At 42.7% G+C, this 131,958-nt stretch overlaps 5 protein-coding genes and 1 long non-coding RNA gene across 11 annotated transcripts; 3 read left to right on the top strand and 3 right to left on the bottom strand.

Moving 5' to 3' along the window:
- Positions 1-1,175: 1,175 nt before the first annotated feature.
- On the bottom strand, positions 1,176-3,184 carry LOC147245338 (ras-related protein Rap-2a-like). The gene has a single exon (XM_086184740.1). The coding sequence runs from the start codon at positions 2,962-2,964 to the stop codon at positions 2,338-2,340; it is 627 nt and encodes a 208-aa protein (XP_086040866.1). The 5' UTR covers positions 2,965-3,184; the 3' UTR covers positions 1,176-2,337.
- Positions 3,185-18,502: 15,318 nt separating this feature from the next.
- Positions 18,503-27,310, bottom strand: LOC147245336 (uncharacterized). The gene is made up of 4 exons (XM_086185809.1): positions 27,163-27,310; positions 27,008-27,089; positions 26,295-26,612; positions 18,503-19,336 (listed from the first exon to the last, which is right to left on the bottom strand). The coding sequence occupies exons 1-4, from the start codon at positions 27,163-27,165 to the stop codon at positions 18,984-18,986; spliced, it is 756 nt and encodes a 251-aa protein (XP_086041935.1). The 5' UTR covers positions 27,166-27,310; the 3' UTR covers positions 18,503-18,983.
- Positions 22,118-24,625, bottom strand: LOC147245337 (eukaryotic translation initiation factor 4 gamma 3-like). Its single transcript, XM_086185808.1, has one exon. It carries the CDS (start codon positions 24,300-24,302, stop codon positions 22,431-22,433), a length of 1,872 nt encoding a protein of 623 aa, XP_086041934.1. The 5' UTR covers positions 24,303-24,625; the 3' UTR covers positions 22,118-22,430.
- Positions 27,311-30,620: 3,310 nt separating the features above from the next.
- On the top strand, positions 30,621-35,823 carry LOC147245335 (uncharacterized). The gene is made up of 4 exons (XR_015110129.1): positions 30,621-30,680; positions 32,679-32,712; positions 34,337-34,447; positions 34,574-35,823. It is a non-coding gene; the product is annotated as an uncharacterized LOC147245335 (long non-coding RNA).
- A 475-nt stretch (positions 35,824-36,298) lies between these two features.
- Positions 36,299-89,808, top strand: mgat5b (alpha-1,6-mannosylglycoprotein 6-beta-N-acetylglucosaminyltransferase B). Of its 6 annotated transcripts, XM_086185202.1 has the most exons (17): positions 36,303-36,753; positions 37,874-37,986; positions 50,261-50,405; positions 54,665-54,774; positions 55,801-55,874; positions 58,641-58,808; positions 60,763-60,927; positions 63,646-63,815; positions 75,597-75,728; positions 77,193-77,326; positions 78,230-78,360; positions 80,512-80,667; positions 81,479-81,625; positions 81,735-81,851; positions 83,977-84,051; positions 87,042-87,313; positions 88,641-89,808. In XM_086185202.1, the coding sequence occupies exons 1-17, from the start codon at positions 36,686-36,688 to the stop codon at positions 88,837-88,839; spliced, it is 2,376 nt and encodes a 791-aa protein (XP_086041328.1). In that variant the 5' UTR covers positions 36,303-36,685; the 3' UTR covers positions 88,840-89,808. The 6 variants fall into 6 exon arrangements, with proteins under 6 accessions (XP_086041333.1, XP_086041328.1, XP_086041331.1 ...); XM_086185205.1 differs by lacking the exons at positions 36,303-36,753; positions 37,874-37,986 and adding an exon at positions 47,090-47,215; XM_086185203.1 differs by lacking the exons at positions 36,303-36,753; positions 37,874-37,986 and adding an exon at positions 48,466-48,632.
- A 24,620-nt stretch (positions 89,809-114,428) lies between these two features.
- sec14l1 (SEC14-like lipid binding 1) lies at positions 114,429-125,565 on the top strand. The gene is made up of 16 exons (XM_086184154.1): positions 114,429-114,555; positions 114,776-114,854; positions 117,110-117,259; positions 117,385-117,516; positions 119,803-119,931; positions 120,024-120,186; positions 120,697-120,806; positions 120,981-121,170; positions 121,551-121,639; positions 121,712-121,782; positions 121,851-122,022; positions 122,616-122,750; positions 123,120-123,254; positions 123,420-123,668; positions 123,822-124,000; positions 125,094-125,565. Exons 2-16 carry the CDS (start codon positions 114,792-114,794, stop codon positions 125,200-125,202), a joined length of 2,076 nt encoding a protein of 691 aa, XP_086040280.1. The 5' UTR covers positions 114,429-114,555; positions 114,776-114,791; the 3' UTR covers positions 125,203-125,565.
- The last annotated feature ends 6,393 nt before the right edge of the window (positions 125,566-131,958 follow it).

The following is a 131,958-nucleotide window of genomic DNA, read 5'->3' as shown; positions in this document are numbered from 1 at the left end:
AGTACACTGACCTAATTTCTTGGAGAGTGATGAAAAAAAAAAATAATATTGCAACTTTCTCAACAAGTAGGTTCAAAGTAAGATAAGAATGTGCGAATATGAAATGAAAGCAGCTGGATATTGTACGCACGCATGGATTTGTTCAGGCATCCCTCCTCCCGCGTTCCTATCAAACTCAGCAATATGCTGACGCGGCAACAGTCGCAGATCCTGTTCTTGTTCAAAACTTCTCAGGTATCTGTGGAGCACTGAGGAGCGTTGACCAAGTCTAGGAGCAGAGACCAAAGAAAACAACCACACCCTACACGAGGCAGCTGAAAATGTCCAAAATATAGATAGAGCACATTCGCTCACTGAGTTTAAATGTGATCTGAAGAGGAAGCAGGTGATGGTCGCAGGTCACTTCCCTGTCTGACATTTGAGGGAAACAATACACCTTCTCCAAACATCTTTGGAAAGAGGAAGCGCTGCTTTTTCTTATGCACGCTGGCTGAGTTCTGTCTGGTTTTTATCTGAGATTTATGGGCAGAGACCCGGTGCTTCTCACTGGGTATTCTGTTTCACAGCAGGTCAGGGAAGAAGATAGTATTACACAGTTTTAGTACATTTCTTTTGTACCTGAGGTATTTTAATTGTTGTACTGGAGGAGCAAATACGTCACAGCATTGTTTTGCTGTGCGTGGGTGTGTTTCATTTGCAGATTGACGGACAAGATTGAGTTTCCTCAGGAAGTTTTGAGATTTTTTTTTTTTTTTTTGGTCCCCTGTTTGAACTGAAATCCTGCTTCACCTGTTTGACTCTCACAAAACACACCAGAGCGTTTCAGGAGTGCCACGTCTGACCGCACTCGTTTCCTACAGTAGATTTTATTTCTTGATAAATCTATCTGACCTTCTGGTTCTCCATTTAACAGTCTTTATTCCTGCTGCCACTAGAGGGCAGTAGGAGGCAGAACAGACCCAGCGTGTCCATGACGGTCTTCATCAATGCAAACAATCAAAACAGTCAATATCTTAAGAATACAAAATGAAATCACCATTAATCACCTTAAATATTTTGTAGTTTTAAAAATGTATTTACTCATGGTGCCATGAAATAAGAATGGTTCTGAAAATGTGAAGGCTGGATTCTGATTTATTAACACGAACAAATATTTCACTCTTCTGTTTCTCAACTTTTCTTTAATTGTGGTTTTCAGATTCAAACATACAGTCGAACGTGAACAGAACATTTTTAGCACATATATTTTATATATATATATATATACATATGCATACACACACACACATATATATATTACAAAACATTAAAAAGAGAAAGACAAAAAAAATCCATCCAGGTTTCAGAAAGTATATTTACATTAGTATGCAATACTTTTGAATTATTGCATGTTTAATCAAGATAGATGCAAAGTTATAAGAAATTAAAAGGAAATAACAGTCAGAAAAAAAGACAAATTATTAAGAAAATAAAAGGAACAAATATTCTCGTTCAACAAATGAATGCTACTGAAGATTTTCAAAGATACACAACACCTCATTCACTTTTTTTGAGGGTATAATCATACATGTGTTACGATTATAGTGTGTTTTTTGGGGGGAGGGGAGAGGTGAAACAAGATATTTAGATATGCTTTTTTTTGGTCAGTATCTTTTTTTTTAAATTTCATGACATAATACATAAAAAGAAGCCCACATTTGTGTCTGTGCTGGAACAAAAATTGCATCAGTGGCGTAAAAACAAAATTATACCCGTGTTCATACTGACACAAACTGGCAACCAAGAGGACAAAATCCTATCATGGTTTTTTATTTTTTTTATTCATTATTCATCAACGGCATGTACTGTACAGTCGTTAGTCACATGTTAACAGAGTGCATGAAGAGTTTATGCAAAGCAGCAGTTCAAAAGTTGCCGAACGTATTTGATATATTCAGTTACATCCTGGTTCCTTCAGTTATTCAATTGATTTGTAAAGCGCACGTTGAATTTTGCAGAAAGAATGCGACTTAACAGATAATCTGCACTTGTGAAACACAATAGCCAAAGTCACATTTACCACAGGTTTGAGCGCAATCGTCCATAATTAAGGTACACAATGCTGCCCCCTCCTTCTTGATGTCGCTCTGTGTTCACACTCAGCAGCGTCTTTGCGCCTTCTCGGGTCAACAAAGTTGTTTAACCGCATTCTCAAAGTGCGATCGGATTTTGTGTTCAATGTTGCAACAACTGGGTGACGTCAGAGCTGTCCTGAAGCTACTAAGATGCAGTTCTGGACTCGTGTTTCTCGGTCCCATCAACTGAGCTCCTCCAGTCTCTTCCGACAGCGCTGAGTCTTTATGAGATGAGGCAGCTGTTGGCCTTGTTCATAGGAGGTCTTTGGCTCCTCTGCTTGGGAAACGTTTCCCGTCTGCGGAACAGAGCCGGGCTGAGCTGGATGGGCAGGTTGGCTTGCTGGAGCAACTGCCGGAATGCCTCCAGGACATTAATGTTGTCTTTGGCCGAGGACTCCAGGAAGCTGTTGTTCCAGTCCAGTTCCACAGTGGACAACACGTCCTCGCTGGACACCTGACGCTCACTGTGACAGTCGATCTTGTTGCCTATCACTACAATAGGGGTGTACTTGTCTTCCTTCACCTCCAGGATCTCATCTCGTAGGCTCTTGACCGCCTCCAGAGACTCGGGGTCATTCACTGCGTAGACCAGGGCGAAGGCATCGCTGTTCTGGATGGAGAGCTTTCGCATAGCTGGGAAGGAGTAGCTGCCACTGGTGTCCATAATGTTGATGGTGACTTTGACCCCTCCGACCTCATACTCCTTCCTGTGGAGCTCTTCTACTGTACGCCGATGCTTTGGCTCAAACGTGTCCTTCAGGAAGCGCTGGATCAGGGCTGTCTTACCGACTCCAGCTGCTCCTAAAAACACCAGGCGCACCTCAGTCTTCCTCTTTTCTTCTGAAGACATCTTGAGTTTCTCTCTTTCCTCCTCTCCTTTCTTCAGGGATCCTCTGAGGAACTGGTTTGTGATGGAGCTGTGACTCGAACACAGAGATAACGCTGGCAGACGCTTGAGAGCGAACCTACTAGACAACCTGCCCTTTGTATTTATCTTCACACAAGCCCTGCCCACTTCCTCTCCCAACCAATCGGAGAGGCTGAGTAGCTCCTTCTCCTTCAACTTAAACCAGCCAATCAGAGACAGCGGAGGAGATGCAAACAAAAGAATGCAGAAAAGATTTCTAGAGGGTGGATGTGGTTTGTTGCTTGGTGACTTTAAAACTCACTCACAGCATTCGGCTGCTGGTAATTGCAGTTGATTAAAACACACGCCTGACTTGAAATATTAACCAAAGCTCTTCAATAATACATTTAATCATCTTCATAAAAGTAGTGTTTCCTTATCCTGGCTCGACTTGGACTTTTGACTTTGAATCTACAAGCAGGAACACAAAATGGGATTTATTATGAAGTTCTACCAATAATCGATATGGAATTACGTTGAAAATCATTTACAGTTTTATTCAAATTGTATTATTCAGGACAAAAAAGACGAGCATTTGGTGGCGAGACGTCAAGATGCAGATTATTGTTTCAGTGTGAATGCTGCTGTGTTAACACGTGATAGTACGCAGACCCGGCAAAATCGCTAATTATTGATGAAAGTATTGAGGATTTGGGTTTTTTTTTCCGCTCCACATTTACTTTTTGCCCCGAGTGAGGGGTTTAATTTGAATTCCCCACCGCAAAATGAACAGTGGAATTGTGGCGACACAATAAATTGTTGTAAATAATTCCAGTAAATATAAGTCACGACTGGGTTCCCCTCCACTCTTTTGTTTCTTGTGTTGTATTTGTTGAATATAAGCAAAATAAAGTAAAAACAACGGCTCGTGACCCCAAGAATCTCAATCTTTTGGTTTAATGTCATAAACTAGAAGTTTCCCAGTGACAGGATTGGGCCAACAGACGTAACTACAGGTCATCAGAGGGAGGAAGGGTGACCTTGGTGTTTTTCTTTCTATGTGATTACAATTTGCGTTTAATGATTTGATTTAAACTAAAAACTTACAAATATCTAAAGGTGCGTGACGACGATGAGGGAGGAGCAGCTCCTCATTCACGCTTCAAGCCTTACACCTCATTAAATGTTCTTCTGGTCGTTTCTGCAGTCAGTATTTAAAGTGGTATATTTAAAGTGCGCTTCGGGGATTGAGCAGAAGAGGAGGACGGAGGTGTTGCCTTGTGAGATAAAATGCAGAACCGAAAAGTTTCCCCTTCGGTAGGAGCCGTTACGACGTGAGCGTGAACACGCGGGCGTTCCTGGCGACATCAACCGAGGTTCTTCTCCATCAGAGCCCTAATTAGTGTGATTGGTAACACCTGTGTTGATGCCTTCTGATTGTAATGTCAAAATGGCTGCTGCGGAGGGGGGGAGGGAGAGGGAGAGAGTCTGTTGCTTGTTTAATTTATTTCAATATTTTCAAGTGTGCTTTTTTTTAGTTGAAAGCAGGTTTCGAACATTTCTCAAGCGCCCGCTGGTTCGCTCTCACAAGCCGCTCGTCGTGAGGGGCTCGGGCTTCGAGACGGCCGCATTAAAGGCGATGCGTTAAAAAAAAAAGAAAAAAAGAAAAGTAAAGCTGAACATGATTGATTTCTCAACGCCGCTCCGTTGAGATTCAGAAGTCTCAGGTCCCCGGTACATGATTTAAACAGAATATAGACGATGTAACTCAAGCAGAAAAATGTTTCACGTGTTGCTATGATACCAGTGAAATCATTAGCTGATGTGCAACGTCTTAGCGCTGCAATTCATTGAGTTTGCTGGAGGGGGCTAATGGGCAGGAGCGGCGTGTGTCGGCCAATTAGGCAAATTCCAATCTCATTTCTACTCACCGTCCGCCACCCCTTAACGTGATACGTGAGGTGATTAATAATAACGGCCTCGTTCTGCTGCAGCTGCGGGGTCTCAGACGCGTTTTGATATTTGTTCTCCTCTTGTCTGTGTGTTGTAAATCCTGTTTTCTGCTGGGAAAACCCGGTTTATTTGCAGCGGCGGAGGTGTCTTAGCGGTAATGAGGGTCTACCCAGTCACTTTTAAGTGAATCTCCTGGTGTTACTGCCATTGGCTGTGTTTCATCAACTTTCAGCAGTGGACTCGCCCAAGGACATTTACTCTGGACTTTCTGACCTTTGTCTCCACACGGCTTTGCAGTCCTCCCTCTCTGGAGACGGAACCGGTCTGAAAACGAAAGCTCAAGGCCCCAGAGCAATTCTGCTCCCTCTATTAGGTTCTTCACTTCATTAAACACGGTGGCAAGACAGTACCGCATGGGGATCGGTAGATTTGGTTCTCCTCTTCCTCGGTCTGCCCGCTGAGGTTTATATGTGATAGAAGAACATTGAAGACATCCGTACTCGCGCAGCGGGGAATGTCCACAGCTCAGAGTGCGTGTGAAGATGGACACCATAGGCAAGTTACTGTCAGATGCATTTAGGGCCCCATTTTGAAGTATCGCATGAGAAATGGTTGATGTAAATGTCAAAATTTAAAAAAACAACAACCCAAAACTAAACCAAACCCCGATTTCACAAATTTATGGCACACTTGAAACGTTTTTTTTCTCCCTTTTTCAAAAAGAGTTGACGGGATAGAAAAGCATTTTTCACAGACTTTTACTTCACTTCCAGACAACGTGTACAACAAAGCTGTTGCTCCAAAAGGAATAACAACATGTCCACCCAAACCAAAGGTCATTCCTCAAGATGTCACTCCATGTTGTACTCTTTGTTCCAGCCGTGCGTAATACAGTAGTTATTCACTAACTCAAGGAAACACACCCGATGTAGGTTTCCTTCTTGCAACACAGCCACAGTTGTAGGTGGAGACGGGATTTATGAGTGCAGAAATGAAACGAATTGATCTTGCTTGTCCCTTCGTGGCTTGTTGTGTCACGGGAATTCAAATTAACACTCCTCCTGAAGACAGTTGCTGTCATTTTATCACGCCAATGTGTGTTCCAGTCTTTATTTTTCAAGTATATTTTCAAATCTGTTATTTTGATGCTGTGAAAAAGGGGACGAGAGATCACGGATTCCCGGTTTGTGCGTTCTGACTAATGTGAAAGGGGCTTAAGAGCTGTCATGTGACTTCTTATTGTGGCGTCTGTAAACACGCGCGCTGCTATGGAGGTTGACCCAGAAACAGCAGGTTACATCTGATCTTCACGGGTAACTTCAGGACAGACAGACTCTGGAGGCTTCGTTCGCACCTACGGAGCAAGAACGGTTTGTTTTGGAGTTCTTCTTCAGCTTTATTTCCACAGGAAAGAGGGAAATGACTTGTAGATGAACACACAATCTGGAAGATTCACAATTTTCCTTCACGTTTCCTCTCTGCGGAACAAGTGGAGCTCAGTTTAGACGGAATATTTCATTATTTTAGAGGGATGAACAGTTCAAATCTGGCATAAATCAAATCTGGTTCAGCGGACGGCTCCATCAGCTGTCACATGACACACACAGTAATGACCTGAGTGAGGAAATGATGTGGCAACGCACTTTCAGATGGATTTTCCTCTTTAGAGGCTGCAGGCGTAGGAATTATTAAAAAAAATAAATAAAAAAATAGTGGGCTTCTGTGATGACGAATAAGTTTGTGTTGATTTTTATCAACTTCTACATTCTATCTAAACTAACTTTAGTATTTATTTCTTATCATTTACACACACACACACACACACACACACACCACCACCACCACCACCACCCCTTCACACCAGACCAGAACTCTGATAATATTGCTAACACCACTTGCACACTTCTTCATCGTTCCTCTTAATCCAGTCTCTCACTGAGCGGTTTCAAGCGGGTGATGTGTGTTTTCAAACCTGCCTTCCCACAGTCATTTTGGCAACAGGGCTTCAGATATTGTTCTTGGGCTCTGGAACATCATGTCCTGGATAATGAGAGGAGTGGTGCTGGCAGCAGGAGCGACAGCAGCAGCAGGAATCAGCTTCTGCTCTCATTACACTTCTCTGCAGTAGAAAGCCTCTGTTTGAAGGGGTGTAAAGGTTTAAGGGTGTGTGTTTATCGAGGTTATTCTACTGGAGACCGCTTTGTCTTTCATCTTTTACATTTTTTTCCCCAGTTAAACAAATAAATGACACACACTTGTGACTTTTTTCAGCGTCAGTGTAAGCAGTGACTGAAAAGAACTTAGTATGCTCGAGAAGCTTTCAGTTCCGAGCAGCTCAGTTTGGTACACACACACACACACACACACACACAAATACATGTGGGGCTTGACACTTACGGAGCACATGAAGAAATTAAGGGGTGCAGAAGCAAGTGATAAAATAATGTGGTTTCACTTAATAAAAGAACATGAGGAAATATTAACTAGCAAGACCTATCATTTAAATGCTAGCAATCCATGAATATGCCATGCACAGAGCAACGCATCGTCATTACAGGAACGGTTGTAGGTTTGAGAGGTGATAGGCAGCAAGATTCCGTTGATCTGGCCCCTCGGTTTCTCTCGTGTGCATAGAGTACATGGCTACATTGTCCTTTTCTGTCTGCTGTTGCTATCGGGAGTCTTCGGATGGTGTTTCAGTTTGAAAATACGCTGGAATCACAACCCGAGTGTGTGGGGACTTTCGATGTGGCTCTACATCCTCCCAGCAGTTTGATGCAGCTTATGTCAAAAACGATTTTGTATTCTCCACGGAGCGCCGAGCTGTTTCCAGGACATGCCTGAAATGCACCGTGGCACATTTTGTGGAATCACAAGATCACATCAGGCTGTTCTGACACAGCCGACCACCGCTGGGGCAGAAAGCTTTGATGCGGATGGACGGAGTCCTTTGTGTAAACTTGTGAAACAGCAGTGGCTGATGGTGCCATCATGCATTCCTAACAACTTGCGTTCCGCGCACGTCCATTTTTTCATTGCAACTATGAGTTACAATGGATGACCCGGTTGATAGGTTGCAAAATGGATATGTTTTTTTTGGACACTTTTGCTGTTGGTTGGCAGCCACGAGGCACCGTTAGCTTCAAGCTAAATATAAGTGGCTGGCTCTTTCTGCATTCTGGAGTAAAAATAATCAAGTGTTACCAGATAGAAGGGAAAAAAAAAAAACATCTTTTTGAGATCAAGACTTTTATTTGTGAGTGCTTGGAATGCAAAATACCCTTTTTGGTGAAGTATCATTTGTTTCAAAACCTAATCTTTGTTGTTGTTCAGAGCATCAGGGATTAGCCTGAAACTATCTCATTTGAATTTGAACCATCGTTCTGTGGTTTGTGTGTGTGCACCTTGGCTTCTCCACTGCTGCGATGTGACATTCTGGTTCTGTTATTGCTTGCTAGACAGGCAGACCCAGAGGCCAAAATGCATAATTATATTTTATATCACAGTGATTCCAGGTTGACTATGGAAGTTATGCCTGGAGTTGCTGCTCATATCTGTTGCTTTTTTTTCTTTTTTTTTTCTATCTTGAGCCGATTTTACCTTTTTAAGTTGAATGCAACATCATCCATACAGAGAAACTCACTGACACCTTGATCTAGGCTACTTTGTTAGCCGGAACACAAGAGCCTACTTTGCATTATGTATAATCAGGGATTTGAAATTCTGTGTTAACATTGTAGTTTGTCATCTTTTTAACTGAGAATCACTCTGATAATTTCATGTCTGGGAAAGACTGCAACAAAAAGAGGAGAAATACGACTTGCAAATAAGGCTAATTTGTATGTTGTGCTAGCTAACATTTATACGAACAACAAGATAGTCATTAAACACGTATCCAAACTGCTGAACTGGATACATCTTCAGGCATGGAAGTCTACCTACAAAACACATGTACAAAATATTTAGCAGGAATAATAACCCTCAACAAGGGGCAGCATGGTGCCTCACAGCAAGAAGGTTCCGGGTTCGAGTCCTGGCTCCATCACAGGATCTTTCTGTGTGAGTCTCCATGTTCTCCCTGTTCCTGTGTGGGTTCTCTCTGGTACTCCAGCTTCCTCCCACAGTCCAAAGACATCAAGAGAGGACGAGGCTGATTGATACTCTAAATTGACCGTAGGTGTGACTGTGAGTGTGAATGGTTGTCTGTCTCTATGTGTTGGTCCTGTGATGGACTGGAGACCTGTCCAGGGTGAACCCCACCTCTCGCCTGAAGGCTGCTGGGATAGGCTCTTACAAGTGCTATTCAAATTAATTGAAGGTTTATTTTTTCCTAGTAAAATTACGAATTTCAATTCATTCTGGAGTGATAAGCTAGCATCTGTTTTCTAACCACCAGCACAACATTATGTGTATCTTAATCACCATGATAATATAAGAAAAATAGAGTTACACATTTAAAATTCACTCTGTGCTAGAAAAAAATTAAATCATGCCCACAGGTTAGGGTGGTATTTACCATTTTAGCCCTGGATGTAGTTATCAATAATTTTGAATCCACACACATCCTTAACCTTTCTTTTCATTGCTGTCAAGGACCTAAACATGGATGGGGGCACACAAAACAGCATGGAATTAGCATGAAAGAAGCCCCCGGGTGAGAAGGTGGAGAAATTGTCATGCTGAGACATGAGATGACCACAAGTAATAGTCTGGGGCTTATCACACCCTCACAAATGTTCCTAGACGCTGAAATGAAACAAGGTGTGTGTGTGTGTACGTGCGTGTGTGTGTGTGTGTACGTGCGTGCACGCTATTTTCATGCAAAAGTCAAGAGTCTGACAAAGGGCATCTGACTGGGTCATTTGACTCATGGCTGAAATACACCAAGTGCGCTGTGGGATGGTGCGACGGTCCTGACAGAGCGTTTCCATTAAAAATCAATTGAAGTCGCTATTCCTCCACAGAATGCTTACACAGCTCTTCAATTTACATATTTAGAAAACAAATGAAATTAAAAATTCATCAACTGATGCTGGCGGAGCAGAGGCTTGAGTCTGATGCCCTGAAAAGTGCTTGGTGCGATACGCCTGTGGCGAATTATGAGGCAGGCTGTTTTTATCATTTCAAATGAGGACTGCGCCGTTGTATGATGAGGAAAATATAAAAAAAAACACCTCTCGCCAAAAAAACCAACAACCCCAAAACAAAACAGAGTGCAGCGGATGGTCACCGTGGTGACCGCACGCTACTCTAATTCGTTAAAATGATAATTGATGGGGAAATAATTTAATGGGTTCCTGATTTTGTTATAAAGGCCCTCAGTTTTGAAGAGAGATCAGTATTGATCAGCAGGCTGCATCTTAGAAGGTCAAAGCGAAGTCACTGTGGAGGTCAGCTGCCCGTCCGTTTGTTCCACGCAGAGTTCTGGGTGTTCTGCTCCACATCCGGTGAGGGATAAGCAAGGAATCTGCCTTTTTTTTTTTTTTTTAAACATGACCTTAAATGTCAGAATTTCATGGCCTCAAAGTTTTTGTTTTTTGTTGATCCTAAGTTCAGGAGAAAGACCACACACACCCTTCTTTTTACGTCCGCTCATCTGACTGCGCCTCATGACTTAAAAATCGTACCATCATAATCGCACCTCCTTTGCACCCCTCTTCCTCTTTGCTCTCAGCAGGCGGCGCCGTGGTTGGCACACTTCTCCCAGGTGCAGAGTTGGTAGGTTTTCCCCGTGTTTTCTGTGGGGTTTTGTACTGGCGATGCTTTGACCTCAGATTCCTCCATAATCTCTCCAAACCCTCGCAGTTCTCAAGCGATCCCAACCCCCTTCTCACCGCTCCCTTCACGACCCTCATGCTCTCCAGAAGAGCCTTCAGGCTTCACGGACGTACTAATGCGGTCTGAAGAAACTGTTGTGCTTATTTCTCAGCCGTTGGCTTCAATGAAAAAATATTGGCTTCCAGCAGCAAAGTGTTTCTTTTGAATCCCAGCTGCTGACTATCACCATGGAGACTACTAATCGCTTTCATGGGATCCAACTTATTCAGTAAGATGTTTACTCTCTCTCTCTCTCTCTTTCTCTCTCTCGCTGCTAAATCTACTGTAAAGTTTCTGGGTGTGCATCAGCTCACTGGGCTTACAAATTTGAAGTGACACCAGTGGCTCTCATTGACTCATCCATTGACAACTTATGCAACAAACGGTGTAATGTTTTGTAATATTTCCCTGTGGAGCCTCCGACGATCAGAACAAAGATGTCTGCGAGTGTGTTTTCACGCCTCCAGCACATTCTGCTTGTCATCCATTGTTCTGAAGGCCCCGAGTCCACCCAAGGTTTTTTTTTTTTTTTCAAAATGAGCTCATTGTTAAAGTTCTGTGGGATCCAGCAACCTCCGGGAAATTTGCATCAGTGTGTTTGAACACTCGCCTTTCATTTTTGTTTTACTTCCCTTTTCTCACCTGTACGTCATTCTGATGGCCTTCGTCCAGTTGGACTGCGCCACAGTTCAAACCGGAGGGTCTTGAAACCTGACAATGTCTGGCTTTTCCATGAAGGGTTAGACAAATACGCCCGTTAGGCAGTGTAAAATTCACTTCCTGCATCCACCAGGTGACGCTAGAGAAAACACACTGAAGATACGGCTGTGTATCACATTTCACAGGTTGATGTAATTTGGTAATTATACAAAACAAATACAAGTTTCTTGTGCTTTCTTGTCCATTGATTTATCTTCTCGAGTTCCATAAACTTAAAATTCGAAGGATATCGGGAAGTTATAATAAATATTTAGGGCCTAAGCCAGAAGGAACTTCTGGCGAAGACCCTATTGTTTTTGCTTTATTTTATCATTATTATCATTATTATTATTATTTCTTCCGCCGCCGCTTTAATGCTTAATTTCAACCCCTACACACGTTCAAAAGTACTCCAGATTTGGCACCCACATCCGCCCTGGTTAGTTCTGTTTTAGATGGTTTTGTTTTTTTGCACAATTCCCAATTCAACACCTATGACATCTCTCGTGCTCTAATTTAAAGGAGATCAGACGAATTGTGAACGGCGAAACACACCAAACAGGAATGCTAAAAAACAAAATGGCGGACTTCCTGTTGGGTTGAGGTCATGACACCCCTGGACTTGTTTACAGGGTCGGTCATGTTACATGTGTTTACTGAATCTGGTGCATCTAAGTGAAAGTTGAAGTGAAGTTTTGCGCACCCACGCACAAGAACCATACAGTCTGTAAACTCCCATCAGGCTTGGTGTGCGCGCAAAGAGTCATGTGAGTGTCGAGCATCTTTGAAGAGGTGATTGAAGGTCAAACCGTCTCGTCCAGTGAACAAAATATATCAGAAAGTCTTCGAGGAAATTTAGTAAAAAATTGTCCAAAGATTCACTGGGATTGAGGGATGACCTCTGAAAATTCTGATGGACAAAATAGTCAAGGGACAAAGGTCAAACATATTCTAACTTTTCAAGCATGAATTACGTGTTTTTGAAGCATCCATCTATCTCGGCGCCCTCAGCGTAGCTCAACATCAGGTATCAACGATTATCCGCAAACATTCAGATCAGGGTTTCGTATCATTCCGTCTTCTTCTGTCTTATTTTCAAATCGTAGGAACATCTATCTTTTTTGGGAAATAAAAATCCAACAGGATTTCAATTCGGTAACTTCGATCCTGGAAACTGAATAAGAAAATCTTACTTAATTTGATTTTTTTTTTTAAAAAGCCATTTAGCTTGGAGAAACAGTACGATGGTCATCTGTATGAACTGATGTTATTTTACTTGGTAAAGTGCAACTTGTCACATTTTTATCTGCAATCCATCCAACAGCAAACTGAGCAGACAGAGGAACTAGGACACGCATCAGCGCTCAATCTGAAAGTATAATTTTTATTTGCAGCAATCCAGTGAACCCAAATGTCAAATGTGCAGCGGTTTTGCGTTTTTCCCTTCAGTGGATGAAATCACAAATTCAAGCGATTCTCACAGACATATGGATATTGTTTATTTAGATTCTCCTTAATTCGTTACCACCGGCAACTAAGTGTTAGGGGTGGAAGAAGTAAAAAAATAAAAGATAGAGTCAAGATAAAAGTTAAGGGGATGAATATGCATGTGGACTGACAGGGCGATCGTGTCATTCGATCGATTGGAAGCTGATTTCATTCAAACAGCTGCAATCTCATTAAAAACGGTAATTTTCTCGATCTTCCATTCATCATTCACGTCATTTAACATTTACAGAGAGTGGTTTCAAGGGTGGAAGTAACAAAATTATCTGAAATAAAGCATTTGAGGGAAACAACAGAGGGATAAGTCATCAGCTGATTAGCCGCCGTTCATCCTTCATACGATCCAAGTGACATTTGTCCTTTTCCACAAGTAATTTTTGCAAATTCAATCTAAAAACGTCACTCGAAAACCACATCCACTGACCAGTTAATCCAAGCTGTCTGTGACTAGAACTTTATACTGCAGTTTACTCAATTAAATTAACATGCATTTTCCACTTTTACCACTTGTTTTCCTGGAACTTCCAGGACTTTGAACTCCGTAATCAGTAAAAGCAGCAGGTAGGCAGAGAACATAAGACACAATTCATTACACTCATAATCCTACTGCTCATAAAAAAAGGGTTTTTGACCGTTAAAAAAGGAATTTGTTTCTTGCGCTTGAAGTGCCACGATCGAGCTGTCTTCGTTTAATTACGTCTCCCATGCGTTTGTCTCATCAACGCAGAAGTGGATGCACGTTGTGTTAAGAGTGCTCGCTGCATCCACGGATGGAAGAATGCCAGAACATCAGAGAGAAGAGGAGGAGCTTGAAAAATGGTTATATAAAATAACTGGAAGGTTATATAAGTGTTCAGTGTTTGATGTTATATATATTGCTATTTCTGTTTATTTTTTTCTGATCGCTCTATTTTTACAGACTTCGACGTTTGTGGTCAATGAAACCATTCTCTTTGTACGGGTTAAATTCACACTTTTACGTACAAGTTTCAGACAAACATGTCAAAAATCCGTTTTGTTTTTTTTGTTTTTTTTACAAACAACACGTGGACAAATTTGTCACCGGCACCACAATCATCAATGTTTCCATCAAAGCAATATTAGGATGTGAGATGAAGAGGATTTCATCAGTGCCACTGTTCATCCTCTGCTCCGTTCTGTAAATGTGCATCCGCGCCGTTATTTTCGCCTCATGTTGTCATGTTGCGTGTCTAAAATTGGTCTCTTATACAATTCTTGTTTATCAAGAAAGAAACAGTGGGATGCTGATGTGAGGCACTTTTCCTCGCACTTTGATGTAGACGAATGTGTCATTCTGAGAATTCCCTTTCAAGCGATTGCGAGAAGAGAACTGTGAACTCGGGTTTTGGCTCATCCAAACCAGTTATTGTTCGTGACATATTGGGTGTCTCCGCCGGTGACACGTGCAGCCGCGAGGAGCCGGCGATGTGCTTGTACATCTTAAAACTGGAGGAAGAGCCCTCTACGGGAAATGGCTGATCATTGTTGCAAATTAAGCACCGGAGTTCTTGGAATCCATTAGCTTTGTGATCATGGGTGTTCAGAACATTTGCATTGTGAAATCCCTCTCCAGTCCTCAGTACAGTTCACCAAATCCCAGTTAAAGGCTGTTTCCACTCTCTATTTTTCTCCCTTCTTTCACTTGTCAATGTGCAGGACATGATGTGCCAGCATTTGAATGACAATATGCATGATTTGCATCATTATGTCAGTCCAGCCCTGCAGAGAGCATTTATTACATTAAATGCATTGAATTATCGGCTGTATAGAAATATATATATAGTACAGCAGTCATGCAGAGTGAAAGTGGCTTCAAACCCATCAGCTGCAGATAAATGTATGTGTGCTCTCGTTAGTGTTAGCATATTAGCTCGACTCACATTCTTGTCACTCGTAGTTTCAGGCAAGTCTCACTCAAGTCATTTATTCACTTTTGTTAGTCCACAGAAGGGATTAGCAAGTTAAATTCTGATGAAGAACTTTTTTTTTTTTTTCCTAGGGCTCAACTGTTGAGCTAGCAAATACAGGTGGCTCCAACGCTTCTGTAGTGCTACAGCTAACGTCACACTCAAGGGCACTCTGTCCCTCTCTTTCCTCTCTCTCACACGACAACGCACACTGAGAAAAAAGTCACACTTTGACGCTCTGCACGTGTGCCAGAGCTCCTGAACGTGCAAACTTGCTCGTTATGTGACACAGAACGTGAAGTGGAAGAAATCGGCGGTTAGGGGGCGTGTCTCCACGAGTCCTGGAGGTGGCTAATAGCTTGATTGCGACTTTTCGTGTAAACACTGTGGCAGGGTTTTAAAGACGGAACCGATAAGATCATTTCTTACATTCGGTGGATAAAGTAAATTATTGCCTTTTTGATAACTGCATTTTCAACTTTGTCTTCATCGAAGCACTGGTTCATGGGTCATTGTTCTCCTGGCTGAATCTGAGAATGATTTACAAAACATGTTAAATTTGTCAAGCCCCTGGTGCTACCAGTGGAGGTTCTAGTAAAACAAAGATGGTTTATACCAGAAAAAGGCATCCCTAGAGTTAAAAGAAAAAGAGAAGAAAGAAGACATTTGGAACTTCTTTACTGAAATAAATGCTTGATTGTAACTATTTTGGATTTGACCTATAAAACTGTGATTAAAATTCCGGCAGATTCCGCCAGGAGAGACTTTAGGTCTGTTGTTAAGACGGACTCCCGGATCGATGAGGTGGAAATAATTAGGCTGAGGAATCGCTTCCTTAATGAGTGAGAGATCAATAAGAAAGTTTGTCTATGGGGTGAGTCTGGTAATTCACCTCGGGCTATTTTTGTATTGGTTAAATTAAGATATATGCGGAGTAATAATTTATCGTGCAGCGTGAACATAATTAGAGGAAAATCATCTGCTATTTTTGAAGAAAAATGGAAGAAAGATGTTTTATTAAAAGTAACAAAATTACAAACATATTCAAATGAAGCACAGTTATGACACTGAATCTCACGTTGAAAATGTATCAGTGAGTTAAAGAGCAATTCTCCCTCTGAACCTCGATGTTAGCAGATATCATACACGAAACACAGCAAGATGTGGGATGAATTGAAAAGGGATTTCATTTTCTTTTGTTCTGTCCATATTATGATGTTGTTTTGAGACAGCCTGGGTGCCCTGAAATGTTTGTGCAAGATCCAGAAATGATGTCAGATGGAATGATTATTTAATTCGAATGTTTATAAGTTTTACCTCTAAAGCCTGCAAAAGACGTCAGGATCTTTAGTAACACTCGGACGAGCGTGAGTCGGATCTCTTAGTATGAGCAGAATGGAAAGGGCACATTGAATTTTCTATCTCGTTCTCAAAAAACCAGCAAATTAGACAAAAGAAAAAAATATTAATATTCACGGGCAGCACGGTGGTGCAGTGGTCAGCACTTTCCCCTCACAGCAAAAAGGTTCTGGGTTCCAGTCCCGGCTCCATCACAGGATCTTTCTGTGTGAGTCTCCATGTTCTCTCTGTTCCTGTGTGGGTTCTCTCTGGTACTCCAGCTTCCTCCCACAGTCCAAAGACATCAAGAGGGGACGAGGCTGATTGATTCTCTAAATTGACTGTAGGTGTGACTGTGAGTGTGAATGGTTGTCTGTCTCTGTGTGTTGGTCCTGTGATGGACTGGTGACCTGTCCAAGGTGAACCCCGCCCCTCGCCTGAAGGCTGCTGGGATAGGCTCCAGCCCCCCCTCGGCCCTAAGCGGAAGGGTAAGCGGAAGAAAATGGATGTATAAATATTGACATATATTATATTTATTTATTTATTTATATATACAGTGTTTATCAGCATCAGTTCGCCGTGGCAACAGCGTCAGTGTCAAATCAATTCTGTTGTCTTTTCAGACTCCGGTGCTTCAGAATGGCTTCAATAGAAAGTTTGACTAAAAAAAACAAATGCATCTCCCAAATGAAAATGTGCCTTCATGTCTGGCCGGTAGTGTTCTGCAAACCGGCACCTTCACACTTAAAAGCGTCACCTGACAGGATCGAACGTATCAGGCAGGGAAACGCCGTCTCCTTGAACATGTCGCCTATATTTCATTGCTCCTGCATCTGCCAGCTTGTTGTTATGAATGTGTGATTGTCTCTGGCTGAGGTCTCACCATCTGTTCCAAATCCTGTACATCTCCCATTTTCGTCAAATGTTCCCTGGGTCTCAAGAATGGTCTGAATAAAAAAAAAAAAAAGTCACCTCATACAGGCACAAAATGTGTCCCGTTGAAGAGTGATCATGAAACATTTCTGTGAGCAAAAGCAGGAACTGTGATCGTCTGCGTGTGTTCTCGGCACGTTTTTAATGAAAAAAATCATCTGCCTGCTCAATCATCTTTTTGATCTCCAGTTTCTAGCATTGTTGTTGCTCTGCTGGAGCAAATAGTTCAGTCTATCCCGCGTGTTCTGTCCTTTGTGACTAATCTGTGTCTGTTCTAAGTAGGGTCTCCTCGGGTCCTGTTATAGAATCGCACCTCTCCAGCTCCGGTGTTGTGGTTTACCAGCTCCGAGGTCCTGGATGAGGGCTTCTTTTGTCTCTGGGCCGCTGTATAAAAACAGCAGCGGGTTGGAAAAGCACACTTTATCCTCCCACAAAGGATCTTCATTTGCTCCGGTTTTTGTGACCTTCCCTGCTAGGATGAGGACCTCATAAGAGAACACAGCGGTGCAATTTAAGACCTGTACGTGTTCCTTCTTGCTTGTTTGTGCAGATTCATAGAATTCTTCCAGCTGAGGGGAAAACTGCCCACCTCCAGTAAGCGTCAATCATAATCTGCCACTCTCGCACAAGACACAGATGCTTGATCCCAGTTTCTAAACAGATGAAAGGCATGACAATAAACGAGCTGAAATGTCTCGGAAAGACAAGAAACCTGAAGGGAAAAAAACAACAACAACAAACACCACCAAACAAAGTAACACTGCTTCAACCAGAGCAAAGAGAAGTTTGTTAAACCGGATTTGAAACACAGATGCACTGACGGCATATTAATACTTCTGAACCTGAGGTACAATGACTGTAGTTTGCCTGGAGCGCTGCATAGCTGCACATGAAGGAAGTGTGTTTGCAGTGATATGAGAGCGAGTGCTGATCTCCAAACAGGTTAAAATAAACAGCGATTAGTCGAGACGTGTCTCTCACACACACACACACACACACACACACACACACACACACACACACACACTCACACACTTCTGAGGAAAGAGAAGGGAGTTCACATGAAATATTCTCTCATTAAGTTTACGTATATTTTGTTTTCTTTATATTATAAAGCTTCCATACCTTTGTGTCCTTTTAAAACTCACTTAAAACTAAACTTAAACCCCAAATTGTGTTCTGCCTCTGCAGATTGCAGAGAGAGTTGAAAGATAATCACATTTTATTTACAGAAGCTTTGAAATCACGAATCATTCCATTTTTTTTGTGTTTGCTTTACAATGTGTTCAAGGTGCACCACCCTCTGTCCCTCGAGCCTTGATCAGAGGACAGACAACAGACCACAAAGTCACACAATTCACAACAAGGAAAAACAACATTTTCAGTTTATCAAAAGGTTTCGAGATGCAAAAAAAACAAAAACTATTTGCAGCTTTCTGATATATGTGGATACATGTGGAAAAAAAGGAGTTCCTCGTTGCAAAAAAGGTAAAATGTAAGTGTAACATGAGGCAGCAACTAAAGGATGGTGGGTACGAGCCCTGCTTCCACCCGAGAGACCGTGACTTAGTATTTGTTAGCAAGATACTCAAAGCGAGCAGTTTGATGCCTCCACCATTTTTGTGGGTGAATAAGACAACAGCTGCTGGAGGACATTTACTCTTGCGTGGGAAGACTGCCCCCCGCTGGCCTCTGGGAGGAAATGAAGGTCAAATATCAAATATTCATGAAGAATGCTTTGGCTCTGTTGATCCTAAAAGCACTAGTAAAAGAAGACATCGTGTTTGCGTAACACACACAGGAATACCGCACCACTTCTCTGTTTCCAGAATGCAGCTGGAAAACGAGCTACATCACAAATATCAGCGTCATGATTTCCAGCAGCAAACAGAACCACTGCAGGGCGATGACGGCCCCCGACGCCTTCTGTTCCTTGACCATCGTCAGCTGCTGGGTGGACAGGTACTTCTCGGTGTCAGGAATCCACAAAGAGCACTTGTAAAAGTGGCTCCCTTCCTTTACATCGATTGTACTCTTGATATTGTACCAGCCACCAGCGACCTGATCCACTTGCAACCTGGCAGACGCGGTGATGTCAACTTTTTCTTGGAACCAGTGGACTTCGCCGCGGGGGTAAACCCCACTGAACCAGCACTCAGCGGTAGACTTATTAATGGAGGAACCATTACGTCCAAGGCAGTCTGTAAAGAACAGAGGAGAGCTTCAGAACAATTACATGACTCAGTTCGACTTCTTGGTTCTAAAAACATCCTGATACCACCATGCTGTTGTAGAGATATTTCAAGTGAGTGTGTCTGTGTGTGTGGGGGGTGGGGACTTGCAGTTGTTTGGTGTTTTATTTGCCTGGAATGTAATTATTGGACAGTAGATACACATTCTTTATAAATATACAAACATTTTGTAGCAACAATTAAAAAAACCAAACAACAACATCTCAACATTCTGAAAACTTAAAGCAGGGGTCCCCAAACTTTTTTCTGCGAGGGCAACATAACTTTCCCCTTCTCTGATGGGGGGCCAGGGTCAGTTTGGAACAGAAAAAGTGTGACGATCGCAGGGGTGCCTAAACGTAAAAATGTATTGTTTTCCAGAAAGCCACACAACCAGATAACCCTCCCTGGGTTCGGGTCTAGGGTTTTTTTCTGGGGGTTGCCAGATAGGGGCACGGACTGCAGAAGGGTGGAATAGAATGTCACGCTCTATGCGTGTGTGAAATAGTTACTGACTGACTGTGTTCACACCAAACGGCAATGTGAATTTTCGCGTCGCTTTATTCACGAATATAAACAAATTGATCCAGCGATCAAGTTCACACGAGTAAAGTGACGGGAAAATTCGCGTTATGTTTGGTGTGAACATTCGGGCTGCAACTAACGACTATTTTAACGGTCGACTAGTCACCGACTATTGAAACGATTGTCGACTAATCCGATAATTCTAAATTTTTTTCTTAAATTTAGCAGGAAGTTAATTTAATTATGTGGCAAATGATAATAAACAAGAAAGATGGGTACAATGAAAAATACATCTTTTATTGAACATTCATTAATTCAAAATACGTTTGTCAGGCACAGTCTGGCATAACGCTAGAGCTCTCTTTTATAGTGAAAATACGCTTCTAAAATGTACAATGTGTGTCCTAAAAATCGTATTGGCTTGAATGTTACTTGAATCTCACCGAGGCGAGTCAGACTCCGTTTCGTTCCACTGCCCGACGGGCTTCTTTAAATGTTCCTGCATCACCGCCATGACACGCACGGTCTGCTTTGCAACCTCTACAAGTAGTCTTTTTATTTGCCGTATCCAGGCAAAAATGCCACCAAACTTCAGAAGTTTTGGTGCGCGTACCTGATGTTGATGCCGCGTTCCTGTATGTTACCGCTCAGAGACAGAGACGCTACTGCGCATGAGCGACTCTCGGCAGAGATTATAATCACGAGAGGTGCCTCACTCGTTTGGAAAAACACGTGTGGCGGCAATAGTCGACAATGGAATTCATTGTCGACTATTGCTATTATCGATTTTTGTCGACAACGTCGACTAATCGTTGCAGCCCTAGTGAACACACCTTAATAGTTAATAATGAAAATAGTTCAAAGCTAGTTGTCAGTTTTACTATCAAATACAAATACACATGTGGAAAAAAAAAATCAAAATGCGTCTCTGGTATTGTTCAGGGGGCCGGGCCAAATGTGGAGGCTGGCCGTATCTGGCCCGCGGGCCGTAGTTTGGGGACCACTGATTTAAAGCCTTTGACTCAGCGACTGTAGCTTTGATGCTAACGCTAATTTGCAGTTCTGACAGCGTCTAAAAGTTTGAAGGATATTTAACATCTTTTCCATCAGGTTAAATGTTCAGTAAGTCCAGTTCAGTTAGTTGTTTTAACAGAAACATTCAACGAAGGTTTTTTTTGGGACGTTTCTTGGGCAAAATATGACAGTAGGTTCCTTTAAGGAACATTCCAAAATGCTCAGTTTGTGGTCATCCTCAAAAATTGCAGCTAAAACTATGCTTGCCACCCGTCCCTTGAAAGCATGTGCAAGCTGAGCCGCTAGTGCAGCGGTCTGGGTTCCGATCCAGCCCAGCACCCTTTACGATCCCTCCTCTGCCTCTCCGGTCTGTCTTTACTGTCACAAACGAAATAAAATGGAAATGTCTTAGAGAACTTTTTTTTTTTTTTTTTAATCTGCACTTTTACTTATGTGAGAACAACATGAGTCGATGATATTTTCGCCGTTCAAATTCTTGCCATGAAATTGAAGGAGCGCAATCTGTTATCAAAAGTTGGGTCCTTGTCTAGTCCGTGACATTGACAGGGCCTCTGACAGGCTGCGGTTTTCAAATTTTACACAGTACAACTCAGCACACAACATGTTTAAGAAGCCGAACATTAGACTGCATCCGCCCGTCACGGTAAGATCATTTGATGGGTAATGAAAGGCTACTTCTGCTCCTGTCTCTCTCTCACCCCGTCTCTGTCTTGCTCTCTGTGCTCCTGCTGTCATAGTTATGACATCCGTCTTGCTATCTGAGAAGAAGCTATCACTTGTCTCACTGTCATTGTCTGTTAGCAAACCTTCCTCGCCGTCCCTACAGCTCCCATCTCCGGCAGTGAAAGATGACCTGGCCTATAGCCCTGCCAGTGTGTGTGTGTGTGTGTGTGTGTGTGTGTGTGTGTGTGTGTGTGTGTGTGTGTGTGTGTAGATATATTCAGGAACCGAGGTGGCCTTGACTGCGGGATAAGGGAATCAGACGACACATCAACCTGACATTCCACAGAGACTCATGAGTCAACCTGACCTTTATGATCACTAAAGGCTGCATTTGCGCGTCAAATGTCATTCCATGTCGTGTGTTTTCTGTTTATAGGGAAGAAAAACATATGGAACAGCTTTTAAACTGTGGTGTGACTGCAGAAAATAATCTCATAGTCAGGTTGAATGTGTACAGTTGGTGTCCTCTAGTATTTGACATGGAATAATAGAAAATATCACACTTTTAATCAACAGTTTTTCCTTTTTAAACCGCACTACTGTGCCGCCCTACCAGCAAATGAAATGTTTTTTTTAACTTTTACTTTTTGTTTCATTTCAATTCAGAAATTTCATTTCACATTTCACAAAATCACAAAAAAAATCACAACCAATGGATCCTTTTTTTTTTAACCTTTGGGTTTTAATTGTCAAATATATTTCTACGTTAAATTAAGACGTTTTCCAATTTGAACGGAGCACAAGGAGTGGACAAAAGAGAGGCACCAGTACATGATTGAGTCTACTGGCGGGTGCCTCTCTGAAACTGTTGTCCTGGGTTCCTCACAGCCTCCTGAATTGCCCTTCTGAAGAGCGTCAGCCTCGGTGAGAATTTCTGACAGGTCTGAACTGCCGCTGGCTGACGGGGGGGCCGCTGCAGTGCTGGCTGCTGGTGAACCTCCTCTTCCTCGTTCAACCACTTAAAAAAGGGTTTCACCGACTCCAGGGCTGAAGCTTTGTCTCCTCGCTCCTCTGGGTCGTCCCTGGATCTCCACTTGAGGAAAGTGCCTTCATAAATGACATCCTCCTCAAATAAGGTGTCGAAAATCCTCAGCAGCAGTCTTTGTGGATGATTCATCTGTCCCATCAGGACCTGGAGGGCGTAGAGAGCCTGCAGCTGTTTCTGTTCACTGCTCAGGCACGTCTGAAGGAGATCAACCCGCTCCCTCAGACGTGCAGCGTCTAGCCAGTAGACGTCACCACCTCTGATAGATGATTGGCACACGAGCGTCACCACCACACTCACAAACTGGTTGGAGGTGGCCAGCTCTTTATCAACGTTAGCCTCCAGCCAGTCTTTGATGAGCTGGTTGCTGGCCTTGTCTTGCAGGAGTCTGTCCAAGTGCTGGCGAAGCTCCTGCACCTGGACCACCTTCGTCCTTCGTTCAGCTGGCTTCCGCTCTGCTGGCATGAACTCCCGTTTCTTTGTGATCTTGGGTGATGTTTTGCTTGGTCTGTTTTGGGTGATGGGAGCCTCATCCTGAGGTTGGCAAGGCCTGCTACGGCCATTTGCCCGTGGGCCCCAGCCCCCTGTGTTTCCTCCCATCCTGTCTTGTCTGTGTTGCTGCTGGTGGACCTTTGAGAATTTCTCCTGCTTCTCTTTTGCTGCCTCGCTGTGGATTTGGCCAATCGTCTTCGGCCCTTGTTCCTCCCGACGAGGCACCCAATCATTCTTTCTCAGGTCGACCACGTCCTGGAGCATGAAGCATATCCTGGCGGACGCCTTCTCATATCTGATGATGCCATTTATCTGGCGAAAATATTCATCCAACTGAGCTTTGGCTTTGTTGGTGTCCAGGTCACGCCCAGCTGTACACAGGAGTTTGCAAAGTTGCTCCAGTGACTCCTCATTTGTAATTTTTAGCAGCGTCCTGATGCACCTATGCATCACCGACTCCTTCAATAGGTGCTCCTTAAAGAGCTCCCCAATAAATTTCATGTTGCCCAGGGATCGTCGCTTGGCTTTGTCCCAGGCCTCTTGACACTTCACTTCATCAGGAGCCTCAACATTTGTTGCCTTGTCAAACTCCTCCTGGCAGAGGTGGAGCAGCAGGTGATGGAAAGTCACGTTTTCCTGCCCGTTTGAGGCGGGAGCATTTAAATCCATCAGGCGTCTGCACATTTTTGCGTATGTGCCTGAGAAGTGAGGTTCCATTATGGCCTTCTCAAAAATCAGGCCAGCTGCCCCCATCAGTCTAGCCTCTGTGTCCAGAGGCAGCTCCATCACCTCAGTGGTCAGGGCATGGAACTTCTCAGGCGTCAGCTTATTTAGGATGCAGCGCAGGGACCCAAGAAGTTCGTTGATCTTTATTTGTTCTGGGTCTCTGGCAGAGGAAACCTTCACCACTGAGGGCTTCCATGCATTTGTAGCCTTATTAAGCTGCACGTCTCTGCTGGAGCTCTCAAGGACGAAGCTCCTGGGCTCATTGTGATGGCGCTGAAAAGGTCGGACCTCAGGGGTGGGTCTCGGGGCCCTGTGATAGGAGGGCGTGAAGCCCCGCCCACTTCTCCTTCGGTTCTCGGTGACGTGCACATCCGCTCTCTCCCTGTCATAACGGGAGGAGGCAGCATCCTGGTTGGACCGCTGACGGAAGTCCTTGCGGTAAAAAGCCATTGTAAACAGTCCTTTGTTCAAGTGTCGCGGAGTTTAGTTCACAGAGTTCTGTCAGCAGTGGTGAAGTCTGTTCACTTATGAGCCTGAGCGCTCTGGTCTTCGATGCGTCATAATTGCATGAAAGACGTGACCTATGATGTCATTCACAGTGTTGACATTCTAAACTTTATTCCATCTTCTCTATAATTACGGTCTTTCAACTCTTTCATCCTTTGAGCTACAAAAAAACCCTTTAAATCTATTTTTTTGGGGGGGGGGGGGGGGGGTTAAGGATAGAATCTAGAATTTATTTTCCAGATTTCTACCGTCTGTACCGTTAGTGTGTGGATGAACATGTTAAAGTATGACAGGTGGCATCACTAACTTTCGTGGTATGAGTTTTAGCATTTCCTGGTTGTATGTAATTGTTTGTTGCATGCCATTAAATCAGAAAAATGTCAGTATTATTGGCCACTATGGAGTATGTACACCCACCAGCCATCATATTATCTTGGTAACCACTAATAAAGCTGTGCAAAAAACCCACAGGGCCAAATTTACCTCCGCCCAATCAAAAACCGTGACCAGTTCAACTGGTTGGCCTGTTTAGCTGTCCATCATCAGCTGAAACCAGACTGCACATTCATCAGCTGACTCAGCTGATGAATGTGCAGCAGCCACAGACAGACTTGCTGACAGACAGGTGAAGAAAAAAACTACCACTTTCAGCCGGAATGGCTACCTCGGTACCCGTGGCTGCAGTACGAGGGGAACGCTATGCTGTAAGTTTATTGTAGGCAGTGGTGGTCGGTCTGTGGCGGGCAACTCTAAACTTGTCAGTGGCTTAACACACTTTAACCTCGAAATTTTAAAGATTCACTGTAACAGCAACGCTGAGCCCGTCCCAACTTCTTTTCAGGGGTTAGACGACAGCAATCGCTGGGCGGAGGAGAATGAACTGCTCATTAAGGCACGGGGTGTTTCACTGAGGTATGTGAGGCAACTGTAATTAAGACAACTGTTTAAGCTCACTGAATAAGACAATGCTGAAACCCCCCAAAAAATGTGTTGACCAAACCATGCGCTCGTGCAACCAACTGATGAAGTTTGTACAGTCGGACCAGTAGCCGCCAAGGAAAAGTTAGTCCGGAGCTCTGTCAATGTTAGAAACCTGTTTTAAAGAAGAGGACTCTGACCACCTGTCAAGATCCATTACAGTCCAGCCACGTGGCGTCATGATGATTATGAAGCAGCGCGCTCAGCGTTGAGGCACAGGTGAAACTTAGAAACTCTGCAGAGCACATTTAACCTCCCTTCCTGCTGCAGGACTTGCAGGTGGTGTTGACAGGGGCGAGGAGAAGGGACAGCCCGCGGGGGCTTTGCCTGGCTGTAGGCCGTCTCTTCCTCTCTGCACTGAGGGTCTGTGATTGTTGATCAAATGAAACAAAGACGCCTGAAGATGTCAGCTTTGACTCAGAATTTTTTTTTTTTATTTTACTGCTTGTGCTTTGACACATAGGTGAGAGAGGATTTTAAAGGGTGAACAGTGATGAATGGCTAGGGAATGGCTAGCTTGTTTTGGGCTTAGCTATCATGCTGATCAATCTAGCCTGAAGTTGGCTGCATGCTTGCCACCTGTCCCTTGAAATACGGAATCGTTACGGAATTGGGAATTAAAAGTTGCGTTCCGTATTGAACCAATATGCAGTTTATTCCGTGTTTCACAATTGTCCCATGCACGTCTGTCACACACACACACACACACACACACACACACACACACACACACACACACACACACACACACACACCCGCGCACATACGTGAACACTGAACTAACAATAATGAACAAAATAAAGGACAGGAAATATTAAAGACAGCAATGTTATCTGCGGTAGAAAATGGATGGATGGATCTTTCTACAAAAATATTTGTATGATTGTGTTTTTGTTTGCTGCTGGCTGAGGAGACAGCGACTCATCAATAATGATAACAACGGACGAGCTCGCTCACCTTGCACAGTCACATTGGTAGAGTTATGATTCACTCCCAGCTTAGAGCGTAGTTTGCAGATAAATTTCCCCTGGTGGCCCGGCGTCACGTTGATGAGGTTCAGCTTGAGACTGTGGTTTAAAGACCCTCTTGCGCTGTCACACTTAAAATCAGGTCCATCTCGTTTAACTTCATAGTTACACGTGTTGTTAGGACCCAGCCAGGAAAATAACGTAATACCCAATTCCTCTGTAGAGGTCACATCGCATGTCAATGTCACGTTGTCTCCGCACCGAGCCACCACACGAGGAGGGGTCTGCACAAGGAACTTGCCACTGACTGAAAGAGTTTAAAAGGAAAAATTAAAAAAAAACAATCGGATGACGAATTCTTCCTTTTGTTCTCACTGAGAGTTGGATGAGGAAATCAGTACAGGTCTGTCTGAACACATCTGTTAGCTGACTTTACTTTATCATAGCAAACGAAGTGGAACCCCTGAGCAGAACTTGCTTATTGCCAAAACTAACAAATAATCATGTCATTGCTTGTTTGTCGGGAATTTCCCCCAACATTAATTCATTTAAGTCCCAGAATGAGAAGAAATCACAAGCCTTCCTTCCCAATATTAGCCCTATTGGGCTCAGGCACTTACGAGCTCACACTCTACAAATCCCTTTTAAATCTCTTCATTAATGTTTTCTTGTTAACATTTCATGCAGAACATAAAGACTCACCAGCACAGGTGGAGGCTGAAAACAACCAGATGATGAAAACCCAGTTAACAACCTCACCGGACGAGACCAAACTTGCTTTGACCTGTGATGAAGCAAAGTATTTATCACATCGGGGGAACCCAACACAGAGGTAAAGCGTCTTTTTGTGCACTCACCATTGTGTATTAGTGTTTTTCATCCGGCGCAGGATTCACGTGGCGTTAGATTCACTTTCATTTAAAGTGTCGGGGCTTAAACAAACAATTTGAAAGCGCATCCGCAGCAGTGGTGCATGATTCACCCTGCATGGTGTCGAGTTTTCATCAGGACATGAGAGGACACGCTCTGGAATGATGGCTGGGTCACGAGTACCAACCAGAGTTTCCTTCCTTTTTCAAACATATCAGAAGAAAATCAGGGGGCTTTTGCGCACCTAAAATGCACAATTTTATATCCAAATACATAATATAACACTCAGCTGTACATGTCATTGTTTATCAGTATCTTGGATGCAGTTGTATATAGCTCAACCCGATTCATCATAGTACATACAGCAAAGTGTAACACCCACATATTTAAATGTATGGGTGTTACACTTTGCTGTACAATGCAAATAAAAAGTGGAATTACTGACATTAAAAGTTCTCTAAAATACGAATACATATTTGAAAGCAATAATTCCTGAACATTTATCATTTTAAAATTATGTGAATAATTTTACAGAAATGAGCAAAACTGTCTTGAAACCACTTGAAACCGTATGCAAAGCAGGTTAATGCATGTTGTTCCTTTTTTTCAATAAAGCCACAGCTTCCCTAAAATATCCTTTAAGACAAAAATCTGCATTTTTAAGCCCAACATGTGCAATCCAGAAATGATGTATTTGTATCCCTCCCCTCTCCCTGGGACAGTAAATTACACGCTGGCAACCCAGTAGAGGGCAGGCGTGTGCTTCACTCAAATCCTTAAGGGTTACAGATGAGCGCGTAACTGCAGTGTGGGGCTGCATAGCAGTTTAACCTGAGTCTTTATGTGCTCATTGATAATTAAAGTTTGATTTTTTTTTTTTTTGTCAATAAATGATCCCGTCTACAATCTGCTTGGTACATTTGTCTGAGGTCAATTTCATAGCTACTGTTTATGGTTTGCATCGAAATGCTACACACAAAAGCTTTACGTTACGCAACCCATTTTTTTTCCTACCTTTTCTTTTTTAGAGGAAAAAAAATAATCATCAAGCTGTCATAGCTTGGTCTGGAATCTGCTCTTATTTCCACAAGAACAGAGAGTGTATGCTGTAATTAAATTTGTAACAGACACAGAGGGGAAACAGTGTTTTTTTGTTGTTGTTGTTGTTGTTGTTTTTTTACTTTCTTGTTTTTTTTTTGCTGGCTGGACACATTAGAGATACCTTCTCCTGCAAACATAAATTCCCCCTATAAATAATGTATATAATGTGAAATTTCTCACTGTGTAGCCAAACAAGTGTACCAGAGACATATTGGATTTCAGACTTCATTTAGTTTCACCACGAGAAAGAAAAAATGTAGGACTAGCAGGTCAATACAGAACAAAACACACTGAAGAAGTATAATAAAAACTATAATTGAGCTTTTTATGTGCATACTGTTTTTTTGTTTCATTGCTTTTCTTTGTTACTTGAACTGCATTATATTTTATAGAAAAGAATAGAATAAAATGCCTTTATTGTCATTGTGTGGCCAGATACAACAAAACTGGGGGAAAATTAGAGTTTTTACTTGCTTATATTTGCTTGCACTTGTGCCCGCTGCGTCCATGTATTTTGCTCGTGGTATTATTTCACGTGTGTATTCTTTGAACCCTCTCCCTGTGTATATAAAGGTTCGATTGTATGAATAAATGAATGCAGCATTCACACTGCAACTATTTTCCATGTATTTCTTTAACACCTCAATGGGTTGTATTTTTTTGTTGTTGTTTTTTTTTTACTCAAAAAGTCCTTCAAATCTTGTAAGTGAATGTGTTGAGATCATAGAGCAGAACTCAAGTCAACAGAGGACACGTTTGGAGCTGCATCTGTAAACTCTCCACACAGATGAATCCAATTTTCACCTCCGTCGTGCAAATGGTGGTCGGTGTGTATGCTGCTGTGTTTGTGAGCGTCTGCATTGAAAGAGGAGTTAAAAAGGAACTTTTTTTCATCTTGTCAGGGTCAAATCTGTACAAAAGAACAGGTATTTTTTTCTTTCTGCCGCCAGCTGTCTGCAGAATGATTAAAGATGTATTGTCTTATGTCAACACTGCACAGTATGAATGCTTAATGAACAGGTGCCTTATTATAAACTTCTTTATCGTGGTGATTTTCTTTTAGATTATTTTAATCCAGGTAAATTTATCGTTTCCCGTTGAAAGCACTGAGGACAAAAAAAATCACAACCCCCCTGTAGATGTACAAGAATGAATAGCTACAGGCTAACATTAGGCTAGCTACAGGCTAAGGTTAGGCTAGCTATAGGCTAGCTACAGTCTAACATTAGGCTAGCTACTGGCTAGCTACAGTCTAACATTAGGCTAGCTATAGGCTAGCTACAGTCTAACATTAGGCTAGCTACTGGCTAGCTACGGTCTAACATTAAGCTAGCTATAGGCTAGCTACAGTCTAACATTAGGCTAGCTACTGGCTAGCTACAGTCTAACATTAGGCTAGCTATAGGCTAGCTACAGTCTAACATTAAGCTAGCTATAGGCTAGCTACAGTCTAACATTAGACTAGCTACTGGCTAGCTACAGTCTAACATTAGGCTAGCTATAGGCTAGCTACAGTCTAACATTAGGCTAGCTATAGGCTAGCTACAGTCTAACATTAGGCTAGCTACTGGCTAGCTATAGTCTAACATTAGGCTAGCTATAGGCTAGCTACAGTCTAACATTAGGCTAGCTACAGTCTAACATTAGGCTAGCTACTGGCTAGCTATAGGCTACATCAGGGCTAAAAACAGGGTGTCAGTGACATTTTCAAAACAACATGTCATAATGAGGCTTCTGGACACTTGGACAACTTTGGACAAGCAGTCAGGAGGCATTTTAACATTTTTATGAATCTTTTATTAAATTTGGATATTGGTCTCCACTCAGGTCAATTTTTGGGGGGAGATTCCTGCAATACATTTTCATGTGGAATTTAAGCTGTGTTTGTAGACTTGGAAAAAAAAAAACTACACCTGATCTTCAATCTGCATGGAGACTTGTAGATGATGACTGAATTTTAATTTTGGGGTGAATTATCCCTTTAGCTACTAATCATGTACATTATTTCTTGCATTTGTTTCACAAATGGTTACAGCTGTGTCAATGGATCATTTATTGAGTTAATATGTGCGTGAAAAGGGGCAACATATTTGTATGCTCCAGCAGTCTTGAGTTTTGGAAAGGCTGGCCTACCTTTAACTACAAATGGTGAAAAAGTAAATACTTCTCTGGGAATGCTTGCATTTCATTGAAGTTGAATCTTTTTACATCTTTCTGATCACACAAATCCCAAGAGAGTGAGTTTGTGTGGTTTTGTGTTGGATATCCAGACTGCAGCTCCTCTCTGCTTCCGTGTGCAGACTGTCAGTTATCTTTTCGTTGCTATGACGTGCAGCCATTTATAGTTTAATGGATCTGAATCTGAATGGAGCTCTAAACATGAACAAAAAAGCTACAGCTGCAGGTATCACAGCATCACTCTTAACTCTCTCTATCTTTCATTACAGTGAGTTCTGAAGAGTAATGGCAGTGGAAAACGTGATCTAATTATGAGATGTAAAATAATGAGAAATAACTCACCCTGTGCTGTTCTAGAAAGACACAATGCTCTGATGTGTAAGTATTTACGAAAGGGAGTCCAGTCCTGCTGTGTGAGTCTGTACGAATCTGCCTCCATCTGTTATGGTCATTGGATTATCTGCCAGGCTTTTACATGAATCGCTCAGGGGTGCAGCTACCGACTTTTTTCATCATTAATTCAACTGCTGATTACTTTCATGATGAATTGATGAATTGTTTAGTCTGTATCTAAAAAAGATCCATCCATTCATCCACCCTTCCATCGATCGATCTATCCATCCATCTGGGGTCAGGTCGCGGGGCAGCAGCCCAAGCACAGAAACCCAAAATTACCCCTCGTCACTCGAAACAAGTCCAATTTACTGCCAGCAATGTGGACCAAGCTCTGGCACCGGTCATACAGGGAGTGAGCTGCTCGAATCAGGCGGTTCGATACCCCATACTCCTGGAGTACCCTCCCCAGCCCCACAGGATTCCTAGAGGGACACGGTCTTATGCCTTCTCCAAGTGCACAAAACACATGTAGACAAGTTCTGCCATCTCCCATTCACCCTCAAGGACCCAGCCAAGAGTGTCGTGGTGGTCCACAGTTCCACTACCAGGACGAAAACCACACTGCTCTTCCTGGATCAGAAGTTCAACTGTCTGGCGCACTGTCTCCTCCAGAACCACCAAATTGAGGAGTATAATCCCATGACAGTTGGAACACACCCTCCGGTCCCGCCTTCTTAAAAAGAGGAACCACCACCCTGGTCTGCCAATCCAAAGGCACAGCCACCAATGTCCTCATGATGCTGCAGAGTCGTGTCAACCAAGACAGCCTTACAGCATCCAGGGCCCTGTGGAACTCCAGGTGGGTCTCATCCACCCAGAGTTCCACTGAGGATTTTTTTTGAGTACCTCGGCAACCTCAGCCCCAGACATAGCAGAGCTCACGTAGAGTCCCCAGGCACTGTTTCTTCATTGGAAGGTGTGTCGGTGGGATTGAGGAGGTCTTCGAAGATTTCCCTCGACCGGTTCATAACATCCTGAGCCGAGGTCAGCAGCACTCCGCCTGCACCACACACAGTCGACAGTGCACTGCTTCCCCAGTGGATGGTTGTCCAGAATCTGTTTGAAGCCATCCGGGAGTCATTCTCCGTGGCCTCACTAAACTCCTCCCATGTCTGAGTTTTTGCCTCAGCAACCACCAAAGCTGCACACCACTTGGCCTGCCAGTACCCGTCAGCTGCCTCTGGAGTCCCATGGGTCAAAAAGGCCTGATAAGACTCCTTCTTCAGCTTGACGGCATCCCTCACTGCTGGTGTCCACCGAGGGTTCTGGGATTACCGCCATGACAGGCACCAACCACCTTATAGTCACAGCCCCGATCAGCCGCTTCAACAATGGAGCCACAGAACAGGGCCCACTCAGACTCAGTGTCTGCTGCCGTTGTCGGAACATGTTTGAAGCTCTCCCAGAGGTGGGAGCTGAACTCCTTCTGACGGGAGAGTCCGCCAAACGTTCCCGGCAGACCCTCACAATGCGATTGGCCTGCCAGGTCTGGTCGGCATCCTCCCCCACCGTCGCCATTTAACTGTGGCCCAGGGTGTCCTGGTGCCAAGTGCACATGTGGACACCCTCATGCTTGAACATGGTGTTAGTTTAAAAAAAAATGTTCAGCATAATTTCCCTTAGCCTGAATTATTTCAAATTTCTTTAGTCCATCTAACTGCCCAAAACCTGAAGGGATGGGGACTCTAGTAATAGAGAGGTAGTATAAACAACCCAGCGCTGACATTGTGACTGACAATGCTTGGTAAAGCCTAACATACAAAATTTTTTCATTCTCATTTCACCCTCGACCCTCTGTTCTCCTCTTCCACTGAATGAGCTTGTGCAGACTCCAGACTGAGAGGACATGATGTCTGATTCAAGTGAGTAGCTAGGATCAACCAGTACACTCATAATAAGGAAAAACTGTATTCATAACAGGGTCAGACTGGAGATGGACCCTCAAAGCAGACACACAAAGTCAGATAAAAGGACAAGGCTTTTAATCTGGTTCAGATCGGGGCACAGGTAGTCCAGTTAGCTTTGCACAATTAATGGTAAGGGATTGGGAAGTGTTAGCACCACCAAAAAAGTCATTAAATCAACTTTTAACTGCATTACTACAACAAGGGCTGTGTAAAACATTGATTGTGATATGATTTGAAATTACGAGATGTTTTGTTTTTAGAATCAGACACATCGTCAAGACCACTTTCTGCTTGATGCAGCACCTCAAAACACAGAGACTAGCAGAGCGCCTGCTGCCACTGGCTGAGTTTGTAGGAGAGGACAAGGAGATTTACTTCTGCAATTCCAAGACTCTGAATCTTGGATGATGATTCCAACAGCGTTATGCTCACACTTCCCTCCTATTACCATTCATTGTGCTAAGCTAATTAGCAGTCAGTTGGTTTCTTTGGATTTCACCCCCCTACTGCGCACACAGAGGAAAGAAGGGTGTCTTTCTTATCGTTTGGCTGTGGTGTAACCAACCCCCCCCCCCCCCAAAGAAAAAAACCCCAAATAAAACAAAATTGATATTTGCTTTTTCACCACTTCTTCACAAGGTAATTTAAACGGCATAAAAGTATGATATAAATGCAGCTGATTTACAATTCCATCCACTGCTATGAGTGCAAAATTACCATCTTAAATCATTTGATTGTGTGGGAAAAAACAGTTACAGAAAAGGTTTGGATATCAATCCTGAAACCAAAGTGTAATTCATGCGTGGCAGAGATGTGAAAATCTCCTCAGGTGGCATTACAGGGGCCAGCAGCTCTTCAGACAGATAAATATGACTCACGGGTTCTGCAACACTTGTCACGGCCAGCACAAACTGTAAGTGTGAGACCTCCCGGAGCACATATCAGTGTTGTCAAGCTGACGGGCCATTTGGAAATCATGGCTGGCACCCTGTCTACATGAATCTGGCACCACGGCTCTATTTTACCTGCTCTTTTTATGCCTCCGTGAGGTTGTCTGTCCGTCCGTCCGTCCCATTTTTCTTTTGTGATATCTCAGAAACACCTTGAGAGAATTTCATCAGATTTAAAACAACTGTCCACTGTGAATCAAGTGTGAACGTCAAAGATTTTTAGAGTTTAAAGGTCAAAGGAAGGTCACCGTCACCTCACAAGAATGTGAGACGTGATCCGTTCTTGTTAGTATCTCTGGAACAACTTCAGGGAATTTGATTGGAGTTGTTACCAAAGTCCACCGGGATTCGAGGATGAACTGAAAACACGTTGGTGGTCAAACGTCCCGGTTACTTTACACGTACACAATATCTCAGGACCGTCGTGTGGAAATATTGTACAAACATACTGGAATTTGAGGACGGCCTGAAAATATTTTGGTGTTCACATCTCGGAGACATACACCTACAATATTTCAAATTTAATGTTATTTTTAAGGTTTTAAAAAAGAGATTTCCTCACTGACTGAGTTGATATCCCTTGAGACAGGGAGCTGTTTATATTTTGTTATTTCCTCTTTACATTATAGCTACTTTTAGTGAAGCTGTGCTGTATTATTCAGGCTGAGGAAGATTCTCTCCTTCATTCTTGGCTGACAAACAATTATATGCAGTTTGGATCAAAGATTCAGTAGGATTGGGTAAGTAATTTCAACATGCATACACTTGCATATTGCTTTTCCCAGGTGTATGTTTCTCTGTTAAATACAAATGCAATGTTTGGTTAAGAGGAATTACTTTTATGAGTTTTTCTCCCTCTGGCATAGGCTTCTGAGACTCCTCAGCAAAGGGAATCCAAACCAAACAGTGGGAGGCAGAGAGAAACTGCAGTGGAAGCAGATACCCAAGAGAGAGAGGGGAGAGGAAAGATAGAGAGATGAAGACAGTGAGGGATAGAGAGGCTGTATAGTTTTATTTATATATATATATTTATATATACATACATGGGGGGAATAATAAATATCGAGGATCATGTGGTGTTGGAGAGGTCACCGTGCAGAAGAAGACTGAGAACAAAAAAAGCAAAAAGTAGATTAAAAACAAATGACTCGAGACTTAGAGAATACAAGGAAAGTAAGGGAATGAAAGAGAAAAGGGAGATAAGGTATTTGCCAGCGAGTGGCGGGGGTGTGTCCTTGGTTCAACCCTCTACATTATGCAGCATTATCACTCCTCTTCTCCTCACTGAAAATTTGCTATGCTTTATCTCGCATTAATGAGCACATACTTACTTTATAGAGTGATTTACTCATTTGGGCCACCGGGGAATATTTCTGTCAATCACTTCCTCTTGTGCGCACACACGCACACACTCACTCTCACACACATATATCATTCAGATATGAAGCCCGGTCATGTCATCATTTTGCAGTAATGTCACTTGACGGTCTTATAGGCTCCGAGATGCAGAGCTGTGGCCCATCATCACAGTCAGGAGAGAAACGGTTGGCATGACAACAGAGGATGCTGCCTCTCCATTATGTCAAACCAGCATGTGGCTCTCCCTTCAATACTTTTTTTCCCAGTAATTAGGTATTTTTACTCCCTGATGTTTTCAAGATGGAACATTAGGTAAACTCGGGTCAGTCAGTAGATTAACCTAAGTGTTTCTTTGTTATTTCAACTGAGTTCTTGTGAACAACAATGAATGAATACCAGCCGGAATATGCCTGATTTTTATTCTCACCACTCATCTTGATTATTCTTCAGTGAATAATCACATATATGTTCAATAAAATGATGACGCCTTACAATGACAGTAGCTAAAGGATCAGAAGTGATTGCTTAGTTATACGTAAGGGTGCTAAATATGACTACTTAAGTGATTATTAATCATCTTTGAGGGCCTTACTGTAAATTTGGGAATATCTTTACCGTAACCCTTGAACTGAACATCGACACTACTGATTAATAACTGCTACACACTTAAAATAAAGTAGCCTTATCATGTTAAAGATCATACAACCTCATGGTGACAGTAACAGTATTTTCTCTATGAGTGATTTTTCAAAAAGATCGATGCAACTACTTTCTTGATCTAAGGATTCTTCTTCTTCTTCTTCTACTTCTTCTTATTATTATTTCATCAGTATTTATGTTAAAAGTCTTTAAAAAAAAAAGTCCAGTACCTGTAATGCCACTTCCCACCCGCAGATGTCGCGCCTGAGCTGCAGGCGCCCAGCCGGAGCTGTCCACGGTGCTGAAACGTGTCTTCACACCCCAAATAAACCGTTCCGGACAGAGACTGACCTAAAAGCACTTAAGATATGTTCATGATAGCGTTGGATTATAAGGTCATGCACTTTAATCAAATTTAAGATCAATTCTACCATATTTACGGCCAGTAATAGCTTATACATTGCATACATAGATCCATCTGTTAACTACGTTGATCATCTTCCATTATCATGACATTTTTAAACTACTTTTTTTAGAGATGTCTGTCGCCCATTCTATGGTTTGTTCCAGTCCGAACCGTTAGAGGGCGCTATCAGCAGGTTTCTGCGCTCCATCTGCTCAGAGGAATTCAGTGAACTCTGCGTTAAATGGCTCTGTTTCTCCACCAGGACTAACAGTTTTTTAGGGACGCAATCACTCCCGCTTGCCGGACAACCTCCCAGTATCACCCCTGTCGTCGCTCCTCTGGAGATCATTCCGCAGGCGGAGGCTGAGTTCTCATTTTCACGCTGTTTTGCGGGACGCACCGGGAGGGATCCCCGCTGAAGTTGCGGCACATCGCGGACAGCAGCCAGTCGGGGAAGTTGTCTCCTCTTCCCTCCACGCTCTCCGTCAATCCTCAGGTTAAAAGTTATGGATTTGACGGTGGTTGTGACTTGTCCAAGGTTCGGGAGAGCCGGCGTTTCCTCTGAGTGTGGACAATGATTGTAACCAGCAGCGACCTTTCCATTATGGTGAGGAGATGTCTTCTCACTTTCAAACCTTTCAGGTAAGAACATCTCCCCTTTGCATAGAGCGTGTTTAGTAGCTTTCCATTTCAATGCTGCTCCCTTATTTTTTTGTTATTTTTTTTGCAATATTATAGAAATTATTGTAAAAATAATACGACAGATCATCCGGTTCCTGCACTTCAAGACAGCAGAGGTTGTTTGATTTCTTTCAAGTTCAGACATTAATGGAAGGATGCCCGCTGTGTGCCCCAATTAACATTTGCTGATGCAGCTCAAAGCACACACACACACACACACACACACACACACACACACACACACACACACACACACACACACACACACACACACACTCACTCATTAAACAAGATACAGTACACATCTAAATGACTAATCTGCATTGTGAAATGAGGAATCAGCACGGCAGTGATGGCAGTCATTTTTAACTGCTATTTCTCGATGAAGACACAGATATTATACTTTATAATTACAGACTGGATATTGTGCACTGCACCCGCACTTAAATCCAGGTCCGTTTGGGTTTTTTTTTAATCCATAACATTTTGGAAGTCATATCTGTCATTCTGGCTCCAGCTGAGTGGCCTTTCTGTCACCCGTGTTCAAGAACACAGTCTGTTGTTTCAAAGAGCTGAAGCGTGACAGTTCATCCATGCAGCAGCTGGTTGCTGGTTCACAAACAAAACCAAAAAAAAAAAAAAAAAGTTTTTAAATCTAATTGTTCATAAAATTTCAAAGCTTTGCTACGTGTGTTTACTGCTCTCTCCAAAAATGCAACCGCTCGCCTGGAAGTTAATGCTTTTATTTTGGGTGTTTGCACTCTGAGCACAGCGTGATCCATGTAATGGTTCATTTGAGATGACACAGTCAAGCAAGTACACAATTCTTTTGCTCTGGCTTGATTGCTACAGTATGAAAAAGAAAAAAGGATTTGTATTCCACGCTCTAGAAAGCCTCGCAAACGACTCCGAGAGTAACTTTGCTGACTTGAACCAAACTCTGCTCTGCCTCCTAATATCCCTCCTTCAACATTCCTGTCCTCATCTGTCCCCCCCGTCTTCTCCCTCTTCTCCTCCTCTGTCTCCTGAGTTCTAACCTTGTCTCTTTGTCTTTCGTCACGTCCCCATCCATGTCCTGCAGGATCTTCGTGCTGGGGATTGGCTTCTTCAGTGTGTGCTTTCTAATGACCTCTCTCGGGGGCCAGTTCTCAGCCAAGCGGCCCGGAGATTCCCCCTTCACCATGCGAGCTGAAGGTAAAGCCTGCAGTTACACGCCAGGGCTGCTCTATGGACTCTGGCTACAGCGGCTGTGCTGTAGTCCCGATAATGAACAGGCAGGAGACATGCTGGGAGCTTGGCGGGGCTTCCTTGATTGCCACTAGTGCTCTGACAGACCTGCTCACTCGGCTCATCAGGAGTGCGTCGCGGGGTTCTGTCCCCTGGAGAGGAGACGCCGCCATCTCTTCTTCATCTGCTTTCCCGCATTAGCGCTCATGACCCTCGTTGACCCACGTCAGCTCATTGTGTAGGGTCGCAGCTCGATAATTCGATGCCCTTCTGTAGCGTATGTTGCTTATGTTGACTGCGGGATTATTCATGGAGGCTTAATCAAGCCAAAAAAGAAGTTATTAAATATTAATTTTCTTGCAGTGAAGTTTCAGAAATAAGGTACGTTTTAGTCGGGTACGTTTTTGGTTAACTGGCAAGACAAGAGAGGCTATACTTGCTGTTCATTTTTGATGCAGTTATATATGTATATTTTCTTGTTATTCTGAGATAATTAAGTTCACTAACTCATGGAAACAAGGTTATATGAACAAGATTCTTAGTTTTGTTTTGTTTTTTTGAATCTCTTGCCAGGCACCAGTAAGTATTTTTGATGAAATATAGATTCAGATTGTACGGAAGTTCAGAAAATCCATACTTGCGATTGATATGTACGGCGATGTAGCTTATTAACGGTCTATTACAACATTATTACACAATAACAAAGCCTTTTATCCAGCAATTATCTTGCTGTCTTGACATAATGAGATAATGCAATGACAAGTTAATGTCTCTTCACTATGAGCGAGCGGAACTTGTTATTACACGCTTATAGATAATAACTACAACATAACAAGAGAAGCATCTCATTATCGCCATATAGTAGCGCGACTAATTCGTTTTCACGAGATAGGAAACAAGGATTATCTCATCATTATTCATGTTGTTATCCTCTGTAAAGGGATAATACTCCTTTATCTTGAGATGACTTTGAATGAATTACAAATACAAATCAACAAATCTTGGTCTAAATTTCTCCAAAACACATCCTATTTACAATGAGCCTACCCCGTTAGAGGAAAAAAAAAGAACACATAAAAAAAAAACAAAGCATTTCCTGGATTAAGTCCTTCCGAAACCCCATCTCTGAGAGTCAGGAGTTATCTTTCTCGGCACGTTTCCCGTGTTTCCGCTATGTGCTTTTGCATATAAACCATCAGACGTTTGGGAGAGTCACTGTTAGCTTTTTGGACTACTGTCTAACCTTTTATCACCGCCTGGCACAATGTTGACACTGCGCTGTGTCAGCTGGCACCAGAGAACCCAGAGCTTCTATCTGTCCCAACTGATCCGAGAACACCAGTTGTTTGTACTTGCTAATGTCAAGCTGATGTGCCTGTATTTCTATTCAAATCAGACGGCAGTAGACATCTTAACCCCGCTGAATAATGCAAGCAGCTTCAATCGCACACATGTGGGTTCTAGCTGTGTTTGTTTACTCTGAAAAGATATATAAAGATGTGTTCTTTTTAAATAGTTTGAAACGAAAGATTTGAATGCTTTTTCTACAAGGGAAGCGTAGCTATGCCTCAGCGAGGTGCATTAGGTGTCATCATGGGGAACATTTTCAAGGCCATTTATGAAACAATACATGCAGCTTTGGTTGAGTTGCATGAAAGGAGAGATGTGTGTGTGTGCGTGTGTGTGTGTGTGTGTGTGTAGAAGACAGGATAGCTGTCTGATTAATTAACCACTCAGAAGCAGCAGTCAAGAGAAGGCATCCGGCCTCCAGCTCATTAAATATTGCCCCCTTACAAACCAGGGAGATTTGCTATGTAAATTCTCACACATCTTCCAACTTGCAAGTGTGTGTGTGTGTGTGTGTGTGTGTGTGCGCGCGCGTGCGTGTGTTTGAAGACAATGTTGCTCATGTGGACGAGCTGTGTGGGGAGTTAGTGTAATGAATTTGCACCTTGGTAGCACTAACTGGCTTTGCTGCGGATGAGGTCTGTTAGCTTCCCCGTGCACTTAAAGCGCTTGAACTCATGCTTTGCACTCATAACACTCACACACCAACACACAGACACACATGCACACACACACACTCACACAGAGAAAAGCACATGCGCTCATGCAAAGAATATTAACAAAACGTGAGGAATATTTTGAACGTGAAAGAGTAAACCAAATGTCAGGTTGGTCAGGTCCTTTTTTTTTTTAAATGTTCACCTTGTGAACGGGAACAAGTGACTGAGGAGCAAAGGTGTGAAGGGAAATACTAAATGTAATTACTGTCTTTCCACCTTCTGTTTCTCCCTGCCTCCCTCTACCAATTTCTTTCTCCAGTTCAGTCTCTCTTGTGTGTACTGTATCTATATATATATTTATGTGTGTGTGTGTATAGACTGTATATACATAAATGAAAAGGTTGCACCAGGACTGATAGAAAAAGGCTCTACATTTCCTGCTGAATCTATGAAAAGTCAGCGAGCCAGATCGGCTGGTTTGGATGCACAGCAGTAGCAGATGTAAAATGCATGCTTTTACCTTCATCACTTCCCTTGAAGGTACAGGAAGCTAATGATGTGGAGAAGAAGTAAAAAGTGTGTGTGGTGGGGGGGGGGGGGGGCTCTTGCATGAAAGGCGTTGGCGTTTGATCCTAGATATCTTAAAGGCTCCAGAGGTGCACTGTAGCTTTCTAATAAGCTCTTTGAAGACCACCTCCACACTGTGTCCTTTCACCACAACGGTCTTAATGCAGCTTCGCCTCAAAGTGAGAAAACGCCCCATCGGATGCTTACAGGTTTTATCTTTGTCGACTAAATGGTTCCAATGGTTTTCTCTTTTCCAACCTTCAAGCTCAGGTCAGCTTTTTTTTTTTTTTTTTTTTTTACACTCAGTCTCCTCTAAGTAATGGAAAAATGTGTTTTTCTGCAGGCGAAGAATGTTGTAGCCCTAAAGGAAGGCATTATGGGTCATATCTGGAAAAAAAAAAGCTCATAATTCTGAAATATGTAAATGAAGGACTTAAGCGTAGTTCAGCGGCTGCTTCATTACTCCACATGTACAAAATAATTTCAAGCAACAATGTTAACAATTTGATATTTTTAATAGGATTGTAGTGGAATAGAGAGTAATTATATGATCGATGTTTGAAGCGTTTAGGTCTGGTACAACTGGTGTTTACTAGTTCCTGAAGTCAGTTTGTGGCAATTCCTTGACTTCATGTGTGCAGTTAAAAGATTATTTCATCTTCCAGAAATCATCCAGATCCTGTTTCAGATGTTGTAATTTCTCCATATTATGTGTATTTGGATGAGAGGGACTAGTATTGAAGCTCCTGGGCTCCTGTTTCATAAAAGAATCAACCTGGATCATAATAATTCAAGTTTATGAGCCAAGTTTTGAACAACACACACGGATAGTTTAATGCAGATGAAATCTAAAATTGTATGATGTGATCTAGTCTGACCGCGGAACCCATTTTCAGGCTCAGACTTCTGAACAACAGGATTGTGTTCTGGATCTGAAAGGCCTATTTATGGAGCTTGTGAATCAATCTCACGCGGACGTCGTCTGCCTCCATTGTCACGTCTGAAGTAGCTTATCAGAAGTCTTAGTCCTGATATCCACCAGAAACCCAGAAACTTCGACCTTTGCCAACAGAAGCTTCTCATATCTGATGGGTTTAGAAACGGATGCGGATGAAAAAAAGAAAAAAAAAGAAAGGCTTTTTGCACTTTTGATCCATCAACAAGTCAAGTAACAGAGGATCGGGAGCGACGAGTGTCACGGTCGTCCTCGTTTTCGCCGCGCTCCTCTCACACACTGACTGGATGTTTTTGTTTGTTTTTGCCCCGGCTGAGCGATCTCCATTACATGCTGCATGAGGATGAGTATTTGCACTGTCTGTCTTTGCTCTGTCTATCAAATGAGAAATTGGATGTGCTTGAAATAGGAGCCTCTCTTGCGGTGTCTGCAGATATAATGAATAAATTAAAGAGACCTTTGCTTCCGATAGAACTTCACTGGTTTTCAAGAGGAACTAATGTACCGCTGATCGGCTGAGAGGCGGTGTGAGCAAACCATGACTCAGCACTCCAACACACAAAGAGTCATGGAATCATAGATTTTCTAGCGGTGGCACGTATGATGGGCTGTGCTTGTCTTGGTGGTGACATCATAACAGTGTCTAAAACTGATTTTGTGTCAAAAGGATTTTAGATACAGTGTCTTTTATAAAAAGCATCATTTATTAGCTCGGCCAAGGAGGTTTACGCTGGCGTTTGTTTGTCTGTTTGAAAAAAAAAAAAAAAAAATCTGACGGATTTTCATAGACATGGTGGAGGGTTGTGCCACGGATCAAGGGGGAACTGGATAAATTGTGGGTTCGAGTAGTCAGAGTTATCCCTGATGGCACTGGAAATGTGGCAGTTTTTCTGTCTTTAACTTTGCCGCACTTCTCCTGGCTCATACTTGGTCAGACGATCGTGATGGGAAACTCTTGTAACTGGACTCCAAGTTGTCAGATCTTCTCGAAGCATCACTTGTTTCATGTGGACTTGAAACCATCGACAGGCTGAACACAGGTGACAGTCACAAAGATCATCCACACTCCCTCTCAGTTTGAGGGGTATTTTTTAATTTTTCTTTTGTTTAAGATGTCCCATTGCTATTATAACTTTCAGCACTTATTTTGTTGTTACCATTATTATTGTTTCGTTGATCTTTGTCATGAGATATTTTCTGTATTTTGGTTTACCCCAGGAAGAGTAGCCGTACCCAGGGAAATGGCGGATGGGGATCCTGCCAAACCCAACTAAACGACATCATCAAAGCGGCACCTGGTGGTTACGTGCAGTGTGCTAGATGTTTGATTTACATCCAAAATTCCACTGTGTTGTCGTCATGCGACGTACAGCAACATACTATAGAGTGTGTGCTCTCTTGTGCCGCCTAGTGGGAGCTAGAAGCCATATTTACTCCACCATGCACTCATTATGCACTGATTCGATTTGTGGGCGCACTTTACATCATTGTGCAGATCAGCTTAGTGGTGTCTTCACCAGACTCTTCCAGATGTGTGCGGATCAGGGTCAGACACCCACACTATGGAAGACATCAACGATTATACCCATCCCTAAATCGAATCAGTCACAAGAACTAAATGAGTTTAGACCAGCAGCTCTGACGTCATCGGTGATGAGAACTTTCGAAAGGTTGTTAAAAAACATCATTGTGTCTTGTTTAGGAGCTGAACTTGACGCACTGCAATTTGCTTACCAGCCGCATAAAAGTGTAGAGGATACAAAACTCCTCATACTGGACACCTAGAAAAACCAGGATCTTATGCTAGACTACTATTCGCTGACTTTTCCTCTGCTTTTAATAAGATGCAGCCTCACATTTTAATAGAAAAATTGGCTTCTCAGTTCAACCTTTCAGATCAGCTTCTCACGCTGATTGTAAAGTCAACTCAAAAACACAGAAAGAGTCCAACAGGTTCTGGTTAATGGTAGAATGTCCAGGTTAACTGTATCAAATACAGGTTCACCTCAAGGTTGTGTTTTGTCGGCCCTTTTATTTATTTTGTACACAAACAGCTGTAGGGCTTCCCCGGAGGGTGGGCTACTTGTTAAGTTCTCTGATTACTTACAGGCTCTGAGCCCGATCACGGTCCGGCATTCACAGAGTTTGTGAAGTGCTGCGATGACTATCATCTGGACCTAAATGTACGAGAAACAAAGAGGCTGACTATTGATTTCAGACACAACACTGAACCTAAACCGAGCATTATACATGGCGAAGAGGTTCAGATTGTGGAGTCATGCAAATACTTGGGAACAGTGTTTGATTGTAAACTCAAGTTTGACATCAACACCGAGTCCATTGTTAAACGTGGCCAACAGAGAGTCTACCTGATGAGGAAGCTGAATTCCTTCAATGTCAGCGAAGGGATCCTGACTAATTTTTACTGTTCATTTATTGAAAGCCTTCTTACTTTTTCTTTTTTTTTTGCTGGTTTAATGGGCTTGTATTGTATTGTCAATGTTTGCTCTAAAATCATAGGAGCCAAGCAGAGAGACTTGCGCTCCCTCTGGGAAGACCAGGTGGTGAGGAAGGCTAAGAACATCGCTGGCCATCCTCTCCACCCTCTATCTAGTGAGTTCAAGGTGATGCCCTCTGGCCGCCGCTATCATGCTCCCCTGGGGAGAACGAATCGCTATTCAAATAGCTTTATCCCTTCTGCTATCAGGTGCTGAAACTCTTGTGGTGATATCTGTCTGTCATTATGGACATGCAACTTGCCCGTACATAGTACGTCCCTATATTTATTATTCCTTTTCTTTTTTTCTATTGGTAGTGCATTCGTAACAGGTTTTTTGAATGTAAATCATTTTGGTATCGGAAGGTATTTAGATAGGTTATTCATGTATTGATAGTTATGCGTTCTATTGAAAGCTCTTAAGTCCTACTTCAATTTGTCTATTGTCTATTCAGTGCCATAGCCACACATTTTAATGTGGATGTTGTGTGACTGTGAGCTGGCTGGTGCAGATGAATTGCCCTTTTGGGATCAATGAAGTTTTCTGAATCTGAATCTGAATTAGTCAAGGTTTCGACTCCCTCTCACTCCGTGGAGCAGCCAGACACTCGGGCACGAGCAGGGGTGCGAGGACCAGCTCGCCACTGCTTGACGTCATAGACCCTTCAGACGAGGGTAACTGGCAATTCTTTCACCTGAATTGTGATCTGCAGCCCTCCGTGTGCTTGCTGCTGGTTTAATTGTGTGAATTGAAGTGTTGGTGCAAACTGAGATCAGTTGATTAAAGCGTCTCCCAGGGGAAGCAGCAGGAAATGAACTACGACAGGTTTAATTGCAATGTTTTTGTATGTTAGTTAGAAAAACACTGGTACTTTTGACTCTGGCAATGAAGCGGGTGCGCACACACACACACACACACACACGTGCAGTTTATTGTGTAGAATCATCGCTGAGGTGACGTCCTCCACTCTTGCGTGGCAGCGTACTGTACTGGTTGCGGATCACACATTCAGCTGTGTTGGGAGCTGCAAAGTGGGTCAGGAAGTTCACTCACACTTTTCTTTTCGGAGCATTTTCTATTCTTGTTGTTTCTCATTCGCACACGCAAAAAAAAAACAAAAAAAACTTTTCTGTGTGAAAACAGGAAATAAGTTTATGCAAATGCTCATCATATTTTCATGGTTTGGCACAATGGGAGCACTGAGTGTATGAAAGAGACTTAAACGACTAAAATCCTGTCCTGGAAAATCTAGTTTTGCAGCGATACTCAGCAGTGATAAGAGATGTGTGCTGTAATGGCTATGCAAAGTGGCGCTGCGAGCTCAACAAACAACAACATTAAAAACAAAAACAACCCCCACCAAATTCAAGTAGATGAAACACAAGCAAATAAGCAAACAGCTTCATTTAGAGAAGATTAGACCAAATTAGACGACTAAACGCAGACACAACCGATAACAGATGAGCAGCCAGAGCAGCGGGGACTTTTAGTGAACTGGAGGCCGGAATTTTTTAAAATTCTCGCCACACTTTATGACTCATTATTTATCTGTTGGAAAATGAGTAAAGTAAGCCAGTGACTCAGACACTATCAGCCTTTTTCTAATGTCTGAAATCCTGAGATCACAAAGTTGAAACATAGCAGACTTAACTTGTGTCGTGAGTCACGAGATGTGGCAACGAAAAAAACAAACTAGATATTTGCGTCAATTCAGATTTATGAATAAAGCACCTCTAAGTGTAGTTATGTGAAGGAACTTTTTATATCGATCCACCAGCGATTTCCCTGCGAGCGCTCGGCTCTTGGAAAAACTCTTCGTTGGAAGAAACCTCGAGTTGAACCGGAATCAGAGTGACAGTCAGTGGGCGGCCATCTGCCGCAATTTAATCGTCATTTTTTAAATGCTGGAAATTCAAGATTTTCTTTTTTTAATTGACTCGTACAGTCTATCTGAAGTTGCAGTGCATGGAGCTTTTAGTGAGCCGCATGCCACAGTCTGAACCTGATGTGTACCTTAATATTTCCTGTCCTTCTGGTATACAGTTGTTTTCCTAGGAGTAAAGAAACCACCCATGTTTCAAACACCAATTGACAGTAGGGTTTAATTCTGTGGTAAATTATTAAAGATAAGGTCTAAATGTGTCGGTCTACATCTACATCTGCAGATGAGAGGGGGGAAAAAAAGACAGATTCAGGTTTTAACTGAACCTTGCATGTTAAAAAATACTGCAGGTAGTTTCCTTTTTCCAGGCTGTCAGACACAATAAGAAGCAGGAGCCACGCGGCGGATTTGTGACAGAGGTTCTCTGCTCTGATAGCTCCTGGATCTGGCAGCTCCCCAATAAGGTGCCAAAAAGAAGAATCTCAATTGGCCTTCTGTGTAATGAATATTTGAATTAGGAGTGAAAGCAGAGACCGAGGTTTGGCTGAGTGAAAAGAAGGAAGGAAATGATAAATGTATCCTGGTGACAGGTGAGACAGAAGGGTCTGACCTCAAGCTCCCTCGCCAGGGAACGCCAGCATGCATAACGCTGATGACAGGATTTATTTGGCTCTTGATGGTGTAAAAGAGGAGACACAGAAATAGTTGGATATAAATCAAACGTGACACACTGCCACAGTCAATATTCTGTTGCTGTACTCATTAGTAAAAGTAAAATGTTTCCATTTTATTGAACTGGACATGAATGTCATATGAGATGTTACCGATCATTTCATTTGATGAACACTCAACTAAAGTGAACCACCTAAACAACCGGGCCATAATTAAGAAGATCAAAGTCTTGCTTGGCTAAAATAAAAAGAGTTTATTCGTTCAGTTTTCTAAATTCCATGTAATTATACTGCACACACACACACACACACACACCTGCACCACACATGAATCAACAAATTAAGGAAATCTATAACCTCCCTTTCCCTCCACTGAATACCCTCGTCGCTGTCTGCCTGCACACAATTATGACAAATGTCAATCTAGAGAGACGCAAGAGTCGCATTGAATCCAGATTCAGATTCAGGCCACTCAAGCCTGCCATGTAAACAAAGCCTGAGGTGTGTGAGCGGGTGAGCAGGAGCACACCGGATCAGACTGGACATTGAGACGGAGACAGTGTACCGCAACAGACGGAATTATAAATGGGAGCACCGGATTCCAGCGCTTCCTGAATGTATGTTTAACATTTTCCGTAAAACTTTTGGAAAAAAGTGATCAACTGCAACAACAGCAAAAAATACTTATCTTTCAAGAGTTGCTCTGGTTTTTTTAAAAGGTTGGATCAAAGTCTGCAAGTGACCTGATATCTCAAAATTGAATAGCCTGGTTAGCACTGTTAGCTCTGGCTAACGTTACATACAGGAAGTCGGTTCTTCTGTGCTACCCTCCTGTAAAAGGTTAAATTGTGCAACGAGAGAAGAATTTGTATTAAATATGAGTCATTTGCAGCTAGTTAGCAAAGTGTGAGCAATTTATTAATAATTGACATGGTAAAATCCCCCAGGTGGATCAGCGACGTGCTCTGTATCGACACCGTGGTTGGGACAACTGTCAGAGTAGATGATTAAACACAGTTCTGCTTCATTTCCTGTGCGTATTTTTTTCAGGTTTCACAAAGGCTGTAAAGCTACAATGCGGAACATTCAGCCTCCGTTTGCCACTCCATCATTCATGGTTTGGCTGTAATATGTGGAGTGTGAGAGAATGAATTGAAGAGAAGTTTGTAAATCTGAAAAGTTGAAGCCCTGTAGCTTTAACCAGAGCAGCAGGGATACCGTACACAGTTAGACGATTTGAAAGTTCAGGTATCAAAAACTACATCGGGATGTACAAAACTGTTGTTGTAATCTTTCGGTCATACAAATGAGCTGTGGTGGCACATAAAAACAGGCTGAGGACCTCCAGGCAGGCGGGGCAGGTGTGGAAATCAAAGCATACCAGGGAAGAGATGCGGTCTCGACTGGGGGATGTTGAAAGATGAACACTGAAGAATATTACAGAACGTAAATAAATCAAATATGAAATGACGGATGGTGGATAACGCACAAAAAAGCCTGCATCTGTGGGCAGTAAATAAAAGATATTGTTACACGCATTTATTGCTTCACCTTGTTGCAACCAGAATAGTTTGTCCCACATTTAGAACTGAACATGAATCTACAGAATTTTATTATAGTCGCAGCTTTTTCAGGTCTGTGGCTCTCTGCAGCAGCCTACAGTACAAATGGCGATCGAACTGGCATTTGTTCAGAATATTGATCGTGTTGTGGCACTTCCGAAATGGAGTCGTTAAAGGAGATTAGCTGCTGCTAAATCAGCTTTTATTAACCAGCAGATGAGGAACGATACAGCTGAGGCTCTGCTACACTTCAGCTGCGCCGCTGAGGGAAAGAAAAAAGAAAGGGTAAAAAAAAACAAACAACCAAAACGATGTTTCCCAAGAGACAGTAGGAAGCGAGCCTAATGAACAGTTGATTGCAAACATATATAAGGCTCTGTTCTAAAAATGTACCGTGTAGGAAGGGTGTTTTGGTCTCAGTAATGGTGATTTATGAGCACAATGTGTGCGAGGAGCATTACTGTGAGGAACTGTGAGTTTTCCTTCCCACACTTTAGCCCCGAGGCTTTTAGATTCACTGCAGAAAGTCGACTGTAGCTGATGAAGGATCCCCAGAACTTAGTGAATACACTGAATCCTCTTCATGAAGCCCCATCCGAAAAACAACAACAACCACAACAACTTCCTCTTTTCTGATATAAATATACGTATTAGGATGAGACACGTGCAACAGGTTGTGGATACTTGAGAGATTTAAATTTTATTCTTCTGCATTTTAATCCGTCTTCTCATAGTCCCGATAAACTGCTGCCAAAATCTAAAGTCCTTTTCATGTGTTCTATAGAAGGAAACCTTGTTGTCAATCTGTTGAATTATTGAAAGCGAGGCGTCCTTTGGCCAGCAAGACTGCAGACATCCTAGAAATGATTGAAGGAGTCATAGCCTCCCCTTAATACGATTCCTCTTAAAGCTGCAGCCTGAAGTGTGTCTCCTTCGTCTCTTCTATCGCCACAAAACACACGCATAAAACCATAAAACCGTGAGAGATTTTTTATTCTTATTCTGTTTACTGGAGCTGTAATGCAATTGCTGTCTGACAAAGGTGACATTCTCCTGGGCAGTGATCGATGAACTCTGACAGGGGAAGTGAGTCCGCACACATTTCCGAGGCCTAATGCGATTGATGAGTGAACACGGAGAGGCTTGTGTTTTCGCTCTCCGTCCCAAAGAACAACAGGATGTTGGTCTCTACTCTTTTTACACCCCAGAGTAGCTTATTTGATCTCGATTCGTTTGAATTTGCCTCTATTAAAAACAACGACTGAAGCCTCACACGCCTGAGGCTACGAGCTCATTGTGTTTTGGCAGCGATACCCGTGTAGATAATTAGTACATGCGTGTAGAGCTTAGCGTGATTACACAGAACAGGACCCTGACATGCCTGAGACCTGTTTGGACCTTACTGTCAAGCTGCAGGCTTGTGAATCGACTGTGTTCGCCAACAGCATCATTCTGGTTTACCTCCAGTCAGCTCATGAATTATTTGCACCGAGCAACAAGGCAAAACCAATACTGTCAGACTAAATTGCTGATTCCTGTGTTTTGATAGAGCCTTGGCTCCCAGTGAACTGTTGATTTAGTAATAAAGGACGGAGGGAAAACAAACTTTTCTGAGTTCATATTCATGAAGAAACTGTTAAATACAACATGAAAACACATGTTTAAAATCTAACCTCGGTGTTGCTTTGTTTTAAAATTGCCAAACGTTGCAGCGAGAATAAAGCCGGAGGTTTTGTGGTTGAGCAACCTTGTTTTCTACATGTGAATTTAAATTTGGTGATGAAAAAAAAAAAGCAACTTTACACGCTCAACATCCTTTTACATTCTTTTGACATTCATGACTTACAGGAGGGGTGTGAGTATAATTTGGAGTGAGCTGAAATATGATGAAATATATGGGACAGAAATTTTGATTGACCTAATCATTTTTTAACATCGTTGGTCAACTTCATTAAAAAGAGCTTCAGTTCTTCACAGCCAAACATTTTTGTGTTCAAACCTCGAGTTTAACGGGTGATTCCTCTTTTAATGGCGCCTCTTTAATTCAGTACGACCACTATACTGTCTCTCTCTCTCTCTCTCTCTTTTTTTGGTTGTTAGTACTTGGCGGCCAAGAATCTCGTGGCGTGCTCAGGAAAATCAGTGACATGTTGGAGGTCATCATGAAGAGGATGGACGTTCTGTCTAAACTGGGTAACACCACTGACACCCACCGGCTGGATGAGCTCACCTCTGTCCTGGACAGGTACAGCAAGCACGGTTCTCATCACGTGAATCTTAATCTTAATTAGTGTCAAGAATCTCCCCAAATTTATTCCTGAGTTGTTGTTTTTTCACGTTTGAAGCGAGAACAACAGCACGCACAAGCCGATGGCCGACGAAAAACATAATGACTCTATGACTCTTGTTGGCGTGGAGGAATTAAGACAACAAAAAAACACAGTCTTGCTGGTGTTAAGGCTGCCAGCCCAGATGTGCACTCTGCGGTTGCCACAGCAACAGACCTTTCCTTATACCCACACCTGCACAGGATTGGAGCGGCGGTGCAAGCTTCCTTCTGTTTGTATTGGAAATTTCTCTTTTAGAACCACTTCAGTGGTGCTGCACTCATGCACGCAGTAATGTTATCACCTACTGTGATACATCAAAACACAGTAATAATACTGCAGTGACAGAAGGGGTGAGGTCACCTGGTCTGACCTGGGAAAATGCCTACTGTATTCTTAAAAGGTCTTGCCACACAGTGCAGGTAAAGACAAATGATACTGGAATGAGTTATGGTCTGCTCTAGTATCCAGATGTGTCTCCGTATACATGACTTAAGTAAAGGAGCGTGCGACAGGGAGCACCATCGACACCATGTGCTGTGTGTGGTGAACGAGAGTTGAAGCTTGATGATGCGCGAAATGTATTAAACAAAGGTTTGTGTTGACTGTGCAGGGTGGAACATCTGGATCCAAGCTTTTCCTTTGACTCTGCCTTGTCCCAACTGGTTTAGTTTTCTGTGAGATGAACTCTGTCACGGGTGGTGCAGAGGTTCGCACCGTCACCTCACAGCAAGAAGGTTAAAGGAAGGTGTGGAGTCTCCATGTTCTCCCTGTGCCTGCGTGAGTTCTCTCTGAGTATTCCGGCTTCCTCCCACAGTCCAAAGACATCAAGAGGGGACTGATCCAACGTTCCACTAACTGGTATCTCTCAGGGTCGTTAGGGACAAGTGTGAATGGGTGTTGAGTTTCCTGGGGAGGGTGCTCAGGATTGTATAATAGGTGGGGATGGATCATGACGAAGGCCACCTCCTCTGTTCAGGAATGGTTGCTCCATGGCTTCCTCAACTTCTCTTTCATACCTTTGTCTTCTCTGGCCAAGACGTATACGTTGCTGTCATCAGAGGACTGTCCCTCCTCCCTCGGGTGTAAGTGGACAGCTTCCTGTGCTTCGCCACCAGTTTGTGCACTGGTTTATTTTGTTCCCCGATGTAAAGACCAGTGCAATCCTGGACAGTCCTGCAGTGGACTCGGTTTGAAGTGACCTGGGATCAAGAGCTTCCTGAGTCTCTCTGACACTCCTAACATGAAAGGACTGGCAATGCTGTTCCTTTTTGTCTCCTCCTCTTCTTCGTAACGACCCACGTGAATACCAGCCGGGCCAAAGACTCTCGCACGACCTCACTTCGAAACCCAAAGCTCACATGCGACAATCGAGTCTTTCAGAAGATCACATCCACGCAGACTTATAAAAGCCTGCAACTCCCCACCAGTGACTCAGAACCGAAGATGCCTCTTAGATGAGAAGCGAAACTTCAAAACTCCAAGAAATGGAAAACTCCAGTTGACTACGACACAGCACCTAAGAGATACCATGACTTGGGTGACACCAACAGTGTGTCCTCCCGGGTGCAGCCATCTTGCTACTCCCAATAACTCATGTTTTCCCTTCAACGCCTTCACACAAGCATTGCTCATAGCAATTTCTCTTACTACCCTCATCTGGTCCTTAATGGGCCACGAATGTTTCATCTGGGATGTGGCTTGCAAATTAAAAACATAAATACATGTCATGAACGGTCACTCAGAAAGTTTGAGTGTTCAAAAATCATGACCCCATCCCTTGTAATTATCTGTGCATTCAGGGAATCTTAGACATCATTTAATTCTCTATTCAAAATGCCCTTTATGTGTTCCACAGTTCAAATAATAATTTAATAGGTCTCCCAGGGACTAAGTTGCAAATGCTACAGTGACACAGGCCAAACAATTAGAAAACCAACTGCTTGTTGATGAAAATGTTTGTAATAATTTCCGTTTTTCACACACAAATGATTAATAAACTCAGGGGTCAGAGTCATGTTGGCCATATGAATAATGGAAATGTATTCAGGTTGGAATATTGCAGAATCCTGGAGCTATTAAGTCGCCGGTTAGCTCTCCTGAGTCGGAGTCCCTGGAATGTCACTATGCGACGAGCCTCTGAGTCAGAGTGCACATTTGTATGTACGAATGAAAGCTTTTGTACCTCTGCACTGTAATCATTGCTGTGTGTGTGTGTGTGTGTGTGTGTGCGTGCGTGCGTGTGTGCATGCATGCACGCGCGCTCCGCTACACCAGTGTGTCTGTGTAATTGCCAATTAATTTGTGTTGACCTGCTGGTCTAAAGGATTGTAGAGGAGGTTTGGCTGCCACGGTCCTCGTGGGCACCACATGGAGAAATGAAATTGGGGTTTGGATTGTGTTAAGTTATGCATATAAGCTCTCCCTTGGCACACATACAAACAGAGTGCAGAACAGCTATTCCATTTGATTTCAGTGAGTTTGCCAGGTTTACACAGTTGGAGAGTTCCATAATGAGAAATATAAATTCCAGAAATACTGCTACATAACAGGGGAACTCATTTAAATAATTAATGTTAGTGTTGTTGTCATGTAAAATCGACCGATGACACGGCGGTTACACAAGTTACTTGCAGGCAGCACATTTGATGTACAGAAGTTTGGTCTGCATAAAATTAGAAAATAGATTATCACAATGAAAAGATGTCAAATGAGTTTCACTAAAATTATACGAATGTTAAAGCTATAGTTTGTAACATTTGTTTCCTTTTTCTGGAACTGAGGGATAAAAACAACATGTATGGAAGTTGTAAATACTGTATATACCCGGAGGGGAGACACCTGGTGTGACCTGCAGGCTGCGTGAACTGGATTTTTCAACATGTGCAAATTTGTGTGGAAGTTTTTGTTACAGCTTCCTGGCAAAGAATTCATTTTGTAAATCCTCTGTCTCGCTAACTTGTGAACTAGCTTGCAAACTAGCTCGTCATCTAGCTCGCTAGTTGCGAACCAGCTTGCTAATGTTACCGTCCTCTAGCTTGCGCTCGGAAGTACTTCAAAAACACATAATTCCCTTACTTACAAAACGTTAATCTATGATACAATATAGGGGAGAGTAAATGAATTCGCTACATAAGCTGCTTCCACGTCATTTATAAATACTCTCCTTTCCGAGACCAGTCATCCGTGTTTTCACGTCCCTCCTCTTTGCGTAGCGCTCTCCAACAAGCACCATTAACTGCGATCAGTGTTTGTCACTTTATGTCTTTTCTGGAATCCTTCAATCCACTGCCAAGTTTTTCTTTTATCCGGGGAAAAAACATTTCTTTGATGCTTCTTGTTAGGTTTTTTCAACACATACTCCCAGCTGCACAAATTATTTTTTTGTGCAAAAAGGGTTGTTAATTCCTGCTTCCTGATATCCTCTGTTTATATGATTTTAAATGCAGTGCTTTGGAGACCAAAAAAAATCATTTTAATGCGATTGTCTTGGGGAATTGTAGCGATATGTGTGATTAAGTAACATTGCTGACTAAACTCATCTCTATTTGTGTCTCTACGAGGATCATAAGGAGCCGCAAAAAAATTCACTGGTGGATATCTATTGTATTTTCCTCTCTTTTGCTCAGAAATCTTTTGTCCTCTTTTGTTCAACGCCTCTTCCCCGTTAAGTGTTTGCACCATGGATCCTCTGAAAAGTTTCAGATAAAATAATCTGCCACGTCTTCTTCCCCATTATAAATATTGCTTCCTGATTGTTTTGCTAACAGCTTTTAGGCCACTAGAGGTCACGTGCAGTGAAACACATTTAACTTAATTGTCTCTGTTTTCATCTCCCAGAGGACTCGCTTGCCTGTCCTCTTATCTCAGATAAATTATCTGTCAGTGTTTAAAAGCTTTTTCGATTTCACGCCTTAAGTTCTTGACAATTAGCATTTCTTCCACTACTTGGTGCTTATTGTGAAGGCCGGAAAAACAGGAACTGCTGAGTAGAAAGGGAAGCTATAAAAGAAGTATAGTGTCCTCTTTCTTTTGAACGCGACTGATTGCAGTTTGAAAAGAATCCAGGTCATTAGAAGATGTGGCTGGATATATTTTTAGCTATTCTCATCCTTCTTGCTTGTTTGTGTGCCCATGTGTGTGTGTGTGGTTGTGTGTGTGTATGTGTGTGTATCAGGATCCAGCCTGTAGGCCTGCTGGAACGGATCCAGGCCATAGCCCAGAACATGTCTGACATGGCGGTGCGGGTGGAGCAGATTCTACAGCGCAGTATTGCAAGCAAAAGAGGTAGAACTTAATACACACACACACACACACACACACAAATCCTGCCCACTCACACACGGTGAGAATACTAAATATAGCTGTGGCCCTTCAGATGAAACCCACCTGTCCATTTCAAATCCGAGCAATCTGAAAACACTTTCCACTCTGCACACATAAGCCCGACTGTAAAGCCTGGATCCAGTCTAAGACTTGAATTCACAATTTGTGTCAAACTTGCATTTGCTGGTTGATCTTACAGAACAAGACATATGATTCACATACATTTCCCGCTCCAATAACAAGCCTCTATATTCATGGAGGAGGATCCCCACAGCACCACGTTGTTGATGCCCAATCATGAACTCAGTTTATGAAACGAATCATAACTTCTTTATTTGCCACATAAGTGAAAGCGATTGGCTCTTTTGCCACTCCACACTTGTCTTCGTGACAGAAAGCAGCTCAACATGCCTTCTCATTAATGTGTCCGAACTTTTTTCTTCCGTCATAACTTTTGATATCATTTAATTGCGGTTGATATGAACCCGGCGTAGCAAAAAGTAGCAGCCGGTTGCACTTTTCACGGTGAGAGGTCTGCTGTTATCATGCTAATCAGACAGAATGGCTGGCAATTATTTGTCTGTGATTGTGCTCTTCGATGCTTGGCAGGATGCTGGTGGAGGGGCGGCGAGTGCTCTTCTAATTAGGCTCGGTAGCGCAGGGATTGTATCAGAAGAAAGGAAGGGAGAGGAGAGAGGCAGGAAGAAAAAAAAAGGGAAGAGAGCGGGTCAGTAAAGTGAGGGAGGCAGGAAAGATGGGCTGCGGATTGGTCGTTAAGTAGCGGAGGCTGTACTTGCAGGAGCCACTGAGCTAATTGATCGGCATTCATTCTGGGAGAATCTCGGTATGTTAGGACTCATTGAGACGAATAAAACATACGTTGATGGAGATTCTGCTAAGGTGACATTTAGTCATATGTATTTTGTATTTGTGTGTGTGTGTGTGTGTGGTACTTGATAAATATTCTGTATTTTTTTGTCTCTCCAGGAAGGGATGGGACATTAGGACAGTGTGAGATTCCTAAAGATCACCGTTATCCGGACTGCCCCAGTAAGATGGATGTGAGTCTTCATATCTCACTTGAACAGTTTTGCACGAAGGGCAAACACTTCTTTGTCCTCTCTCCCCTCCCTCTCTCTCACTCCCTCTCTCTCTCCCCCGCTCTCCTTTGTCGACTCACTTTAGTGAGGTATAAATTTCATATAATACGATACGAGGGTGCTCCATGTGGTGCGCTGGGTTGCCGCAGCAACAAATTTGAAGCAAGTGACAGCAGGGAAAAATGAGCAATAGAAGAAAACACAAGAAGTAAATGAAACTAAAGTTCTATAAGCATACATGCACACACACACACACACACATATGGCTGCAGTGTGCTAATTAGCAAGTGGATGAAACTCACTGGAAGAAGTACAGCAAGCACTAACAGTAGAGTTTGTTTTCTATGTCATCAAATAAGTAAAGAAATGCAAGAAAAGCACTCAAGACAGAAAATCTATGAAAAAACTGTTGCTACTCAGTAAAAAGTTAGCTGGGAGGTGTGTTCGCACACACAAGAAAATCATGTGCCATATTGCAGCTAAGAAACACAAAGGACAGTCAAATATTTGTTGAGCTGATCTTCAAGTAAAATCAGTCTAATCTGATATCAAACCAATGGAACGAGTAATATTGTTTTCCTCATATATTCCTGTTTATGTGGTAGAAGAAACCAATTGAAACCCATCACATTCCACATCCATATATTAAGGATCCTCTATTATAGAGCAGGTCAATGTGCTATATATGAAAAAAAAAAAAAATTTTCTAACTAAACTCATCAACAGATAACGAAAAAAGAAAAGTTCTGACCTCTTGTCAAAGATGTTTATTGGTGACCAGGTATCTGAAATGAACGTTTCCGCGCTGGTGGTCAAAAATCATGAATGATTATCCTTATGAAATAGAAACCAGGGACAATTATGGTTTCATGTGTATTGACTTAGTATTTCCAGAGCAAGTCAAACGTTTGTTTTTGTTTTTTTTTTAATCTTAATGTTGTATTGTCCTCTTTATTTTGTTGCTTGCTTCCAGTGGTCCTGGAATCCATAAGAGCCCCAAAATCAGTCAGCAAGCAAATTTAAAAACTGTTGCCAGCATGATGGAGGTTGTTCTTGTCCGTGTGTAACAACGATCACAGCTGCTGCCTCTTTGATTGTGCGGAAACTGGAAAAAATGGTCATTATACGTTAGCCGGTCACGCTGCTGCTGCTGCTGCTGCTGACAAAAGCACAATTCTGCTTTTTTTCCTTCTTTTTAAATATACCATTAATATCAGAAATTTTTTTAGGGACCCATAACAGGTAAAAATGCAGTTACACAGTCCCACTTTGTACCTCAAATTCATTGTAGCTGTTGGTGTGCCTACAGATGTCTGAGCTCCTCTCTCTCTTTCAAAGGATACACCGAGACACCCCTGCAGATTAGAATCATATTGTCCGCATCTTACAGAGGCTATATCCAAAGATAGTGGTCGTAAATGAGAGTTGAGCTGTAAATAGAGCTGTAAATTTAGAGCTCTGGGCCTTTCTTCACTAACACAGACCCAAATTACTGCTGATGCTGCACCCATCTGCCAAGTAAGCTTTTGAATCTCCCTGTCCTCCCTCACAGAAGTGTTGGACACTCCCAAGTCCTTGTCACTGTGCTGCTCCCAGGACTTAATCATGGCCGGATATCCCGACTCTGAGGAGAGTTGACGTTCACTGGCGCTCTAAAAAAACATTAAAAAGTCTTCATTTTAGCCATACATAAGTTTAGCTTTCCTATATACAGTGATATAAATACTCAACGAGCGTGTTTCCTCTGGCTCACTTTGGCTCAGGTCGGGTGGGGACGGCTTGGTACGGGTGTGCTTCCACTAGCACTGGGTACCACGTCAGCGTGGGTGGACTCACCGGCCGAGAGTTCCCCAGTTTGTGTGCGACACAACAGCTACAATGGACGACATGGAGGCAGCATTAAGCCTGTTGCTCAGTCAGTGGTTTTTGCTTAAACTGAGAGTAAGGGAGGACAGACAGGCAAAGCTTCAAGTGGCGAAACAGAACACGCGAGAAAAGTATAAAAGACTTAACCAAGCGATTGACCAGTATTCCGCCGAAGCCAAGATGATATGGAGTACACGATGTAAGCGGGTAAGTTACCCATTCAGCGCCCCCGCTCGACTTTGGAACCCCAGCGGAGCAGGTACCAAAACAGTAATGGTTCGTACCGTGTTGGAGCCAGTGGAACCGACCTGACCCGAGCCAAAGTGAGCCAGTGGGAATGAGCCCTAATTCACCAAGCTCAGTTAATGTCGCATCTACGAAGACCAAGTCATTATCTATTTGATTTGGCTTTATCCATTTTTTGTATTTTGTCAGTTGCTTGCCGACAGAAATAGTTACAAATGCCGTAAATGTCACTGTCCACGTTAATTAAATTAAAAGAAACAAAGATCAGTAAATTGATGCCTCTCTGTATTGTGAGAGATGGGTCACTGTAGTTTGCGTAATAAGCAAAAATGAAACTGATACTCTGGCTAAAAGACTAAATTAATAAACTTTAATAAATTAATAAACTTTTTTGAGCTGGACAGTGTGGCCAAACATTACATATATGCCTTTTAACTGAGTCCCGTGTGTGTTGTCTTCCAAATGGGATGAATCTGTGTCCCTCCTCATCAAATATTTGCATCGCAACATTCTTGGCCTCACAGGTCCAATGTAGGAGTTTGCTTGTAATAAAGAAGATAAGATATTGTACACGTACATTTTTGACAGACAATAGATTGAATGTTTGCCTTCCAGTGGATGCGAGCTCGTTGGACATCGGACCCGTGCTATGCTTTTTACGGTGTGGACGGCTCAGAGTGCTCCTTTCTTATCTACCTGAGCGAGGTGGAGTGGTTCTGCCCCCCATTGGCCTGGAGAAACCAGACTGCTACGCCCACGTTGAAGCCTCCACCAAAGAGACAAGTATTGAATCGTTCCATTTAATGTCAAAACACAAAGTTTATGCAGAGATAAAATAGGTCAATTTGCTGCTGAGATGTCTGCCTAATTCCTTGGAAGCATAAGCAGCTGGGAACAGGATTGCCAGTTATGCCAGATAAAAGGACAATTAGGAGCATCCGTGCTTCTGAGGAGCTAAAGACTCCTCTGTTGACTCAGAGACACATTGTATTCTATGTTCCTCATGCAAACAGAGGATAAGCACTCACTGTGTTTGACTGACTATACAAATTAAAAGGTCTTTGACACAATTTGAATGAAAGCGGCTGAAAATGACAAGGACAAATAAATTAAGAGAGAATGTTACATCAAGTTAGCAGGTCATTGATGCTACCGACTGCTATGGAGACAATACCTCACCAGAATTGTGTTTTTCGCCTTTAAGTGCTCACTAATAGATGTCTCGTTCTCACAAAGACATTTTATTCCTGCTTCATCTCTTTTTTTTTTTTTGACTCCAGATGTCAGAAAGAGCCAGACTTGACTACAAAGCGTGAAGCTACTGTCTAACAATAGCTAAAGCAACAAAACAACTGCAAAACTGCCCAAAAAAAAATCAGTTTAAAAACTCTCAAATGCATTGACAGGTATAATCCATATTCTTTGTTAAACTGTTTGCTGAGAAATCAACAAACACTTTGATTTAAACAAACTATAACACCTCTAGATCTGCTCTACTGAGAACGAGCATGAGCTTCCCATGCTCGCTAGCTTGAATTAGCGCTTAGCCGGAGGGTTGTAGTTAACTAATCTAAGTGTTTGGGGATAACTAAGCGTTCTACTGGATAAAGAAGATGCAGATTATCTCGCACAAAGTGCCTGACAGGTTTTAAGAGGAGGTCCTTGCGCATTTTTTGATGTTTTGTAGTTGTAGCTGTTGTCGCTGTTAGCTTCAAGCCAAACGTGCTTATTCCTGGAGTAACTAAGAAGTAATTCAAGAGCTAAACAGAATTTTCCTTAGCTAAAGACATGTATTTGCGAGTACTTGAAAAAAAAAACAACCCCTTTGTAGCTGAAGGATCGATTTAAGGTTGCCACCCAACAAATCAATTATTAACCACATTCTGTGATTAATAGTAGCTCGTCTTCCATTGCTGTCAGTCCCCTTTTTTGTCCTCCTGGATTATTTGATATTTGTTTTCCAGGCATTGTGCTTGTAATTAGTCCATAAGGTCTGTCCCATTCTTACTTTTATTTTCCCACTCCTGACACCCCCCCCAGAGTAATGCACAGCAGTTCCTGATGTGAATTCATTCTGCAGCTCCATCTCCTGCTCGTATTTACAGCCTATATTCACTCACAATCCCAAGGCTTCCCTCTGGGACTCTGAATTTTCTTTTGCCATACACAAGTTGCTCTTGATGGCGACAATTCACCTGCAGAGTGAGAGTAAGCTCTGCATACTGATTTTGACTTTGAGAGAATCTCCGCTTCTTTCATTCCTTATTTGTGTTTTTGAGAGAGCCATTATTGCACATGCAGTTGTTCAATTGATTAACACTCATATGCTGGTGTAACACTGCAGTCCAGTGGGTATGTTGAGCACAAGTAAAATGAGGGCAGACTATTTATGAGGAGGATCTAGTCATCCCTCAGGCACCCTGTCAGAGAGGCCTGACCCCAGGGCAGTGGCAGATAACAAGATATGACAGGCTCTCTGTGCTGTACGGTCTACGTTCTCCAATAACTGATAGTTCCATCTGTATAAATAGCCTCATAATGTCTATGTTACTCTCCTCTTTGCTTCAGGCTGAATTTTAAGCCATAATGTCTGCTTTTACTGTTTTATTTCTGGTATAAAACTTTAGCCCAAGGTTAACATAAAGAAATGAAACGATGGCTTCTGAAAGACCAAATCAGACATTCTCTTCTCATGATACTTTCCCAGCGATTTTTAGCGCTCTCTCCCATCCTCCAGGCTGTTTTCCAGTCTGACATTGGGAACCTGCTGGAGCAGGTGGGCGCCGGGAAGGAGTCACTGAACTTCATGAAGAGACGCATCCGCAGGTTGGCAGCACAGTGGGCCTCTGCTGCCCGACGGTTGGACGATAAACTCCGCAACCACTGGAGAGAGCAGAAGAGGGTGAGTTGAGGCACTTCCATAAGGGTAAATGGTAAATGGACTCAATTTATACAGCGCCTTTCTACCTTAGCGGCACTCAAGGCGCTTTACAATGTCATCTCATTCACACACACACTGATGGTGGAAGCTGCCATGGAAGGCACCAACCTACTCTTCAAGAGCAATTATGGGTTCAGTATCTTGCTCAAGGACACGATCACCGGGGTCGAGGATCGAACCAGCGACACTTTGGTTGCTAGACAGCCACTCTACCTCTGAGCCATGCCGCCCACACTTGCATCCGCTGTCAAGATACTGTGGAGGAAGAGCGCAGTGAAGCGACTTTTTAAAGTTCTTTTCTGTGAGACTGGGAACGTCTAATTGTTCTAATTGGCTTTGTGCACCGGAACATTGACAGGAAGCTGGAGACACTGAATCTGACAACCCTGCACAAGGATGACCACGGATCAATTCCGCTGGGGGTGATGTGACTCGAGTTCTGTGTGACAGTCACAAACATTTTGCAGCTAAATGCTATTTCTGAAAAAAGTGAAACAGAGGCGACGTGGTATAAATGTCTAGCTTCATATGTGATCATCTAGATTTATAGTTCCATCTGACTTTCATAAGCCAATTGTTGGAAATAAACAAGATCCAATGATGCGTCATCAGGTTCACTAGTCTTATTTTGAATACCCTCCGACATGGCGAATCTTTAACTGATGTGATTGACCAGTTCCCTGTGCTGCTCTTCAAAGATATTGCCAAACCTTGTCTTCCAACCTGTCTAATACCACCTGGAACAATGACTACCTGACTGACAGAAACTATTTTCTGACACCTCTCTCCATTTTTCTCTAAACTATGCGTTGCGTTGCCTATACTGGCCTCTTGTGGCAGCTTTACGTAACACGGCCTAGTTTATTCACGCTGAACAAGTTAATGGAAATACACCTTATCCATCCATTCACCATCTATCCATCCATTTCCTTCCGCTTATCCTGCTAAGGGGGGGGGGGGGGGGCTGGAGCCTATCCCAGCAGCCTTCAGGTGAGAGGCGGGGTTCACCCTGGACAGGTCACCAGTCCATCTCAGGGCCAACATAGAGACAAACAACCATTCACACTCACAGTCACACCTACGGTCAATTTAGAGTATCAATCAGCCTCGTCCCCTCTTGATGTCTTTGGACTGTGGGAGGAAGCTGGAGTACCAGAGAGAACCCACACAGGAACAGTGAGAACATGGAGACTCACACAGGAAGATCCTGTGCTGGAGCTGGGACTCGAGAAACCTGGAACCTTCTTGCTGTGAGGCCACAGTGCTGACCACTGCACCTATAACCAATGTGTTTTTCCTTTTTTTGCAACATAACCATAATTCACTAGAATTTATTTTTTTTACAAATGCAAACACTATTTGAAACACTTAGATCAGCTGAAGCCTCCATTTTAGATGGTTACAGGCTTGTCTTCTTTCCGTGCCCGTATGCATCGGCGGTTCCAGTGGTTATTAATGCAAAACACGGGGGGAGAACTGCAAGGAGAGGCTGGTTGTATTTCCAAATGCAGTAATTTATTGAGGAAAACGGCATCTGTTCGACAGAGAAATTCTCTCCCTTCTACAAGCAGGTGTAGACAAACAAACTCCAGTCCAGTTCTGAACATCAGATTCGCTGTGAAAAGGAACAGTTACAGCTGTCTGCCTTCTTATATCTTCGCATCTTTTCACCCTCACAATTTCATTGGATAACAGTGTGAATTAAGTCACATATGCTTAACATATTTTCAAATTTATATCCACAATTTTTTTTTTTACATGTTTCCTCTTTTGTCTCTCCGCTCACATATTGTTTTTCTACGCTTCACTCTAATTCTCTGTTCTATAACCATGTGGCATTTGGAGTGGATGCTAATTATTATTGTTATCATGATCATAAAAGTGGAAGCACAATAATGACATGACATGAGAATAATGACTTGTTAATGCTCAAAACGAAACATGGAGGCCAAAAGTTAATGAAACATAACATAACACAATCTTCACTTGTGTGCTCTGTTAGTTTCTTTTAAAAAATATGTCTATATACACACACACACACACACACACACACACACACACACACATATATATAAATATATATATGTGTGTGTGTGTGTGTGTGTGTGTGTGTGTTCTGTTTTTGAAAACTGAAAATCGTACACCTCAACAAAAAGTGATGTGCATCAGCAATATGTCATCTTGTAAATAGATTAAATTATCCATCAAAACACAAGTGCGAACAAAACTCAGCGCCTTTGGAAAATGTAATTTCATTAACAGCCAAGAAATTCCATCAGCTATTAATCCGCTTGAGTGCCATTCTGTAAATCAATTATTCCACAGCACTCATTTCAACTTTATCCCCAGTTGACTGTGTTTCTCGGGAGTTACTTTGGTGTGACTATTCTGTCGCTTGACTTTCCACTTTACTTAAATACTCGGTAGTATTTTAAAACACGCGATTCCTGACAAATATTTGAATAAATTCATAGAAAAAAAAAGGCTGTTTGTGAGTTCTCTGAGGCGTTACAGAAAATTGCACTCGAAATCTGAATCACTCCCCACGGAGAAGTGGAGTTAGTTTGAATAGAAAAATCCAGAACCGATGGACGTGAAGGCTTTTTCTGTACAATAAGAGTGTGAAACTGAGTCATGAATCCATAGCAAACCACCATGCTTCTCCCTCCCTGCCTTCAGATTCTAGTCCATGTTGGCTTTCTGACAGAGGAGTCTGGGGATGTCTTCAGCCCCAAGGTACTGAAGGGGGGTCCTCTGGGAGAGATGGTGCAATGGGCCGACATCCTTACAGCCCTCTATGTGCTGGGACACAACCTAAAGATCTCGGTCTCTCTCAAGGAGCTGCACGGGTAAGTCTGCTTATACATTTTTTATTCATTTCCAAGCTGCAGGCGGAATTGCAATTGCCGTTTTCCCCTCCTTTCCGAATTTTTAAATGCAATTCTGAATTCTGCAATAGCGCGATCTCAACGCCGTTACCCACACCGTAGTTGTTTTTTTTTTATCACCTTTGGCCGCACACAGATAAACACTCTTTATTTCTGCCTGCGTAATCTCTCCTTCTTGCAAAGTGTCATTTCAGCCTGAGGGCTTGACAGCATCTCAACAGTTTGCGCTCCTCCTCACTGCTGCAGCTCACTGACTCCAGAGTGATAACAGGGCTTGCTCATCATAAACACAAGTGCTTGTGGCACACGCGCGCGCACACACACACACACACACACACACACACACACACACACACACACACACACACAACATGCTGTCAGACACTCAAGATGGTTCCATCCAAGAATAGGACTATATTGATTATCGCACAAGCGAGGACCTGCCATGATCTTTTTTTTGCATCACTGGCTTAGAGAAAGAAAACAACTGTAATTCTTTCCTAGATGATGGGAAGCTGGAGCAGACTGGCGGATGATAATGTGTGCTTGTTATTGAGCCCTGGATCCATCGCTGTGGGGAAGAGTTGAGGGCACTGATGAGTTAGAGCGACCCTTTGATCCTAAATATCAGTCTGTGAAGAAAAGCTGCTTTGATAAGAACAGAGCGGTGAGATCAGTGAGGTGGGAAAGAAGCCGCGGTGGGAATGCTACTGTAGGCCGCCATATTATTTACCCCACTAATTGGTGTCATATTGAATCACGGCAGTGTGCCTCCATAGGGAACTCCATGAGAAATGTTAAAATTGCTGACAGGGAGACAGAAACACACGGACTACACCAGAGCTCTGGTTAAGGCAGGATTTCCAAACATACGTTTTAATATTACAGCAGATAGAAATGTTTTATTAATACAGTGGTGTACTGTACTTTTATAAATTGTAAGCATGCTGTATTTAAACTAAAGCCCCTGGAATCCTTTCACCCATCGCTTTCTGCAAGAGAAGGTTTCGGCTTATTAGTCTGTTATCGTATGAACAAGCGCTACAGTTTCTCGTTGTAGGTCGCTGCTCATGAGGCCTGCTCCTCGTTGTCGCTCGCTCATTGCTCGTAAGCTGCCTGGTTGTTCTGCTCCATGATGTGTCCCTAGTTTGTACACCGTCTTAAGATTGTAGCAATGCTAAATTTCCAGCGCTACATGTCATCGCTGCAGCGGTCACACTGACAGAGAAACACCAAAATATGGAGGGACTTTAATTCGCTTTTGGGTTCTCCTTGTGTGTGTCTTGGATGGACTGACAGATTTGAGCACTCTAAGACACATGAAGGCACCTTCTGAAGTACACACACACACACACACACACACGCATATGCAGATAGGATCAATAATTTTTCCCCAGTGGTTCGTATGACCTCACTGGCCTAATATTCTTACATACTGTTCGCCTCATTTTTTGCCACTAAGGCTTCAGAAAACAAGAAAAACACATATTATTATTATATTTAAATGAGATGATTTCCATGATGAAAACAGAAAGGCTCCATTAGACCGTCATGGTGTTTCTGGCGTGGCCAGAGGAAAAAAAAAAAACGTGTTGTTGAACCAATCAGAAATGTTTTGCAGAAAAAGACCACCTCCAGAGTTCCTGGAACTTCAGCGAGTTCTGCCTCCCGAGGTGGGATTAAAAAACAATGTAGACCTTGGTCCCTGCGGTCGAAACGACAGTAGTTCCTCCAGAGGTTCCTTGTTGCTGGGGGAAGTTCCGGAGGGCACAAAAAGGGCTTAAGAGAAAAAATACTGGAGGGCTGAAATAGAAGCCAAGTGGGTTTATCAGGCTCTGGCCATATTTCCTCTTCGGATTTCTTAAATTGGCCAGTTATTGGCAGATGCAGAACATCTTGTAAATCAATTCTCTGTGGCTATTAATGAATAGAAAAGCAAACATATCTCTCCGTTCCTTATTCTTACGCTCCCACACACCATTAAATTGACAGATCGTTATGTGGGTTGTGCTCCCACTGATTCCCTCAGGCTTGTATCTATTTACATTTCCTACTCTTCACTTCCCCGCCCACACGTCGGAAAGGAGCTTAGTATAGCTGGATGGCTCGCCGCGGTTCTTATGTGGACGGGATTGTTGATATGTTTAGAGGTTTTTTTTTTTTCCTGATGGACAGATTAGCAACACTAGGAGACGAGCTTCACATCGCTGCCTCTAATTGCGAACATTCATGCTCGCTGGTGGTTTGACTGAAGTATCGCTTTTGCTGGCATCTTTGACAAATCAGTTACTCCCTCAATTTTCTCCTTCAGCCACATCTTTTCTCCACAAAATAAGCCGGTGTGCTTTTCCTTTGAAGACGCTCCATGAAGGTTCCTCAGCGTAGCAACCAGGAATAAACGCACCGCGCTGTCAAGTCATTCCTCTCCAAAACGAACCCAATCCAGATTAGAACATAGAATTTTTTAATTATTCTGTATTCAATATGAATATATTTTAAGACATCAGTCCCTGGTGGAGTCTAAGTGAAACTTTTGATAAAAATTATATATATTTTAGGAGTTCCAAGAAGCATTTCTGAGAGATTATCAGCTCCAACAAGGAAGTCATGTTTTCATTGGCGTTCGTCTCCCAGAAGGATTCTGTAAAAACTACGTGGCTGATGTTCACCAAATATGGTGGAGGGCGAAGAAAGACCTTGATCAATTTTGGGGTAGATTAGTCATAGCGCTCTGATGTATTTCCTGTTGTTTTGGACCAGGACTGTCTTGCATTCGATCAAAAACACCTCAAGAACTTGATGATGTGATACCATGAAGACTTCTAGTTCAATGGTGGCCAATTTTGACATTTTGCCATAAAACACAAACTGCCGTAACTGGACTCGTCATGGTCAGATCTTCTCCAAATGTCACACATTTGATGAGGCCTCAAGACAACAAACTGAACTGAAGTCAAAGCCTCAACGACAGTTAGTTAGTTCTTATGATGTACAGCAACAGAACAGACGTTAGATGTGTGTTCTGGAGTGTCACCGTGTGGGAGGGAATTGATATTTGTAAAAAAAAGTGCATGTGTCAGTCTGCTCCATCCTGTAAAATCCAAAGATCATTAGGTTTCGCCTCTGTGTCGCTCTACAGATCAGCCACACGCAGTGATATTAACAGAGGTGTGAGAGCTCAGGGTTGAAAGGTAGCACTTAGCCCCCCCCCCACCCCCACCCCCCTCCTGTATACAGTCTTAAACTGGGAGTTTCCCTCATCAAGCAAAAAATATCACTCCTTAACTGTTGTCGTGCCAAAGAGCAGGTTTGAATTTGAGAATCTTGGTGCCCACTTACACAGAGTAGTAAAAGACAGCGGCAGAACCAGAAGAACAGAGGAAGATGCCCCTCCTCATCTCTGCGTTTACTGTAATTGATGTGGAGACTGGAGTGGTGATGACATCATTCCTGTCAGAAACACCGGCACTTGTCGCACAGCGAGATGGGGCTACAGCAGTTTGCAGGGTGGCATAAACAGCTGTCACGTCTGCTCTGGGATCTCCCCTCATCTCCTCCCAGAGCAGCGTGGGTAATTAGCCCGCACCAGAGCACCTGAGGTTGGGGGGGTGCTGAGGAGGGAGGGCTGCAGCCTGTAAGGTTTAGTTCTGGCAACAACACTGGGGGAGTAAAGTACATTCACACAGATGGCGAGTATTGTCATCCAGAGATAATGTGAAGGCACCGATATTCCTGAGCTATTTCAGTCGGAGTCTCTGTCCTTCATGCAGAGAAAACACAACAGCCACTCACCCGCATCACCGTCGTGTTTCCATCAGTGCTCTTTCAGTTTTGAAGTGGAGCACAGAAAAGGTTGATGGGAATGTCAAGTTTGAAAAAAAGCATCTGAATTTTACAGGGAAAAAAGTTTATACTCCCTTAAAGTGGTCTTTTTTTCATTCCTTTTTCAAAGAAAAAGAGTAAATGCACAAAACTGGAAATGGGAAACCCCCCCCTTTTTTGATCAAGATCTGATGTAGCAATCTTGTGTTGCTGACCAGTTCGCAACTTCTCCACAGACAGTGAATGCAGCATGGCTGATACGAGCTGGCACGATAACTCACCCAACTAAAAGCAGTTCCTCGTGACTTTTTTAAATTTTTCATTGGTTGAAGGCTGTAGAAGGTCGAGTTGACCTCTTCCTGGACTCCACCAGGCATGTTGTTGTCTGTCTTCTGAGGAAAACACGTTATGAAGCCTTGCATGTTAGCGCAAATTCCATTGGAAACCTAATTCACAGTGACTCCCAGTGTTTTGTTAAAATTCGCTTGACAATTTATCCCTACATGTATAAACAGATTCTGCATATGAATACAGAATTTTTAAGCAAGGGAAAAAAATGTCGGAACATTTGACCGACCACATTTTAACGTGCCTGAAATAAACAGTTGAAGTGGAGTTAAAAAGAGATGGAACACACTGGAAAACATTTCTGTAGTCTGACGATTTAACAAAGATGTTAGCTGAGCGCAAACTGGCAACTTCTGAGTCAGTCCGCTCGTATTTGTCATCTTTCAACTCCATGCAGGCGTCTCAAGTTTCTCTACGGACTAAACAGTGAGCGGCAGATAGAACCAGGAAGTCTGGGACCGGATACCCACCTGCTACACCAACCTCTGAAATACTGGCCCTTGTTTCCTAGAAGTTAAGTCATCGGACATAGCTAGGAGTGTCACGATTCATCTACTACATCCATGTATCGATTTATATTCCTATGATCCAACTACGTCGATCTGTGCTCGGCAAGTTGGCCTTCTGGACGACGTATATCGATCTAACATTGTTTTCAAATGCAATCAATTGATCGTATTGATACGAGGAAATAACAGACCAGATTTAGCACAGCCGAATTTATATACATGTTTTTTTTAATACTTTTAATGTTAAAAACTCGATTTGGTCTGCCTGTCGGTGATGTCATCGCCATGCGCCAGCAGCAGTGCGAATTTCAGCACAGCAAAACGTAGCATGGCGGATACGGAGCTTTTCTAAATAAGTCGCTCGCTGTTTGTAGGATAAGTAAAAGCAAAAGTAGCAGGTAAACCTACTGTTGGATCAACCTGAAGAGATGTTGGTTGCACTTAATTTTTGATATTAAATATTGTACTATTTTTATGCTGCAAAACAAAAGCAGAAGTAGCAGGTAAACCTGATGTTGGAAGTGTTGGTGGCACTTACTTTTACTTACTTACTTTTTATTGAAAATATGTTGAATGTTGAAAATGAGAGGAGAAAAGGTTAACCTCCTGTCAATTAAACCTGAAGTGTTGGTTGCACTTTATTCAAATGAAACATGAATGCATTTGCCATTAATTGTTGTTTACTTGTTATTTGTTTATATCTATAATTAATTTATGCCTGATTCCCATACAAAAAAACAACAGAGATCTTGGAAATCTCACCTGCACTGTCCAGTATCCAGGGATTTATTTCACAGTCGCACTGGTAGAATTTTCGGCTAAAAAGTCCCTGAATCGATTTCACGATTTTCAGTGAATCGTTTCGGATCGTATCAGTATCATCCTTGAATCGAATCAGTAACCACGAATCGTGGTACGAATCGAATCGTTGTTAAAACGAATCATTAAAGCCCCAGACGTCAATGATGGGTTCAGAAATTCCTTCAAACTTAAATGGAAACTTCTGCTCCCAGCGCGGTGGGTGCTGCTCTGCCTTTTGCTGCATCTGGTATGACATCTAGGATGTGAGCGCTGCGTTAGCCGCTGACGTCTCCACTGTATATCCTTCACGTTTAGCGGATCCGTGTGAAGCGCTTGACAGAACCCATTCGCAAAGTTGCCAGGTAATTTCACCAGACATTCCTCAACAGCGAGAGACCGGCTACCCAAAGTGACAATTTAACAATGAAAATGTCAAACGGAGGGTCAAACGCATTTGTAATCCATCAGTCTTGTCGGAACAGTAAAAGTTATGACTGGTGTGCTGGTTTTCTTAAGTGTGACATTAGAAACTTGGAGTCAAGGCTGTTTTTATCTCCAGTCTCCTACAAAGAGCCTTACTCCTCAGCCGGTCTCGAGATGTTACGTTCCATTAGTGCTGATGCACTTTCACCCTGCAGCCTTCAGATTGATTTGCCTTTGTTTCAATGCTTTGTAATGGAAAGCAAAAACAGCAGCATTGTTAAAAATAGCCGGCCCAGCACTGATTTAACATCACAGGGATTCAAACTCGGCACAGACGTGTTGTTCCGTGAGTGCATTGCAATCAACTTTTGTATCCTCATCCTTAATTATGATCAAGCTTTTAGTTTCTTGTTAGCTGGAAGGTCTGAGATAGAGCCTAGTGTGTTACATATTTTTAAGGTGAGATGCCAGATTTTACAAAAAAGAAAACCCGTTTTCACACATCCAAACAAATGGGTGTATTTTCTGTTGCATAAGGCTGCTGTTTACCACAATTTAAGAAAACGAGGTCTTCTTCTGAAGTTGACAGCCCCGGAAAGTGCTCCCGGAATTGAGAGTAAAGAGAAAAATGGGAAGAAATATAAATGAGCTACTGACTTTGCACTACAGTCCCTCAGATTGCATTTAAAAAAAAAAAAGAAACCCCGAAAAACAAGTTGAAAGTCAGACCGTTTTTTTTGTTCCTCTTTTTCTTTTAAATAAAAATGTTAAAAAAACGTACACAGCTGTGTACAGTGGTGCTTTGGCGGCATCCGCTTTAACGACATGAAATCTGGAGCTCTTCAATGCGTCTCATTTATTTGACATCAGGAGAAACGACATTAAAGTTTTTCTTCTTTCGTTCGCCACCTTGCTGTCTGAAGTGGTTTGTGGCTGCTTTTGGACTCAGCAGCTTATCAACTCTCCTCCTGGCCCATGTTGACCCCCCCCACCACTGTGAGCCTCAAGCCCTCAAGAATTATTGTATAAATCTGCCTCGGCCACTTCCCCTCGCCACTGGACATCTGCGCCCTTCCTTTAAGATGTAATGTGAAACAGAAGAAATGTGCCTGATGGTGATTGTTAATCGGCACTTACATGCAACCCCTCCCCCCTTCAGTCGTTCTCTTTTGAAATAATCTATCAGAACACGTTCCACTCAATGACTGTATGCTAAATGGACACGGTCTGATAAGGGAAACTGCCGCAGGAACTGTCATTCTCTCCACTGTCCAGCAGGGGGACACTTACGTAGTTGCAAATAGAACCTAGCTTGGGTCCAAGTAACTCAGACCAGCCTGGAATTGACTCTTTTTTTAACGGTCCATGCAACCTGAGCCTGCTGCAGTTACTGCGAGGTGAAGCACTGTTTAACTGTCTGTATAGACTGTGTAAAGACATCATTTTATATGTTAGATTGATTTAACACGTTAAAAACACTGGGCAGTAGACGTCTGAGGAAAATGACCCATTATTTCTATGGCTTATGGTTTTATGAGCTAAAGACTACAAATCAGTACCAGATATTTATACTGGACTGGCAGGTAAGGACACGCAGCTTCTTATTTCATTTTAATGCGGCTTATATGTTTTGAACTAGCCTCCAATGCATGTAACCTTGGGTTTCCACATCTGTACCAGATATTAGTACGGGACTGGGAATGTAGGGCACACCTCTTTCTCTAATGACAATTTAATGTTTCCTGCATTTAATATGAATATTTCAGTGCAAAATCAGAGTTTTCCACATACAGTAACTTTCTGCATTTTCTTTTTTCCCAGTGTTCTTGTTATGTGACCAAACAATTTTTTAAATATATATATATATATATATATATATATATATATATATATATATACACACATATACACACACACACACACACACCCCACACATTCTAGAAGAAGACAGGCCAGTTTTCCAGCTCCAAACTTGGATTAGTTCCTGGTTCATCCTGGCATCTGTGGCTGTTACTTTTTAAGATGCTGTCTGTAAGAAAATCTTTTCCGAGCCAAACGGCCAACTTGAGATTCAAAATGTGGGATCTCCTTCAAAGATCTCTCAGTTCTTTCCCGATCGTTTGTTTTCCCGTTCGTCTGTACCGTCTTGTGAGGCACTAACGAAGAACGAATACATCCCATAATCTGAATCCGAATCTGAATCTGCATGCGACACAACACAAAGAAATGCGACGCGAACGTCACTCCTGTAGGGGTTAGCACTGAAAACCCTGGCTGTGTACCCTTGACTGATGAAACCACAACTTAAAGTTCTGTTGGCTGACACACTCGTGCTCATTATCCCGTCCACTGTAGGGGAACCAGCTGCCATGCTTGTTTCCACAAGGCTGCAGCGCTGACTAACTGTGTTCCATACAAAGAAAGATCGATCGTCCCTTGTTTTGAAGGTAGTGGTTGGGAGGTAAGGAGAGAAAGTGTCAGTAGGTGTGTGCCCACAGTTGCAAAAAAAAAACAAAAGCAAACAACAACAACAACAACCCAAAAACCTTTCATAGTATATTTATAATCTTCATTAAGAAAATAATCACCGAAGACCACATTTCCCCCTTTACCTCCAGCCAGGTTTATGTTTCACACAGCGACTTCTATTGCCACTACAAACTTGGACGCTTCTGTAGCCAGAATGAGACGATGTCTTGAATATGTGAGTTATTGCACACATATGAAGGTTTTGACTGCTCTCCCATCAAGTGTCTGCTGCAGTGCTGCGACTGCTGCGGCACAAAAGGGTGTGTTTTTTCTTTTCTGTACGTACCTGAAGAGAAGCATTAACATTCTCTGGAGTGAATAAGATGTGGAGTTCTTTAAAGGTTATGGGGACCGTATTTGTCAGACTCTCAGGGATCATCAAGGAATGTTTTAGGGGAACATACACAGGTTGGAGGTTACCTGTAGAGTGTTTCGGTAATGTTAAAGTTGTGCAAGCCCGCAAGGAAGGTCTTGCAAGGACGCTAGAAAAGAAGAATATGACTGGTTGTTCTCCTGAAGGTTTCTGTGTCGTCACTATAGAGTCTAACATTCTAAGAACGCCATGAAATAGAACTTTAAAATAAAAAGAATTCCTCACCAACGTTCTCAATGTTGATCCTTTGGAAAAAACTGAGTGAACATTACAGGTCGACGTTCAAACTATCGCTGGGGAGTTTGTCCTCTTAAAGGGAACATTTCTGATGATAACGTTCGGATATTATCCGAATGTCTTTGTATTGCTGCGTGAAACCTTAAAATAACCAAAGTGAAGCGTTCTAACCTCGTGTGGGAAACATAGGACAGCATAACGTTTGTAACCAAAAGATCACTTTTGAGAACATTCACAGTGTTATTTATCTAGAGGTTCTGCACCTTTGGAACCTTTAGCGAATCCCTCCTATGCCTGTGGATAATCGTACTGTATATAACGTATATGTATAATGTATACATTAAGATCTGCAAACCCGTATTCCTGGGCTAAGCAAATTACATGGCCGTATACTCGTCTCATGGAGTTTATCCTCACATTATTTCACCATAAATTGCTGTTTACACAGTGATTTACACGTCTGCATATCCACTCTTCTCCCGGGCGGTTTTTGTACTGTGGTGTAGCTCTTACAAACCACTGATGTCGAACAAAGCATTACTTGCTCTTGTAATGAAAATAGACACGCTTGATTGCGTTTTTCTTAAACAAAGTGCTGCCTTGATCCCTCCTGAACACAGAGCGCTCTGAAGCTGAGTTGCGCTCCGTCACAGCAGACGACGCATTTGCATCTCCTGCTTTTTCTCTCCCTGGAAACGTGAGGCTCTCTTTTAGTTTGGTTTATGTCTTTTCAGGCTGTAGATTGAGGAAACTGATCAAGAGTCACGGCTTTTTTCCGAATTATTGGCTATCATTCATGCATGGGTGACCTTTATGGAAATAATCACATAAAAAGATGACAAAAGTTAAGAAATAGCAGCAATTACCAGAACCCATTTCTCCACAAGCTATCTTTGGAACATACGGACATTAACAAGGCTTTCTTCAGATAAATGAGGAGAAAATGAACTTTGCTCGGTTCTTGTCTCTGGATCTGCAACACACTCTCCCGAGATCTGGCAACTCCTCTGTGCTTCGGTAGTGAAACATCAATCTGGGTTCATTTAAGTGCATCCAAGGTTGCTTTCCAACTGGATAAAAAAAAAAAAAAGAAATTTGTAGTGAAAAAGAAGTTCAACTCGATTTGAAAAGTTAATCCAAAAGAGGCAGGAGAGATGACCACGCCAGGCGCTACTAAGGGTCTTTAATTTAAAGCGAACATTTATGCGAAAAATACTTTGATGGCACAGAGACAGATTCAACACAAATAACGAATGAAGGCAGTGATCCCACCATCAAGGACGTGTGATCTGTGCGTTCCAAAGATAACGTGTGTTTTTACGGATACGAGAGAATCTGCTGAGAAGGGCGGGCGAAGTGTGTGACTCCCCACTGTGAGGCGTCGGTGTGTGTTAGCGTGTGAATTCTGTGTAGTCGCCATTGTCTCCTCTGGAGCACTGACATGATTTCACAATGATACTGGCTTCTCTCATTGTTACTGTTTCAACTTTCACTCCAACCCTGACCTCCACCATTCACATGCACACACACACACGCACGCACACCCACAGTAGCAGTGAAAAGCAAGGCTGTCTTACCCTAACCAATTATTGTTATCTGATCAGCGCTTAGCATACTGCGAGATTCAAAGTAGAGTTCTATTGATGCAGCTTTTATGTGAAACAGCGTTATTACAGAAATGAATTATTGATCTGCGCAACTGCAACGCGTTACTGGAATTTTGATTTGATGTAGATTAAGATATCGCTGACGCCCGAGTGGATGAAGATGACGGGAAGAGAACCGGGGTGCAGTGATTCAGGTCGGGGGTTTTCAGGGGTGCGTTTCAAGACTTTGCTAGACTTCATCCATGCAATAATATTCCAAAACTTCTAAATAAAGCAGTCCAGTTGATCAGTCCTGGTTGCAATTCCAACAATGATTAAGTCCGACCGCCATTGTCGCGTGTGATATTTCTCCCTCTTGCAATCAAAGACAAAGTATAAACTCCAAACTAGAGGTCTCCGTAAAAGATAATAATGTACACAGTCTTGTGTCTTTTCCATTTTCTCTTTTTTATTATCTTTTTTTGTACCAAATCAAATGTTTTGCGATCATGTCAAGTCGTCAGTTTTATTTGTATAGCACAGGTAGAGCAGGTCTAGTACCAAACTCCTTCAATGAATCTACACCAACAATTCTCCATCAGCAGCACATCCTGCAACAGCGGCGACAAAAACCTTCCTTTTAACAGGCAGGAACGTCGACAGATTCAGGCTCAATGGGGACGGCCTTCTGCTTTGAACGGTTGGGGGGAAAGAGAGCAGGAGAGCGGGACAGAGACAAAGACAGATAATGGAGGACAACAGATCTACAGAAGGAAAGAGAGGGGCAGAGATAAAGAGAGCGATAAAGGGAAGAGAATGATGGATGTATCACCTGCTCACTGATGAGCTACGTTCCTGGTGTAAAACTCTGGATTTCAAGAATTTACTGAAAAGTCAAAGGAAGCATTTAACAGGGCGGAACTTACAGAACTTCAGCCGCTCAGAAGGTGGACGGTCATTGTTGAGCTCTGTCGGGAACTAGATACAGAAACCGATGATGACGTCGTGGTAGTAAAAGCTCGACTTGAGTACAGATTCAGTATTTTTTTCCAGCTCTTCATAGTTTGTATCACATTTAACGTGTGTGTGTGTGTGTGTGTGTGTGTGTTTCCAGGTTTTTGGGAGTCCCCCCAGGTAGAGGAAGCTGCCCTTTGACTGGACCTCTGCCCTTTGACCTCATCTACACTGACTACCACGGGCTGCAGCAGATGAAGCAGCACATGGGTCTCTCACTGAAGAAGCACAAGTAAACACTAAAAACCTGTCATAAATGTTGGTCCACTGAGTTCAAGTTGCAGGACGTGTTGTGGTCCCCACCAATGATGGACTAGGCGGTCTTCTGGTCCCCCTTTACATACTGAATAATTCACTAGATGTTGAAGGCTGGAATGCTGCTTTTTTTTGTGTTTGCATCTGATGTTGAGAAAAGGTTGTTCACGTAAAATAAATGGGTTCTCATGTAAGAGCATCATTAGAATAATGGAATGCAGCTCTGCGGCGATCATACACACATCGCCATTGTCCAACGCTCTGTGTGGCGGCGTGATGTTCTTTGACTGTAAACAGAGTTAGTTGGGTTTGTTGTTCCAGCTTGGCAGAACTGGAGCAGTAAACACAGCAAACAATCACATCATTTTGATCCAGATTGAAAGGAACAAAGCGATGTGTCGTGTACTCTAGAAAATATGAGTGTATATTTATGGAAAAACAAAAAACAGAAAAAGAACATGGTTGTAAATTGAAGGAGAGTGAAAATAATAATGTTTGGCAAATTTTTGTTTTATGTAGCTGTACCAGTTTGTTTTCGTCCTACATTTTACCACAAATATGGAATGGGAGGAAATTAATGTTGAGCATTAATAAACAAGATAATAAGAAAGATCTCTTTTTTTATATCATTAGCAAATGTGTTTCGAAAAGTACATTTTAACTGATCTAAAGTATAATTTATTGGAAAAAAAAGTTACGAGGGTAGGCTGTTTTCTTGTTTGAACCAAATACCTGTAACTGCACCAGTACCTGGAATTCAGTACCGGCACCTCACAGTATTTCAGTAATTGCTTTGGTGCTTTCACTTTCATTTTGGTGGAACTACAGGCTCAGTGATGAATTGGGTTAGCAACAATGCTACAGAAACATCAACCAATGCACTGGGGGGGGGGGGGGGGAGACAAGTTTGGTCCATCAGCAACTTTTCTAACAAGGAAATACCTGAAGATGTACTACTTTACATATGTTATTGTCCAGGGAGGGTTCTATATCTTCTGTCCAGGCTAGCTGCTACAGCTAGCTTGTAGCTGCTACAGTTAGCTCGTAGCAGATACAGTTAGCTTGTAGCAGCTACAGTTAGCTCGTAGCAGCTACAGTTAGCTTGTAGCAGCTATATTTAGCTCGTAGCAGCTACAGCTAGCTTGTAGCAGCTCTGACAGACTTTGCTATCAAATACATTTCACCATTAAACTTTGTGGTATATTTTCTGTTGTTGTTGTGTGTGTGGGGGAGAGCTGACAGCTTTACCACTATTGAAGAACTGAGATGAGCTGTGATATTTCACACTCTTAAAACCCACGTCTTAAACCCGGTGAAAGACACAATAATTGAATTATTTTTTGTTTTTAGTTGTTTTGTTCGTGGAGGAGGTGGTGATTTATTTGAGAGCCTCTGGTTCTTATTGTAACTCAGCTGACTCCAAGCCTCTCATTTCTTGTAGGTGCCACATCCGAGTGATTGACACTTTTGGCACTGAGCCTGCGTACAACCATGAGGAGTACGCTACACTGCACGGCTATAGAACCAACTGGGGCTACTGGAACCTTCACGGCCAGCAGTACATGACCATGTTCCGTATGTGAACTCTCTCTTGACTGATTTTTAAGATGCTGACAGGAAACGATCAAAGAAAATTCCTCACTAATAATTACGTGTGAAACATTATGTGTGTATGAGTGTGTTTATGTGACCGGCAGTGCTAGCAGATTGGGAGAGTTTACACAGTTCTCAGGCCATCACAGGCGAAACTTTGGGGTATAAACAGACCAGAGAACAGCTGCGCCTGCACAGATGCTTAACGCCGCCTACTGTGGCCGAGCACCACCAGCTACACTCACATACACAGAATGTACAAAAACACATGCACTCACTTATAAATTCATGCCACATATGGTGTGATCGGTAGCAGAAGACATTTCAGCTGTTCCTGTAGTCTCCAATTAATTCAGCAACACTGGGCGACCCTGCTGTTTCCGAAATGCTCGCTGTTATCACAGGTCCGACATCCCACAATGTCGGCTTTCATCTCAGCTTTGACTTAAAACACAGTTGCTCTCCGTACTGGCACTTGACATTGGCCTGCTGCAATATTCATAGCGCTGCCGTTGAATGGCCTGAACTCTGCAAAGATGACGGAGCAGACATGTTCATTTCTGTGAAATCATAGATGGGTCGCAATCAAAGTGTGCTGTTACGTCACAAACCAACCCAATAATAAAAACAAAAACAAACAAACATCGTGGATCCTCATCCCCAGTAACACAAACCTTTTTCTTTTTTTTTTAAATATTTCACCACACTGCTGAACACATGAATGGAATAATTTATCACTTAAGTGACAGAATTCCCATCATGCCGCATTCCCTCTGTATTCTCCACTTTTACACCAGGACCTCCACAACCGCTTTGAAGTCACTTTTTTTTTGAAGGTATAAAAATTGGAATTATATTGCCAATTGCTCTGTTTGTCCTTGGCAGCCCACACCCCAGACAACTCTTTTATGGGTTTTGTGGCGGAGGAGCTGAATGACACAGTGAGACTGAACATTCAGAGGAACAAAGTTAATAATATGGCTGTCGTGTACGGCAAAGAAGCCAGCATGTGGAAGGTCAGTATCCCACGTTAACCCCTGCAATATATTCAGTAAGGTGTGTTTGCTTCTAATCTGTGTGAGGAGGGAATTTTCTCCCTCCCGGTGAGTGAATAACATCTTGGCGCTCTGCTTCTATCTTCTTCTTCTTTAGGAAACGCAACACATCACCGTCGCGTTATTGGTTAAAATTAACTATACCCTGCTTTATTAGGCTGGGATGCCCTCTTGGTTGTAGGTTGGAACAAATAATGTACGCCATGCCGGAGTTACTGCAATCAAATCCAAACTCCAGTCAGAAAGAAAAGCATTTTAATCGTTGTCTGCTCGTCATTTTGCTTATTTGGCCGTCATTCTGATCCGTTTAGCCTCTTTTCCTCGTCTGGATGATTCTACAGAACCGGGCAAAATAGGCTGTAGTTTTCTGACGGGGCTCCCCCAGGAACACAGTAGCAGTGTCTGGGCTGATGACAGTAAGAAACAGTGAATTTACACAAAGAATTGCGTTACCATGGTGAGTTTGGTGACCCCTGCTTTCGGAAGTACTTTGCATCCAGTTAAATCCTGATAAATGTTACATCTTTAGAATATGTCGAAACGATGAATCGCCCACCAGATCCCCGCATGATCCTCTAGGAATCTGACCTGAAGTCTGATGATGAGACTTGTTTTTGTTTAGAGTAGATTTTCCCTCTGAGCTACTGGCAGGATTCTCTCTCGTACTGTATCTTTGAAGTGTGCTGCAGCCTCCCCCAAGGTTTCGCTTCGCTTGAATCTGACTGTTGCTTTGTTCCGGTAGCTTTCTCCTCTTCCCCAGAACAACTACAGTAACGTTTGTGAGTCTGAAAGATTGCTGTGTAACAGCCTGTTGTGTTGGGGATCTCTCCAGACAATCAGTACCCCTTTGCTCTTCCTCCACCAAAGTTTTATGAGGTTCACATGTGAGATTTAGGGCTGCAAAGGTCCTGGGAGAGGGAAAAAAAAGTCTCATGTCGTATTCTGTTTTTCCCTCTTCATCTTACGTCTCTCTCCTCACTTCCCTCCTCTTCCTACATCTGTTCTCACCCCATACGGTTCTGTATTCATCCTCCCATGATGCATCATTGATGGATGTGTGCAGCTCCAAGTAAGTACAGTTGCTTTTCACTGACATTGTTGATCCTCCAAACTGCCAAAACTCAAACCAAGACCATGTTTTCACCTCAGTAACGGCAGCATGAATTCAGAGTCACAGTCTAACTTCGGTTCAGGAAACTGTTAAACTATTCCACGAGATTTTTTTGACAAACCTCTTGAAATGTAGAGGAACAATAGTGTTTACAACGCTGAGAAAAGTCTTGTCATCTGGTCACAGCAGAAAAGAAAAAGAATTTTTTTGTCTCCGTGTTGCTCAACAGCCTAAAATGAAAAATGAGGAGTAACTTTCAGATGACATTTAGAAATGATTCACGCCTTGAAGACATAAAATTGCTAAATAATTCATATCATTCCCCCTAAATTACATTTTGAGAGAAAACATTTCCTACAGTATACATTAATTTAATGCTTTCATCGTTCATTAAAATCCTGCAATTTACTAGTTACCTGAATGATGATGTTAGCACCGACAGCAGCCCAGTGGACTCATTAAATCAACTTCCAAATCATCGACCAGTAGGTTTGCTCATGGACGCACTCTCCCACTGGCTTCTCTCCGGAGGGTTCTGTGCACCTCCGGCGAGTCGGCTCAGTGTAACTGCTGTTTTGTAATGATTGACATAAACACAGATTGGATTGCTGGCACCCCGCAGTTACTGTCGATTTAGTGAAAGGCTTCAGTTCCATCATGGGAAGTGTTGCTTCAAAGGTGGTGGCATTTGGTTGAATTACAATTAGCTTCATTTGTCAGGTATCATCCCAGTCTGGCTATTTGAGAGTTTATCCAAAATAAGACCATGAACAGAGCTCCAGATATGCAAAATAATCTGCAGCCCAACATAATCAAGGTGAACAACCTTGAAAACATGTCAAATGTGTCAATCACAGGTTGAAACTGACTATAAATAATTGGAGAGATACTGTGCCGCAGAGAGGATTTAAGATGAAAGTAAAGATTAGCCATCTTGTAGCAGCGTTTGCAGGGATGCATACGTGACATGTATTCCGTCACTGTGTCTATCATCTGAAAAGGGTAAAGAAAAGTTCCTAGCCATCCTGCATCACTACATGGAGATCCACGGGACGGTGTACTACGAAACACAGCGCCCCCCAGAGGTGCCTGCTTTCGTCAAGAACCACGGTCTTCTCTCTCAGCAGGAACTGCAGCAACTTCTCCGAAAGGCTAAGGTGGCTGACTCTTATATTAGCTTTGAAAATGCCCTTGCGTACACGTGTCTTTTTGGTTGCAAAGATTAAAGTGAGGCTTTACCCCTCCCCCCCAATTTAAAAAAAAAATCATTTTAAGTACACAAAATAAGTGTTTTTAGCTTACAAATCAATCTTTTCCCTTCCGAGACTCCAGAATGCAGTCGCTTAGCTTGACGCTAATGATAACGGGCAGCTAACGGCAGTTACAGCAACATAAACAACAGCAAATTTGCCCAAAAACATCCGTCTACAAACTCTTACATGCACCATCGGATATGATGATTTTTTTTTTTTGTATGCAGGCAAAAGTGCAGTATTTGAGAAACACATTGATATGAACTAAAACAATTGAATAAGTTGAACAAGCATGAGGAAGTTGGTTTAACTGACTCATCTCGCTGGTCATGAAAGTTTGTAGTTGGTTTGTTTTTATCTCAAATCAGAGTATTTGTGGATTACTGAGCAGACATTTTGATAAAAAAAAATCTGGATTACACTGAAAAAGGCTCTTGAGACTTTGCTTACTCTCATTTTTGAATGTTCTGCAGTTGTTTATAGTTGTTGGTCATGCAGTCCCATAAGCATCAAGCTCCAGCTCTGTCTGCATTATGGAGTGACAAAGATGTGATAGGGCAGTAAAAAAACCAAAAACATCCTCGTTAGCTCAAGTACAAGAGTACTTTAAAAGCAAAAAACACTTTTTGGTGAAGTATCTCCTCGAGTGGTTATGTAAGATGTGCAGAAGTGTTGTAGTTGCTAAATCTGCAAACTTTTCAACTTTTCTCTTTAGCTTTTCGTTGGATTTGGTTTCCCGTATGAAGGTCCCGCCCCTTTGGAGGCTATAGCCAATGGCTGCATCTTCCTGCAACCCAAGTTTAATCCACCTCACAGTTCTCTCAATCATGAGTTCTTCAGAGGGAAACCCACCTCCAGGGAGGTACATGCACGTGTCTTTGACAAGTTTATGATTTATACACTTCAGAGTGCAAATGAACCTTCCGTCTGATGTTGACTTCAGCTATGAAGGTTTTGCTTGTGTCCCTCAGGTGTCCTCCCAGCACCCCTATGCAGAGCAGTACATCGGCAGGCCGCACGTCATCACTGTTGACTTCAATAACTCGGAGGAGTTCGACGCAGCCATCCGTGACGTCATGAGAAGCAACGTATGTGTGTGTTGTTTGTCATCCTCCCCAGCCCCTTCAACAGAAGAATGACCCTCCAATATCACAGTCTACTACAGTACATCTACTACACACTCGTGGAGCTGAGAGTATAATTTGCTCTCACACACTCCATATTCTGGTTTGACCTACTTTTAAAACCCTCAGCCTTTAATAGAGCTCTTAATCATGACATCCGTCGCTACGGCGAAATGCTTAGCTGGCTCTCCCCTTCTCTGCTCACTCCACAATTAATTGCTTGAAATACTGAGCGACTCAGCACGTAAACTGTGCCCACACCTGGGTTTACATGGCAGCTCTCCAAAGGCCCCACAGGCACTAAGCGCCACAAGCAGCAGATCATATTTATCGATCACTTTGTGCTCAATCTGTCACCGGAGCAACAGTCAGCCATCGCCAAGTCTCTCGAAACGTCCACCGGTGGGTTAAATAGATGTTGTGTTACCAAATGACAGAGACCAAGTAAATCCAGGAGAAAAACAATCGTACAAATTTACATAATTAAAAGAGCAGCTGGCGTATTCATTTAATTCAGACAAAGTGGAATAGATGATTGTTTTTTTATTTTGTAAATATTTTTGATTTCTACAACATAATGATCTGTTTTTTCTATTTTTTGGGGGATAAATCATTATGATGACTGATATTAAATCAGCCCAGATGTGCTCGAGTTCCCTCTTTGCTCATCGGCTGTTTATGATGAGGGAAAAAAGTCATCATACATGATTTTGTGGGATTTTCTAAAAGTTTTGGAGATTTAAAAAAAAAGAAGAAGAAAATCACTTAAAATTGTGTTTGTACAGATTATCTTGTCATCAGCAAATAAGAGTGAAATCACTTATTGAAATTTCGGCTTGTTGGATATCGGCACAAAATTCAACATGGTAACGACTGACGTTGTTATGTTCTGTCCACCTGATGTCCAACGTTTGTTTCCTTTAAGCTGCGTTTGTCATCGACAGGAAATGTTTGGCTCTTCAGCAGCTAAAGGCTCCCATGTTCAACACCTGCCTGCTGCCACAGTGAAACTGAACAGCCAGAAAATTCATCAATCACCATTCAGTGCTCGGTAAAACTGAGCGTGGACAACATTAATTGCATTAATATTCTTTAGGTTGGTTATAATACACATTGTCATTTGATACATTCAAAATAAGAATAATAACACAGCAAACTTTGTCCGTGCTGTTGGTATTCACAACTAGCTTGGCACATGAGTTGTCAAAGGAAATTCCAGTATTTTTTTGATTAACCTTGGCCTTGATTATTTTTTCTATCATCAGTAATGGCAGGATAGGAAACATTTCGCTCATAGTTTGTCAATTTGTGTATGTGAATCGCGTTTTAAAAATGTTTTCTGCTGCTGAAATCAAATCACTCTCTATAAAGCTTCTTCTTTTTTTTTGGTCTCACTCTTCTATTCTATTATATAAAGATGCCCGAAAGGCAAATAGTTGTGTGGAGTAGCTGATGAAGTATGAGATACATTTCATTAAACTCTGATGAAATAAAGTCATACGACAATGCCAGAGGAACACTTATCAATGTAAAAGCCTGAGTGCTTTGGTGGGCTGGTAGTAAACAACAACATTCAGCTCTGGTAATCTACTATGAGGACTTGCATTTTGTAGTTTTAATGTTATAAAAGTGCAATAGGCTTCAATTCTGGTGGGAAAAAAACCCATGAAGCTAAAAAGCTGTTTCTGTGCAGCCATTCCTTCCTGTTAATGTGACACTGTTAGCATAAAAGCTGAGAAAGGAGGAAGAACTGTGGATCAATATATCAACCCGTCACGACAGGCCTCAACTGTGACGCCAGGACCCGAAGGACCCCGGTGCCCTCAGCAGCGGCTGACCTGTGGTCCGCTGCCCATTTAATCCGTTGTTTGACATATTGATGAAGTCGTCACTAAAAATAATGAAATCAATTTTCAAGCCGTCACCTATGATGTATTAGGTCATTGATTTTAATGTGAGGCTTGTGGAATAATATAAGCCAACTACAATTACGCTAATGAATATGTCATCTTTGATCAACTATCAGATGCTCCACTGCTGTAATTACAACATCCAGGCTCGCCCGCTGATTCCCCATCTCTGTTTGCAGGTCGAACCTTTCCTGCCCTACGAGTACACCTGTGAGGGGATGCTGGAGAGAGTTCACGCCTACATTCAGAACCAGGTCAGTTATGATACTCCCTGCGAAAAGGCCCTAAAAAAAAGTCATCATTATAGCGAATTTGGATATTTACAGTCAGTGAATATTACTATTGACACCATGTGGTTGTTATGTGAAGTACAGCAGCATGATATATAGTAAGTTTGTGTTCTCTAGTGCCACCTTGCTATGAAGGGAGTGATATTTGCACCACTGATTCTTCTCCTCATGCAAAACCCAAATATTATCAGGTTTCACCTCCCTCTTCCTCTACAGAACTCTCACACTCTCCAAAGTGCATGGGAGTTTGAGGGTCTGTTCATCGCTGCTTGCAGCTTTAATGAAGGCCCTGAACACAAAAGTGTCAGGGGCCGGAGGCTGACCTTGGCACAGCTTCGGTATTCACTTTCTGACTGCCTTTTAGTTTCTAGATGTTGCCGTCCTCTGGCACATTTAGAAAGTTGTGATGGTTGCTTTATTTTCTGGCAGCAGAAGGTCAAGAAAATGTGTTAACCTTTGGCCTGCTCTGACACCATCTCTCTCCAGCTGTCAGAAACACACACGCACGTACACACGCACACGTACACACACAGACACACACACACACACTCAGCATGTCGTGACTAACTTGAAACCGTGACTGCCTCCCAGCCTGCCCGCCTGCCTGTCTGGCATGTACAAGATCAGACTCTCAATCAGACTCCCTCCACTCATCTTCACCTCGTCTTCCTCCATGTCAGACGTATTTCTAATATCTCTCACACTCATTTCTCTGCTTCCCAACAGAAAACCTATTTATCCTTGACTGTCCTACCTCTCACCTCCGTCCGCTCAAAGACTCCATTTGACCCTCATGTCATGTTCTTCAATAGCAGCCCACTCTCTTCCCCTGAAAGCTGTGTCTACATACACACATCGCAACAAAACAAACAAGGCAGTTCACAAACACGCATCTACTTTTATTATTTGTTTATTGTATCTCTGTAATTATGGAAATGATTTGAGTGACAGTTCTCATTTATCTCGGGAAAGAAGCAGATGGGACTAGTTTATCCTTCTCCAGTTGGTTTCAAACACAGGCAAGCAGAAGGGAAAGAGCAATATGCTGACTGACTTTGGTTTCCAACCATGATGGGGTGAGAATTTTAATTTTTCTGTTATTCTTAAACTCAAAAAAAAAAAAATTGAGAGAGAACCATGGGTTCAGGATGTGATTCACAGATGTCTGCCTTTCTATGAGTGGTTTAACATCTTTAGTCTGTGGGTGTTTGATAGTGGTGCAGGCGGGCGGATCCAAACGCAGAGCCAGAAATTACAAATTCGATATATAATAAACTACAAATCAGACTAAAATCCTAGTAATAAGTAATAAGAAACGGATAGAAAAGACTGAATAACAAACAAAAAATGGAGGGAATCAGACAAAAACAGGAACTCACGACGCAAGAGGCAAGTGATTTCAAAATTAAACAGGACCTGACGACAACAGGGAAACCAGTGTATGAGGCAGAAATGATTAAAAAGAGAAAACCTAGAGTACAAAATTAGGGTCTGAAATCACGGAGCCCAAACTGAAACTCATTATAGTCCAAACAAAATCATAACACACGTAGCGATCTGTCATTTATATACAATTGTGGGGTAAAGCCAGTAAATAAAGCCAGGAAAACATTTAATTGACTGTGGAAGACAGATTCTAATGTCGCATCAACGTATAAATTTGATTTACATGTTGTAGCCATTGTTGCAACACCAGACTCTGTAGATGCTGCTGAGATCTGGGTTGCAACAGTCGAAAACACAAGCAGATCACACACACACACACACACACACACACACACACACACACACACACACACACACACACACACACACACGGGTAACTACTGTACACTGTCCACCTCACGTTTGCTTTATCTGAAGTCACATCGCATAAGATGACGTGAGAGCCAGAGTTCTTTTCACTTTCAGGGTGATGCAAGTTTGAGGTCCTGAATCTTGACAGAATCATAGCGTGCGTGTGTGTGTGTGTGTGTGTGTGTGTGTGTGTGTGTGTGTGTATGTGTTTGTTTGTGTATGTGCATGCATGCATGCTTAGAATCACGTTTAAAACCAGTTAAAATCTGTTCTATTTTCTCAAAGTTGTTGTTTATTTTTATTTTTAAACTTGTGTGCACCAGGCATTAGTCATGTAGTAAAAGGTTTCAATCAAAATTTTAAGAAAAATGCCAAATTATAATCTTGTTGGCTTGGCTTCTTTGAAACTTCTTTCAAATTCTGGATGTGAGTCTGAGCCTGACAAAATCCCTCAGCCTGAATTCATACACAACATTTACAAGGCAAAATTACACTGAAACTTAAAATAGATTTTTTTTTCTTTTAACATTTAACTCCAAACACACATTTGGAAATAAATTGTCAGCATGAACTTCAAATCTTGCCCTTTTCCATTTTCGTACTTCTTCCTCTTATTTCTTGATGAGCATTTTGCACGCCGTTGGGCGTGTGTGCGTGTGTGTGTGTGAGTGTGAAGGGGAAATGGTGGTGGTGGAGGGGGGCATGGAGAGATTGGAGGACTAGTTATTGCCTTTGGGCACTTGGAGCCTGTTTAATAAACGGGTCTGCGGGCCAAAGGGACGTGTCAGAGAAATGTTATTACCTGGGTCTTATGAATAGCTCCGGCTGGAGGGGGGATCTTATCGAGGCTCTCACAAGAGCATAATTCTGCTTCCAAACCTCATTTGTTGCTGGGTGGCATAACTGCCTCCGTATTATTCCCTGGAAGACTGACGGGGACTTGTCAGCTCTGATAAGCACCTTTGTACTGTAATCATTCTTTTATTATTCCCTTTATCAGCCGTCTAGAAGTTTTATGTGTTGCTGGGCTAAAGATGCTATTTGTCAATGCTCTATTATGGTGTACACCTTTGTTTATTTTAGCTGACATGTCAAAGTGTCGGCTATAAATTACAAATAATATTGCTGATCAAGGGCTTTTCATTGTGCACTTTCAGGACTTTTGCTCTCCTGAAGCTCCATTTTCTCTAGTCAACTCATCTAGGATGTGGCTGGGCAGCCCTCCCAGTCCCTTCATCCTCCTGCCCAACTCAAGCATCCTCACCTGGGCCTCCAACGCCACCTCCTACACATCCTGGCCTCCCCTCAGCGCCCTGCAGCTTTTGGCTTCCCTGGAGGGCCAGTCGTGCGTCAAGGCATGCCAGAGTGCTGGATTAATCTGTGAACCTGCCTTGTATCGCTTTATCAACATTAAGGAGGCCTTCAACGCGTAAGATGCGATCATTTGAAACAATAACTTGCACCAAAATGCAGCCGGCAGATTTATGGGTGTTTGTTTGCTTGTAGAATATCTTTAAAAAATGGACAGATTTCAAGGAAATTTGATGAAAAGATAAGTTGCATTATAAGGAAACGTGTGATTAAGATTTGGTGTCCAGTTGTAAATCTCTTTCACCTGAAATACTCAGGAGACGAGGGCAAATGGTTATGCTGCGTTTTTAAACTGCTACGTTGGCTCCGTGGGTCCCCCCCCCCCACACACACACACACACACACACACACGCACAAATACAGCCGTTTCTATGGAGATTCATGTTAAATGATTGGAGGACGACTTGTCTCATGTTAAAGACGAGTTCAGTTTAGCTTCTAGAACAATGACTACTGACTGCAACAACCGCTGCTGCTCACATAACACGTCGTAAACAGACCCAGGATTTTTCAGGCCTCAGACTCCTCTAAACCACCGGCGTGATACAGATATTAGCAGTACCTCCTTGCTGCAGGTTTTTGGGCTAAAAATCGTTGCTCTGGACCTGAATTGCTCCCGTACTGAACGAGATGCTGCGGCGAATAAACAGGGAACCGCCACCTCAGACTACTTTTATATGTCTGACAACATCAATGAGAGAATCCGGAACTGAAGCCTGGTTCAGAAATCTCAGCCAGTTGGAGCCACTGACCAAATTAGCGTCTTGTTACGATTAAGCCAGTGGGCGAACGCTGAAAAATATCCCAGTTTGTGTTTAGCGCTGCATTAGCGGAAGACTGCATCTTTTAACTCATGTAGGATAGTTGTGAGGTGACTGTAAACCGTGTAGCAGCACCATGTAGCATCCTTAATCAGCCCAGCACGGGTGGTACTGTATGTAATCATGGAAGTTCAAGCTGAAAACCATTGCAGTGTTTTCTTGCCCACTGTCCTTGCTCTTGATTATTCAGATGATGATGATGATGATGATGACAATGCATCTGAAGGAGCTCATCCTGCAAATATTTCTCCCACCGCAGCCCCACGCCTCATTTGCTGTAACACAAAATACAGAAGAAGCCACAAGCTTTCTCATTCTATTTATTTCCTCCAAGGTGCAATGCTGTACCATTAATATTACAGGAGAGATATTAGTAGAATAATGGCTGACGTCCTCTGGCATTCCTGCTACATTCCTGCTACTAACATTGATATTAAAAGTCATTTATAACCTTTAGATTTGACAGTTATCTTCATGGCTGTACCTGCATTTTTAGTCTGATTTGTACGATATTTATTTTCACAGTCCTATCTGTGTCCTCCTCCTCCTCCTCCTCTGATGTAGGCTGGACTTCCAGTGCGAGGGCGTTGAGTCAGAGATGAATCACCTCTTCCCTGCCTTCTCAGCAGAACACGCTGAATGTGGCCTCCAGCTGGATCCACTGCTCTTCAGCTGTGCTGGCTCCAGCGCCAAATACCAGCGCCTTTGCCCCTGCAGAGACTATCGCATCGGCCAGGTGGCCCTATGCAGAGACTGCCTATGACCAGAAGAGTTCAGACCTGGCGAGACCCTCTTTGACAAGGAGAAGTCAAATACTTTGATCGGTGCCAATGCGTTGAAAATCCTTCAAACATGGCTGCCAAAGTAGGTAAGGGGGTACAACCTCTCAGGGAGCTGCAAGATTGTACTTCTGGTGGGTTTCAAGCTTCGGTTTCTAAGTCACCACGGGCGTAAAGAAATTGTTGGCCAACCTCGAAGTCATCATCACCTCGGTCTCCCTCAACCTAAAACCCAGTGGGATTGTTTTTTTTCCCATTGGATTTTGGTTTATTGCCGTAAGTCATCCCCATGGCAAACAAAACCCACTGAGAGACCCATAACTTTCCTGCACCGCTCGACTGGGAGCGCCATCTTTACAAAGGTAACAGTGAGAAGTGTCATTTGATGGATCAGTTAGATTAGAAATAAAAACCAACCAAAAGGAAAAATGATGCTTGAATCTCACAAGTGTGTTTACTCGATGTTGTGTGAAGTATCATAGTGGCATGTGGACATTTGTACTAGATGCCCCCAAAGCCATTTATGTTAAGATGTACTATTTTAAATGTCCTGTAACGAATATATTTGTACATAAGTGTTGTTTAATAAAATACAGGGGAAGAGAAAAAAACCCATTTAGCTGTTATTTATAATTGCGTGTGGGTGGAAATTGATGTAATTTAGTGCTCTTTAAAATGTAGGACTCAATTTAATTATAAGATATCATCAATCTTTCATGGTCAATTTCACAAAGCCTCGAGTATAGAAATATTCCAATTGCTTCTTTCAGTCGGTGATTTATATGCAAACACTGCTGGCTCAGATTCATTAGTTTATGAAGCACTCTTTGGATACAGAATCAGAAATGATACCCAGATGTTTTCCAGCTCCTGTGTAGTGTATGATGGAATATTCTAGAGTATGCAGAAAATCTCAGTGTTATCCTCCTTGGACACAAATAAATATTCTTTATCTACGGAAGCCGGGAAACGCCGCGCTGGAATCTTGTCATCTCGTGAACTTATCTCTTAACAACTGGATAATATTCTGTTGTAACGGGTTCATTTAGCATGTTTTCATGACGTGGAAAAAAAATTGTTACCTCTTAATAATGACGTAAGATCCTGTTACAAGGGGTTCATTTATTTTATTTTTTATCATGAGACAACATGGCTAATTATAAGGGGTCAACTCATGAAACGATACGAAATACAAAACAGGGCTCACGATACCGAATAAAGATGAAAGAAAATCAAAAATCAGAAATACAAAAATCAAATATTCTTCCTTTTCTTCCTTGACATGCAGGCCTACAGGTTATTGCTGCTTGTTGTGTACCCACATAGTTTGCACACGGTTTTTGTTTTATCCACAATCGCCTCACCATTGCCTTGTCTTTTACATGGGAAGCCAAAATAAGTCCACGCAACCGATTTGTTTGATGAAGGAGCGTCCGCTACTTGTTCAACCTCGTCTTCGTCCATTTTGAAACAATTGTTTCGCTGCTTCTTCTTCTTTTATTGGGTTGCTACAATGTTCTTCTTCTTCTTGTAATATGTGTATACAGTAGGTGAGAGGAGGTTCCGGGTTCAAGCCCCGGCTCCTGTACAGGATCTTTCTGTGTGAGTCTCCATGTTCTCCCTGTTCCTGCGTGGGTTCTCTCTGGTACTCCAGCTTCCTCCCACAGTCCAAAGACATCAAGAGAGGACGAGGCTGATTGATACTCTAAATTGACTGTAGGTGTGACTGTGAGTGTGAATGGTTGTCTGTCTCTATGTGTTGGTCCTGTGATGGACTGGTGACCTGTCCAGGGTGAACCCCGCCTCTCGCCTGAAGGCTGCTGGGATAGGCTCCAGCCCCCACGACCCTTAACAGGATAAACAGTAGAAAATGGATGGATGGATGGATGGATGGATGGATGGATGGATGGATTAGCCGAGAGGGTCAGAAAATCATCAGTGTTGCGCGGTGCCGCTTCCCATTTTTTCTTACATTGCTTTTTATTTTGTGCATCTTTGAATTTTATTTTGTCATTTTTTTATTTTGCAAAATTTCGTGACATGACATTTCGTATCACCCCTACTAATTATCTCTTAATAAGGAGATAACATGCTGTTATAACGGGTTAATCAATCTTGTTATCGTGACATTGCGGAGCTGATTAATTCATGGCAATGTGATATCCTGCTATAATTGGTCGCCACCTGGTAACAGAGCAACATTTGGGCAAACTGCGGACTGCTTTTAGGACATTCCAACAATTAAAGCTTGGAGTCAGGAGACTGGAGATATTGCTAAGGGCTAAAGTGAGGATATTTCTAGTTCATCAAGCAGCCGAAAACAGACTGAAACAATACAGCTGACTGATAATCAGTCTGACGAAACCAAACAGAAGACATGCAGCTGATTTGTTGTTGGACAAATGTATTCACAATCATGCCAGTGAGTGAAATGAGCCGCGTGGTTTCTAGTATTTCTTCCATGTCGTTTGACCGTCTGCCAGCAGGATTATACTAAAACAAACAAACCAAAAAAATAAGAGGCTGATTTTCACCAAACATGGCAGAGGGATGAAGAATTGGCCGCATTAACTTTGAGGCGAATTAGTCATAGCGCTTCTAGTGGCAAGAGGAAATGACATGACACTTTGATGTCATCCTCCGAGTGGTTGGACATGCTCCATCTCTCTGAGCGGCTCCTAGTTTAGATTAACTCACCTGATCATGAATTGGACTCTTTCTTGATGTTGGATGCAGCAGGGTCACCTTAGACGAAGGACTTCAAAGGTAAACGCTGCACACATCCGGACTAAAACTCTCCAGCTCGTGTGTGGTGTCATGGAATGAAGCGAGAATATCAGAAGCCATTCGAAAGCACTTACTGACGGACATTCCAGCACATGCAGAATGGCTGCAATGTCACCAAAGTCATAATCGTCATCGTGGCTGCTCATCCACCGGAGCTGAACTCCTCCGCTAAGATAAGAGGATTTTAATGAGACTTTCCCAAAAGGCAGTTAGAATTCGACAGTTCTCATTTAATGATGGTGTCTCTTTGACTGATTGTACCATTTCACATTATCCCAATTTCTCCTCTTCAATTTATAGTCTCTGAACTAATGTTGAACTTTCTCTTGATCTTCAGAAATTAAAGGAACACTTGATGTTGCATAAGTCAGGAGAGGAAATCAGGTGTTGAATATAAACATCTGAGAGGGAATTATGAGAAAAAATTGAATATCGTCTTAAATTTTCTTAAATGGTGTTTTTCTTCTCGGCTCAGTCCTGCACCCACGGTGAAGTACTTTTCTGTTCAGCACAAAGCCCACTTCTATTTTAGCTCTCCATTTCATTTCATTTTAGATTTCATTCCTTTCTTGGCAAGACTGCAGCTAAAATGTGCTCCTTTGACAAATGGTACTCAACACTGACGACTGTATGTGTGTGTGTGTGTGTGTTGGGGGGGCAGCTGCATGCAAACTCAGAGCTCAGCAGGTAACAAAGTGAGTTGAAGTGGAGGCGAAGTTTATATCCACGTGCCTGTCGCGGAGCTTCTTTGCTGACCGAGCGATGACCGAAGCGCTTGTGCGCACGAGGCGGTCATAACTCGGCTGATGACAGGGCTTCTCATCCCCGGTGGATTGTTTTTATGACTGCTTTATTTTCACAAGTAATTAGACTGTTACGGCTTTTTTAGATACTGCATGATTCCCGACAACTTGAAAACCTTACTTGCTTTCCTTCAGTCTTATGATATAAACTGACAGATTTTCCCAAATTATTAATATTGCTTTTTTTTTTTCTTTTTTTTTATGCGACTGCTTCAGAGCCTTCTCACACTTTCGAACATATATAACAACAAATCATCTTAGTCTTGCAGCGGGTTGGGTAACACGCAAATAAGCTTTTGTTACCTGAAAAAAACAATCTACTTGCAAGCCCAGGCAAAAGAGAACAGACTCCACATCTGTCCCATTAAGCTCCTGACATGTTGAAGCCATGCGATGCTGCTGCCAGCTATCAAGACGGATGGAAAAAAAAGGAATAGTCACACAGTTCGTCAAAATACAGTGATGAATTCTCCAATCAAGAGGCCAAACAAGCGTAAATCTGTGACTTGATAGTTGATGAGAAACATGAATGCTCTCAGTGTAAAGCCCTTTTCAGACAGGGAATGCGCCAATTTTGCAGCCCGGTAGAGGCTGTAATTTGCCGTCTTGTCCGTGTGAAATGGAGGCGTAACATTCCTCTTTCCAAAAAAGCCACCACTTGTGTGGGGGTAAACATGTGACGTGACGTGCAGCATGTAGTTGTGCGTGAACAGTGACGTACAACATGTACGTCGGGAGAATATTCAGCCCGGCAAACCTCGTAGTGTCCCAGTCCAACCTCCCTCTACCGCTGCTGCTGTCGCGGTCACAGACCTGGTGTACTGGTACTTTTTTGGTACGTTTTCAATTTGCTGGTGATGTTCCGTCATCCGGCGACAGCCACGACGACCAAGCTCCCCCGTGACCTTGAATGCAACAAGCCATCCTTCACAGTCCCGTGAGGTGGTTGTCCACAGTCGTCTCGCCAGTGACGGTTAGCAGCTCCCTGATCTCAGCGACTCCCCAGGTGCTCATCTCGCTGAAGTGACGATGCGTTGGAAGAATATTTATTCTCATGACCGTTTCAAACAGCAGCTCGCCGCTCTGACTGCCAGCAGCATCGCTGTGGACGTTCTCTGAGGTGTTTGATGCCAGATAACTGGCGAGCGTACTGTTTGCGACATCATCGACACCTCCGCCCACCTCACACCGAGCCGGCACATTGACGGCTTGGATTTACATAGCAGTGGAGGCGGCAATAAGTGTACCCTCGGAGGAGGGATATTGCCGGGCTAAAACTGACCCCTTAAGTCTCAGGTTCTTGTGGGGTAAAATTGGAATCCCTTTGTAGCCAAAAATGTGATCTGCGACACTTCCGCTCCGTAAGATGTTGCTCTGATCCCTGATCTCCTGTGGTGCCCTCTGGTTTTGTCCTTGCATCCTCACCTACCTGAATCCAAATAAAGCTGATTAACATCAACGTTTTCCATCGTCAAACTCCTCAGTGTTGGTTACGTTTTACTGCATTACTGCTAGTGTAACTCGTTAAAGTAGTATTTAGTAAGTCAAGTACTTCTGCATTGACAAAAATGAAAAGCTGTGCGCATTGATGATATAGTACAGTAGGTAGATCATAGTACTACTACCTTCATGTACTGATGAAGTTCGAGTGATGCTTAACCTTGACATGTATTCCTGTAACTGAGGCTCTGTCCCTGTCTTTTTTCACCCTGATGAATGTTCTGATCTTCAGGTGTATTTTTCTGAATAATACTGGGGAAAAAAATGACTTCAGAGCAAGACTGCATGCAGTGTAGGATGGTTTTAACTAGACTGTATGTCTGTCTCCCTTCTCTGAGCAGACATGCGGGACTGTGGACGTCTTCTCTCCTTGGAACACCGCAATTCATGGTGTGACACGCCATTCTTTCTAAAGAAAGAGGTCACCCATAGCGCGGTTAATGAATCTCCTCCACACAGCAGGTGTCTTCCACCTCACCTCCCTCGCCGGCCTCTCTGCTCACCTCATCTTCTCCTCTTTCACTGTCTCATCTCTAACTTTTAATGTTATTTGCAGGATTGAAAAAGTAGATTCATGACAGATGACTCCGTTTACAGCTCACATTTTCTGATTTGTATGTTCCTGTTTGGTGCATTAGTATGGGTGACAGAAGCTGCCACCTTCTGCTGATGGTGCTCCTCTGTGACCCTCTGCTTGGGTGTGCATGCTGTATGCAGATGCCTTTCTCCACACCCCACACTCTCATTGACTTAATGGAGTGAAAACTAAAGAACCGTGGAGTGAAAGAGCCAATTTGAGACTATTTAATATAAATGTGACAGTGAACCAGGTTAGTGATGTGCATCAAATACAGAAGTGCAGGAAATACATTGATAGAAATGTGGCGTAGATGTGGTCATGTTATCTGCTACCTGCAGCCGCTTAATCATCATGTATTCCATGAAAACATTCCATAATCCTAAAGGAGAATTAATTTTCCTTCCTGATCTGTTTATTTCCCTCTCTGTTTCTGTTTTTTTTTTCCCAGTTCTCCAACTCAATTAAAACCCACTTGACACAAAACCACTTCACCTCAAACAACCGCTCCTCCTAGAATGCTTAACACAGTGATTAAGTGCAATGGAAACTTGCTTTATGCAGGATTTCCATGTAGCACCAGAGGTAGCAGACTGTTCACTCTGCTTTTGTACAATAAGATGCCCCCCCCCCTTTCCCCACACACACACACACACACACACACACACACACACACACACTCAGGTCAGCTTTGTGTCTAATGAACAGACCTGTCTGAAGGGACAGTTTTCACACAAAACACACACACTACACACTCATTAGAAATTCATTAGCATACCTGCTCTGTCTGCCCAGATGGTGTTCAAACCTGCATCATGGATAAGTTGTTAAAAATCACATTATTAATGCAAACTCTGAGATTAGCATAATTATTTAAACACTACAGAGATCCTATCCATCTGTCTGACACACAGCAGTGTGAGAGAATAATTTCCAGGGAGGTGAATTAGTCTGTTTCTTGGTAATATTTTAATATGCTGAGATGAGATGAATGATAATGCATTAATGTTGATATGCAAGAGGCTAAAGGCAGAAGCTGGTTAGCTTAGCACAGCATAAACACAGAAAACTGCTCGTCTGGCTCTGTGTGAATAGAACAGAATCTGACTGCAAGCAGAAAGGCTCAAACGCCATTTTCATTCTCTTCTTAAAAGAATGGGTGTTTCAATTTCACATGGCCCACTTCTTCAACCAGAGTTTGATTGCCTACTCCCTACTTCCTTACATTGCTAGCTCCCTAGCATGCTACATTGCTAACTCCATTTTTCACTTCATTGCTTACTCCCTAGTTAGCTACATCAGTAGCTCCTACCTTGCCAAATTGCAAACTCCCTGGTTTCACTACATTGTTAATGTGTTTTTTTGTTTTTGTTTCTGATTGGTACAATGCAGTGTTATTAATAATGTGATCCCAAGAGGTGCCTGTTATGACTGTGGTCATTTATATGTTCTGTTTATGTATTTGCATTTTTGTATTGCCAGCTCTCCCTCTCCTCCCCTCCTCTGCAGTGGCAATCAGTGTCTGTGTATGTGTGGAATGCGCTGCAGGTGTGTGCTGCCAATTGGCCACATGACCGGGTTGCTGCGGGCTGATTGGATGGCCGATGACTTTTAACCACCACCTGATGCCAACCTCTGGCCCCTTCTCTCACTCCTTCATTCCCAACTGGTCAGCAACCTGTGAGAAGTATTGTGTGGACCTTGGTGAACTTTCTGTGGTGGCCCAACTGAGTGGCTAAACAAATATTGCTGAACAGACTGTAGATAATTGTACATTTACCCTGAGTAGCAGTAGCACTAGGAGGGAGAAGCCCTTTTATTCTGCATCCCATTTTCTCCAGTTTTTGGTTAGGAGTCAGGTTATCCATTGTCTTTTGTTTTGACATAAATTTTCTGCCAGGGAAGTTAGGGATTTTGGTGTAGACATTTTTGTTTGTTGTGTTGGCATTGCTCACTTCTCAAAAAAAAAAATGAAATAAAACTGCTACTTTGTAATCTTTGACCTGGAAGTTGGCTGACTCTGTTGGGAGTGAGAGAGCGGGGGCACTCAATCATGTGTGGCCCTGGTTCCCCTTGGCCAGGGCCATAACACACCAGTGGTCTGAATTTGTACCTTTGGCCAGCCTACCTGTTTCCCCCTCTTTGCAGTGTTTATGCTAAGCTAAGCTGTGTCAACATCAACTGATTTTCCTGAACTGGTCCTTTAAATTGTATGAGAAGGCAGACTGGTCTTGAAAGCAGGCACAGGTCCCTTGTTGTGCGTACATACCGTGTGATAAAGCCTCCCTCAGATTCATATAAAGCTTCATGCAAGTCAGAAAAAAGTGAAAATGATGTCCCGTTCATGTGTTCTACCTCCACTTCCAGCCTCCTGCTGATAATAGTATGTCCTTGAGGCAGGGTGCTATTCTTTAGCATGCAGAGCTATTCCACCTTTAGCTCACAGTTAATGGGCATATTCACGTTAAACCCATCAAAATCTATCTCCTGGGGTCTGAGTGGCAGGTAAGAGCACAATAGGCAGTTTCCCATCTCTGGAACTTGGGATATTCACCGGGTGACAGCAACTGCCCCCTACAATTCGTTCTCTCTTTTTTTTTTTTGTCATTGTCGGGTTTGTTGCAAATTCATGAGCTGATACAAATTATTTTGCCACATCTGCATAAACTAAGAGCTCACCAACACAATGCTGACGTGCACTGATCAGCCAAAATCCAAAAAACGCTAATATTATTTAGGTCCCCCTCATTCCACCAAAACAGCTGGCGTGGGCTCCACAAGACTTCTGAGGGAGACCAGTGGTGTCTGGCACCAAAACCTTCGCTGCATAATCTGTTTTAATCAGGATTTTCTGTTGGCTAGGACCAGACAGGCTGTCATTCGCTCCCACAAGTGCGTCAATAAGCCTCGGGTACCCATGTTCCACTTCACCAGTTATCGTGCGGTTGGACCTCACCTGGTTGATTTCACCCACTAGGAAAAGACAATAAGGGCGGCATAGCTCAGAGGTAGAGCCGCAGTCTAGCAACCGAAGGGGTTGCTGGGTCAATCCCTCACCTCCCACGGTGACCATGTCTGAGTATCCTTGAGCAAGTTACTGAGCCTCTAATTGTTCCTGATGGCCCTGCGAATGACTGGAGACCAGTCCAGGGTGAACCTGGCCTCTCGCCCAATGTCAGCTGGGATAGGCTCCAGCCCCCACCATGACCCTTAATGGATAAGCGGTAGAGAAAATGGATGAATAGATGGATGGAAAAGACAAGAGACTCATTTCTGCTCTGATCAGGCCATCAGACTTTCTCCCTTGTCAAGTCGCTCAGATCCTTACGCTTGCCCATTCTTCTAAAACGTCAACTTTGTTACTCTCCTCTTTCTGTTCCTCCCTTTGATGGGTGCTTCTGTAATGAGGCAATGTTGGTCCCTCCAGTAGTCAGAGAGTAATGTTGGACCTGATAGGTGTAAAGAGGAGTCGCATCACAGATGGTATTTGGGTTTTGTCCTCACTTTGTTAAAAGTTGTTGCAAAATTGTTACATTAACCTGTGGATCAATCTGCATTGTGACCTGGCCAGCGGTTTTTAGTGGCTGCTCAAAAGTACTACCTACACTGAAATGAGTATCACACACACACACACACACACACACACACACACACACACACACACACAGAACTACCTGTCAAGAAGCTCCTTCGAGGGTAGTTCCCGTAGTCAGAACAAAAGTGAAGGCCTCCCAAAAGTGCCCAATGAGTTCCAGTGATGGAAAACCACCTAAAGAGGACTCAAGAGGCTACTGATTCATTCTGCGGGGCCCACCACTAGTGCGCGGCAGCTCCGGCAACGGCATCTGTCACGCTCTCTCACTCACTGTCAGCTTCTTTAGGTTTCCAAAGACCCCGCTATTACTGCTTCTACCGAGATGAGTGTCAGTCATCACCGGTTCCTCGGTGGGAAATACCTGTCTGACTAAAGAGAGAGGCGCGTCTTTCAGGTAGATCCAACAGGCTCACTGAGGGTAGGACAGTGATAGAAATGGCATGGGAAAGGGACAGTCCACTGTGATAGAGGTAATTGAACAGGTGTGAGAAGGACTAGCTCCTGGTGGACAAGTAGGGACAATCCTGAGCAGAAAATAGACTGAATGAGAATAAAAGAGGATGAGGAAGTGAACCATAATCTCAAGGCAGATGAGCCAAATGCCAAGAGGCTGATTTAAGATGAGTCTGGTAAGAGTGAAGTGGGGAGACAAGACAGGAGAGGAAACAAGCATGTGTATATGACAATTTGTATTAGGGCTTCAACTTCAAAGAGATCTGCTGCAACACCAAACCGAGGATATATTGTAAAAGACCAGACCTTTCAAAAGGGAAACCGGGAAAAACATATTTTTTTTTAAATCAATGTTGTCAAGGACCTTGATGTGTAAGGATTTTTTTCTGAGGGATCAAAGATACTGTGCAGTTTCACAGCCGGCACACTGCATGTTCTCATGAGTTATTTAGTATGGATTGATGCATAAGGTGAGAGGTCTGCAGATGAGAGAAAGATAGATGTGGCAGAGATCATACAGGCTCACTTATCAACTACAGAGAGAAAGACGGGGGGGGGGGGGACTTAAGAAGCTGGAGGAGGATTAAAAGTTGTGTCACTGAACCTGGAAAGGTGAAGAAATCATCAAAAAAAAATGCTTTCACTTAAAGGATCGCATTGATCAAAAGTGCAAAATACATTTAAGTTAGAGGTGGGCAGATTCACTCTTCACCACAGTATCAGTTTTTTTGAGTTTTGTAAATATGTAGAACATTCAGATCACGTGACACTTGTTCTACAGCGTGCTGCCAGTTTCTCTTATGGTAAAATGGTAATTATAATACATTGATTTTGTACCCTGCTTGTTAGGTATGAAAAGTTAAAAATGAAGTTACAGACGTAGCAATGCGCCTGGATACGATGTCTCCCTAGTTTAAAAGAAGGGTTCATTGATCTGTCATAATAAAAAATCTGATTCAATACATAGTCCTCGCTCATTTATTGATTGTCCATGTATGTGGCACATGCAATGATCATGATCGCAGGCAAACAGCAGAGGACACAGAAACCAACAGTGAGTGAGTGCGTGCAGTTTTATGAGGAACAGGACTGTCTGAATCATAGCGACTTGCTGACAAAGAACATACAAACTGAAAAGATTTGTTCAAAACCATTCATTCATCTATTTTTTTCTCCAGCAGTAAAGAAATATCCCAAGCACGAATAAATCAACTGTGCTGGGACATCTATTGTAGTCACTTCAAAGTATTTAGACTGAAGAGTACAGGATGGTTTGAGTTGTCGCAATTTCCTGGGGTGCAACAGGGATCCATATTTGGGCCTATTCTGTTCCATATTGTAGGCTTTTATATACAGTATCTGCTGAGCACAAATAAGCAAGTCTTCAAACATAACAGAGTAAGAACCTCAACATAACTTTCAAACATAACAGAGTAAAAACTGACCCTCATCTCTATACTGCCAATGTGGAAGAAGTATTTTGATATAGAAAGAAGACAGCAATAAAATCTTAAGTGTATGCACTGTAAGTATTATTACAAAATTCCCCCTGTGTTCTATGTATTTTTTTAAATGACATACAACAGGGCTTCATTCTCATCCTTGCTTGGAACAGATCATTTGTCATTTGATAGGATTTTATTTTATCTGTTTAACTTGCAGTGGAATAAGAGGTGAAATATATCCCTTTGAAATACTCTGAAAATCCATTCTCAGTTACAAGTACAATTACTACCATAAATGAATCAAAAAATACTCAAGTAAAATGAAAAATTACCATTTACTACTACTCAAGTTACCAAAAAAGTATCTGGATGATGAATTCACAAAATACTAGATTTTCTTCATTCTAATTCTTATCAGTGCTTGAAAAGTTAAAAAAAAAGTTGTTGTAGGCACCTCAATATGAAACTACTGGGTTGTAGTTCTATTTGTAGTAGTACCATAGTGCACCTTTGACACACGCACATGAGAATATGTTGGAATCTATTTTGTAATTTTCATTCCATCCATCCATCCATCCATTTTCTTTCGCTTATCCTGATTAAGGGTTGTGTGTGTGTGTGTGTGTGTGTGTGTGGGGGGGGGGGGGGCTGGAGCCTCTCCAGGCAGCTGTCGAGCGAGAGGTGGGGTTCACCCTGGACAGGTCACCAGTCCATCTCAGGACCAACACATAGAGACAGACAACCATTCACACTCACAGTCACACCTACGGTCAATTTAGAGTATCAATCAGCCTCGTCCCCTCTTGATGTCTTTGGACTGTGGGAGGAAGCTGGAGTACCAGAGAGAACCCACACAGGAACAGGGAGAACATGGAGACTCCACACAGAAAGATCCCATGCTGGAGCCAGGACTTGAACCCAGAACCTTCTTGCTGTGAGGGGACAGACTAACCACTGCCGCCGTAATTTTCATTAGTTAGAGAAAGAAGTTCTTGAGCGGTGCACCCCAACAACACTCATCTATGTAGTAGACTAGACTATTTGTGACGTGTATTAGCGGCAAACCTTATGTGGTAAAAAATAGATTCCTCGTGCAAATATACTCCCAAATTAGAAACTAAAATTACAGTTTTAAAAAAGGAATATGAAAAGAACTCCTTCCTCAAAAACGTCCTTTTTTTACTCGTGCATTACTTCTGTGCCCCTGCAAAAGGTTCACTGTACTATCACAGTGTCTTAGCCTTCTCTGCAATGACATGCACAGATGTTCTTCTGTGTGACAGGCTGCCTCGGGCTTTTCCTGCATCTGTTCACCTGGAGCTCTATCAGGGATGCTAATTAGAAACCTTTCTGTGTTAGTTCAGCCTGGCTTCATTTGACTCAGTCAGAGATGATGTCCCTCAAACCACAAATGGCCTCCTGCCAAAATAAACACATCCAGTGTGGTAAATCATTAAGTTGTTTACTCCTTATTTAATATGTGATTTCTCCCTGAAAAGCTTCTGATGAGTACCTCTGTGTACCGTTAGCCAGCAGAAGGCCATGTTTGATAAATGATGCGCTGCTTGACTGATCAGTTCCCCTGACTTGCTGCTTGGTATCATGAATCCATGCCTCAGTTGAGGGTCGGTGAATCTGTTGGTGTTGCATCCTCAAACAATTTTGTGGGCGTCTGTTGTATTTGATCTCTCCAAATAACTGCAGCTATGCTAGCAGGGAGTCTACTCCAGCCACAGACTACATATTCTGTTTGCCAGTTTGTTTGTTTCAAGGAAGTAATTGCTTGACTTGTTATGGTAAGGGTTCAAATTTCAGTTGTCCCGAGCGCAAATTCCAAACAACAGCACTGCCATGTGTTGATTATTACGTGAGGCCTTGAATCACTTGCCCAAACTTGCTGTAAATCATACTACTTATGGCATCAGTTCCATTAACAATAATTTGCCGTTTCAACAAATTCAGCAAAGTTGCATGCATGGAGATGTCCGTATTTGCTAGATTATTTGCCTTTAGCAGTGGGTGGCCCTGTAACGCTTCTCAAACTTCCTGCTGGAGCAGAAGAGAGCAGCAGTAGCTTTTTATTTGGTGGATGAATTTAAATTTGTTATCTACTCATGGTATAAAAAATTGTGAATGAAGCAAAAAAACAAAAACAAAACATCTTAACTTTGTGCACCAACTGCATAAGATGGAGTCACATCATTCAACACTGATTAGCCACTTTAGCTTTTTCTTAGCCATCGCATCCTGTAGTCTTACATGACTGAAGGTTACTAGTTCTACTGTGTGGACTGGCACTGGTACTGTCTCGCTCACACCTGTACGTCCCAAAAGAAATTGCGTACTTCTTTAGAAAGTAGCCGTAGAGCAAAACCACTTCATTAAGTTTCAGGGAAAGATTGTGGTTTGTGCTTAATTAAGCACTTAATCAATCAGTCTTGAAAGCCTTGAACAGCTTTTGAGAGAGAGAAAAAAAAAACAAACGGTGTGTCAAGATACATGAAGTTCCTCACCAGGTTTGAGTGTTCTGTGCTGTAATGGTCAGCACCCTTGACTCTGACTCCAGCAATATGAATTCAGATCTCACTGCAATTTTACACTGGAATTATAACATTTTAAGAATGCTTTTCTCATTTGGGATTGTACAGTTAAAGTAGGTGCGGCCTAACACAGAGCATCCTCCCTCCATATTGTGCTACTGCTGCCGCTGCTATAACAAACTCATGGCAACTTGCGCAAGTTCTTTATGGATTTTTCCTATTTTAGAAGAATACAACACACTTTTTTTCATTGCCTTACTGGGTCATGTGCTCTACATGTGTTTTTTGACTGAGTTTGGAATCGGAACATGGTTTGTAACCATCAACCGTCCTTTGTGGTTCTAGTTTTCACTGACAGTTGTTTCACTCAGAAATTAACCTGTAGCAAAATATCCTCAAAATGTGTCAATTTCATAAATGGCTCTTATTATCTTACACTATTTTTAGGCATGTTTGGGGTGGGGGGAATGGTTGGTGGATGGTTAGCGCGCTGTACTGTTAATCCAGCAAAATGAGTTCAAATCTGACTGGGAGTGTATGTTGGAAGTATCTCACCCTGGTGGCAGGGAAGTGCAAACAAGGAACGTTCAGTGTACAAAGTATTTACGGAAAGAAATACACAAGCCTTCTACCTCTTTTCTTTTTTTAGAGTTGACTACAACCCCCCAGCAACCAAATGAGACCTGGCTTTTAGCAGACTACTGGCTATTATTAGCTAACTGAGGGAATCCTGTCTGTCCTTGGTACTTGTTTCTGATTGGATCAGAGCTTGCACGGTTGTTATGACTATTTGAAAAACACCATAAAGCACAAGGCTGGAAATGAACAGAAACGTAAAGCGGTGGTCATGAATGCGCAGATACAAGGACGGAAAGCTATATTTGTTCATAGACCAGTTTTGAGTACCAGTGAAGCAAACAATATTAGCTCTTTGGTAGTGAACTACATCTGTCAGGCTTTGTTCTCTTTAGTCTATATTGTGTGTTAAGTGTGATATTCTTGTTTATGCTGGTGTGGGTCCGCCTGTGCCGTAGGTTATTGTACTCTGTTAAATGGCAGTAACAGCTTTTCACTGAAAAAATAAAAAACCTTTTCTTTTTTAATCAAATTGAAATAGATTTCTAATTTTGTTTAGTAAAATATAAGCAACATAAACTTAGACTTAATCATACGGCTGTTCAGCAAGATATCAGATTGTGTTCCAACAGCAACCTTTGACTCATTTGTTGAAAAAGTTACATTTTTAGCATATGCAGGGGTGTGTGTGTGTGTGTGTGTGTGTGTGTGTGTGTGTGTGTGTGTGTGTGTGTGTGTGTACAAACGTGCACGTAATTGGCCGTGCTAGTGGTGGAAGGTGCTGGGATATCAGGTGAACAAACAAATGGGAGGGTCGTGTTTCTGTCATGGCTCCCCTCCATGATCTCCAACTTGATCGCTTTAATTGATCTGGTTTGAGCTGGTCGGGGTCTCCCAGCAGCTCTGCACCGATGGAAGCAGCTGCAGCCTGGTCTGTCACAGCTCAGTAATGACCAGTTCCTCTGGCTACCCACCAAAAAAACAACAAAAAAAAAACCTCCAGCTCATTGAACTGCAGAGAATGTCGTTTTTGCTTTGCGAACATCACTTATGATAGGCAGGTGAGTAGCTGCGAGCAGTTCTCTACATCCTACACATGCTGCTGTCTGCTCAAATACAGACATATATTGTATAGATAGATATAAATATAGTAGAGCTATGTGAATGTCTAGCAACGGCCCCCACTGTGGTATCTTACATAAAAAAGGCAGTAACGACAAGAAAAAGTTAACTCTGAAAGTGGATCTACTGCGCTGTAACTATCTATAACTTAATAATAGGTGGTAGGCGGTGTAATCAGCGAAGTAAATGCGTATGGAGGCAATTTTACACCTGGAAAAAAGATGAATGAAAAGATAAAGTGAAATAAAAACACTTATTTTAAAACCTAAATTGTCTAATAATACGCATGTTGGCCGATTCAAAATGGCCCCATCTCAAGTCATTGGAAGTGTTCACTGGTTCCCAATGGAAAACCGAACTGAGAGTTCAGCCTGTTAGGTGACTCAACTCAATCTGGATATTATGACTTGACAAGAAACTAGACCACGCCCCTTTTTCGTGCAATTTCATCGATTTTCTGTTTGTTCAGTCACTTGTGAAAACATATTCAGTTTCAATTCATATGTTTGAAAGGTGCTCTATGAATAAAACGTATGCTTTTTTGCGGCACGTACGACAGTTAAACTACTTTATTGTCCAGCCCTCAGTGAATGTTACAAACCCGGCTTTAAGTTTTTTCCCAATGAGCAGAACCTGCATCAGATTTATTGTTGCTTCCAAAATAAACGCTAACTGGACCGCCATGAACATGCAGCACATGAAACCAATGTGGGTGACATCAACATGTATCAACCAACCTGCGTGTTCAGGTTAGCAACATCCACGCGCAGCCAGTGAGCAGCTGCACCCCAAACGCGTGATCCAGAACTGTCTGGTGGACAAGCCGTCGAACCCCACATCACCTCCCCTGCTGGACGTCCCATGCGGGTGGAAACACCCAGAGACACTGTAGACACCCGCCAACGTTGGGGGGACGTGACTTAGTCCACCAATGATGTGGACACCCACCACCATCAGGGGAATGATGTAAAGACTTCACACACCCATTTTGTGGACACCCAAATGTGACGTCTCCCACCGATGATGTTGACCCCCTCCATCATCAGGGGGACACATCTCCCACCGATGATGTGGACATCTGGCACCATCAGTAGGACATGATTTCATCTCCTAATGACATGGACACCCCCCAACCATCAGGTCGACTTGGAGGAGCCGGAGCTCAACTTTTTGTCCCAATATACTGAGGTCGTTAGCGAGACTTTTCAAGCGAGGTTTAGTTGACCTCACTGAGGATTCGGTCATTAAAGTGGGTGGAAATGAGTTACCGGCATAATTTGAGACGTTTACAACGTAAAATAATGAACCTCTTTGTTCTCCGTCTTTCTGCCCGACTCAGAGAACACAGTGGATCATTCAGTGGGTCGTATTGTTGGAGTTTCACCTTGCCTCTTTATGTTTGTGTGAAATGAAGGAAATAGATGACTTGAATACATCTGTCTGTCATTCAATGAATTCATCAACTGTTAATTCAGTCTGACCTACATCAAACCTTTCGTGTTCAGTTCTGGCACCTCCAGGAAATTCCGAGTTTGAGGGTTGATGCACCTGCAAACACAACAAGCTGCAAACCTGATTCAGATCTGCAGCTTTTAACGTGACGCTCAAGCTAACTTAGCACATGTCTCACAAACATAGCAACAGTGGCCCACCATGCTAACGTAATACCTCAATGCTGCGTGTGTGTGATTTGCTACATTTGCAGGAAGGTGAGCTTAAATCAATTTGAATTCAGCCCATTTAGATTCAATGTACAGCAAGTTCAAATATTGATTTGCGCATTCTTTTGCATGTTTTAACAGAAACCTAATCAACCGCTAACCAGAAAGGGAGCCTTGAACGGTCAAGCTTGCTGTATTAATGCAATGATCTTCAGAGGGCAGGCTAATTATTGCATTATCTGAAGATAACTAAGCTCATTTTCTTGTTGCCATGTTCTGTCCCAAAATAACAAGGTAACCTGTTTTTAAGAAACAGATTAGTTACCTTGAGAACACAATAATTGTCTCATGATCTCAAAACCCAAAAGGCCCTTTGAACTACTGACACTGACAAATTACTTGAGGACATAACACATTTCAGTTCCCTTTGTTGTCACTGTCAGTGAATATTTCCTCACGTTTCTCACGAGAGGATGACATAATGGCAACCAAGCCAACATCCTAGATCTTCCCGCAGCTTCCTCGTCCTCATTTGAATATGAAAGAGCATCAGAAGAGCACGCGTCATGTTTTTGTCATGCGGTCTCTCGCCAAGCTCGCAATCTGCCTCCGAATCAGATCACATTAAAGTATCGTTTATGAATTCTGCTTGGATTGATGATTGCATGTTTTTGGATGTCAGTCGTGATTTTCGTCATTCTGCCCACGTGCGTGATACATGATATTAAAAAAGAAGAACGCACGAGCACATCACCAGTGCAGGGGAGGGGTGGGAACCACCTTCAGACAAACAGGTGATTTGGTTGTAGTTTTTTTAGTACGCCTCCTCCTAGGGAATCGTGAGCATTTGCTGTAATTGTTTCTGGACAGAGCTCCATATGCCGAGGAGCTGATCTCTCTCTTCTATCCAGCGGTGGACTGTTTTGCTCTCAGATGTAATTATTTTAGCCCGCTCCCGGGCCATAACATGATTTTTCAGTTACAGTGACTTTAAAAGCCTAATTTTAGGTTTTCCTGCCCTGATTGATGTCTCTTTGAACAAGTAGGCGCTACAAGAAGCCGTCTCCTCTGGAAATGAGTGAACCGGGATTTCATAAATCACGTCTCGTTTCTCTTTTCTATTTTGATTTTTATCCTGGGGGGGTAGTGGAAGCTGGTGCCTTTTGATGTTGGGGTTTACCGTGGGGGGGGGGGGGGGGTATATGTGATGTATTTCATTACCCTTTGGACGTGCAGTGTTGCGCCTGTAATGCCACTGCAATGAAAGTAGCATCGAGGTGACGACAAGAGGTGCCCTTGCACTTAACCTCACAACACCTTGTGATTTCACGGGAGGAAAAAACACACTATATACTAATACACTGTACACGTGTGCAATCTGGTTTAATGTCACGTGATATTAGAGCCGTTTATCTCAGGACGCATGTTGTTGTTTTTTTAATCTTTCCTGGCACCAGCAAGAAGATCAGCCAATCGTTTGGATAGAAGAGGGGAGAAAATATTTTCTTCTTCTCCGTTTACTTTTAATTAGTCGAACATCTCAGCTATGTAATACTGACATGATGTTTTCCCTCACTTCAATTAACAGCTCAATAATAAGGAATCCCTGAGGTTGGGACACCGCAGACAGAAAAAAGACAATTGGAAAAAAAAAAAAGCAGATCATATCCACGCTAACGGTGTTTGTGTACAGTGGTTCTTGGTGAATGAGAAAGATACACTCCATTTTTTTGATAGATATTTTTTGTCAGTTGTTTATTTGGCTCTTTTGTGAAAGGCGAACTTTTGAACTCTGACTGCATGTAAAAAAAAAAACAACCCAAAAAAACACACACACACACACACACACACACACACACACACACACACACACACACACACACACACACCAACTTTAACCAAATCAATTGATCAAGGTTCTGTATTATTTTATGAAGCAAGAAATGATCTCACTTACTCGAGGAAATATTTGAATTCAACACAGATATGCATTTTCACCATAAAATGAAACTACATACATAATGTACACAACTTGAGTCATTCTATTTTTAGTGCATGACAGACATGTGACCTTTAGTCTGCGTGTCAGCGGTACTGCACTCATCAAGTACTCCGATCGACTGTTCTCTCATACCTGTAATATCGCTTTTTGAATCTCGTTGTATTTGTCTACTTGTAAAGACTTTACTTCACCCTCTAAAACGTGCTCACATTGTGTTCCTGAATAAATTTCCTGTTCAGTTTGATTAAATTACACTGAATTATTGTTAAAGCCCCACTTTAATGTTTTTGGTGAAGGACTGAGGACCTCTAGTGGACAGCATCAGAACTACTCACCGTGTATCAGTGTAACGTGCTTGCGTATCACCAGCCTGCAAAGGTTTAATGACTCATAAACTGCCCACACACACTCGTGTGTGTGTGTGAGGTCTCACCTGAGCAATTTTATACAGACTTTCACAAAATTTTAATTGGAGGAGAGGTTTCATAAATACATGTTGTATGTTTTGTATGTGACACTGATAACTCAATAAATTATACGCGGTGTACCTTGAAAACAAAGAAAGTCACCGGGCTGGCAGACAGCTTGAGGTGTGTAACCTCTGTAAAAGCTGATCAGGAGTCAGAGCTGAGTCGTCACTTTCTGTTCCTGCAGCTTTCTTTCAATTTTTATTGAATATATTTCGTCTCGGATACCACAAACTTTTACCTTGAACACTCAGGTAAACCTTCATTTTTCTCTCATCATGACAAAGCAAATGTGCTCAGGTGAGCGGATGAGCTTTGGAGAAATCTCTTACTCTAACCTTAATTATCCAAACTGCATGTATATGTCTGACGCTGACCTTAACCTCAGTCTAAACCTGACTCTAAAACCAACTCTTGACCGTCAGAAAGCCTGAAACAAACTGTCCTCACAGGTCAACATGTCCACGCAGTGGTGGTGTTTTGTGAAGGGTTGGTTCAAACAAGCATCGAAGGGCATGTGCGTGCGCGCACACGCACACACACACACACACACACACACACACACTGCACTGATTTTTTGTTTAAATGCGGGTATGAATAAATCAGTACGCTACTTGAGGAATTTTAAATAATCTAAACTCATGCTGCTGAAACTCCAAGGCTTCTGGGAAAAGAAAAACAAAACCTTTCGGTTTGAAAAATCATTTAAAATTCTTCAAAGCTCTGAGTGCAATTCTTTTGCCCTTGATGACCTCCATTTTAATTTGAAGGGACTTTTGCTCTCATGCGACTTCTCCTGGAGACAGAAAGGAAGAGAAGAGTTTCAGGAGTCGTAACCTGGCTGCATGGCTACGAGCAGGCTCATCTCTGCGGTGCTGCATTGACCTGGTAGAGGATTGAAGCTACATGAAGGAAGGGCAATCTTATTATTCGGTTCGTACAGTAAAGATTTATTCAACCACACCTGCTTTTTGTTCGTGTTATCATTTTATCTCTAAACATGAAAAAGGTTTGTTTACGCTCTGGATTACCTGTAAAACCTGGGTTTAGAATAAATCTCCTCCAGATACATTGTCCCGGGATTGACTCGGCCTTGTCTGGGGTGTGTGAAGTCACGGCGAAGCCTCTCCACTCTGTCATTCGGTCGTTGTTGGAGTTAATTAGACGGGAGAGCTACGCAGGATGACGAGCTCAGAGGTGATGAGCTGAGCTGAATGAAAATGATTTTTTTCTTTTGAAGTGTTGATAGTATTGTTGCAGATGATGAAGTGTGTGGGTGATCACTGATATCAGGAGAATTTAACGAGTCCGTATGGTCACTCTTCAACTGGGTGGCAGGATGTCAAGACATGGTTTATTTTAAACATCCATTTTTTTGTGTGTCAATAGCATCAAGGATGCTCCGTATAGTGGTGATGAATAGAGTTGGATGGAAATAACACGCAAACGTGTAAAAACTCAACCACACAGTAAAATAGAGAGACTGACATGTGCTCTTCCTGTTTTTCCTCCAAGGTTGAGTGATAGCCTTTGAAACCTAGCATATGCTTTCGAGTCAGAGAGCCAAAACTGTGGACGGATTGTTGCACAGATCAGTCTGGAGTTGGGCTTAGAGGGTTTATTCTGGATATTACACAATCATCTGGTGTCTGTAACTGTTCAGTAATATTCGTCTTTGAAGAATACTGAAGCAGCAAATCCATCCATCCATCCTTTTTCTTCCACTTATTCCTGTTAAGGGGTGGGGGGGGGGGGGGGCTGGAGCCTATCCCAGCAGCCTTCAGGTGAGAGGCGGGGTTCACCCTGGACAGGTCACCAGTCCATCACAGGGCCAACACATAGAGACAGACAACCATTCACACTCACAGTCACACCTACAGTCAATTTAGAGTATCAATCAGTCTCGTCCCCTCTTGATGTCTTTGGACTGTGGAGGAAGCTGGAGTACCAGAGAGAACCCACGCAGGAACAGGGAGAACATGGAGACTCACACAGAAAGATCCTGTGATGGAGCTGGGACTTGAACCCAGAACCTTCTTGCTGTGAGGCGACAGTGCGTATTTCCAGATGCAGATCTCACATTGGAATAAAGTACTAGTACATGTCTTCCTGCTCTTTTCTTTCAAGGTCCATATAAACAGCATGTGTGTCATGGTGCTACATGTGTACAAACACATCACGGCTTACTGCTCTGTCTTGGTACAAAGAAATATTTGAATTTGAATGTTTAGAAATGAGATTTTTGTTTCTTTTTTGGGAGGCCATTAACAACAATGAAAATCTGAGCGTACAGAAGGCTGAGCTGGCCTCCATCACTCGTCTGGTCATTCATACATGCTAAGAATTCATTTTGCCATTGTGCCATAAAATCTTGATCAGCTATTTCTTTATTTTAGTAAATACTTTTATCAAGACATACATATTAATTACTGTACTGTTTTAAGCGATGTGGTATAGTTATAGTTTATAACTAAAGTCAGGATGAAGGAGCCGCTGTGCGTGTGTGTGTGTGTGTGTGTGTGTGTGCGTGCGTGCGTGCATGTGCAGAAATTGATGTTTGTTAAATTTGAATCTTGTTTTGATATAATGGATATTATCCGTCTATCTATCCATTTTCCATGCTGCTTATCTGCTAAGGGTTCACGGGAGTTCAGCCTGGATGGGTCGCTGGTCGTTACAGGGCCATCAGGACCAATTAGGGGTTCAGTACCTTGCTCAAGGAACCAGCAACCCTTTGGTTGCTAGACGGCCGCTCTACCTCTAAGTGATGCCGCCCCCATAATGGATATTAATTTAACATTATATAATATTGATATCCATGTTCTAATGAAAGCGACACAGTGGTGCAGTGGTTAGCACTGTTGCCTCACACCAGCCCCCCATGACCCTTAACAGGATAAGCAGAAGAAAATGGATGGATGGATGTTCAAGTAAAGATTTTAATGATGTGAAACAAGAGTGACTTAAGGTGCTGGAGCGACTGGTCATGGAGAGACGGGGGAGTGGAGTTCAGAGCAGCATTCTACTTCCTGCTGATGTATCACATACATACATAGAGAGAAAGAAGAAAGAAAGCTGCTCTCAGCAGCTCTCTTCAATAACAGATAGATGAGCCACCTCTGCAGCTCTCCCACTCTTTCTATTTTTCATAATATCAACTTTTGAATTTAGTCTGGCAGTATTTGTTCACGGCAGCACGGTGGTGCAGTGGTTTTCAAGAAGGTTCCTGATTCAAGTTCTGGGTTCAAGTCCCTGCTCCAGCACAGGATCTTTCTGTGTGGAGTCTCCATGTTCTCCCTGTTCCTGTGTGGGTTCTCTCTGGTACTCCAGCTTCCTCCCACAGTCCAAAGACATCAAGAGGGGACGAGGCTGATTGACACTCTAAATTGACCGTAGGTGTGACTGTGAGTGTGAATGGTTGTTTGTCTCTATGTGTTGGTCCTGTGATGGACTGGTGACCTGTCCAGGGTGAACCCAAAGGCTGCTGGGAGAGGCTCCAACCCCCCGCGACCCTTAACAGGATAACTGGTGTAAATTTTTCCTTTCATTAGCCATCAGATGTAAAAGACAGTGCTAATGGTACTCCTGGTTTATGGGATTCGATTCCCTGCAGAGTCTTCCTGATTGACTTGGCTAAACATCAGTGGTCATTGGGGAATGGGGGAGAGAGTTATGATGATGGGGGAGAGAGTTATGATGGTGGGGAGGACAGTAAGGAGGGCCAGACACTGGGGGCTGCTGGTCAGCTCTGAGAAAGGAACTTTTTTTTTTTTTTTAAAGAAATCACGTGATCAGCAACGGCATTTTTTTTTTCCATTCTGTTTCACAAAACTCTATTTACACTACATCCTGAGCAGCACAGCTTTAATCAAGCTCCTCCTGTCCTTGGACTGTCTGACAGGCCTGTACTTTATTTCTTTTTGTGCAGTCGTACATCAAAATAAGACCTGAGCAGAAATTAAAAAAGGTGAAATAACAGAGAGAAAATAAAGTTTCAGTTCATAGCTTAGAGGAAATGCTTGACAGAAAGTGTAAAATACTTACACAGTGTGTATAAGGGGACTTAAACTGTCAAATATATGCACTTATACATACATGATATTAACATTTGGGTAAACATAAGATGATTATCTTAAAATACATCCTGAAAATATATCAAATGCATAAATGAGTTTAGAAATATGTCTCTCTCATTAACAACAATGTTTAGTCAAACCAATTGCCTTTAAGAACATTCGTATCATGTTTGTTTGAACACCAAACCAGACAGTGTTCTTCACCACACCACAGCAGCATCATATGGAAGGTGAGTATTTTACCAGCTGATGATGATCAATGTGAGTCATGTAACTACTTGTTAGCAAAAGCATGTGTGACTCCTCCAGTCTTCCCGTCTTCCATCAGCTCACCTGCTGCTCACAGGGAGCGCTCCAGATGGGGAGAGGCTCTCTCATCTCAACCGTGTGCTAACCACAGGCAGCAGAGCGGTTGGTCCATGGACACCCACAGGGAGCAGGTGAATTGTTTTTTCGGGTAATTATGTGGCAGTTTAATTGCTTCTGTTGCTTTATGTATAAAATACTTAGGGCACGACAGGGCGGGCTAGCAGAGATACACGTGCGCGCACACACACACACACACACACACACATACATGCACACGCACTATGACACATGCACGCAAGCACACACACAGAGGTCGATGAAACAACCCTCCTTTTGCGTCCATTCAAAGAACTACAGGAGAAATATGGGAGGAAGCACAAAAAAGTAAAAAAGTACTATCAGCCAACAGGTCTGACAACAACAGGTGAGACAAGAACACAAACCAATCACTGCAAATCCCTAATCAAGGCCAGCTGGGCCCACATTGCAGTTATACAGTTAAAAAATAATAATAAAAGTGCTTACCTTAGGTAGTTGGTAGAAGTCCAAAGGTGGTCTTTTGTTCTGGGGTGATGCACTTCCAGTGCCCATGCCTGGGAAGACAGCAAATTTTATAAAATGAAATAAAAACACCAACAGTTCAATTAAAGTAATAACAATAAAGTTCTTCCAAGTACCTTGATGTGGAACCATTCATGCTATTTTTATGGAAATGGGATATAAAGAATTTGTAGTCTGCAGTTTCTTGGACACATCATCAGTTCTAGTACCTGGGGTCGCAGGGGTTTCAGGTCTTTCAACTTCAGACCTCCCCCCTAGACGACCCGACCATGAGTGATCAGTACCCGGCCTGTGTCCAAGAAGGGTTTGCCCACTGTCCTTCTGGATCCACAGCCATCGTGAGGCTCTCTCTGCAGCTTCGGCAGATTTACTGATGGCTCTCCTCATGCGTGCCCCTGTGATGCCCAGGAGGTTGTAGGCCTTGCAGAGTGACTAACAAAGCCCCTTCCCCCGACCTCAATGGGCAAGCATCGCGCACGCCACCCCTTGTATTTCTCTTTCCTCCTCTCTCTGGCTTCCTCCATGCTTCTCCCAGGGTACTGTTAGCTCCAACAAGACCTCTCCAAGCCCTGGAGGATCCATCTTCATCCTGGGTCTGACACTGGTGTTACTGTCAGATCATCCGTAAACACTCTGACGGGGGCTAACAGATTCCTGACTTGGTTTTGGGGCCTCTGCACTCTGGCTCAGTAGACTTGACCAGGATGTTCACGGCCAGGGGAAAGAGTATCACTGAAATGGTACATCCAGTGATGATCCCTTTCTCTCGCTGGTGCTGCTCAGCTGTAACTGTGCCAGAGGTGAACCTCAGATTAACGCTGTAAAACCTTAGAAAATGGGTCAAAATTCATGCAAGGACAACAGGAAGCTGAACAAATTTCATTTTAGGCTACAGAATTTTTTTTTTGAGATTGATAGATACTGATATATTTGCACTATTTGAGACTTACCCTGAATAACTGGACTGAAAAGCTGTGTTGTACCATGTGGGGACACAGCTTTTGTCTGATAAGTGACATGGTTTATTGCACACTCACAGACACACACACACACAGACACACACACACGCGCGCGCACGCACTTCCCCTTAAAGAGGCGGCGATCAGAGTCAGAGTGCAACAGATCGGTGGACGTCACAGCTGTTTTTCCACTTTACAGTTCAGAATGAGGGAATCTATCTGGATCTGTTAATTCATCATCGATCTCCAGGACGTGTTCAAAGACACGTAAGTCAAGTTACTGATTCAATTTCACTGTCAAGGCCCTGACAGAATATTTTACATAGTGTGGGGTTTTGACCAATTCTTATTAGGACTACAATGAACATTTTACTCACTGTAATCCAACATAGGACAGTATGAGTAGCTTGTTCTGCCTCTGACTCTTTGCTCAGCTGAAACAACAGCCTTTGTCCTCCAGCTCATGTTTTCTGTGCTTGTTTAACAGTGACTGAGCTTCAGCCATGGTGCAGGAATACCAGTCTCCTGTTCGAGTCTACAAGCATCCCTTTGAGCTGATAATGGCTGTGAGTAGGACAGTGTTGTGTGGCTGAAAATACTTTGCTGAGTCACACTTATTAAACGGGGGGTTCAAAGGCTTTCAATGAGTTCAGGGTTTCTAAGTTTTGACATTATAGAGGGTCACCGGTTGACAACGGTAACATGGGATGGACTGTACTTTAAGCTACGGTGGTAAATCTACAACTGTATATAGTATATTTGATAAGAAATCTGCTTATCAAGCTTTTCAGTTCATGCACCGAGCATGTGATTCAAAGGTAGGAGGACCAATTTACATGTTTTGCCTCCTGAACTGTTGAAGGTGATACAACAAAATTATTTGTAGCTCCACATTTCTATTGGGTGTTATTTCATTTCTTTCCTTGCCACATGATGTTTAAGAGTTTGGGAAGTTGTGGGGTTTTTATTGCTGCTGCTGTTGGTGGTGATGGTGTTATAAATCTGCAGTTTCAGGGCAGAAAGTTATTGCTGTGAACAGCTGACGCCATGCAGGTGACGTGACTCCGAGATAAGAAGCAAAAAAAAAATGTTTCCATCTCATTGAAGTTCATAGAGTTTGATGTTGGTTGTACCGCTTCTGATGCTGCGTTTATTCCAGACAAAGTCGGTTAAAACTAGAGAAATAAATCTGCTTTGCATGGGAGGTTTAAATATTTCTGTCTTTCTTTCTTTTTGTTAGTCTGTTTTCACAGTCTGCTGCCACTTGTTCTTTGCGTTACATATTAAACCGAGAGCTTATGTAATGTCCTGGGTAAAGACTGCCATGCTCCAGTGACACTTTGGTCTGCAGGCTCCTTCAAGATAGTTCAATTTAACACCCACACTCTTGATTCTTTTCCATTAAACTCCTCTTACAGTGAAAGCTCAGCTTTACAATCCCTTATGTGTCATTGCAGGTAATTGAAAAGGCTCTGAAAATAATCCTTTTAGAAGAAATAAAAGCTCTGACAACAGAGTAAATAGACTAAAACCTGTGGGCCACTGAGTTCTCACTATGGCTCGCAGTCCTGTTAGCGTGCTCTGTATATTTGACGTGTTTCGACAGCAAAAACACTGTTGTTCCTTTTATGATACATCATGACTCAACGGGTCATGTGACAGAAATGCACTAGGGGTCATTAGGTTGGAATAAAAAAGGCCCATTAGCAATCAGCATGTTATTTAATTTGCTTAAATATGGTTAAACATTTGAGAGGATCTTGCCCCTCCTTCACTCCTGGGAGCAGCAGAGGACGTGCAGACTGTTGAACCAATCTGCTCCAGGGCTTCCAGTGCCATGTCTGACAGCTAGCATTAACGTTAGAGGTGCTAGCCTAGCCACCGGTGCAGTGCAGATGAATACACATTGGTGAGAAGTCCCTCTGTCTTCATGTTGTACTTCCTGTAATGTTTGTTATTGTTCCTCTGTGTAACGTCCCGTCAGAGCTGGGGTATAAAGCAGAAGGGTGAATGTTTCAGGGAGCACAATGATTTACAAAACACTGCTCAGAAAAAGCTCCACACAGATTTACTGTAAGTCTGCCTGTAATTAGAGTTTTTGTTGCAACTGCTGCGGATTTACCACGGAAACCTCCAAACCAAACAGAATTGATGTTGGACTTTATGCATGTAGAATATTTATAGTTTGCATGTCCCTGCTACGTTTTTAGCACCAATCTCAGCTGCAAATGTTGAAATTCTGAGTCTTGTAGCTGAGGGACTGCATACTTCTACTACTTCAGGGGATTTGAGGCTCAGAGCATCTCAGAATGTAATTTCTGCTATATGATCAACTGATCTGACGTTAGCCCACGTCATTAAACAGGCATCTGCTCGTAGCGTGATGGTCTCAGGCAAATGACTTCTTCTGCCTTCTGTTGCTTGTCAATAAAATGCCACAAAAACTGCTCTCCTACAAGATTGGAGACTTATAAACCAGTGCTGTGACACACACACACACACACACACACACACACACACACACACACAGACACACACACACACACACACACACACACTTGATCTCACAAGAACCTGTCCTTTATTGGCCTTTATTTATTGGCAGGTGAGGCTTGATTATTTGAACCTGAGCAGATGGTCATGAGGTATACTGCATGCTGTAAAACACACAGCAATCACCGCTTGCATAAAAGCTGTTGTACCGTCCTCATGAACAGGATCACATGTCAAGTCAGGCATTTTTACCTTGTGCTACACAAATAAGTGATCAGAAGAACACAATATTTCATATTTTAAAATGTGTTTCATGTCTCCTGGTCAGGCGTATATGAGGAGGTTCCCAAAGTGCCCCCTCATCCCAGTGTTTGTAGACAGTGAGGTCATCAGTGAGAGCCAAAGCCAGGATGGCTCTACGCTGGTAACCGAGAGGCGCTGTGTGATTGACATCGATGCTCCGCGGCTTCTCAAACGGGTACATCCACTCCGACCTTTTACCCACATACGGCCATGAAAGAACCCTTAATAAGTTACAAACCAGAACTGTAAATGTTTCCAAGCTGAACTCTTGTTGTATTTGTGTGTGTTTCTGCATGTTAGATTGCGGGTGTAGAATACCTGTACTTCATCCAAAAGAACACTCTGAACCGCAGAGAAAGGACGCTCCACATTGAGGTCCGCAACGAGACCTTCTCCAACAGAGTCATTGTCCTGGAGTGCTGCAACTACACGGTGAGAGAAGCAGGTGCCCCGGAGGAGCCTGTCAGCGCTTCTTCGATGTTAGAATTGTTTTATTGATTCAGTACATCAGCAGTTTAGATGACATTCAGGTTCGTCCTGACACGGAAAAGCAACACAGAAGTCTTGGAAATGATCCCTCACTGTAAATGTATTCCAACTCTTGCTTATCCTTTCTATTGATTTGAAGCGGTTCAATCGTGTCAACAGGTGGCTTTTTGATGACATCATAGACCTTTTTGAATTCTTCCTGCTCAGACACCTCCCTTCCATTGTACGTTTTGTTTCCTGTCTGTCTGTCTGTCCATCCATGACCAGGATTAGGGCCAAACGACTGTTGAGTTTTCACAAAAAGAAACTGCATTACATAAGTAGGATTTGACTGTCAAACCAATTATGAAATCCGGAACTGACAAATAAGTAACATTAAAGATGGCAGTTTTCAGATTCACATCCTGCCTCTTACCACAAACAGTCAATTATCTAGTGAACCGGAATTGAGGCAATTATGTCCCAGAGATTCATGTCAGTTTTGTGGCAGCAGTGAGGGAGAACTTGAGATCCACTGAATAAAATAAAAATGATTACCACAAAAAAAAATAGTAATTAGAAGCTGTAATTGCTTTCAAATTGATTAACATAAACAAACCTGAACAGCTTTGGACTGCAGACGTATATTAACTGAGGTAACCTGGGACGAAGGACGCTTTCTCCGCTAGATCAGTGTTTTATTTTGTACATGACAACTGAACTAAACTGAGTCCAACTAAAGTCAAAACTAAATAAATCAAAACAAAACTATACGAAAGAAAACTCAACTGAACTCAACTAAAAAACAAACCAAATTCAGCTGAACTCAACTAAACTTAACACAACCCAACCCAAAACTAAATTTCACAAAACTCAATGAAATTAAACGAAACTAAAGGAAAAACCAAACTAAACTGCATTGATGAGCTGAGAGTGTCAAGACACGGTGAACCTTGGACGTGTCTAGTTAAAGAAAAATTGTTATTTTTGGTCTCAAGCCCTACACTTTTATTGAAATTATGAATGCTTTGCTATGCTAATGTTTCTGGAGGAAAGATTCATGATCAATGACCAACTAGTTCCTCTTCCCTCCTTCGTTACCAAGAGCTCATTGCCCCCTCATGTTTACCTCATCGTGGCCTATTTTTCTTACACAGGCTCATTACCTCTGATAACCTTCAGCTTTTGACTGCAGTCGCCCTCTTCACCCTCGACTGTTCCCCACCACCAAACCAACAATCAAACCACCCGCAGCATTTATGCTACTCTGCCCTCCCCAGGCCCTTACCGCTCTCTCCCTTCACACCATAGGGACCTTGACCTGGGTGTCTGTGCCCACCAGGGCTCCTCTGCTTCTACCGTGCAGGCCTGGGACAAGGGGCCTGATCGTTACCACCTTCAGCACTGATCATTTCCTCGAGGTGGGAAGAGCGGCTGTTCGGCTGACCCCATTGTGGAGGAGGATGCAGGTGTTCATTCAGAGCATCCTCATCCTCATCCACGCCAAAGTTGCCCTCAAACACACCAAGCATTCCCTCAAACCAGCGAGACACAGAGACCACATAGCATACTAAACTCGTAAGAGTGTTTTTTCAATGGATTTAACTAATGATTCAATACATGGCACGGTGGTGCAGTGGTCAGCACTGTCCCCTCACAGCAAGAAGGTTCCAGGTTCAAGCCCCGGCTCCAGCACAGGATCTTTCTGTGTGGAGTCTCCATGTTCTCCCTGTTCCTGTGTGGGTTCTCTCTGGTACTCCAGCTTCCTCCACAGTCCAAAGACATCAAGAGGGGACGAGGCTGATTGATACTCTAAATTGACTGTAGGTGTGACTGTGAGTGTGAATGGTTGTCTGTCTCTATGTGTTGGACTGTGATGGACTGGTGACCTGTCCAGGGTGAACCCCACCTCTCCCCCGTAGCTGCTGGGACAGGCTCCAGCCCCCCCCCCCCCCCCCGCGACCCTTAACAGGAATAAGCGGAAGACAATGGATGGATGGATGGACTGATGGATGGATGGATTCGATACCTGCAGTTTAGAGAAGGTTAATGATGCTGTTCTGTTTGTGATAGGTGCCTGGTTTTCTTGACAAGACTTGCCCCGAAGGACTTTGTCTGCCATTCTAGCACGGGAGCACTGCAAAAACACAACTTGGCCAAATAAAATAAATAGTAAAAAAACAAACAAACAAACAAAAAACCTGACAAAATAAACATTCAGCTTCCAACACGCATTTGGTCTTCTTCCAGGTTCATCCAGAGAATGAAGACTGGACGTGCTTCGAACAGACAGCCAGTCTGGATATCAAGTCCTTTTTTGGCTTCGAGAACACAGCAGAGAAGATAGCAATGAAACAGTATGGAAGTAGCATTAAGAAGGTCTGCATCTCTGACTCTGATTTATCCTTGCGCATCTTCTCATCTGCAGGCGGTCACATTAACACTCAGTCCCCGCTCTTCTTTTGTGGTAGGGTAAAGAAATAATTGAGTACTACATCAGAGAACTGGAGAAGGAGGGAATTACATTTGTACCCCGTTGGACACCACCCTCTAGTGCCAGAATCACCCCGGTTAACTGTGTCAGAGATGGGTTGCACAGGAAGGATGCAGAGCTGGTGATGAGCTCCCCTGATGGTCAGAACAACACACACACACACACACACTCACAAAACTGTCACATTGATGAATATTTATTAGGTGTAGAGATGTCAGTTTGACTGAAATGAGTTAATTTCATCAGCTACTCCAATGAATGTGCAGTGAAAATAACGATAAAATGATCAACTTGTAGTAGTAGTAGTAGTACTAGTAGTAGTAGTAGTAGTAGTAGTACTAGTAGTAGTAGTAGTAGAAGTAGCAAGTTAGAGTGTTAAATAGTGTTAATAACATTTAAAAGCTACTCTAAGTACATATGTTCAGGATAAAAAAGTATCATTACATAATGTAAGAGAGTCGCTTACCGAGTTGCATCTCAGACAAAAAAAAATCAGCGGTTGCCTTTCATATGTAAAACAAGTTAGTCACGCCACTAGAAATGACTTTCTAGCTGGCAAACCTTTGAGTTTTCTGTTTCAAACAGTGTTCAGTTCCTGATGTCTTCAATATGTACCAACTTCCCACCGTGTGTGTGTTTTTGGCCTGTAGACAAGTTGGATGCTGATTACATCAGACGTTACCTAGGTGATCTAACGCCTCTGCAGGAGAGCTGTCTTATTCGACTGCGGCAGTGGCTTCAGGAAACCCACAAGGGCAAGGTCACATATCCATTTTCTATACATTGTTTATTTCTTGCTTCTTATAAAATGTTGTGCCGCCCACATTTATACATAAACGGTAAATAAGAAAGACAAAAATCACAAGAATCTACTGGCAATTTGTTTGCCTGCTATATTGAGAAAAGTCACATTGTCCTGTTTTTTGCAGCACAGATTCCAAAGGACCAGCACGTGCTGCGATTTCTGAGTGCCAGAGATTTCAACTTTGACAAGGCAAAGGAACTTCTGTGTCAGTCGCTCACTTGGAGGAAGCAGCATCAAGTGGATTTCCTGTTGGACTCATGGGAGCGTCCTCACCTGCTTCAGGAGTATTACACCGGAGGCTGGCACCACCATGACAGGGGTACACAGGCTTATATCCTCACCTCACCCCATTTATGTCAGAGGCTGAGGTGTGTGTTTAGAGAGTGAGCCCATCTGTGAGTAGATAAGCAGAAGGATCTACTCTTCTGTACGAAGCTGAAATGACGGGTTAATTATTAACGGTAAAGTCGGAGCACCAGCTGTTGTAGCTCCCGTGTTTGATCCAGCGCGCAGGAAGTTGCTTGTAAATGTTGACCTGCTAAATCAATACCTGCTAATTAGAACAGTAAATATCAGTTTTAATTGACAGGTGAGAGTTCTTCTCACAGTACAAGTCGGTATTATAGATGCCATGTTGGTCTAACCTGTGAATTTCTGCATGTGTGTGTGTGTGTTTTTGGTCCACGTCTGTGTGTTTAGATGGTCGTCCTCTGTATATCTTGCGTCTAGGTCAAATGGACACTAAGGGTTTGTTACGAGCTTTGACGGAGGAAGTGCTGCTAAGACAGGTGACATGAACGCTGATGGAAGTTTGAAATCCTACGCATCAAAAACTTCATGAAGCTGCATTTGCGGTCCAGGTTCTGTCCATCAACGAGGAGGGACTGAGGCGCTGCGAGGAAAACACCAGAGTCTTCGGTCGACCCATCAGGTGCTTATGTCTTCCATCGGCACCTATAAACGTGTTTACATACGTGTAACATCCGTGTTACGTTCCAGCCGCTGGACTTGCCTGGTGGATCTGGAGGGTCTTAACATGCGTCACCTGTGGAGACCAGGTGTAAAAGCTCTGCTGAGAATCATCGAGGTGGTCGAGGCCAACTACCCGGAGACTCTGGGTCGCCTGCTCATACTGAGGGCGCCGCGCGTCTTTCCTGTGCTCTGGACCCTGGTGGGAATAAATGTTGTTTACATCGCAGTTGTAGAATTACATAAAATCTATTAGGAATGCAAAAAAAGGAAGAAAAGGAGAGGCAGGGGAAAATAAATATGATTCTAGACGATTTCCCAAGGTTAATGTTTGATTATTACGACAGCAATATCCAGTATAGTGCAGTTAATAGGTTACATCATTCAGCATAATAAAGATAAGCCAATCATTCAAATACATCACACCGAAGCAATAGACCTAATGAACCGTTAAAGTATTACATAATTTATCTGGAGCTGCTATTGGTTGAGATTATAAAGTGAGAAATGTGTGTTTATGATGTTTGTATGAATTAAAAACGAAACCGGAGGGAATTCAGAGAGCGCGCATAACTCTGCCAAGGCAAACTCAGCCAAACGCAATGGAAAAGTTTTCATTAAAATTGAATAGATTCCGTGTTGGCTCACGCTCCCCCCTCCAACCATTTTGGCAAAATTCAGCTCCATCGTTTTTCGGGGGGGGGGGTGATATTACCTTTCTTTCATATCATTTTTATTATTAAATAGGTTTTATAGTACAGCCTGTATTCTTGTTCACCTTCGTCCCATTTCCAGGTCAGCCCCCTGATCCACGAAAACACACGTAAGAAGTTCCTTGTTTACGCTGGAAACGACTACCAGGGTCCAGGAGGCTTGGTGGACTACATCGACAGAGCGGTCATCCCTGACTTCCTGGGAGGGGACGGCATGGTGAGCTTTAGATAGCAGACGACACCGCGAGATCACGTGTTGTCTACGGTACCTTTGACTCCTGAGGTTCTACTTCCTGTTCTTCAGTGTGCGACACGACAAAATCAGTCCTGCTGGTATATTTTGTCTCAATTTTGACAATAAATGAGACCAAAATCTATCTGTTAAGGTTTAGATTTTTGCAGCATGACGGAATCCTTTTGAACTGATCACCCATGATTCATTCCCACCTCGGAGACTGAAATGAACAAATTCCTTTTATTAAATCTGATTATCTAACATTGCTGTTCTTACGAGATGAAAGCGCCACAGGCGGACACATTTATGTTTACAGTTTGTTTTTGTCATTGATGTGTTGGGACTCTCCAGTGTGAAATCCCCGAGGGAGGTTTGGTCCCCAAGTCTCTGTACAGGACAGCAGAGGAGCTGGAGAGTGACGAGAACTGCCTGTTGACTGACTCCATTTATAAGAGCGCCGGTATCTTCAAGGGATCTCCATATGAGGTAGAATCAGGATACCCACAGACACACGCACAGCACGGGCACAGTTTGAGAGCTCCAATTTCTGTGTTCTATTTTTTGGATTATGGTGCCACCAGCTGGAAGAGTTCCAGACTGCATGCTTGTGAGACTGTTCTCGTGTTCTAATCCGCCCACATCCCTCTGCAGATGCTGATTGAGATCACCGAGGCCTCCTCAGTCATCACCTGGGACTTTGATGTGGCTAAAGGGGACGTGGTCTTCAACATCTACCATTCCAAGCGGACCCCTCAACCTAAGAAAGACACTCTTTCCGCTCATGGCATCACATCCCTAGGGGCTGTCACCTCCCCGGTGATAGAGAGGAGCTGGGTCCTGGGTCACGACTACAGCATGGTGGAGAAAGCCCTCACCTGCAGGGAAGGGGAGAGTGTGCAGGTGAGAGTCTGGGCAAGAGACGCCTCTATATTCCACAGCTGTCTCGACTCTATTTTCAGTCAACCTCAGTTTGTCCTTGTGTGCTGTTTGTTCGGCGAATCCAGTTGCTCCCTCTATCATGCTGCACTCCGTATTGATCCTCTTTTCAAACAGGGTTCTCATATAACACGCTGGCCTGGCTTCTACATCCTCCAGTGGCGCTTTCACAGCTCCCCGGCCTGCTCAGCCTCCAGCCTGCCTCGTGTGGATGATGTGCTGGCCTCTCTGCAGGTCTCCTCCCACAAGTGTAAAATCATGTACTACACCGAGGTGCTCGCCTCCCGTGACTTCAGGTCAGTTTAGTCCACTGAGCATTTCTTCAGATTATGAAACACTCCTTCTTAACAGCTGCACTCCTCCATGTGCGGATTTATAGAAAAACGAGGAACCGCTGCAAGGTCGTGTTATAAAAATTCACTTCAAATTCTAAATGAAACTAAGGAGAAAAGCATATATGCTAAATAAGGGATGGCTAGATGTGGTGTCCTGTGTGACAAAACGGCTGATAGCACCAAAAGATACGACAATAAACAGTCTACAGATCGGCTTGTGTGCACCGATACTAAACTCATATCATTTTAGAGCTCAGTGGTGTATTATTATTTTATTAATAAGCAAATCAAATACCCAAAACAACCCCGTGGCCTATAATTCCCTCATGAAAAGTCCCGATCAGGAAAAAAAAAAAAGGAATTTTTTTCAGGAAATCATGGCGAGAAGCGGTAGTTCATGCATGATGTGGAAACCACGCTATTCTCACCCATTCCACACGTGTCTGTTTCTTCAGTGTAATCCAACAGTTTAATAATCCACAAGGCATAGTCCAGTAATCCTTTAGTAAAAATCTGTCAGGAAAACTCTGACGCCCAGCCGTCCACCGGTGTCCTGTGATGTCCCGCCACACGTGTGTCCCCCATAAATCAAATAATTATACAACAACCGTACTGACACAATATGTGAGCTGTAACATTTCCTATAGAAACCCTTATAATCTATGAATCCACCTTTTAACGAAGTGAAATGTTTGTTGTTGTTTTTTTATCCTGACATATCCAGTCATAATATCTAATAAAACGGTCTGCGCTTGACATCAAATCATCTTTTCTAGTGGATGTTTGTGTCAAATTTAATGAAACTCCCTCAAGACGAGATGGGACATGAGGTCACATGTTTACCTTTGACCACCAAAAAATCTTTTCAGTTCATCTTTGAGTTCATTTGAAATTTTACCCCAAATTCCCTCGATCTAGAATCCTGACAAACCAAAAAGTGACAGCAGTCTGCTACACATGGAAGATTTAAAATTGGTGTTGTGATATTTAAGCATATCTGGAAACCTTTTTTTTTTTTTTAACAGATATTAAACATTCCTTATTATTTTTCTAGGGGATCTGTGACCAGTCTGGAGTCCGGTCACAGTGGTTTCTCCCAGCTTAGTGCTACCACTTCTTCTTCTACTACTTCTTCACACGCCAGCTCCACCATCTCAAGGTAGCGTCGACTCAGCGGGCGTCCAAAGACAACAATGACCTTTAAACCCATTGGCTGTGCCTCGCACGCTCAAAGAGAGGCTTTTTATACCCTACAGGTGATGGTGGGCCTTCCTTTTCTTGTGCCTCTGATGAGTGTTTTTATGTTTGTTTGTATTTTGTTGTTTCGATTTGAAGTTAGATTACATTCTAAATCTCATTAAACCCTTCACACACCACGTTTGGGTGAGACAAATGTCTTCACAGGTCATGTAGTTTCTTCTATTATCCACAAGATGTCAGTGTAATCTGAGACAGGAAATGCTGGCAGATCATCTGCAATACAAATGGCAGAAACTGCTTTATAACTCTTAGAAGTAAAAGAGGGAATTGCTCCAATAAAGAATTCATCACAAGAATGATGTAACCTCCAGAGTGTCTTTTTTTTTTTCCCGAATTTTAGGACTGGCTGCTTTAACTGTGCTGCAGTGGAGATTTATGATCATGAATGATTGTGGATTGTTTTTATAGCGATAGGCGAGATGTTAATATAAAATCTCTTTCGGAATATGCTGTACCCTCTCTAGATTTCATGCAATGTTGTTTTTGGGCTTGTTAGGCATAGCTGCTGAGCTTTCTGAGGCAGCTAATTTGAATGCAATAAAGTAGAGCCCCTTGTGATCTGGAGCAGGGCCAGAACGACAACTGATTTACATAGAACTTTCATTTCCATAAACTTATCAGATGCTTCCAGCTAAACCTTAATTGAATTTTCCTCAGTTGTTCTTGCTTTGCCAACATGTAATATTGCTGCGCATCCCAACACAATTCCGAGTCAGGTGAGTTTCACGAGGGGCTGATCGAACCGGAGCCAGAGTTCCATCTGGCGAATCAGGCTTTTTATAAATAGGAAGTGTGCTGACTTCTCAAGGAGGTTATTAACTGAAATGCTTGTTCTAATGACCTCCCAAGACACACATTGTCTACATAACTAGCTGCACCGTTCTCTTTCCATCAAAAGTCCTTCTTCAGCAGTTATGTGATTCAAGGTTGAATTATTTTTACTGGCCTTCATTGGCTTTAAAAAAAAAGAAGAAGAAACAGGTAACAATAAACTGAAGATTCCTCATGATTATGCAAGAAAGGTTGCGTCAAGGTTGTAGATTCATAAAGATGCTTCGCCTCTCATCCAAGAGGAGGCCCCTCACATAAATGATCCATGATTACATCAGAGCTGCATGAATGAGCATAGACGCCAAAGTCGTCTTGTCTTAGGGGCGAAAATATGTGGCAGTTTGTAACTCAATGTGTCACTAAACGGCAGTAAGTTCAGACATCACATAAACCCAACACAGGAGTCCACACGGAACACAGGGCAGTCGACATGGACTGGATATTACAGACGTGCGAGTCCCACCCCCTTTTCTCAAAAGTAGAATCTGCAGCATTTTGCTGAAAAAAACAATCAACACTTCTTATTATAGAATTCACTGTTGTGGTAGCCGGCGTTGAGCAGACGTAGGACGGAGGGTCTACGCTTCTGGTGCTCTCGAGTCTGGGATGGGTTGATGAATTCGTCTCAATTTGAATGAAGGTTCACATTTGGGAAGATATTGCCGCTGTTTGTGTGACACTGCTGTTCACATTCCGGCTGCTTTTGATCGAGGCCTTATTTAACTGATCGGGATCTGATCATCTTATCGAAAACTGCAACATCACATCGTAGATGACACCATGACAAACGCGCCCCTAAATGACTGATGTCACCGCCACCGTTCCATTTGGTCCGATAACATTTGAGAAGTTATCAGAGTTACACAATCGAATTATTCATCTGGTGGTGGAGCGCGCATCAACAAGACCAGTCTTCTTTTTTTTTAAGCAAAACTGTCAAATACTCCAGACTAGAATGACGGAAACAATTCTGATTTTTGTGACGTAAAATTAAGGATCTTTGGGTTTTGGACTGTGTGATGTTAGTTCAGTAAGTTCATTGTCACACATGTTTCCAAGTGATTGTGACTGTCATGTAGTTGAAGTGAGAACAAGTCTTTGTCTCATGTACACCTGAGATGGCTGGGACTCCCACGACCCACGACCTTCTTCCTGTGTCCCCGCTGGGGCAACTCTACTGTCTAAACGAAATGAATAATAATTCAGATTGACATCGGGGGGAACTTTTTTTTTTTTTTTAATTGTCTTCTACACCCACCGTTTACCGTGTGTGTGTGTGTGTGTGTGTGTGTGTGTGTGTGTGTGTGTGTGTGTGTGTGTGTGTGTGTGTTTCTAGCACACATTTGCAACACGCAGCAGTTCATCAGTTCCCTCTTGGTGATTTGATCACAGATATAACAAAAAGGCTTTCAGGCCTGTGAACTAAAGAGTCCATCCTTGTAATATCCCCATAAGAAAACTGCATTCATGCTTCAAATAATGAAACAAGCTCCCCCCTACACACACACACACACACACACACACACACACACACACACACACGAGAGTGAAAGTCAAATTAAAAACACGTTCTGAAGACAACTGCGACCAGGACCATCATGATCTCTGCGGTGTTTGGTGAGCAAGCAAAGATTAAAAAAGAAAGAAAGAAAGAAAGAAAGAAAGAAAAAAAGGCTATAATGCTAATGTGCAGCAGAAATAGTCTCTGACTTCATGGTACGGATATAAACATGGCAGGCTTCACGGGAATATAGACACCGGTCACGTTCTCTCAGCGACTCTAGAGCCTCTGCCAGAACAAAGCAAGTCAGGTTTGGGGTGCGGGGGATGGGGGGTTGGGGGGGGGGGGGCTGCAGTTCAACGTGGGGCTAATATGGGTTGGATTTCACTTAAATGATCACCTCTAAAATGCCAGAAGGTGGAGAGGTTATATCATGAAATGATTGATGCGCCACTTCCTTACGCCAACACTCCTTTGAAACCTATTTGAAAGAATTAACGAGGGATCTCTGATCCGTCCTCAGAAGACGAGGTTAAATGATAACTACAATGGGTCAAAAACAAGCTGAAATTCACTTGCAAATGATGGATTTATTGTGAATGGATTGAGGAAATGGATTTAGTGGAGAGAGAATAAGAAAAATCTCATCAGACATTGAGCTTAGAGTTCCACTGTAGTGGGGGATCCTCATTAAAACCTCTGCTTCATTTACTTCCCTCTGACAATCCTGACCTTCCCGCTAATTGAAAAGGAGAGCCTCGGATTAGTGGGCATTAAATTATTTTTTAGGAGCCCTGGCGCGCGTGAAAAGAAACTTTTCAATCCATTTGTAGCTCCTTAGGATTGTTTGTGTGTTTTAACGTGCAGCTTGAGTGGAGAGCTCCTGTTCTTATGATGTGCAACCTGAATATTTAGTGCCTCCTCTGTTTGAGTTGTGGACTTGTCTATTTACCTAATCTGGCGTCGGCTGGCGCTGAATTCATTTTCTGACTTGTTGTACAAGTGGGCCTGATTAATATGTCCACACACAAATAGATGCAGTCATGTCTATTTATCTCTGATACTTCATACTATCTCTCATATCTTCCAACATTGATTTTCTCCGCAACAAGAGAGACCATCAATCTTGCCTCAATTTAGACCAATTTCTGAGCACTGGCCTCATTTGCAACGACCTGTCAAAGCTCTGCCTAAATCTGATGTTGTTTTATCGGTTTCCAAACATCAGACCTGGTTTATTTCTCTCGTGGTTTCTCGGCTCGCTGAACTGTGCAAGTCAGTGGAGGCCCGCCCTTCTTAAATGTTACAGTGGGAGAAAACATTCATCTGTTTACTGCTTTGGACAGAAGACAAAAGTTCTTTTAGTCAGGATTTAAGGGACTGCAGACCTTCGCAAGCTTATCTCTAACGGACCAATATGAAAGAAAGGAAACGGGAGCCACAGAGTAAATGAAAAAATACCAGATATCCTGTTGAAATATTAATGAGAACTGTTTCTCGGTTTTTGTTGCTCTGTATATTCGACAATTAAGCTGTACCTTTTCATTGTGTTTTTAGTCGGTCAAGATATATTTTAAGGACTAATTTGATTTTTAAGTTCCAAAAATCTGTCATGAAAAGAAATGTAGACGACTGCCGTCAAGGCTTCCACCACACAGAGGAAAACTGTGGAATTCATCATTTTTGTTTGGTTTTTGTCAGTGTTTTATCAGTGCATAAATGAAACAAGGTATAAGAAAATGGAAGGAAAATGTAGGAAACGACCGTCTTAGTGCTGCTGCTGTGAGGACAAATTTAATTTTTAAGGAACAAATGATGGAAACCATTAAAAAAGAACCTCCATTCACATGTGCACTCCTGATGTCAATTCAGAAACTTTACATCAAGCAGCAGCCAGCATGGAACTGTACAACACTCAAGCACATGAGCTTTTTATACTCCCAGATGATGTATAAGATTACACGCCATGACAACCTTGTAAAGTAATTGGATTCTTTGGGAAATATACAGCGCTGAGGCACGACACCAACTAACTCTCACTCCCTACTTGCTCCTTGTCCTATTGATGACCCCAGAGTCCAAAAAAAACAAACCTTCTGAAATGTTTAACACTAAATACTAATTCAAAAAATCGAGAGTTACACTCGACAGTGCTGGATCAGGGTTGGGGTATAGGGTGCCGCTGAAGCCCATGCATCAAAAGGACTTTTCTGAAGTTTGCTTTGAATGCAGGTGAGGACATGAAGTTGAAAATGCACCTTGTTAAATTTGATCCACTTCATCATTTCAACATTTATGTCCATGTTTGAAAACTGAGTTCTCACATGTGATGTCTTGATTTCTACATGTTGCAACATGTGGCAGCATGTTGCCATGCACGCGTGTCCATACTTGTCAAAAAGCGTCTGTGAAGGAGAGAATTTCATCATGGTTACGGCACCTTTCAATAAACCATACAAGACCGTTTTGTGCGTGTTGAATTGTCATGTTGTGCAGGAGTCTCCCTTCATACTGCTGCATTTATGCCACACAAATGTATAACAGATCAGAACCACCAGTAGTCCAGGCTCCTCCAGACACTTGCTGTCAACTTAAGCATCAACCTGCAAACCAAACATCCACCTCTTCCTGCCAGTGAACTCTTCTCAACCCATCATCCAACGTGAGGAATTGTACAGTCTCCTCTCCCACTCAGCCTGCAGCCAGCAGCGACCATCTGCTGCCCCCAGCCAAAGCCAGCAACTTTTACCATCTGACTGCAGCCTCCACCGGAAGATACCGGCGGACAGCTCCAGTTTAAGGAGCCACCTACAGCCTCTGTCAGCAGCCGTCATCCTCCGACATCCTCCAGATTCTAGCAGCAGCCCAGCCTTCCACCCCCAGTCCGGCCCTTGTCACTCACTCACACAGTGCTGCACCGCTACACACTGCTGGTCACTCCTCCATTCTTTGTGGCGAAAAGAAAAAAAAACATGTCAGTAACAAAAACAAAACCATACACACCGCCGACACGCATGTCCGCTCACAAAGCCCCAGAGTGTCAAACCCTGCTGAATGCAGTCCAAGGATGCATGTGTCATTTCAAACAGAGTTACAGCAGAAAGCAGAGCTGGCTTCTCTCCCGAGTGCCTCCAGGCCAAGACACATGCATACATACATTCATGCATGCAGACATTCAGAGATTCCTTCCTTGGTTTGGGGGACACTCATGAAATAAAACATTGGTTACAAGTGTAGAAACATGCACTGTATTGGCACCAGCTGAAAAATATGCCGTGCGGTGAGAAGAGCTCAGGTCAGGGTTGAGCGCAACGGCTCTGAGACGTTACACGATCAAATCTGAAGCTGATCATTGTATCATCTGGAGATAAAGTCTGCTGCTGCACTCCATCCTCCCAACAGAATCGTTCCCACTCACAAGGTTATCATGATTTTTTCTCGGTGTCTATCGCTTTTTTTAAATGTAACATCTGATTGATCTAATAATAACCTCAGGGTTGGAAGCGTTACTGGAATTTTTTAGGGGATCACTGTGCTACACTAACCTGAAAACAAGACTGGGAACAACACATCTCTGTATTTCGTAAGTTTTGGCACATCAGACATATCTCAAATGTACTGCAGTGTAGAAGCTGCCTTTAATTCATGTATTCTGCACAGAAGGTTTGCATAATTTCAGAGGGAAAAACCGAGCAAAACATAATTGATTTGAATTTTAAAAATTACAGCCCGTTCTTGAGCCTTTTTTTCCAGTTGGGTCAGATGTAGAACACATTTGAGTGAAAGACCCGCCAAGCTTCCGCACTCTTAATGGTTATTTTGTGAGACATAATTGTTTGTGGAGTTTCTTAAACCACAGTTTGTTACAGTTTGCATTTTATTCTAAAAGATGAGCTGGGAGGTCTCCATACTGTATATGTACAGTCAAATGACTTGCTGGCTTTAAAGTGCATATTCACACCGGTGTTTTATCCACAATCATGTCATGTTAACATCTGTTGAGATGGTTTAGCTTGGAAATGAGATATTCTGGAAGGTGCCGGCAGAAGTAAGCTGTCATCTGCAGACTGATGCGTGCAAGTGGCCGCTGTCCAACAGTGCCGCATAGAAAATGATAGAAAAGTTACAGAAGTATAATATTGTTTCCACTTTTTTCTACTCTTTCCTTTTGTTTGCACTTATATGATATTGATATAGAACAGGCAAACTCAATTGTTTTCAGATTCCAAGTCCTTTTAGTTGATTTTTTTTTTTAGCTCCACATGTGATGCATACCTCATCTAAAAATGGATAAATAGTTGAAACAATGTCACCCCCATGCCCGTGG

Source organism: Aulostomus chinensis, chromosome 18 (assembly GCF_037954235.1).
Source record: "Aulostomus chinensis isolate RoL2024-O1b breed Wild chromosome 18, RoL_Achi_v1.0, whole genome shotgun sequence".
In the NCBI taxonomy this organism is placed as follows: Eukaryota; Metazoa; Chordata; class Actinopteri; order Syngnathiformes; family Aulostomidae; genus Aulostomus; species Aulostomus chinensis.
Note: the sequence above shows the minus strand (reverse complement) of the source record. Positions and strands in the feature narration are given on the sequence as shown.

Bases quoted from the DNA above. Each gene is read 5' to 3' on its own strand.
- LOC147245338 (XM_086184740.1), bottom strand. From the start codon at position 2,964: ATGTCTTCAGAAGAAAAGAGGAAGACTGAGGTGCGCCTGGTGTTTTTA.
- LOC147245337 (XM_086185808.1), bottom strand. From the start codon at position 24,302: ATGGCTTTTTACCGCAAGGACTTCCGTCAGCGGTCCAACCAGGATGCT.
- LOC147245336 (XM_086185809.1), bottom strand. The intron at 26,613-27,007 runs GTGAGTCTTTAT...AAACTCTTTCAG, and splicing joins TTCAGCCTCCACCTGTGCTG to TCAGTGGCAAGTTCCTTGTG. The intron at 19,337-26,294 runs GTGAGCGAGCTC...TGTTCTTTACAG, and splicing joins TACCAATGTGACTGTGCAAG to ACTGCCTTGGACGTAATGGT.
- mgat5b (XM_086185202.1), top strand. From the start codon at position 36,686: ATGATTGTAACCAGCAGCGACCTTTCCATTATGGTGAGGAGATGTCTT. The intron at 60,928-63,645 runs GTGAGTTGAGGC...CCCTGCCTTCAG, and splicing joins ACTGGAGAGAGCAGAAGAGG to ATTCTAGTCCATGTTGGCTT. The intron at 63,816-75,596 runs GTAAGTCTGCTT...GTGTGTTTCCAG, and splicing joins TCTCTCAAGGAGCTGCACGG to GTTTTTGGGAGTCCCCCCAG.
- sec14l1 (XM_086184154.1), top strand. From the start codon at position 114,792: ATGGTGCAGGAATACCAGTCTCCTGTTCGAGTCTACAAGCATCCCTTT. The intron at 120,807-120,980 runs GTCACATATCCA...TTTGCAGCACAG, and splicing joins AGGAAACCCACAAGGGCAAG to ATTCCAAAGGACCAGCACGT. The intron at 123,255-123,419 runs GTAGAATCAGGA...ATCCCTCTGCAG, and splicing joins TCAAGGGATCTCCATATGAG to ATGCTGATTGAGATCACCGA.